The 143,471-nt window shown below is 43.7% G+C and overlaps 8 protein-coding genes across 8 annotated transcripts in view; 1 reads left to right on the top strand and 7 right to left on the bottom strand.

Moving 5' to 3' along the window:
* Positions 1–23,806, bottom strand: part of LOC306980372 (serrate RNA effector molecule homolog) — a 26,044-nt gene extending 2,238 nt beyond the window's left edge. The window contains exons 1-18 of the mRNA XM_079579726.1: positions 23,681–23,806; positions 21,677–21,797; positions 19,534–19,644; positions 19,345–19,470; positions 18,743–18,803; positions 14,506–14,803; positions 12,065–12,345; positions 10,726–10,812; positions 10,507–10,648; positions 8,476–8,597; positions 8,335–8,396; positions 7,223–7,301; positions 6,990–7,154; positions 5,344–5,505; positions 4,511–4,664; positions 2,701–2,813; positions 1,196–1,276; positions 969–1,113 (exon numbers count right to left, since the gene is read on the bottom strand). Of these exons, the coding sequence (XP_079435852.1) occupies positions 969–1,113; positions 1,196–1,276; positions 2,701–2,813; positions 4,511–4,664; positions 5,344–5,505; positions 6,990–7,154; positions 7,223–7,301; positions 8,335–8,396; positions 8,476–8,597; positions 10,507–10,648; positions 10,726–10,812; positions 12,065–12,345; positions 14,506–14,803; positions 18,743–18,803; positions 19,345–19,470; positions 19,534–19,644; positions 21,677–21,795 (2,308 nt within the window). The 5' untranslated portion in view covers positions 21,796–21,797; positions 23,681–23,806. The remainder of the gene's footprint in view (positions 1–968; positions 1,114–1,195; positions 1,277–2,700; positions 2,814–4,510; positions 4,665–5,343; positions 5,506–6,989; positions 7,155–7,222; positions 7,302–8,334; positions 8,397–8,475; positions 8,598–10,506; positions 10,649–10,725; positions 10,813–12,064; positions 12,346–14,505; positions 14,804–18,742; positions 18,804–19,344; positions 19,471–19,533; positions 19,645–21,676; positions 21,798–23,680) is intronic.
* On the top strand, positions 23,732–34,366 carry LOC306981066 (high affinity immunoglobulin gamma Fc receptor I-like; the record flags this gene model as incomplete). Its single annotated transcript, XM_079580614.1, has 10 exons — positions 23,732–23,800; positions 25,494–25,596; positions 25,691–25,729; positions 27,204–27,312; positions 29,347–29,498; positions 29,563–29,793; positions 30,012–30,290; positions 31,481–31,723; positions 31,800–31,922; positions 34,242–34,366. The coding sequence occupies 10 exons, from the start codon at positions 23,732–23,734 to the stop codon at positions 34,340–34,342; spliced, it is 1,449 nt and encodes a 482-aa protein (XP_079436740.1). The 3' UTR covers positions 34,343–34,366.
* A 394-nt stretch (positions 34,367–34,760) lies between these two features.
* On the bottom strand, positions 34,761–44,259 carry LOC306981065 (sodium/hydrogen exchanger 9B2-like; the record flags this gene model as incomplete). Its single annotated transcript, XM_079580613.1, has 11 exons — positions 34,761–34,855; positions 37,035–37,209; positions 38,564–38,700; positions 40,477–40,735; positions 41,482–41,588; positions 41,724–41,817; positions 42,372–42,453; positions 42,525–42,652; positions 42,735–42,877; positions 43,871–44,041; positions 44,175–44,259. 11 exons carry the CDS (start codon positions 44,257–44,259, stop codon positions 34,761–34,763), a joined length of 1,476 nt encoding a protein of 491 aa, XP_079436739.1.
* A 5,942-nt stretch (positions 44,260–50,201) lies between these two features.
* On the bottom strand, positions 50,202–73,421 carry LOC306981064 (E3 ubiquitin-protein ligase TRIM21-like; the record flags this gene model as incomplete). Its single annotated transcript, XM_079580612.1, has 3 exons — positions 50,202–50,375; positions 71,787–72,674; positions 72,777–73,421. The coding sequence occupies 3 exons, from the start codon at positions 73,419–73,421 to the stop codon at positions 50,202–50,204; spliced, it is 1,707 nt and encodes a 568-aa protein (XP_079436738.1).
* Positions 73,422–88,988: 15,567 nt separating this feature from the next.
* On the bottom strand, positions 88,989–94,147 carry LOC306981063 (E3 ubiquitin-protein ligase TRIM21-like; the record flags this gene model as incomplete). The annotated part of the gene is made up of 3 exons (XM_079580611.1): positions 88,989–89,897; positions 90,000–90,637; positions 93,802–94,147. 3 exons carry the CDS (start codon positions 94,145–94,147, stop codon positions 88,989–88,991), a joined length of 1,893 nt encoding a protein of 630 aa, XP_079436737.1.
* Positions 94,148–98,620: 4,473 nt separating this feature from the next.
* Positions 98,621–110,796, bottom strand: LOC306981062 (uncharacterized protein; the record flags this gene model as incomplete). Its single annotated transcript, XM_079580610.1, has 4 exons — positions 110,769–110,796; positions 106,702–107,336; positions 105,849–106,599; positions 98,621–100,287 (listed from the first exon to the last, which is right to left on the bottom strand). Exons 2-4 carry the CDS (start codon positions 107,332–107,334, stop codon positions 98,621–98,623), a joined length of 3,051 nt encoding a protein of 1,016 aa, XP_079436736.1. The 5' UTR covers positions 107,335–107,336; positions 110,769–110,796.
* Positions 110,797–129,581: 18,785 nt separating this feature from the next.
* LOC306980659 (E3 ubiquitin-protein ligase TRIM21-like) lies at positions 129,582–131,231 on the bottom strand (the record flags this gene model as incomplete). The annotated part of the gene is made up of 1 exon (XM_079580087.1): positions 129,582–131,231. The coding sequence occupies one exon, from the start codon at positions 131,229–131,231 to the stop codon at positions 129,582–129,584; it is 1,650 nt and encodes a 549-aa protein (XP_079436213.1).
* Positions 131,232–140,429: 9,198 nt separating this feature from the next.
* LOC306980658 (E3 ubiquitin-protein ligase TRIM21-like) lies at positions 140,430–142,091 on the bottom strand (the record flags this gene model as incomplete). The annotated part of the gene is made up of 2 exons (XM_079580086.1): positions 140,430–141,353; positions 141,456–142,091. 2 exons carry the CDS (start codon positions 142,089–142,091, stop codon positions 140,430–140,432), a joined length of 1,560 nt encoding a protein of 519 aa, XP_079436212.1.
* Between the last annotated feature and the right edge of the window lie 1,380 nt (positions 142,092–143,471).

The raw sequence follows: 143,471 nt of genomic DNA, 5'->3' as shown, positions 1-143,471 counted from the left end.
AAAAGTAATCACAAAAAAATGTTGAAGAGTGGGAAATAAAATTCAAGAAAAAAAACTTGGGAAGAAATGGAGGGAATATTGTGGAAAAAAATTAGAAAAAAAAATGGGGAAACAAATGGAATTGGGAAAAATAGTGGAAAAAAGTTTGGGTTCTGGCTGCATTTGTAACGTACAATATTGGCAAGAAATTGGAGAACATTTTTTTGGAGAAAATGGGGAATAAAAACACAAAATGGAGAAGAAATGGGCAAAAAAATGGGGGGAAAATGGAAAACAAATGATGCAAATGGGAAAACATGGAATTGGGAAAGATTTAGCAAAAATGGGGGGAAAAATTAGAAAAAAGGTGGAAGAAAAGTGAAAAAAAAAATTGCTAAAAAGTGGAGAAGAATGGGGGAAAAAAATTCAAGAAAAAAAATTGGGAAGAAATGGAGGGAAAATGGGGAAATGGGGAAACAATGGAATTGGGAAAAATAGTGGAAAAGATTTGGGTTCTGGCGGCATTTCTCATAATATTGGCAAAAAATATGATTTTTTTTTTGGAGAAAATGGGGAAAAAAAACACAAAATGGAGAAGAAATGGGCAAAAAAGAAATTAAATAGGGAAGAAATGGGGGAGGAAAACTGGGGGGGGAAATTCAGGAAAACAGCAAAACAAATTTGGGGGAAAATTGGAAGAAATGGGGGGAAATTGTTAAGAAAAAAAAAACACGGAGAAAATAGAAAACAAATGGCGGAAATGGGAACTAATGGAATTGGGAAAGATTTGGCAAAAATGGGGAAAAAGAAAGAAGAAATTGGCCCAAAAAAATGGTATTGGGAAAAATTGGGGGAGTAGAGAGGGAAATAAAAAACAAGAAAAAAACATTGGAAAGAAATGGGGGGAATATTGATGAAGACTGGGTATTTCTGACGTGCCCCCCTCTTGTATCTGTGAGTCTAAAAGCTGCTTCACAAACGGCTCTGACCTGGAGGCGGGACGGGCTTGTTCTCGGGGAGGGCGGGCCTCTTGGGGTCCAGCAGGAAGTTGTTGAAGAACTCCACTTCCTGTCTGACGGCGGAGACTTTGTCCCCGTGTTTGTTGAGGATGTGTTTCCGCACGAACTCCGGCGCCTGAAACGCGACACACACGGGTTCAGTTTTATCCGCCAGCGTGAGGACTTTTGACTTTCGAGGGGCAGAAAAACCAACAGACCTTGAACTTCTTCCCGCTGAGGGGACAGAGCCACTTGTCTTTGCTGAGCTCCTGAGTGTTCGCCACCAGGAACTTCTCCACCTGAAACACAAACGCTTTAGGGACGTTTTCTCCACATGAGGCTCCTCGTTTTACACTTTTCTGTGGAAATGAACCCCGTCAGCCTGAGGCGCTCGGCTCAGCTGCACACGAGCCTCTGGAGCCTGATCTTCTCTACGAGAAACTTTGGTCTAAGCTACGATTGTCTCTTAGTTTGAACCATTGCAGACGAGCAGCTCACGTTTTTACAGACCTAAAAATCTTATAAGACAAAACAAATCGCAGTGTTAGAGCTGAGCACCATTAAACGACACCAGTTTGGTATCGAAGAGAAGGTTCAAAAGCAGGAACCCAAAAAGAAATATAAAATCTCTATATTCAAGTTTTGACGCTGTTGGTCATCAATGTTTAAAAGAAAAAAAAAGTGGGAAAAATTGGGGGAAAAGGTGAGAAAAAAAAGCCTTTTTCAAAAGCAAAAGAGATTAAACTGAATAAATAACATGTTTTCTGGTTCTATAACACAAAAGCGATGGGATTTATGGCTCTTTGAAAGGAGCCGTTCATTCGGGAGCCGTTCACTTTAAAGAGACGTTCAAAAGGATTATGCTTTTTTTTTTTTTTTAAGAAAGTAAATCCCTCCGAAATTGACTTGATTTGTGAATTTGAACACAAAAGTCACTATTTCACACAATATAACATTGATATTTCCCTCTATGGAGTTTGTCATCACAAAAAACAATCACACAACCAGATTAAGCTTCTATTTCTCTCATTCACGTAACGTATTATACTTTATATATATATATATTAAAAAAAAAGAGCCGTTCATATCATTCACTGTAAAGACTTGTTCAAAAGAGCCGGATCGTTCGCGACCGACACATCACTAAACAGCGTGCCAAAAAAAAAAAGGAATGACTAAAAGTGATAAAAAAAATGAACAAAAAGTGACAAAAAGTTACTGTCAGTTTAGTAGGTCTTAGCTTTCAAATGAGGCGTCACCTAAAGGCTGTGAGCTCCAGTCGAGAAGCTTTGAGATTTGGATCTGAAAATGCTCTCGTTGAAGATGAGGATAAGAGGTTAAAGGTCCTGTAATGGACTTGATAATAATTTCATTATTTTGAAGTACTTCCTGTTTGATGATGTCATATCCTGTGTGCTGAATAAGGAAGTGTTTAAATCTGATTGCGGGAAGGGAACACGGCACCTTATGGTTATGGTTTTTAGCTCCCAGTTGGAATATTTGGAGTCATTTCATGGAGTATTTCTACTATTTGTGTGGATGTTGATATTGTAAATTGTTTTGCTTTCAGCTCTTACGGTGCTCACTGTGAACTAAACGGAAATAAAGAAGGACAAAGATCCACTTGTAGCTTTATCACTGGGATGCTACAGGTCCTGTTTTCCTGGTGAAGCGCCCCCTGCTGGTCGCACTCAGTGACAGCGTGTCTGTCTGTGGGAAATACCTCGTGTTCCGGGTCTTTCTTCCCGAGTCGAGTTGCCTCCTCTTCACTGACCGACTCCAACAGCGGCAGCAGAGGAGCCACGCGCTGCTCGCACATCTTCAGGTGCTCCGAGACTGCAGAACAAACCCGAGTCACACAGACAGGGTCATTTACAGGCTAGGGTCATTTATTTGTACTTGTGGGTAAATTCGTCTTGCAATTCTGAGAACTAGTCGACACATTAAAACACATTATACAAAGATAAAACATCACATATTTAAATATAAAGCTTGTAAGTCTCCAGATACAAACAGGAAGTGCCTTTGGTACAGATACAAGTTTAAGCCACTTGACAGTAACAAAGATAAAAAGCCGTGTCAGGGGTGATTTGATCCCGACTTGTTCATAAAGGAAAGGGCAGCGGGAACAAGCTAGAGCTGCAACTAACGATTATTTTGGTAATCGATTAATCTACCAATTATTTTTACGATTAATCAATTAATCGCTTGGCTGTGAATGGTGTATGAAAATTGTATTTTTTCATTTATTTTTAATCACATGAAGCTAAAGTGGCTTCTTTTGAGGACATGTTGATGGAGTAAACTTAAACTGTTGTAAAGTGTTTTTGAAGGCTCTTAGTGCCAGTTCTGCTTTATTAATTGGATGAGACACAGACAGATATTTATGAAATTTTCAATGTACAAAACTCTACAGGCCCTAACTTGAAAAACAAAGTAGGTTTCCATCAAAAATAAAACATGTGCATGTAATTTTTGCTCTTTTTAAGTCTGTGTTTACTAGAAAACGATTAATCGATTACTAAAATAGTTGACAACTATTTCAATAATCGATTAGTTGTCGATTAATCGATTAGTTGTTTCAGCCCTAGAACAAAGCTTTTCTTAAAACGGTTCGTGAGGCTCATTGGAATCAAAAACCGACGCCCAGACGGAAGCACCGACACTCCGACAAAGGATGCTCAGTGTCTTTACGATGCTTCGTCCTCTCTGACTGGCTGAAGATAAACTTCAACCTAAATGAGAGCAAAACTGAAATTGTTTTGTTCGGCAGTACTGAACCAACCTTTGATCTCGGTGTTCCCTTCAGCTCCCATGGAAGAAATCTTGGAGTCATGATTGACAAACAAATCAGCTCTGTGGTTAAAACAAGCTTCTTTCAGCTCCGATTGATGCTAAAGTAAAACCATATCTGCCTTCTAACCAACTGGAGAAATTAGTCCACATGTTTATTTCTACACGTCTGGACTATTGCAGTTCTTTGTACCACGGTCTTGATGCTGCTTCCATTCGTCGTTTGCAGCTCGTACAGAACGCAGCTGCATCAGTCGCTATGACCACATCACTCCTGTTCTACAGTCTCTTCATTGGCTCCCGGTGCCTTCAGGATACAATTTAAAATCCTGCTGTTTGTTTTTAAATCACTGAATGGCCTGGCTCCAGAGTATCTGTCTGAAATGTTGACTTTGTATTCTCCTGTGAGAGCCCTGCGGTCATGTGACCAACAGCTTTTAACCTTTTAACCCCTCTAACCCCACTCTAGGAAAAAAAAAACGCTGTGACAGAGCGTTTGCAGTCGCTGGACCCAAACTTTGGAACGAGCTCCCTTTGAGCATCGATCAGCCTCATCCACTGAGAGTTTTAAGTCACTCTTAAAAACACGCCTCTATACACTGGCTTTTAACACGAGCTGAGTTGATCATTCCTCAACAACTGGGCCACGCTGACTTTTGTGAAGTCGACTTCCAATAACTGAGTCCTCTGTGTGTTTTAAGATGACAGAAGAAGACAGAGACGTGGGTGATCCTCCTCACCTTCAGCCTGGGTGATCTTAGCCACAGGCAGGGGGCCCCGCACGTGCATCAGGCCGCAGCGATGGGGCATCTCGTCCTCCGCCGGGTACTCACAGAAGTTATAATAATCCACCGAGTGAACGAGCCGCAGGTACAGCAGCAGCCGGTCCAACACCTGAGGGAACCGGGCAAACGGTGAGAAATGGGGAACAATTAAAGGAAGAATGGGAAAAATAGGGGAAAATTCAGGGAAAAATGTGTAATAAAATAAAAGGAAGAACTGGGAAAAATAGGGAAAAATTAGGGAAAAATTTGTAATAAAATAAAAGGAAGAATTGGGAAAAATTAGGGAAACATTTGTAATAAAAAAAAGGAAGAATTGGGAAAAATTAGGGAAAAATTTGTAATAAAATAAAAGGAAGAATTGGGAAAAATTAGGGAAAAATTTGTAATAAAATAAAAGGAAGAATTGGGAAAAATTAGGGAAAAATTTGTAATAAAAAAAAGAATTGGGAAAAATTAGGGAAAAATTTGTAATAAAATAAAAGGAAGAATTAGGAAAAATAGGGAAAAATTAGGGAAAATTTAAGGAAAATTTGTAAGAAAATAAAAGAAAGAATTGGGAAAAAAAGGGAACAATTGGGAAAAAAATGTCTATATTTGTAACATATAAAAAAAATATATACAGAAAAAATGTTTTAAAAATATCTGGAAAAACATGTTTAAAAAAATGAATAAAATGGGGATAAACTGGGAACAAAACAGAAAAAAAGCAAAGTCAAAACGATCACAGTGTCAGCGACGTCAGAACAAACTGAAGGATTTTGGGAGAGTCACCGACACCGGGCCCTGACCTGCAGCAGCGTGTCGTCCGTCTCCAGGGCGACCTCAGAGGAGGCGGGGTCTTTGCCCTCGTTGGCGTCGTGGGCGGAGACTCCCGTTAGCTCCTCCTCCTCCGCGCTCACCTCCTCGATCAGGAAGTCCGTGATGTTCCTCAGCACCGGGTTCGACTCCATCTGGAAACAAACGCAGGAGGATTTAAGGCCATGGACAGACAGAGCCGGGCTTAAACGTGCGGGTTTATTTTATTTAAACATGGGAAGGAACCAAGGGCGGGGGATGTAAGGGGGGAAAATGGTAACGCAGAAAAATATGTTACAATTTTTTTCAAAAAGAAAAAATGGGAAGGAAACAGGAGAAAACAAAAATCTAAAGTAGAATTGGGGAAAAAGTAGAGAAAGAAAAAAAAAGGTAATGATACAAGAATAATAATGACAAAAACATTAGTAGAGGCCCCAAATATCTGATCTACAATCCTGTGTGTGAAGCTCTAGACTGTAAAATGTGTCGGCTGTCCTGTGACAGCAGGGGGCGCTTTTTTACCGCATAGTACTACCCATGGTTAGTAGAGTAGAAGACAAAAATCAGCAGATTCCAAAACTAAACACCTTAAAGGTCCTATATCATGCAAAATCGACTTTTTGGAGCTTTTAGCCATGTTGTTTTGCTATTTCCTTATCAAAAACCCCCCCAGAGTGGTTTGTGGCTTCATTCACGCAGCTCTCTAGCCTGGCTAACACTGGGGACACCAATTCATTTTCTCGTGGGAGAGGTGTGGTTTACGATCGTCCATACTCGTTTATTGGGCGATACGGAAATTTTTAAAAAAAAAAGTCTCATGCGTCTGCACGTAGCCACAGCCAATCGTATCATCGTATGAGATGACGTATGACGTACCCGCTGTAAACTTTTGAGATAAATTATTTAGAACAAGGTCTAAAGCTTGATCAAAAAATACCATCGTGTCTGCTGCTGTCATGTTGGATCCGTAAATAAACTTTTTTTTTTTTATCCGTAAATAAACTGCAAGCTTCCGTATATCGAATAGCGCGTCATCATCTTGCCGTCCCTCCTCGCTCTGTGATTGGTTCCCAAATCCATGCGAAAATTTTGGCCATGGTCCCCAGTCTCTGAGGCTCCGCCCTCTCCTGGTGAACGACTGAGTGTTCAGTTGTGTCGTCACAGCGGAACGGAAGTGCTCGACGTCTGTAATGTAATGTCTTACAGCCTGATTTTAATTTGTATATTATTTCTGTCATAAGAGAGAAACAAAGAGAAAAAGAAAAAAAAGGATGAGCCCGAGGTGCTTCCAGGTTCAGCTGTGGCCAAAACAAACACCCCTGAGCGTCTGAACAGATCAGTCATGTTTGCGCTGCAGCTGAAGATGGAGCTCGTTATAACTGGACACACCTGTTCTTTATTCTTACCTAACGATAATGTCACGGAGAAAAAGAAGCGCGTAACAAAAGTTTGCAACAAAAAATATAAGAAATAGGATCTGAAGTGAATGAAGTTATTACAGATTTTCACTGCGATGTTTCTCAACCTGAGGCCTGAGTTGTTGGAGGCTCATTTTATAAATCAGACAGAATGGGAAGCCTCTATTACAATCGGTTCCAGAGTCAGTGTCAGGAGTTAATCTCGTAGCTGTGTGGTTTACCTGCGAGCTCCACAGCGCCCCCTTCTGGTCCAGCGCGTGGATGAGCTTGGCCGACAGCCGGATGTCGTTCCTGATGACGGGTTTGTGGTGCGTGAGGCCGTTGACGCTGCGCACGCGCCTGCACAGGTCTCTGTTCACCACCGGGGCCAGCTCCACGTCCTTCAGCTGAACAAACACACAGAGAGGGGTCAGGCCTGCAGGGGGCGCCGGCACAGCGGCCGCTCAGCTCATACCCGGATGTTCTGCAGGTTCCAGCAGGTCTCTTTGATGTTCACGCTGCGGTCGAACGTCACCCAACAGCGGCGCAAAAACCTGCCACAACAAACGCCGTCACTTTGGGTTGAGTTAGTGACATGTTAGAGCGGTTCAGGAAAGAGGCGGAGTCTGGTCTCACTGCAGCGTTTCATTCAAAAAGTCTCTCCATGACGATGTAAAACAGAGCACGTAGATGTTAACCTCTTAACTCCCGCCTCATTGTAAAGCTAAGATCTACAAAACTCATCTAAATGGATCTTTTTCCTCACGTCATCAGATTTTTTGGGGGTTTTCAACTCACTATTGTAACTTTTTTGTCATTTAAAAAAAAAAATGTCACGTTTTTCGTCACCTTTTTGTCATTTTTTGTCATTTTTTGTCTTTTTTTCTGTCTTTTTTTCTGTCACATTTTTGTCATTTTTTCATCATTTTTTGTCATTTTTTTTGTTATTTTTGTCAATTTTTTGGTCACATTTGACATTTTTTTCACATTTTTTTGGTCATTTTTTCGTCACAATTTTTGTCATTTTTTCCGTCACTTTTTTGTCACATTTTTCGTCACTTTTTCACATTTTTTTGTCATTTTATCGTCACATTTTTTTGTCATTTTTTGTCACATTTTTGTCATTTTTTCATCACTTTTTTGTCATTTTTTTCATCACTTTTTTGTCATTTTTTTCATCAAATTTTGTCATTTTTTCGTCACTTTTTTGTCATTTTTTTCATCACTTTTTCATCATTTTTTTCATTACATTTTTGTCATTTTTTCGTCACTTTTTTGCCACATCATCATTGTTTTCGTCACATTTTTTGTCATTTTTTGTCTTTTTTTTCATCACATTTTTCATCATTTTTTCCCATCACTTTTTTGTCAAAGTTTTCTCACTTTTTTGCCTCATCATCATTGTTTTCGTCTCAGTTCTGTCTCTATTCTCACCTTTTTTCCTGAAGCTTTTGGACTGGGGTAAAGCCAAATGTGCTCAGTTCAGGTGGGAGTTAAGGGGTTAAAGAGTCGTGTCCAAAGTCATCCCTACCTTTCCTAACACACTTCTAAAGTCACATCAATCATGCACTGGGCGGCGACACTGACCTCCTCTCGGGCTGAGGGTCGGACAGCGCCACCCTCAGGAAGCCTGGGTACTTGCGGCAGAGCTGTGGACACAGAGAGAACAGTCAGTCCGTACGTCACGCCGGGTCAGACGTGTGCGAGTCCAGACGTGTGCGAGGTTACGTTGGTGAGCTCCTCCTTGGAGACCTCCGGCGGGATGCTCCGGATGAACAGCGACGTGGTCAGGTGGAGGGGGCGGGGCTTCGCAGGTCCCTCCTCCTTTTTCCCGCGCTCCTTTCGCCGCTCTGAAAACACAGTCATGTCGTGAGCACATAGGTTCTGACATCAAAACCTGGATGAAACGCAACTTTCTAAAACTAAACAGTGACAAAAGAGACCTCATCATCATTGGCCCAAAAAACATCACCAAATCTGCTCAAGACTTCTGCCTCCATTCCGACAGCACCATCCGTCCCCACTCACCCGCAACCTCGGTGTTCTCCTCGACCCCACTCTTTCCTTCGAACCCCACATCAAGCTAATAACCTGGACTGCTTTCTTCCATCTCAAAAACATATCACGACTCCGCCCATCCCTCACTTTCTCTGCCGCTGAAACTCTGATTCATGCCTTCATCACATCTAGAATCGACTACTGCAACAGCGCCCTCTACGGCTCACCATCCAAAACCCTCAATAAACTCCAGTACATCCAAAACTCCGCTGCCCGCCTCCTCACGCACACTCGCTCCCGTGAACACATCACCCCTGTCCTTCAGAACCTCCACTGGCTCCCCGTCCCTCAACGCATCCAGTTCAAGATCCTCCTCATCACTTTCAAATAGGGGTGTAACGGTTCACGGGGATGTATTGAACCGTTTCGGTTCGGCCTGTTCGGTTCGGTCCACTTGCGTACCGTTTCGGTGTATTATTTTCATTAAATAATGTAAATTTATTATTAGCGGCATATTAAGCGCCGCGGAACAAAGTTCCTACGTGAGTTTCCGCACGGACGCTATTGACTGACGCATATTGAAGCTGCACGAGAGAAACGGCATCATGGCCACAGCGAAAGAGAAGCCAGAGCTTGAAGACCCTCCACATCACTACAGTCTCCTGTTTGGGAACACTTTGTCTTTCCGGTTAAAACTCATGACGGGGACAGACGTTGTTGCCGACATTGTTCCACGGAGATCGGGTTTGCAGCAGCAACACATCAAACATGTTAACGCACTTAAAACGGCATCATCCGAGTGTGAAAACCACGTCTACTAAAGAAAAGCAGCCTTGTGCAAACACCGCTAACGTCGGCATCAAACAAACCCCGTCCAGTCGTTCGGATCAGGCAAAAGCATCACACATGGTGTAGGTGTTTTCATTGCTACGGATTTGCACCATATTCAGTTGTTGAAGGCGCTGGCTTTAAGTATTTGATTAAAAGTCTTGAGCGTCGCTACAATATCCCATCACGTCCGCACTTCAGCCAAAAAGTTATACCAGCACTTTATGAAAAAGCTCAAACTGATGTTGACAAGCTATGAGTGGCTCACTGTATCACTTACAGTATTTACATTTCTATTTTAAATGCTACAAAATGTGTATTTCATTACAAGAGTGCAATTCATTTAAAATATCACCCAAATGGGTCGCTTTTATTTATTTTATGCAAGAATTCTATTGTGTATTGGCAGCTATTCAAAAGAAAAATTTTGTTCTTATTTATTTGTACCGAAAATTAAACGAACCGAGCCCTCAAACTGTGAACCGAACCAAATACAATTTTAGCGTATCGTTACACCCCTACTTTCAAAGCCCTCCATAACTTGGCCCCTCCAGACCTCACCGACCTCCTCCACCATCACACTCCATCTCGCTCCCTCCGCTCCTCCAACGCCAACCTGCTGTCCCTCCCCTGTAAGACCAAGCGCCGAACCTGGGGAGACCGAGCCTTCTCCATCGCCACCCCAACTCACTGCTCACTGCCCCCACCGCTCCGTGCCTGTTCTGACCCCCCACCTTCAAGAAAGAACTCAAACCACACCTTTTTAAAAAGGCTTTTAATGTCCATTAACTGCCCTCTATTTTAATCTGCTCATTTTATGTGTGTTTTTATTCTTGTTTTCTGTAAAGCGTCTTTGAGTGTCTTGAAAAGCGCTATACAAATAAAATGTATTATTATTATTATTATTAATGCTTTTTAAAGTGTGACCCTCACCGCTCTCAGGCTCCTCCTCCTCGTCGTCCTCGCGCTCTGATTGGTCCTTGTCCGACTGCTCTTTGTCCGATTGGTCAGAGTCAGACTCGGAGGCGCTCCCTTCGCCGGAGTCGGCCGAGACGCTGCGTTTCCGCTTCCTGCTCTGGAGAAAGAAACGCCATGAGTCGTGATGGAGTTCGTGATGAAGTTTCCTCCAGGTTCAGGAGGTTTGAGACTCACTCGTTTCTTCTGCTCCGTTTCCTCCTTCTTCTCCTCCTCCGTCTCCATCGTCTCGTCTCCGTTCTGTTTGGCCTCTTCCTGCTCCTCCTTCACAAACACAACACACTTCAGGATTTACACAACTGATTAATTAACCCCTTAACTCCCACCTGAACCGAGCACATTTTCTCCAGTTTGGCTTTACCCCAATCCAAAAGCTTCTGGAAAAAAGCTGTGAAAATAGCAACAAAACTGAGACGAAAACAATGATGGAAATGTGACAAAAAAGTGAGAAAACATTGAGAAAAAAGTGACAAAAAATTGATGAAAAAGTGGCAAAAATGTGTTAAAAATTTGACAAAAAAAATAGAAAAATGTGACAAAAATGTGACAAAAATGTGACAAAAATGTGACAAAAAAATGACAAAAATCTGACAAAAAATTGACAAAAATCTGACAAAATCTGACAAAAAAATGACAAAAATGTGATAAAAAAATGACAAAAATGTGACAAAAAAATGACAAAAAATGTGATAAAAAAAATGACAAAAATGTGATAAAAAATGACAAAAATGTGATAAAAAAATGACAAAAATCTGACAAAAATGTGACAAAAAAATGACAAAAATGTGACAAAAAAATGACAAAAATGTGATAAAAATGTGACAAAAAAATGACAAAAAAATGACAAAAATGTGACAAAAAAATGACAAAAATGTGACAAAAAATGACAAAAATGTGACAAAAATGTGACAAAATGTGACCAAAAAATGACTAAAATGTGACAAAAAATATGACCAAAAAAATGACAAAAATGTGACAAAAAATGACAAAAAATGACAAAAATGTGACAAAAAATGACAAAAAAATGACAAAAATGTGACAAAAAATGACAAAAAAATGACAAAAATGTGACAAAAAATGTGACAAAAAATGACAAAAATGTGACAAAAAATGACAAAAAATGACAAAAATGTGACAAAAAATGACAAAAAATGTGACAAAAAATGACAAAAATGTGACAAAAAATGACAAAAATGTGACAAAAATGTGACAAAATGTGACCAAAAAAATGACAAAAAAAAAAGGCAAAAATGTGACAAAAAACGACAAAAAATGTGACAAAAATGTGACAAAAAATGACAAAAAAATGACTAAAATGTGACAAAAAAATGACTAAAATGTGACAAAAAAATGACAAAAATGTAACAAAAAAGCTACAAAAATGAGTTGAATACCCAACAAAAAATGATGGAAATAAATCTGATGACGGAAAAAGATCCTCTCGGTTCAGGCGGGAGTTAAGAGGTTAATTAAACCCTTGACATTAAACATCTCTCTCGTATCTGCAGCTCGTCACCTTCTTCTCCTCGTCCTGCGTCTCCGCGTCGGCGTCCGTTTCCGTCGGCGTCTCGTCCTTGTCTTTGTCTTTATCTCCTCCTCCTCCCGTCGCCGTCGCCGTCGTCGCTGCTGCTGCCGGATCCGGCTCTTTGCCGTCACTTCCTGGTTCTGCTTTGGCCCCGCCCTCTGCCGCTGTTGCTCCCGACGATGCGCCGGCCACGCCCCCTGCGTCTCCCGCGGCGACCGGAGCCTCGAGCGTCTGCAGGTCGAGGTCTGTGCCGCCCTCCATCTTTATCACGGCTGCGAAACACGGGAACAACAAGGTCACATGGTTTTCAGCTCCAGTAACGCCTCATTTGAAAGCTAAGACCTACAAACTGATCGGGTCAGGGACCAGAGGTGAGAGAATGTGACCATTAACCGTTTTAAACAAAGGGGGGAAATAGACAAGTGTCTGACCGTGGCTAATGGTTAGTGCAGGGGTAGGCAACATCAGGCCCAGGGGCCAAATCCGGCCCTCCAGCACAGAACCTCTGGCCCCAAGACGATTATGAGAAATATTCTTATACAAATAAGAGATCAAATACCTGTTAAAAGGGGGGAATTCTGCAAAATGGACGTTTTCAAGCTTTCCATCATGTTATTATGTCACTCCCTCATTAAAAACATGGCTGAAGTGTTGCCTTGGCACATTCACGTATTTCTGAGTAATCTGTAAAGACTCTGATGGCGGCCATTTTAGGGATAGGTTTGCCTGAGTCCTCCTAGGAACGCCCCCACCTCCTGGAGACGCCTCCGAGCTTTCGTCACCAGCCGAGTAACCAACCACTGCTCCTCAGCAGAACCCCCTCCCCACTGATGCCACAGACAGCGTGTGGAGGGGGCGTGTCTAAAGGCTCAGAGGTTCTTAAAGAGACAGAGGCCTATTTCAAGACATTCACTACAGCCATTTTGAGAGAGACATTTTATACAAGGCAGTTATTCTGATTTACTGCATTTACAGACCAACAGAAGGTTTAAAGTAAGTCTCAAAATGCGAGAAATGGTGTCAGTGGTCAATGGTGTTTTAAAAATGACCTGTCAGAACATCTTTGGTCATATATTAAGGCGAGACACTGCAGGTGAATAGGATTTTTTTTTTTTTTTACAGATATCAATTTGAAACTGTTGCTGTCGATCACTGACATAAATGTGAGAAAAAAATACATGGCAAGTTTTCTGTCATTTTATCTTTTCATATAAGAACAAGGTGTTTTATGCCTAAAAATGCCCCAAATTTCCCGTCTTTTCGGCGACGAAATCTGAATAATGGACAGAGCTACATTCAAATTTATGGTTTCATTTTATTGATGAATCAGTTACCAAGACTTTTTCAGAGCGGATTGTGGATTTCGTGTTTAGTTTTAAAATAAGCTGTTTTTTAGTGGAAAAAATTGTAAAAATTTAATTCTCGCCTCATTTTTTGACATTCAAAACTCAATAAATGGGGCTTAAGGGATTAAATAATAAAAAATCCCTCTGAAAAAATCTTCCAAACATTGTTCAGTCCAAGGCTGGAAAATGTGAAGTCTTTAGGTCCGACTGACGTGGACATAGTGTCGCCACAATGACAGAAACATGTGTTTGGAGAAAAAGGCCCTTGAAATTGTGTTCTCCCATATAAGTCTATGGGGGAACATTGAATCAGCGCAATATTTAAACATGTTATTGTGAAGATTAGGCATATTTTCTGTTTCCGGGTGAAAGCTTGTATGTTCAGAGACCAATTTAGCCCAAAACCTGAAAACTGAAAGAAAATGAGTTTTGCCCGTAGTGTCTCCCCTTAAACAGTGATTCTTAACTGGGGGGTCGGGACCCAAAAGTGGGTCACAGAACCATTTTCAGTGGGTCGCGAATCTATAGGGAACTTTTATTCAATATCTTCCATCTGAAACTGCTCAGAAACACTAACTGTGTCTGTTATAATGAATGTTAGTGGGTTATTTTTATCATAATTTCAGTCTTAAAGGGAAATCTGCTGCTTGTTCAGCAAACGCTTGTGTGGAAAATACAATATTTTGTACGATTTAGGACAAATGACAGTTTGATTTGGGTCCTGGGCTCGTCATCAGAGGGTAATGGTGGATCCCAAAGGCCTGACACTGAGGTCACCATGTTCCACTTCTGTCACTACTGCAGTGGAACGTTTGACCGTACATAGTTTCGAACTGTAACTGTAAGGAAGTGTGAGGGCCCCCGAGCAGCTTCAGCTCAGGGCCCCTGGACAGCCAGCACCGGCTCTGGTTTCTTTAATGTGTTATTGTGGCTTTTCCGGCACTTTTTTGTTGCTCTTTTGCCACGTTTTGTTGCGTTTTCATCCTCATTGTTGTCACTATTTTGACACTCTTAGATTTGGGTAAAGCCACACAGGAGAGAACGTGCTCGGCTCAGGTGGAGGTTAAAAACGCAGAGTTCTCTCACCTGCGTCCATGAGCTTGAGGATCTTGGCGTTGTGCTCCATGTCCAGCTTGACGTCGTCCAGCCAGTGGTTGTCGAACAGGAAGAGGAAGACGTCGAGGCGCGTCTTGAGCGCGGCCTGAGACCCCGCCCTCCTCGCCGCGATGTCATCGGGGTGGTACTTGGAGCGGAACCACTCGTGCTGTTTGTGCGACAGGAAGAAGTCCTGCAGCTGCTGCCGCCTGAAGTCCAGCTTGTACTGATTGTAGCGTTTGACGGCCTCCGTCTCGTCCACGCTGTCCTCCAGGTTCAGCAGGAAGTCCTGGAGACGAGAGGAACGTTCTTAACGCCATAAACAATACAAAGACCTTTCCGTCACAGAGGAACGTTCTTAAAGCCACAAACAATACAAAGACCTTTCCATCACAGAGGAACGTTCTTAAAGCCACAAACAATACAAAGACCTTTCCATCACAGAGGAACGTTCTTAAAGCCATAAACAATACAAAGACCTTTCCATCACAGAGGAACGTTCTTAAAGCCACAAACAATACAAAGACCTTTCCATCACAGAGGAACGTTCTTAAAGCCACAAACAATACAAAGACCTTTCCATCACAGAGGAACGTTCTTAAAGCCACAAACAATACAAAGACCTTTCATCACAGAGGAACGTTCTTAAAGCCACAAACAATACAAAGACCTTTCCATCACAGAGGAACGTTCTTAAAGCTTTCCATCACAGAGGAACGCTCTTAAAGACACAAACAATACAAAGACCTTTCCATCACAGAGGAACGTTCTTAAAGCTTTCCATCACAGAGGAACGTTCTTAAAGCCACAAACAATACAAAGACCTTTCCGTCACAGAGGAACGTTCTTAAAGCCACAAACAATACAAAGACCTTTCCATCACAGAGGAACGTTCTTAAAGCCACAAACAATACAAAGACCTTTCCATCACAGAGGAACGTTCTTAAAGCCACAAACAATACAAAGACCTTTCCATCAAAGAGGAACGTTCTTAAAGCCACAAACAATACAAAGACCTTTCCATCACAGAGGAACGTTCTTAAAGCTTTCCATCACAGAGGAACGTTCTTAAAGCTTTCCATCACAGAGGAACGTTAACGCCACAAACAATACAAAGACCTTTCCGTCACAGAGGAACGTTCTTAAAGCCACAAACAATACAAAGACCTTTCCGTCACAGAGGAACGTTCTTAAAGCCACAAACAATACAAAGACCTTTCCGTCACAGAGGAACGTTCTTAAAGCTTTCCATCACAGAGGAACGTTCTTAAAGCTTTCCGTCACAGAGGAACGTTCTTAAAGCCACAAACAATACAAAGACCTTTCCGTCACAGAGGAACGTTCTTAAAGCCACAAACAATACAAAGACCTTTCCATCACAGAGGAACGTTCTTAAAGCTTTCCATCACAGAGGAACGTTCTTAAAGCTTTCCGTCACAGAGGAACGTTCTTAAAGCCACAAACAATACAAAGACCTTTCCGTCACAGAGGAACGTTCTTAAAGCCACAAACAATACAAATACCTTTCCGTCACAGAGGAACGTTCTTAAAGCCACAAACAATACAAAGACCTTTCCGTCACAGAGGAACGTTCTTAAAGGCACAAACAATACAAAGACCTTTCCGTCACAGAGGAACGTTCTCAAAGCCACAAACAATACAAAGACCTTTCCATCACAGAAGAACGTTCTTAAAGCCACAAACAATACAAAGACCTTTCCATCACAGAAGAACGTTCTTAAAACCACAAACAATACAAAGACCTTTCCATCACAGAGGAACGTTCTTAAAGCCACAAACAATACAAAGACCTTTCCATCACAGAGGAACGTTCTTAAAGCCACAAACAATACAAAGACCTTTCCATCACAGAGGAACGCTCTTAAAGCCATAAACAATACAAAGACCTTTCATCACAGAGGAACGTTCTTAAACTACAAACAATACAAAGACCTTTCATCACAGAGGAACGTTCTTAAAGCCACAAACAATACAAAGACCTTTCCATCACAGAGGAACGTTCTTAAAGCCACAAACAATACAAAGACCTTTCCATCACAGAGGAACGTTCTTAAAGCCACAAACAATACAAAGACCTTTCCGTCACAGAGGAACGCTCTTAAAGCCACAAACAATACAAAGACCTTTCCATCACAGAGGAACGTTCTTAAAGCCACAAACAATACAAAGACCTTTCCGTCACAGAGGAACGTTCTTAAAGCCACAAACAATACAAAGACCTTTCCATCACAGAGGAACGTTCTTAAAGCCACAAACAATACAAAGACCTTTCCGTCACAGAGGAACGTTCTTAAAGCCACAAACAATACAAAAACCTTTCCGTCACAGAGGAACGTTCTTAAAGCCACAAACACTACAAAGACCTTTCCGTCACAGAGGAACGTTCTTAAAGCCACAAACAATACAAAGACCTTTCCGTCACAGAGGAACGTTCTTAAAGCCACAAACACTACAAAGACCTTTCCGTCACAGAGGAACGTTCTTAAAGCCACAAACAATACAAAAACCTTTCCATCACAGAGGAACGTTCTTAAAGCCACAAACAATACAAAAACCTTTCCATCACAGAGGAACGTGAGGAACTGTGGGTATTTACTGTGGCCAACTCTTCAGAAAACAAAGACATTTTACAGAAACTTTGAGTTAAATCTACAGTAAGGTGTCTTCTGGTATCGAAAAAATTAAAGTATCAGAAGCGAGTACTTTTGATGCTGTTGGTCCATCGACAGCATTAAAGGTCTTATATCATGCAAAATCGACATTTTGGAGCTTTAACCATGTTAACCTCTGTCAGAGACAGAGCTAGCCCGGCCTCTGTCAGAGACCCGGCCTCTGTCGGAGACCCGGCCTCTGTCAGAGACCAGGCCTCTGTCAGAGACCAGGCCTCTGTCGGAGACCCGGCCTCTGTCGGAGACCCGGCCTCTGTCGGAGACCCGGCCTCTGTCAGAGACCAGGCCTCTGTCAGAGACCAGGCCTCTGTCGGAGACCCGGCCTCTGTCAGAGACCAGGCCTCTGTCAGAGACCAGGCCTCTGTCGGAGACCCGGCCTCTGTCAGAGACCAGGCCTCTGTCAGAGACAGAGCTAGCCCGGCCTCTGTCGGAGACCCGGCCCCTGTCGGAGACCCGGCCCCTGTCGGAGACCAGGCCTCTGTCGGAGACCCGGCCTCTGTCAGAGACCAGGCCTCTGTCAGAGACCAGGCCTCTGTCGGAGACCAGGCCTCTGTCAGAGACCAGGCCTCTGTCAGAGACAGAGCTAGCCCGGCCTCTGTCGGAGACCCGGCCCCTGTCGGAGACCCGGCCCCTGTCGGAGACCCGGCCCCTGTCGGAGACCAGGCCTCTGTCAGAGACCAGGCCTCTGTCAGAGACCAGGCCTCTGTCGGAGACCCGGCCTCTGTCGGAGACCCGGCCTCTGTCGGAGACCCGGCCTCTGTCAGAGACCAGGCCTCTGTCAGAGACCAGGCCTCTGTCGGAGACCCGGCCTCTGTCAGAGACCAGGCCTCTGTCAGAGACCAGGCCTCTGTCGGAGACCCGGCCTCTGTCAGAGACCAGGCCTCTGTCAGAGACAGAGCTAGCCCGGCCTCTGTCGGAGACCCGGCCCCTGTCGGAGACCCGGCCCCTGTCGGAGACCAGGCCTCTGTCGGAGACCCGGCCTCTGTCAGAGACCAGGCCTCTGTCAGAGACCAGGCCTCTGTCGGAGACCAGGCCTCTGTCAGAGACCAGGCCTCTGTCAGAGACAGAGCTAGCCCGGCCTCTGTCGGAGACCCGGCCCCTGTCGGAGACCCGGCCCCTGTCGGAGACCAGGCCTCTGTCGGAGACCAGGCCTCTGTCGGAGACCAGGCCTCTGTCGGAGACCAGGCCTCTGTCAGAGACCAGGCCTCTGTCAGAGACAGAGCTAGCCCGGCCTCTGTCGGAGACCCGGCCCCTGTCGGAGACCCGGCCCCTGTCGGAGACCAGGCCTCTGTCGGAGACCCGGCCTCTGTCGGAGACCTGGCCTCTAATGGAATACAGGCCAGTATTAGAGAATCTACGGTATGTTTTTCCCATAATCGCCCAGCACTAAGTTTCAGCTCAAATAAATTTGCTATTTTCTCCCCATTTAAAGGCAAGAACTCGTCTCATAAGCACTGACGAAAACACAATTAAGAAGCAAATAGCAAGAAATGATTTTTCTGCTCCGATACCAGTTAAATGTGTTCAGTGGTTTATACCTTGAAGGTCCTCATGGTGGGGGGCCCTGGAGGAGGCAGGTCCGGATCCATCAAACCCAACCTACAACAACAACAACAGTCACTCTGTTTACATTACAAAACAAAGTCTGAATATGAAGTAATAAATGAAGATTAACCTCTTAACTCCCGCCTGAACCGAGAGCATTTTCTCCAGTTCAGCTTTACCCAAATCCTGTAGGCCAGTGTAACACCTCATTTGAAAGACCTACAAAACTAAGTTGATCTTTTTCCTCACATCAGATTTTCTTCAGCACTTTTTTTGTTGGGCAGTCGTCGCATTTTTGTCAATTTTTCATGACTTTTTCGTCAAATTTTGCTCACTTTTTTGTCAATTTTTCGTCAAATTTCTCTCACTTTTTTGTACATTTTTTGTCACTTTTTTCTCACTTTTTTCACATTTCCATCCTTGTTTTTGTCTCAGTTTTGTTGCTATTTTCACAGCTTTTTTCCAGAAGCTTTTGGATTGGGGTAAAGCTGGAGAAAATGTGCTCGGTTCAGGTGGGAGTTAAGGGGTTAAACTGAAGTCTAAATCTCGAGATATTTCAGTCACTAATAAAGCGTAGTAAACATGAGCCTCGTACCGGCCCTGGAGGGGGTGTCCGTGCGGCGGCGGCAGGTGCGGCAGCTCGGGGGGCCAGTGGGGGCCGGGGAACGGGGCCCCTCCGTACGGCATGTCGAACCGGTACGGCTCCCCCCGGTGGTCGTCCCTGAGAACAGTGAGGCGTTAGAGGAGGTTCTCTTTGGGCGTGTGTCCCTGTGGCTTCACTCACCAGTCCCTCCTCATGCGCTTGTGCTGGGGGCTCATGTGCCGGGGGGGGGAGAAGCGCTCCCTCCTCCCTCTGTCGTAGTCTCGCCGTCGCTCGCGGCCGCGATCCCAGTCCCTGAACGCAGCACAGGGAGAACAGTTCATACAGTCTGTGAAATAGAGCTCCACAGTCCCGCCCCTCGTGGTCCTGTTGCTCCGGAAGCAAAAAATCCCGTCTACACGACGGTCGATTTTCCAAAAATTTAAATATTAAGAGTTTAGTTTGCTATGTAGCAATTCGTGACCATAACATGTTTCATTTGAATCCAAAAAGAAGACGACATGTTGAAGAAAAGGCAAAGGTACAAGGCTGTGACATCATTCACTTCCTGACTATAGAAACTCCGTATCCCAAGAACCATTGCGACATCGCGCCCGCTGGTCAAGGCAACCAGGTTTTCAGCAAACACGGCCAGTTTCTGTTACTTTGCACACAAAAGTTCTATATTATTTCACTATTAAACAATCTGAATCTAAAAATGGGAATAAAAATGATGGTGGTTCGTTGGGAACATTTTTTTGACGTTTTTCTTACTCTGAGTGTTAGATATGGATAAAACGTCAACTATTATGTTTTAATACATTGTTTATAATATGTCGTCTACATTACAATAAATAAACACGTGTGGGGAACGTAAAGCTCCACCAATCAAAAGCCTCGTAGTAGATCATGGGACTCCCGAGCATCCTGGGTAATGTAGTTCTAGGACGAAGGCTCGCAGTTAAACTAGATGGATCAGACGTGCTTTTTTCACCTGCGTCTGACTTTGCGCTCGCTTTAGAACCACAGAGCTGGATTCAGCCCAAGAGTTAAAGACTTTATTCCAAATCAATACGGTCTCAAAGCGAGGGGGTGTTTTACTTCCGGACCGGAGAGGAGGCGGGACTGTGGAGCTCTATAGGGATGGGCGATAACAAACATTTCATTTTTCGATACAATGATGAAGCTGCACTTTTGCAAACCTTCAGACATCGCAGTCTCTCAAAAAGATAATTGAATAGACGAGAAAAATGCAGACAAAACAAATGTTCCAATGTCTTTACATTTATTACAGATGTTTCCACATTTCTTGCCATTGGACATAAGCCCAATGTTGCGAATTTGCAGATCTTCCAAATAGCAATTTCAATGTTATCTTGTATCTAGTAGCTCTTCTATAAAACAAGTACATCGAGCAACGTGGATTTTGAAAGCAAATCTATATATATTAGTTAAAATGTACTTTTGTACTGTAAAATAATGACCAGTCTCTTTTAAAGTGAGTACCTGATTCATATCAGGGGCCGTAGAACTGGATACCATTAAACGATACAAGTCTGCTATGGAAAAAATAGAAATGCAAAGCAGGAACCGTGAAAAACTTTTATTTAGACCCAAGTTATGATGCTGTTGGTTCAGGGACAGCACTAAAGAAAGTGACGTGGTTGTTTCAGCTCAAAATAATTGTTTTTTCTTTACATTTCAAATGTTCTTCCCCCTTATTTTTGCAATTTCTCCCACCTTTACTGACAAATGTTTCCCCATTTTTCCCACATTTCCTGTCATTGGAGATGAACCCGATAGTGTAAATGTGCAGATCTTCCACACATTGTTTTTTTTCTGGTTCTAGACGACACATACTTGGTATTGGGAAAAGTATCGTTAAAGTACTGGTATCAAAATGAATGAACTCGGGGACCCTGAGTGTGAACGAGCAAGTAAAAATAGTGCTCAAGACAGAGACTTAAAAATGCATATAACAAAGTATTTATCTACACTCTTGCCTCTTACTGTAATTGATTAATTTTATGTTGATGTTTTTATTGATTGTATTTGTTTTCTTATATTTTATGCTGCTTTAACTGTGAAGCACTTTGAATTGCCTTGTGTATGAATGTGTGCTCTACAAATAAACTTGCCTTGCCTGAGGGATTTCCGGATCAATAAGGGGCCGTGACGTCGTTGGGAATGACTGTTGTCGACGATATACTGTCCACTGTTTTTGATGACATTTAAGGCCATTATTTTGGCACAATTCAATCAATGGCTCTTAAACGCGTAAACCCTGACATAGTGGTAATAACAGCGGTAACAGTGGTAATAACAGCAGCGGCCTCAGCCTGGTTACCTGTCGGGCCAGTCGTCTCGCCTCCTCTCCTCTCGCTCCCTCGACCGCTCCATGTCGCTCCTCTCTCTCCTGAATTTGTCGCGGCGCCTGCGATCCAGCTCATCGTCGCTGTCGCCCATCTCTGAGGAACAGAAGCACATTTATCCAAACGCAGACTGAGAGCTGAGTCTCTGTTAAACACGACAGGAGGAAGAAACGACAACAATTCAACGACCGGCTGGAATATCTAAACTAAAAGCTCCGAAGAGATTTGTTTCATCGTCAAATCATGACTAAACCAAACTTAACCCCTTAACTCCCGCCTGAACCGAGCACATTTTCTCCAGTTTGGCTTTACCCCAATCCAGAAGCTTCTGGAAAAAAGGTGTGAAAATAGCAACAAAACTGAGACGAAAACAATGATGGAAATGTGACAAAAAAGTGAGAAAACTTAGACACAAAATTGACGAAAAAATGATGAAAAAGTGGCAAAAATGTCAGAAAAAAATGGACAAAAAATGTTACCAAAAATGTGAGGAAAAATTCACAAAAAATTGGTGAAAAAATGATGAAAAAGTGGCAAAAATGGACAAAAAAAATTATAAAAAATTGACAAAAAATGACAAAAATGTGACGAAAAATTTACAAAAAATTGACGAAAAATGATGAAAAAGTGGCAAAAATTTACAAAAAATGACCCAAAAATGACAAAAATATGACAAAAAATGTTACAAAAAATGACAAAAATGTGAGGAAAAATTCACAAAAAATTTGTGAAAAAATGATGAAAAAGTGGCAAAAATGGACAAAAAAATGGACAAAAAATGACAAAAAATGTGACAAAAACTTTACAAAAAATTTACGAAAAATGATGAAATAGTGGCAAAAATGTCACAAAACATGTGACAAAAAGTGACAAAAAATTTACTATTTCACAAAAAAGTTACAAAAATTAGTTGAAAACCCCCCCAAAAAAATCTGATGACGTGAGTAAAAAGATCCATTTAGATGAGTTTTGTAGATCTTAGCTTTCAAATGAGGCGTTACACTGGCCTACAGGATTTGGGTAAAGCTGAACTGGAGAAAATGCTCTCGGTTCAGGCGGGAGTTAAGAGGTTAAAACATAACGACGTCTCTGAATGAACGAACTACAGAACATTCATTTACAATTCAATAGTTTTTAGTCCGCAGAAGAATATACATTATAATTTTCTTGTATAATGTGAAACACTAACATGTAAATAATAACATTTATAGTGTTAATTTCGCCTTTAAATCTGGAGGTTCTGTCGCTCCCGATGGGAAAATGAGCCACTTTCTTAAGGTTAGTTTTTTCCAGACGATTTTTGAAGATGCAGAAGTCTGTGTATTATACTGTTTTACACAATAACACTTGTATAAATGTATAAACCTCCGTCAGAAGAACCACCTCTGGGATTCGGGGAGATGTTGTGGATGTTAGAGACACAGAGACTGCGTCATAACCATAATGCACCTCACTGTTGTGTAACTATCTACAAACTACTGCTTCTAAATCAGAAATGATGCTAAAATGAACCGATAAAGAGTCAAAATGTCATGATTAAAAGTGAAATATGTTTGTAGTTCTGGTGTAACTTGAGCTTTGATTCTGCTCAAATCCCAAATATTCACTTTAGAAGAAAAACGTCAGTAGAAACACGGTTAACTTTATGAATGAACAGCTACAAAACAAAACAATGTTAGCATTTAGCATCGCGGCTTTTGCGCTAACTGCGGCACAAAAACATGATTCTTTTTGTTATTATTCTACCAGATGTTGAGCATAAGTGTGTGGGCTTCAGTAAAACAGCGCAGGACAAGCGGCTGATGAATAAAAGAGAAAATGTGGGGAGTTTGTAGAAGAAAAAGCGGCGCATTAGCACAACAGCTAACGGTGCTAACGCGGCTTACGCGCGTTTAGCTCGTTTTCATTACGTTTGTAAAGTTAGTTTGTGGTGTGGGTTCATGGAGAGAGACTGTGTGGAGGAAATGTGTGAGTCTTACCTGTTAAATAGAGGCTGTGTGGGGGAAAACGCAGGGAAATGCGGGGGGGAGATGCTGGAGATGCTAAAGCGGCAGCAGAGGACGCGCCGTGGAGCCAGCGTGAGGAGACGGACACTTCCGGTGCGGCGTGACCGGACAGCGACCCCCAGCGGCGGACAGCGGAGCGCGCGCGGAATCAGAGGCGCGTTTCAAAGTTTTTACCGTCATTTTCCAATGTTTAAACTTTCAAATTGATGCAGAACTGTAACTGAATGAATGAATTTAACATGATTTTGTGGGAGTTCGTGTTTTCTAACAGGCTTATCATACACTAAGGAAAATCTTACCCTCTTGGATATTTGTTTTGTCCGATAACCCCTTAACTCCCGCCTGAACCGAGCACATTTTCTCCAGTTTGGCTTTACCCCAATCCAAAAGCTTCTGGAAAAAAGGTGTGAAAATAGCAACAAAACTGAGACAAAAACAATGATGGAAATGTGACAAAAAAGTGAGAAAAAAATTGACAAAAATTTGACAAAAATTTGACAAAAAAGACAAAAAATTGACAAAAAAATGACCAAAAAAAGACAAAAAAGGCAAAAAAAAATGACCAAAAAATGTGACAAATAATGACAAAAAAAATATTTAAAAAATGACAAAAAAGTGAGTTGAAAAAAATTAGTTGAATACCTCCCCCCCCAAAAAAGGGATGGAAAAAAAATCTGATGACGGGAGGAAAAAGATCCATTTGGATGAGCTTTGTAGATCTTAGCTTGAGGTGTTACACTGGCCTACAGGATTTGGGTAAAGCTGAACTGGAGAAAATGTTCTCGGTTCAGGTGGGAGTTAAGAGGTTAACCCCTTAACTCCCACCTGAACCGATCACATATTCTCCAGTTTGGCTTTACCGCAGTCCAAAAGCTTCTGGGAAAAAGCTGTGAAAATAGCAACAAAACGGAGACGAAAACAATGATGGAAATGTGACAAAAAAGTGAGAAAACACTTTATCAAAAAATGGATGAAAAAATGGATGAAAAAATTGGATTGGACAAATTGGACAAAAAATGGATGAAAAAATTACAAAAATGTGACAAAAAAATGACAATATTTTGATAAAAAATGACGAAAAAATGACAAAAAAAAGTGACGAAAAATTGATGAAAAAGTGGAAAAAATGTCACAAAATGTCACAAGAAATTGACAAAAAATTGACGAAAAAATGACCAAAATGTGACAAAAATATGACAAAAAAATTGATAAAAAATTGACGAAAAAATGAAAATATGTGACAAAAATGTGACAAAAAATGACAAAAAAGTTACAAAAATGAGTTGAATACCCAACAAAAAAATGATGGGAAAAAAATCTGATGACGTGAGGAAAAAGATCCTCTCGGTTCAGGCGGGAGTTAAGAGGTTAATGAGTTTATAACAATCGCAGTCTTCATGTCATTATACGGCATATTTATACATAAATATAATGGCAATCAATGTGAAAGTATTCTTAAAATATTTCAAGTATTCAGAATACAGTACACTGACTAGACAAAGTAACGGAAAATGTTGCAAAACACATTTCAAGGCTAAGTATTCAGTAACATTTTGAAAGTATCTCCCCAACACTGCACTTTTGTCACGATGTTAAAGTGACAAAAAGCAGCAAAAATGTGACAAAAAAGTGAAAACATCACGGCAGCGACACAAGGAAAATATCTTAGATGAGTTTTGTCGGCCTTGGCTTTCAGTTTTGTAGCTTTCAGTACAACAATAAGCTCCAGTTGGAGGTTTTCAGATTTGGGTGAATTAGGTGAAACCTGATAAATGCCCTTTTGCAGCTCGTCTGCCTCGATCTGGAGCGTCTTCTGTGGTTAGAACAGGATTTCCTCAGTCGGACTCAGAGCTGCAGAATGAAGCGTCCGCTGCTGCTGCTGCTGCTCCGTGAGTAAACGCTCATTAAAATATAAATATCTGTAAATATTCTGCATTTATGGCTGAAGTTTGTGGAGACTTTGTGAACTGTGTGTGATTTCAGTGGCAGCGGCTGCGATTCGTGAACTGGTCAACGCTCGAGGTTTGTCCCACACTTTGTTCACACTTTGTTCACACTTTGTTCACACTTTGTTCACACTTTGTTCACACTTTGCTTCAAACACTCGGCTTGGTCTTGATTTAGTCCTGGATTTAACTGGTTTAGAATCGGTTTGTGATGAAGGAAGTGGCGCAGGAAGTCGTGACAAAACATCAGGCCACAACAGACTTTTGCAGAGATTGGTTTGATTTAGATCGATTTGAAACGTTTGCTGCAGATTATCGACAGAAATATGAGGGTAAAAAGGCTTTACATTACTTGGTTATTACGATACTTCGTTTTCAATACCGATACCTGAACGATCCCGATACCTGAAACCAGAAAACAGAACAATGATGTTTGGAAAATCGGGTTCATCTTCAGTTTCAAGAAATGTGTGAAAAATGTGGATTAATCTGGACAGGGCTGGACTGGGACTGAAAAACAGCCCTGGACTCTGACCAGCCTGGCCCAAATTAGCGTAATTGTGACACTTCCACAAATACATATTTTAACCTCTAACCCCCCGCCTTAACCGAGTGCATTTTCCCCAGGTCGACTTTTTTTTCTTTTCTTTTTTTTTGATCGGCATCATCAGCAAAAAGAGCGGGAAAGGTGGTCGTAGAAACAGAAGCAAAATCATTAATATAAATAATAAATAATAATGGTCCCAAAATTGAACCTTGTGGTGCACCATACTCCACGGAATTCCTTTTAGATTCATGTTTTTTTAATACTGGGCTTTACCCAAATCTAAAAGCTTCTCGACTGGAGAGCAAAGGAAAGCTAAGACCTACAAAAGTGATGGAAACTTTTTGTCACGTCATTATTGTCATATTTTTGTTGTTTTTTTTCATTATTTTTTCTATCATTTGTTTGTGTTTTTCTCACGTTTTTGTAGTTTTTTTTGTCCGTGTTTTTCTCATGTTTTCGTTGCCTTTTCATCACATTTTTTGTCACTTTTTGTTGCTTTTCCAGCACATTTTTGTTTTGTTTTCATCCTCTTTTTCTCACTATTTTTATGCTTTTCTCTTTAGCTTTTAGATTTGGGTAAAGCTCAGTTGAGGCGGGACTGGTGGCCCTTGTATGTAATAATGACTACAGGAAATCAGGCTTGTAAAAGTTAGGACCTTCATGTTTCGTCGGTTCTTCAGAGGGAGCTCGTTTGAAAGACAAAAATCAGCAGGTTCCAAAACTAACTAACTGTCTCTTATGGTTCAGAGAATAATCAGCACAAGTCTGAAACATAAAACATGTCAAATAGGATCTGAGGTGAATAAACTTGTGACCGATTTTCACTGTGATTCGGCTCCTGAGGCTCATTTTAAAGCTCTGACGGAGCTCTTTCCAAAAAAACGAAAAGTCTCTATTTAATTTTAGTCCTTTGACAAAAAAACAACTATATCGAGGACAGATGTAGTCAGCTTCACATTTATAATACTCTTTATAATCAGATGGCGGTCCTCTGTTGTTACAGTGAAGCTGAGCCCGGACTCGACCCAGTTCTGGGAGTACCAGGACCAGGTCTCCGTGAGCTGTGAGGACCTCGGGACAGACGACTGGACCGTGTGGAGATTCACCAAGAAGTAAAGTTCTGCTCCTCCCGGCGCCGACTCCTTATTCTGCTTCTGGAACTTTTGTTGAGAGTGAACTTTAATCAATGTTTTTAAGTTTAAGAGGGGGGTTGTTTTGGCCAGTGGGGACCTGTCCTAATGTCTTTGGGGGGTTTGTTTGGCCCAGTGGGGACCTGTCCTAATGTCTTTGGGGGGTTTGTTTGGCCCAGTGGGGACCTGTCCTAATGTCTTTGTTTGTTTTGGCCCAGTGGGGACCTGTCCTAATGTCTTTGTTTGTTTGACCCAGTGGGGACCTGTCCTAATGTCTTTGTTTGTTTTGCCCAGTGGGGACCTGTCCTAATGTCTTTGTTTGTTTTGGCCCAGTGGGGACCTGTCCTAATGTCTTTGTTTGTTTTGGCCCAGTGGGGACCTGTCCTAATGTCTTTGTTTGTTTTGCCCAGTGGGGACCTGTCCTAATGTCTTTGTTTGTTTTGCCCAGTGGGGACCTGTCCTAATGTCTTTGTTTGTTTTGGCCCAGTGGGGACCTGTCCTAATGTCTTTGGGGGGTTTGTTTGGCCCAGTGGGGACCTGTCCTAATGTCTTTGTTTGTTTTGACCCAGTGGGGACCTGTCCTAATGTCTTTGTTTGTTTTGGCCCAGTGGGGACCTGTCCTAATGTCTTTGGGGGGTTTGTTTGGCCCAGTGGGGACCTGTCCTAATGTCTTTGTTTGTTTTGGCCCAGTGGGGACCTGTCCTAATGTCTTTGTTTGTTTTGGCCCAGTGGGGACCTGTCCTAATGTCTTTGGGGGGTTTGTTTTGGCTCAGTGGGGACCTGTCCTCATGTCTTTGTCTTTGGGGGGTTTGTTTGGCCCAGTGGGGACCTGTCCTAATGTCTTTGTTTGTTTTGGCCCAGTGGGGACCTGTCCTAATGTCTTTGGGGGGTTTGTTTGGCCCAGTGGGGACCTGTCCTAATGTCTTTGTTTGTTTTGGCCCAGTGGGGACCTGTCCTAATGTCTTTGGGGGGTTTGTTTTGGCTCAGTGGGGACCTGTCCTCATGTCTTTGTCTTTGGGGGGTTTGTTTTGCCCAGTGGGGACCTGTCCTAATGTCTTTGTCTTTGGGGGGTTTGTTTTGTCCAGTGGGGACCTGTCCTCATGTCTTTGGGGGGTTTGTTTGGCCCAGTGGGGACCTGTCCTCATGTCTTTGGGGGGTTTGTTTGGCCCAGTGGGGACCTGTCCTAATGTCTTTGGGGGGTTTGTTTTGGCCCAGTGGGGACCTGTCCTAATGTCTTTGTCTTTGGGGGGTTTGTTTTGCCCAGTGGGGACCTGTCCTCATGTCTTTGTCTTTGGGGGGTTTGTTTTGCCCAGTGGGGACCTGTCCTCATGTCTTTGGGGGGTTTGTTTTGTCCAGTGGGGACCTGTCCTCATGTCTTTGGGGGGTTTGTTTTGTCCAGTGGGGACCTGTCCTAATGTCTTTGTCTTTGGGGGGTTTGTTTTGTCCAGTGGGGACCTGTCCTAATGTCTTTGGGGGGTTTGTTTTGGCCCAGTGGGGACCTGTCCTAATGTCTTTGGGGGGTTTGTTTTGGCCCAGTGGGGACCTGTCCTAATGTCTTTGGGGGGTTTGTTTTGACCCAGTGGGGACCTGTCCTAATGTCTTTGGGGGGTTTGTTTTGGCCCAGTGGGGACCTGTCCTAATGTCTTTGGGGGTTTGTTTTGGCCCAGTGGGGACCTGTCCTAATGTCTTTGTCTTTGGGGGGTTTGTTTTGGCCCAGTGGGGACCTGTCCTAATTTTTTTTTTTGGGGGGGGGTGTTTTGGCCAGTGGGGACCTGTCCTAATGTCTTTGTTTGTTTTGACCCAGTGGGGACCTGTCCTAATGTCTTTGGGGGTTTGTTTTGACCCAGTAGGGACCTGTCCTAATGTCTTTGGGGGTTTGTTTTGACCCAGTGGGGACCTGTCCTAATGTCTTTGTTTGTTTTGACCCAGTGGGGACCTGTCCTAATGTCTTTGGGGGGTTTGTTTTGTCCAGTGGGGACCTGTCCTAATGTCTTTGGGGGGTTTGTTTTGACCCAGTGGGGACCTGTCCTGGTGCGGCTCTGGATGGGGCGCTCAGACCCGGCCCTCAGTCTGTGAGCTGAAGACGCTGAAGCCTCACGACTCCGGACTTTACTGGTGCGAGTCCAAGTATCGAGACGTCAGCCCCGGAGTCAACGTCACCGTGACCGGTCAGTCCTTCCTCTGTCCCGTCTCAAAAGTCAGAAACTAAATCACGATGTGCTTTTCCCGCAGGAGGCCTGGTGATCCTGGAGAGCCCGGTCGGTCCGGCCTCTGGGCAGGACGTGGTTTTCTCCTGCAGATTTAAAGTCAAACCTCAGGACGTGAACTTCTACAGAGACGAGGTCCTGCTTCAGTCCGGGACAGACGCCCAGGCCACGGTGCGCTTCGGCCCCAGCCACCAGGGGGCGTACACCTGCAGCGGCGGCGGCAAGCGCTCCCCGCCGGTGCACATGTTCATCCCAGGTCAGTCCCTTTAGTCCCTTTAGTCCCTTTAGTCCCTTTAGTCCCTTTAGTCCAGGGATTTCTAATGGAGGAAACTTCCTGCTCATCCTGGTGTTTTTGTCTGGAAGCTAACGGCTAACGGCTAACACTAAATAAATATAAAAAACAACCCACCTTTACTATCCGCCATTTTGATTTGTGATGTACCACCGGAGAGCCCTTTGTGTGTGTCTCCTCAGACGAGTCTCCGGCTCCGCGACTCCTCCTCCGCCCGGACGCGCAGCAGCTGTTCGAGTACAGCTCCGTGACCTTCCTCTGTGAGCCGCCGCGCGAGGGCTGGAGCGTGCGGCGCCACCGAGGAGGCGGGGCCAAGGGCGGGGCGCCGTGCGGGTCCGACTGGGGCTTCCTCGGCTCTGCGGGGGCCTGTGTCATCAACACCACCAAGACCCAGCACAGCGCCCTCTACTGGTGCGGCAGCGACACGCGGCGCGGCGGCTCCGTCCAACTGCAGGTCAAAGGTGAGAGTCCTGAGGGGGAGGAGCCTGCTTACCTGTAACAGGGGGCGTGTCTAACCTGTTTCTCTCAGACAGGGGGCGTGTCTAACCTGTTTCTCTCAGACAGGGGCGTGTCTTACCTGTTTCTCTCAGACAGGGGGCGTGTCTTACCTGTTTCTCTCAGACAGGGGCGTGTCTCACCTGTTTCTCTCAGACAGGGGCGTGTCTCACCTGTTTCTCTCAGACAGGGGGCGTGTCTTACCTGTTTCTCTCAGACAGGGGCGTGTCTCACCTGTTTCTCTCAGACAGGGGCGTGTCTTACCTGTTTCTCTCAGACAGGGGCGTGTCTTACCTGTTTCTCTCAGACAGGGGCGTGTCTTACCTGTTTCTCTCAGACGGGGGCGTGTTTTACCTGTTTCTCTTAGACAGGGGGCGTGTCTTACCTGTTTCTCTCAGACAGGGGCGTGTCTCACCTGTTTCTCTCAGACAGGGGGCGTGTCTTACCTGTTTCTCTCAGACAGGGGCGTGTCTCACCTGTTTCTCTCAGACAGGGGCGTGTCTTACCTGTTTCTCTCAGACAGGGGCGTGTCTCACCTGTTTCTCTCAGACAGGGGCGTGTCTTACCTGTTTCTCTCAGACAGGGGCGTGTCTCACCTGTTTCTCTCAGACAGGGGCGTGTCTTACCTGTTTCTCTCAGACAGGGGGCGTGTCTTACCTGTTTCTCTCAGACAGGGGGCGTGTCTTACCTGTTTCTCTCAGACAGGGGGCGTGTCTTACCTGTTTCTCTCAGACAGGGGGCGTGTCTTACCTGTTTCTCTCAGACAGGGGGCGTGTCTAACCTGTTTCTCTCAGACAGGGGCGTGTCTTACCTGTTTCTCTCAGACAGGGGCGTGTCTTACCTGTTTCTCTCAGACAGGGGCGTGTCTTACCTGTTTCTCTCAGACAGGGGCGTGTCTTACCTGTTTCTCTCAGACAGGGGCGTGTCTTACCTGTTTCTCTCAGACAGGGGCGTGTCTTACCTGTTTCTCTCAGACAGGGGCGTGTCTCACCTGTTTCTCTCAGACAGGGGCGTGTCTCACCTGTTTCTCTCAGACAGGGGGCGTGTCTTACCTGTTTCTCTCAGACAGGGGGCGTGTCTTACCTGTTTCTCTCAGACAGGGGCGTGTCTTACCTGTTTCTCTCAGACAGGGGCGTGTCTTACCTGTTTCTCTCAGACAGGGGCGTGGTGCTGCAGGCCCCAGTTCATCCCGTGACTCCCAGACAGTCGGTCTCTCTCACCTGTCGACATCCCGCTGACCCCGCCCTCCCGGCTCGTTTCTATAGAGACGGGCTCTTCCTGTCGGATCAGCCTGAAGGTGTCCTCACCCTCCAGCAGGTGGCGCCGTCTGACGAAGGCCAGTACGAGTGTGAGATCAAAGGAGAGCGCTCGGACGCCGTGAGACTCAGCGTCCGCCCAGGTCAGTCCCAAATAACAATATTAACCAACGCTTGCACTTTTCACTTGAACGAATGTGTTTCCTCTCCCTCTCTCAGCGGCGCCCCCGCAGGCGGAGCAGGGCGCGGCGCGGCTCTCTCTCCTTCACCTGCGGTACCTGGTGATTTTCGCTCCGTACGTCGCCTCCACTGTGCTCTTCATCTCCATCTACTGGCAGACAGGTGGGACTGCGGCTCCACAGCATCTCGTTGTGCTCATTTTCCTCCTGAACATCTTAGTTTTAACTCTGTCAGAGTTAGAAAACGGAGATTTATCCAGGAAATATATGACGAGTTTGGAAACGTTTGGAAGAGGTTTTTTTTTTTATACTAACAATAGGCGGCGTTCACGATTTAGAATGTGATGATGTCATAATGTCAGATGGAGGGCAGGGCCAATACAACTCTATGGGAGAAATGCAGTTTTTGGAAGAAATCTTCAAAATGAAAATTGACAAATGTTTTTCCTCTTCAGTATCTGATCGTGATTGGATTCACAAACCTGTGATATTATTTTTATGTTTGAAAGTCTTTTCTATTGGACAACATCATGGTCATGTTTTCGCATATTGTCACCACTTTTTGACATTTTTCAGAGATAATAATTGTACATTAGTTCATATGAGCCGACAGAGGAGACAATGAACTTTGTGACAGTTTTTGTTTCATGTGGATTCCTCCAGTCACGACTGAGATATGAGCCAAAAAACAAAGACATAATAATATGCATGTTGTCAGTTACCACAGTTACCATAGTTGCCGTCAGTTGACCTCCACCTCAATGTTAAACTATAGGCCCCCAATTTTACGCTGGTGGCCAAACAATGTACTGCATCCATATTTACCATTAACCTCTTAACTCTCGCCTGAACCGAGAGGATCTTTTTCCTCACGCTATCAGATTTTTTTCCATCATTTTTTGTTGGGTATTCGACTCACTTTTGTAACTTTTTTGTCATTTTCTGTCACATTTTGTCACATTTTTGTCATTTTTTGTCACATTTTTGTCATTTTTTGGTCATTTTTTTGTCCATTTTTTGTCAATTTCTTGTGACATTTTTGCCACATTTCCATCATTGTTTTCGTCTCAGTTTTGTTGCTATTTTCACAGCTTTTTTCCAGAAGCTTTTGAATTGGGGTAAAGCCAAACTGGAGAAAATGTGCTCGGTTCATGTGGGAGTTAAGGGGTTAACTTTGCGAAATGAGTGAAACAGCGCCCCCAACTTTACGCTGGTGGCCAAAAAGTGTACTGCATCCATATTTGCCATCAAGACTGAATGAGGAGACTTGGTATTAACCAGCCTGGCTATGGACAGACAAAACGTCACAAAAGTAGGTCACTCTCTGACGGGCCAATGAAATTGTTCCGGCCCCACTTTGGGAACCCCTGCTTTAGATTCCGTGGCTGTACAGATCCGCAGCAGCATTTGAGTCTATCAAATAACATGCTACATTAAAACAAATGTTAACTATGGCAAAATCCTAGTTTTAGTCGAACACAATCAATCATTGTACCAATATAGTGCCAAACGCAAACAACACAGTTTCATAGTGACTTTACCTCATTCGTTAACTCAAAGAAAATGCCATATTTAATCATTTTCAAAGTGTCAGTTCAGCATCAATGCTTTTATAAGTCATTTTAACTTGTACCTTTGTTGGTGTCAACAAGCTTTGCATTAAAGAGTTGATGCTACAACGGTCTGTGATAAACACCAAGACACCACAACAGTGTTTCCTTAACTTTGCGAAAGGAGTGAAACAGCGCCCCCAATTTTACGCTGGTGGCCAAAAAGTGTACTGCATCCATATTTACAATTAACCTCTTAACTCCCTGAACCGAGAGGATCTTTTTCCTCACGTCATTTTTTGTCACATTTTTTCTTCTTTTTTTGTCAATTTTTTTGTCGATTTTTTGTCATTTTTTGTCACATTTTTGTCACATTTTTGTCTTTTTTTATTTATTTTTTTGTCCATTTTTTGTAATTTTTTTGGTCAATTTTTTGTAATTTTTTGGTCACATTTTTGTCTTTTTTTTTGTCAGATTTTGTCAATTTTTTGTCATTTTTCGTCAATTTTTTTAATCAAATTTTTGTCATTTTTTTGTTACATTTTGTCACATTTTTTTGTCCATTTTTTGTCAATTTCTTGTGACATTTTTGCCACTTTTTCATCATTGTTTTCGTCTCAGTTTTGTTCCTATTTTCACACCTTTTTCCAGAAGCTTTTGGACTGGGTTAAAGCCGAACTGGAGAAAATGTGCTCGGTTCATGTGGGAGTTAAGGGGTTAACTTTGCGAAAGAAGCGAAACAGCGCCCCCAATTTTACGCTGGTGGCCAAACAGTGTACTGCATCCATATTTACCATTAAGAATGAGTGAGAGAGACTAGATTCCGTGGCTGTAAAGATCAGCAGGTTTGTTTTTGTGCATAAGTCTCTTTCCTCCTCACACGTGGGTCCCTGATGGAGGTTTCACAGTAACGTCTGAGTGTCTGTCCTCAGGGAGACGTCCGGCCGCTCAGAGGAGACGCCGGCCTCAGCTGGACATCGAGCCGGAGTACGAGGACGCCATCCCCGACGTCACCACCGAGTACCAGTTCTAACCTGCAGGGGGCGCTGCGGCGACAGGGCCAGGCTTTGTGTAACAGCAAGTCTGAGGGCCGCGTTTGTTTTTCAAAATATATTTTATTACATCTGTATCAAGCAAAACAACAACAACAACAACAACAACAACAACAACAACAACAACAACAACAACGCAGTCATGAAATACAATAATAAAGATGACGTGATGAATCAGGGGCTTTGTACAAATATGTCACAACAGTTTCATAACTTTATGGATTTAAATGTTTCTTTTAATCTTTCCTCTGTTTCTTGGACTTTAATAAATGTCTGTAATAAATAAAGACTTCATGAAAAAGCTGAATCCAGTCTTTAAAGTGAGGCACAAACACGAGCCTTGAATAAGTTATTAGAGTAAAACATGTACAATAAGAGACTAAAGCGGGTTAAACAGGTTCATAACTTGCTCTCGAGGGTCACACGGTCTTTCTCCCCGGGGGGGCTGTCGGGGGGGGCGGGGCCGTCCGGGGGGGCGGGGCCTCGCTCTGCGTCTGGAACAAAAACGAGGAACAGCTTTAACTCTGTCAGAGTAAAAACAGCCCAAACTCTCTTTAGTCTGAAGTTTATTTAGTCCCAGGGATTTAACACAGAAGTATTTACAGTTTAAACAGGAAGAAGATCCAACATGGCGGCTCTGCCTGGGTTTAGTCCTGGTTTAGTCCTGGTTTAGTCCTGGTTTAGTCCTGGTTTAGTCCTGGTTTAGTCCTGGTTGAGTCTCACCTGGGCTCTGCTGCAGATGGAGGAGTCTGGTCCTGGTTTAGTCCTGGTTTAGTCCTGGTTTAGTCCTGGTTTAGTCCTGGTTTAGTCCTGGTTTAGTCCTGGTTTAGCCCTGGTTTAGTCTTGGTTTAGCCCTGGTTTAGTCTTGGTTTAGTCCTGGTTTAGTCCTGGTTTAGTCCTGGTTTAGTCCTGGTTTAGCCCTGGTTTAGTCCTGGTTTAGTCCTGGTTTAGTCCTGCTTTAGTCCTGGTTTAGACCTGGTTTAGTCCTGGTTTAGTCCTGGTTTGGTCCTGGTTTAGTCTCACCTGGGCTCTGCAGATGGAGGAGTCTGGTCCTGGTTTAGTCCTGGTTTAGTCCTGGTTTAGTCCTGGTTTAGTCCTGGTTTAGTCCTGGTTTAGCCCTGGTTTAGTCCTGGTTTAGTCCTGGTTTAGTCCTGGTTTAGTCCTGGTTTAGTCCTGGTTTAGCCCTGGTTTAGTCCTGGTTTAGTCCTGGTTTAGTCCTGGTTTAGTCCTGGTTTAGTCCTGGTTTGGTCCTGGTTTAGTCTCACCTGGGCTCTGCAGATGGAGGAGTCTGGTCCTGGTTTAGTCCTGGTTTAGTCCTGGTTTAGTCCTGGTTTAGTCCTGGTTTAGTCCTGGTTTAGCCCTGGTTTAGTCCTGGTTTAGTCCTGGTTTAGTCCTGGTTTAGTCCTGGTTGAGTCTCACCTGGGCTCTGCAGATGGAGGAGTCTGGTCCTGGTTTAGTCCTGGTTTAGTCCTGGTTTAGTCCTGGTTTAGTCCTGGTTTAGTCCTGGTTTAGTCCTGGTTTGGTCCTGGTTTAGTCTCACCTGGGCTCTGCAGATGGAGGAGTCTGGTCCTGGTTTAGTCCTGGTTTGGTCCTGGTTTAGTCTTGGTTTAGTCCTGGTTTAGTCCTGGTTTAGTCCTGGTTTAGTCCTTGTTTAGTCCTGGTTTAATCCTGGTTTAGTCCTGGTTTAGTCCTGGTTTAGTCCTGGTTTAGTCCTGGTTTAGTCCTGGTTTAGTCCTGGTTTAGTCCTGGTTTAGTCTCACCTGGGCTCTGCAGATGGAGGAGTCTGGTCCTGGTTTAGTCCTGGTTTGGTCCTGGTTGAGTCTCACCTGGGCTCTGCAGATGGAGGAGTCTGGTCCTGGTTTAGTCCTGGTTTAGTCCTGGTTTAGTCCTGGTTTAGTCCTGGTTTAATCCTGGTTTAGTCCTGGTTTAGTCCTGGTTTAGTCCTGGTTTAGTCCTGGTTTAGTCCTGGTTGAGTCCTGGTTTAGCCCTGGTTTAGTCCTGGTTTAGTCCTGGTTTAGTCTCACCTGGGCTCTGCAGATGGAGGAGTCTGGTCCTGGTTTGGTCCTGGTTTAGTCCTGGTTTAGCCCTGGTTTAGTCCTGGTTGAGTCTCACCTGGGCTCTGCAGATGGAGGAGTCTGGTCCTGGTTTGGTCCTGGTTTAGTCCTGGTTTAGCCCTGGTTTAGTCCTGGTTTAGTCCTGGTTTGGTCCTGGTTTAGCCTCACCTGGGCTCTGCAGATGGAGGAGTCTGGTCCTGGTTTGGTCCTGGTTTAGTCCTGGTTTAGTCCTGGTTTAGTCCTGGTTTAGTCCTGGTTTGGTCCTGGTTTAGCCTCACCTGGGCTCTGCAGATGGAGGAGTCTGGTCCTGGTTTGGTCCTGGTTTAGTCCTGGTTTAGTCCTGGTTTAGTCCTGGTTTAGTCCTGGTTTAGTCCTGGTTGAGTCTCACCTGGGCTCTGCAGATGGAGGAGTCTGGTCCTGGTTTGGTCCTGGTTTAGTCCTGGTTTAGTCCTGGTTTAGCCCTGGTTTAGTCCTGGTTTAGTCCTGGTTTGGTCCTGGTTTAGCCTCACCTGGGCTCTGCAGATGGAGGAGTCTGGTCCTGGTTTGGTCCTGGTTTAGTCCTGGTTTAGTCCTGGTTTAGTCCTGGTTTAGTCCTGGTTGAGTCCTGGTTGAGCCTCACCTGGGCTCTGCAGATGGAGGAGTCTGGGTCCGGACAGTCCGATGCCTAAGGCTCCGATCGGCGCCGTGATGAGAATCGCCAGCACGGCGAGCGTGAGCACGTCCAGCCCGTACTTCTCCAGGACCTGGTCTCCAGCCTCACGAGCCATGTCCAAGGCCTTGGAGCCGATCGCAGCCTGGAAACGAGGAGCGGGTCAGGAGGTACGAGGAGCAGGTCAGGAGGTACGAGGAGCAAGAGGTACGAGGAGCAGGAGGTACGAGGAGCAGGAGGTACGAGGAGCAGGAGGTACGAGGAGCAGGTGAGGAGGTAATAACTAATATGTCAGGATTAAACACCTCTGAGCCGCATTAGTCGGTTCTAACGCCCGACACAGTGTTGTTCCTCCTGCATTATAACGTCTAACGCGGCTCCTCGTTGTTTAATCCGCTTATACCAGGGTCCCACAAACCTAACATTTATAATAAATGTGTTTTTCATTGACTAAAGTCACTAAATCTGCCAGACTACGGGACTATTTTCTGTGGGTTATTAGCCGGTCACTGAAGGCTGGTCTCAGAGCGAGTCATTCTCCGCAGCTATTACGAGGATCTCAGTCAGGCTCAACGACACAACATCAGCACAGAATCACAACACAACAGGACTAACCCGGAAACACTTTTCCCTGGAAGGAAACACCGATATGCGGCACTCGTGGGCACCAGTTATTTACCTTTTACAAGGTTTAACCTGAAGCTAAAGCTAGCTAGCTCAACCAGCTCAACTGTTTATGGAAACAGCTGCGGTGGAGTCGCTCACACCTGGGCCCCCCCAACTCAAACTTTTATGTTTGACTTTACTAATCCAGACAAATATGCTTCAATGCAGGATCATTTTATGTACGCCTGAAAATGATGAATAGCCTTAACCGTTTTCAATAGAAATGTAAAGCTCATATGTTATTAACAGTAGCTAACCTAGCTGCTCACTCTCCTCTACAAACATTTAGCAAACACTAAATCCATCTCATACGTTCCTGTCAGTCACTAATTACGCCTTTATCTGACTCAGCTGTGTCAGGCGTTGCTATGGCGACGCCACAGCGGAGTGACATCCCAGTGATTTAACTACCGGACTAAAATAATGCACCAGCCAATCAGGATCCGGTATTCACCCAGACCATGGTATAAGTAACTTTGTTTATCTGGGTTGTGCTACAGGGCCGGGTTTGGCTCCTGGGCCTGATGTTGCCAAACCCTGGTCTACAAGATCATATCGAAAAAGCTGCAAGTCCGAGTTTTTCTCCAATGTCTAAAAATGGAGAGTTTAAAAAAAGCCTTTTGTTGAGGAAAATTCTCTTTTCGAGCGACAACGAAAAGTAAATGTTGACGTTTGCATTTCTGAGCGTTTCATCATCGTTATCGAGAAAGTCCACAGGAGTCTGGAGATACAGTCTGGGTGAGGGACAGGTGAGGGACAGGTGAGGGTCGGGTGAGGGACAGATGTGCGACAGATGTGGGACAGATGTGGGACAGATGTGGATCAGATGTTACCTGGACCGTGGCCTTGGGGAGCCAGGCGACTGCGATGAAGAGCTTCTCCTTCAGGTTGAATCCTCCGTAATGAACAAGAACAAACGTGACGAGGACTCGAACCACCAGCCCGATAGAGAGGCACGCCACGCCCAGACCTGACCACAGGGGGCAGTGTTTAACCCAGACCTGACCACAGGGGGCAGTGTTTAACCCAGACCTGACCACAGGGGGCAGTGTTTAACCCAGACCTGACCACAGGGGGCAGTGTTTAACCCAGACCTGACCACAGGGGGCAGTGTTTAACCCAGACCTGACCACAGGGGGCAGTGTTTAACCCAGACCTGACCACAGGGGGCAGTGTTTAACCCAGACCTGACCACAGGGGGCAGTGTTTAACTCAGACCTGACCACAGGGGGCAGTGTTTAACTCAGACCTGACCACAGGGGGCAGTGTTTAACCCAGACCTGACCACAGGGGGCAGTGTTTAACTCAGACCTGACCACAGGGGGCAGTGTTTAACCCAGACCTGACCACAGGGGGCAGTGTTTAACTCAGACCTGACCACAGGGGGCAGTGTTTAACCCAGACCTGACCACAGGGGGCAGTGTTTAACTCAGACCTGACCACAGGGGGCAGTGTTTAACCCAGACCTGACCACAGGGGGCAGTGTTTAACCCAGACCTGACCACAGGGGGCAGTGTTTAACCCAGACCTGACCACAGGGGGCAGTGATTAAAGAGGGGGTGTTCTGCTTTTTTCAGTCCCATAGCACCAGTCTATATCACACTACAATGATGACAAACCTTCTGTTGGTCTGTAAATGCAGTAAATTAGAATAACTGCCTTGTATAAAATGTCTCTCTCAAAATGGCTGTAGTGAATGTCTTGAAATAGGCCTCTGTCTCTTTAACCCCTTAACTCCCACCTGAACCGAGCACATTTTCTCCAGTTTGGCTTTACCCCAATCCAAAAGCTTCTGGAAAAAAGGTGAGAAAATAGCAACAAAACTGAGACGAAAACAATGATGGAAATGTGACAAAAAGTGAGAAAACATTGATGAAAAAGTGGCAAAAATGTCACAAGAAATGGAAAAAAAAATGGTTGAAAAAATGACAAAAAAATGACAAAAAAATGACAAAAAATGACAAAAAAATGACAAAAAATGACAAAAAAATGACAAAAATGTGACAAAATTGGACAAAAAAAGGACAAAAAAAAATGACAAAAAAATGACAAAAAAATGACACAAAATGTGACAAAATTTGACCAAAAAATGACAAAAAATTACAAAAATGTGACAAAATTTGACAAAAAAATGACAAAAAAAATGACAAAAAAAATGACAAAAAAATTACAAAAATGTGACAAAATTTGACAAAAAAATGACAAAAAAATTACAAAAATGTGACAAAAAATGACCAAAAATTTTTACAAAATTTGACAAAAAATTGACAAGAAATAACAAAACAAATGACAAAAAAAAGTTACAAAAATGAGTTGAATAACCAACAAAAAAATTATGGAAAAAAATCTGATGACGTGAGGAAAAAGATCCTCTCGGTTCAGGCGGGAGTTAAGAGGTTAAGAACCTCTGAGCCTTTAGACACGCCCCCTCCACACGCTGTCTGTGGCATCAGTGGGGAGGGGGTTCTGCTGAGGAGCAGTGGTTGGTTACTCGGCTCGGAGGCGTCTCCAGGAGGTGGGGGCGTTCCTAGGAGGACTCAGGCAAACCTATCCCTAAAATGGCCGCCATCAGAGTTTTTACAGATTACTCAAAAATACGTGAATGTGCCAAGGCAACACTTCAGCCATGTTTTTAATGAGGGAATGACAGAATAACATGATGGAAAGCAGCAGTAGTAGTAGTTGTGGTAGTAGTAGTATTTGTAGTAGTAGTCGTTTTTGTAGTTGTAGTATCTGCAGTTCGTACCCACGGTGCTGGGGTTCAGGGCGCTGATGGTGATCTCGGCTCCGATCAAACCGAACAGGAGCGGCTGAAACACGTCCCAGGCCCGACCGACCACGGCCGCCACCGGAGCCTTACGGCGCGTCCAGCCCAGGGCGGCGCAGAACGACAGCACGAGCACGCAGAGCCCCCCGGCCCCCGCGAAGCCCACCACGTGAGACAGGAACACGGAGAACACGGAGAGGCCGAGGAGCAGCAGGGAGCGGGTCTCAGTCAGCTCCTCCTGCAGCACAAACATCAGGGATTAACCACTTAACTCCCGCCTGAACCGAGCTCATTTTCTCCAGTTTGGCTTTACCCCAGTCCAAAAGCTTCTGGGAAAATGGTGAGAAAATAGCAACAAAACTGAGACGAAAACAATGATGGAAATGTGACAAAATGTGCAAAATGTGACCACAAAAAACGGACAAAAAACGGACAAAAATGTGACGAAAAAATGACAAAAAATTGACAAAAAAATGAAAAAAAATGACAAAAATGTAAAAAAAATGAAAAAAAATGACAAAAAAATGACAAAAATGTAAAAAAAAAATGACAAAAAATGACAAAAAAATGACAAAAATGTAAAAAAAAATGACCAAAAAATGACCAAAAAATTGACAAAAAATGACAAAAATGTAAAAAAAAAAAAGACAAAAAATGACAAAAATGTAAAAAAAATGACAAAAAATTGACAAAAAAATTGACAAAAAAAGACAAAAATGTAAAAAAAATGTAAAAAAATGGACAAAAAAAAGACAAAAAATGACTAAAAAGTTACAAAAATGAGTGTAATAGCCAACAAAAAAATGATGGAAAAAAATCTGATGACGTGAGGAAAAAGATCCTCTCGGTTCAGGCGGGAGTTAAGAGGTTAAAGAGGAACACACGGAGAACACGGAGAACACGGAGAACACGGAGAACACGGAGAGGCCGAGGAGCCGCAGCTGTTTGGTCTGTTCTTTACTCTGAACTTAGTCCAGAAAGTACCTGGTCGTCGCTGGGGAACAGACAGAGGAACAGCCCGACCACGAGTCCGGCCACGACGCCCCCGACCACCTCCAGGAGCCCCTTCAGGACGTTCATCCACGTGGAGCCTGCACAGACACACACGCCGTTTAGGCCCCGCCCTGAAGCCCTGAAGCCCCGCCCTGAAGCCCTGAAGCCCCGCCCTGAAGCCCCGCCCTGAAGCCCCGCCCTGAAGCCCTGAAGCCCCGCCCTACAGCTCTCACCGGTGGAGAAGGCGATGCCCAGGCAGGTGGAGAAGCCTGTGATGGCCAGGATGTCGTCGAAGCTTCCGGCCGCCATCAGCAGCGTGGGAATCCCCTGAGGAGGAACCAGGAAGTCACTGATGTTCACACAGGTCCCTATTGGACATGTTTTTAATGGTAAGTCTCTCCCTTTTTTGAATGAAAGTCTGCATGTTTTTTACCTGACCATTATCTCCACTAACCCTGTCAAATCCATCGTATATCGTAGCTCAGTCATGTGACCTGAGTTCATCTGTGCTGAGGGAGGTCCCTGGACTTTGGGTGGATCGGTCCAGCTGTTACAGAGCTACTAACCGAGTCCCGTTACCATAGTTACCACAATAGGATCCTTTGCTGACTGCCATTGTACTGATTAACTGAGGCTGTGTCCGAATGTCCACACTCTCCCCTATATACTGACTATATAGTGACTGACTATATAGTGACTATATAGTGACTATATAGTCACTATATAGTGACTATATAGTGACTATATAGTGACTATATAGTGCGGCCTGTGTAGTGAATGAGGGGTTGTGACGAGGCTGGACATTCGGACATTCGGCCTCAGCCTGTCGTGCTAACAGCCGGCTCTGCCCTGTGAGACGCTGAGCTCTGTGACCTCCTGACCTTCTCCACGCCGTAGCCCTCGCGCTGCAGCAGTAACATGGAGGGAACCACCACGGCCGGAGACACGGCCGCCAGGACGAAGCTGCAGAAACACCAGAACGTCAGAGAGACCAGTGTGGAAGTCACTTAGACAGGCGTCTTCTCTGTTCTTACCCCAGGATGAAGCCCCAGACCCAGGGCAGCTTCAGGAGGAAGTGAGAGACGAGCGCCACCAGGCTGGCCTCAACCAGACACGGGCCCACGGCCAGACGCACACAGACGGCCTTCAGACGCACCAGGGCCTGGGGGACACAGGGGGGGGACAGGGGGGGAGGTGAGAGGGGGAGGAGGAGGAGGCATATCATCATGCAGAGGATCTCAGACCTGCGGGTTCAGTCCCAGCCCGGCCCTCGTCAGGATGATGGCGAGGGCGATGTTCCTGAGGGCCGAGGACCAGTGTGGGTCGATGTAAACGGCGTCAGTGACGTACGGGACGTTCCTCAGGAGCAGACCGGCCAGAAGCATCCCTGAAACACAGGAGAACATGTCCCTGAAACACAGGAGAACATGTCCCTGAAACACAGGAGAACATGTCCCTCATACTGAAACACAGGAGAACATGTCCCTCACACTGAAACACAGGAGAACATGTCCCTCACACTGAAACACAGGAGAACATGTCCCTCACACTGAAACACAGGAGAACATGTCCCTGAGACACAGGAGAACATGTCCCTGAAACACAGGAGAACATGTCCCTGAAACACAGGAGAACATGTCCCTCACACTGAGACACAGGAGAACATGTCCCTCATACTGAGACACAGGAGAACATGTCCCTGAAACACAGGAGAACATGTCCCTCATACTGAGACACAGGAGAACATGTCCCTGAAACACAGGAGAACATGTCCCTGAAACACAGGAGAACATGTCCAAAAACATCCCTGAAACACAGGAGAACATGTCCCTCATACTGAAACACAGGAGAACATGTCCCTGAAACACAGGAGAACATGTCCCTGAAACACAGGAGAACATGTCCCTGAAACACAGGAGAACATGTCCCTGAAACACAGGAGAACATGTCCCTGAAACACAGGAGAACATGTCCCTGAAACACAGGAGAACATGTCCCTCACACTGAAACACAGGAGAACATGTCCCTGAAACACAGGAGAACATGTCCCTGAAACACAGGAGAACATGTCCCTGAAACACAGGAGAACATGTCCCTGAAACACAGGAGAACATGTCCCTCACACTGAAACACAGGAGAACATGTCCCTGAAACACAGGAGAACATGTCCCTGAAACACAGGAGAACATGTCCCTGAAACACAGGAGAACATGTCCCTCACACTGAAACACAGGAGAACATGTCCCTCATACTGAGACACAGGAGAACATGTCCCTCATACTGAAACACAGGAGAACATGTCCCTGAAACACAGGAGAACATGTCCCTCATACTGAAACACAGGAGAACAGGTCAGTGAGCAGTGGGGGTAAAGACTCACCGAGCAGTGGGGGGAAGGGGGGCAGTGTGGGGAACTGGACGAGGCCCATGAGTTTCCCCCCGAGGACGGAGCAGATGAAGAGGACGACGAGGCCGAACAGGTTTCCCCCAGGAAGACACTCGGAGCCGGTGACGGACCAGACCAGGCCGAACAGCAGCGCCAGCAGACAGGCTGTAGACCGGGACAAGACCGGGTTAAGACCGGGTAAAGACCGGGTCAAGACCGGGACAAGACCGGGTCAGGACCAGGTCAAGACCAGGACTAAACCATTCCCCAGCTTCCTTCATTAAAGTCGCTGTCGTACCTTTGGTGACCACCAGGTTGAGCAGTCCTCTGGGGCGGGGACATCTCTGTTTGAGGCTCTCACAGACGGAACAGCACCCCCTCATGGCCACGTCCTGCACAGCACGCACAGAGACACAGAGTCAGGGGCGGACTAGCCATATGTCCATTCTGGAAGAGCACAGAAGGGCCACTGGCTCCAGGGCCCCCCGCTCTCTTTGCTGATGATACCAATAAAAATAAAGATAATAAAAAGCCGAACTGGGGAAAATGCACTTGTTAGTGTTAAGGCGGGTGGTAAGAGGTTAACGTCTTAACTCCCGCCTGAACGGAGAGGATCCTTTTCCTCACGTCACCAAATTTTTTTGTCACATTTTTGTAATTTTTTTGTCACATTTTTATCACATTTTTGTCACATTTTTATCATTTTTTGGTCACATTTTTGTCATTTTTTCGTCAATTTTTTATCACATATTTTTGTCACATTTTTGCAATTTTTTTCTCAAATTTTTGTCACATTTTTGTCATTTTTTGGTCACTTTTCATAAATTTTTTGTAATTTTTTTGTCAAATCTTTATCATCACATTTATGTCATTTTTTTGTCACATTTATGTCATTTTTTTGTCACATTTTTGTCATTTTTTTGTCACATTTTTGTCATTTTTTGGTCACTTTTCGTAATTTTTTTGTCAAATTTTTATCATCACATTAAAGTAATTTTTTGTCACATTTTTTTCAATTTCTTGTAACATTTTTTGTGACATTTTTGCCACTTTTTCATCAATTTTTCGTCACTTTTTTGTCACATTTCCATCATTGTTTTCGTCTCAGTTTTGTTGCTATTTTCACAGCTTTTTTCCAGAAGCTTTTGGACTGGGGTAAAGCCAAACTGGAGAAAATGTGCTCAGTTCAGGTGGGAGTTAAGAGGTTAAAATATGTATTTGTGGAAGTGTCACAATTACGTTAATTTGGGCCAGGCTGGTCAGAGTCCAGGGCTGTTTTTCAGTCCCAGTCCGGCCCCTGCACAGAGTTTGTGGATCAGAGCGTTGGTGGTGCGAGCGAGGGCGAAGGGGAAGTGATCGTTTGGAGGAGGGGGATTTTCCACAACATACGTGTGGCGTGTTGATGTATGTGTGTCGTGTTAATGTGTAAGTGTTGACACGTCGGGGCCCCGTGAACGCCCCATCTGTGGAGAGAGATTTACGGCTCTGGCTGATAACCTCTGACCCCTCTTCACTGCAGGGCGCGTCCGAACTGCAGCGTTTCCCTTTTCTAAGGGACTACAAAACCGTGAGAAAAACACGGACAAAAAACCTACAAAACCGTGAGAAAAACACGGACAAAAAACCTACAAAACCGTGAGAAAAACACGGACAAAAAAACTACAAAAACGTGAGAAAAACACGGACAAAAAAACTACAAAAACGTGAGAAAAACACGGACAAAAAACTACAAAAACGTGAGAAAAACACGGACAAAAAAACTACAAAAACATGAGAAAAACACGGACAAAAAAACTACAAAAACATGAGAAAAACACTGACCAAAAACTACAAAAACGTGAGAAAAACACGGACAAAAAAACTACAAAAACGTGAGAAAAACACGGATAAAAAAACTACAAAAACGTGAGAAAAACTGACAAAAAAACTACAAAAACGTGAGAAAAACACGGACAAAAAAACGACAAAAACGTGAGAAAAACACGGATAAAAAAACTACAAAAACGTGAGAAAAACACGGACAAAAAAACGACAAAAACGTGAGAAAAACACGGACAAAAAAACTACAAAAACGTGAGAGAAAAACACGGACAAAAAAACTACAAAAACGTGAGAAAAACACGGACAAAAAACTACAAAAACGTGAGAAAAACACGGATAAAAAAACTACAAAAACGTGAGAAAAACACGGATAAAAAAACTACAAAAACGTGAGAAAAACTGACAAAAAAACTACAAAAACGTGAGAAAAACACGGACAAAAAAACGACAAAAACGTGAGAAAAACACGGATAAAAAAACTACAAAAACGTGAGAAAAACTGACAAAAAAACTACAAAAACGTGAGAAAAACACGGACAAAAAAACGACAAAAACGTGAGAAAAACACGGACTTAAAAACTACAAAAACGTGAGAAAAACACAAACAAATGATAGAAAAAATAATGAAAAAAAAACAAAAATATGACAAAAATGAAAAAAAGTTAGCATCACTTTTATAGGTCTTATCTTTCCTTTGCTCTTCAGTCGAGAAGCTTTTGGATTTGGGTAAAGCCCAGTATAAAAAAACATGAATCTAAAAGAAATTCCGTGGAGTATGGTGCACCACAAGGTTCAATTTAGGGACCTTTATTATTTATTATTTATATAAATGATTTTGCTTCTGTTTCTACGACCGCCTTTCCCGCTCTTTTTGCTTTTCCCAAAGTGTGGCCACGGAGGAGCTCGTCTTCCCTGACCGGACTTTCACAGCTGTGGTGGACGTGTGGAGTCAGTGGATCGTTTGCCTCGCGGTCCTGTCGGTCGGAGACATCAAAGATTCACTTCTTTCACTCTTGATAACAGGGTGCGGACTTGGCTCTGCCCTGGTTATTCGAAAAGTCGGAAAGTTGACAACTTGCAATCGGACCCGCTGCTGTGGCACTTTGGAGCAGGGAGTGACCGAGTGATGGACTTATACGTAAGGGATAATGTATAGAACGCTGAAGCGGAGGGGTCTTGTTTCGCCCTGTCGGTGCTTATTTTCCCGATAATGACCAGCGTTCTATTCACCTTATTCCGGAGGCTCGCTTGGGCGCCGCCATGAATTGGTCCCGCCCCTTTTCTCCTATGTGTTAACATGGGGCTGGAGACGTCCACATAAAATCAGTCTCTACACGAAAACAAAGCCGTTTTCAGGCCGCACTGAGAAACGCTGCAGTGTCGACATGTCGGTGCAAATGAACATTGGCCATTTTACACAAATCAATCGACTAAACATCAGATTTGAGCGGAGAATATTTTCCCTCGTTCTCCGTTAAAATGAACGGGCTTCGCGCTCGACCGGAAGTGTCAGGAAAAAGAGGCGCCGAGACAACGCAAAAAGTGGCAAAAGTGGGCGGGGCGGAATAAGGTGGATACATGATCCGCTTATTACACGGCCATTTGCAACTGAACACACACAACATAAACTTCATACACTTTTATGAAGGTCGAAAGGTTTATTTAATGACTTCCACGACAAATAGTTCCCAAAAGTTTGCGCTTTGCTCGGCAACGTTTGGCTAGGCTAGAAGCAGCAAGGCTAGCAGCTAGCCTAGCTACTTAGCTGAAGGCGCAGTTGGAGGAATGGAGGTGAATCTCTGGGTAAGTTGAAAGTCAGACTCACGCTAACTTCACGAGCAATTCCCCGACTTCTCTCTCAGTGACGGGACAGATAGTGTCGCTGCTACGTACGTGCGGAGTGATATGAAAACATGAACTCAGACGTTCTTTATCAGAAAATAATGACCGGGAGAACGTTGGGAAATCCCATTCAAATCAACGGAGCTTCTACTTATGTTGTGAAGAGCCGTATAATAAAGGAAAGTAATGCACGATGATGGACTGTTCTGCACGACCTGCAGCTCACTGTGGAGACGGACAAAAGGAGGGCGACATCTTGGCAGGAACTGTGAAGGAACGACCTGCTCTGGAGAACGGAACTTATGCTGAGACCAAGAGAAAATAAAAAAGCTAATTTATTATAAATTGATGAACTAATACTGGAATAATTCTTTTCCTCCTGAGAGGAGATTGAAGCAGCTGGACCTCTTATCTCTCCTACACAGTCAGCTTTCCCCACTCAAGGTCAAGTCCCGGAGCTAAACCAGACACGGACTGACGCTTCTGTGACTATATTTACAAACATTCACTCACAACATTCATCTCAAGGACTATGCAAATAACTGCACACACATCCCCTCCCTGACCACGCCCCCAACCCCTCTGCGTCTGTGTCACCAACACCCCCGCCCTCCAGTGGACAGGCGGCCCCTCCCCTACAGCGCCGGCCCAGGTGTTTCCCATGTCCTGATGTTTTTATATATCAACTTAACCTGATTGTAATTTCGCTTATTTTCTTTTGTGAGGCGCATCGAGTTGCCTTGTGTACGAAATGCGCGGTATAAATAAAGTTGCCTTGCCTGATGATACCAGTAAAAAAATAATAATAATACAAAGTCGACCTGGGGAAAATGCACTCGTTAATGTTAAGGCGGGGGTAAGAGGTTAAAATATGTATTTGTGGAAGTGTCACAGTTACACTAGTTTGTGCCGGGCTGGTCAGAGTCCAGGGCTGTGTTTCAGTCCCAGTCCAGCCCTGAGCAAAGGTTCATGTCCAGCTTCATGTCCAGCTCTTAAACCTCCTGTAATCAACCCCTATAAAACTGTGACTTGTGTAATATTATATAGTACTTTTACTTTATTGTGAAGTAGCAGAACTCTCCTCGAGTGAATAAAGAATCACAATCTCTCTTTGTTTGCACAGAATCATTTCAACCGATGCCTTTGTCACATTTTAACGTCCAGATCCACATTTCAACAACGCTTTAAACAAAACAACAGGAGTTCATGAGTTCTCATCAATAAAGACTTAATAATTAACACATAATTCATGAATTCATCACAGTGATGAACTCATTAATGATCAAAGGTCAATAATCATGTCTGTGATGAAGAAAATCCAGGATGTTTGAATAAAGTATTGTATTTCAGTCAAATCAAACTCTTTAGTTCATCTCGAGTTAATCATGATCCTGATTAATTACACATGATTAATAATGAGTTAATTTCCTTAGAATTAACGGTTGATTCATGAATATTTGTTCATGAAACCTGATGATTTATTCAAGATAAATTATGCATTCATTAACACGCCCTCATCATAAAGCATGTGATAATGACTGAAGGATAATAAACTAATACTTTTACTACTACAACAACACTACAACTAACTACACTGCAAAAGTAATTAACTATATCAGTATAAACATCTCAATTTGAGCACAATAATCCAAATTTTAGCTGTTTTGACGAGTTAAGAAGTTGTTGGGCATTTGTCCGAGATTATTTCACTTGTTCTGAGATGTTTCTGACTCGTTTCGATACATTTCGTCCTTATTTCAGGTCATTTTCTTTGCCAATGGGGAAAGAAAATGTGTCTTGTCTCATTGGCAACTTTACTTTCTTATTTCAAGTGAGATTTACCCTAGAACTGGTCTGAAATGTCCTCAAACAAGCAAAGTGAACTCGGTCCGATCAGGAAAAGTGTCTAAATGAGTGAAAACCGCTCAAAACAAGAAACATTTCCTCAATTCAAGTCGTTTAAGCCAATGCTTGATATTTACTTTTTGCAGTGCAACACCAACAGAGGAATGAGGGTCAGTTTACAAAAGCAAAAAGGACAAAAAGGGAAACTTTCGAGCAGAGAAATGTGCAGAATTTCATCCTAAAGTGAAGCTAAAAGTGATTAAACCCTGAGAGTCTGCAGGAAAACAGTGTCATTCTTCTCTGTCACTTCCAAACATCCAAATGTAAACACTTTTCTTCTCTTTAGTCTCTTTAGTTTTCCTGAGCGTCTGCAGTAAAACTGGATAAATGTCCTTATTCTCTGTCACTGAGTCTGAATCCAAATATAAACACTTTTCTTCACTTTAGTCTTTTAGTCTTCAGTCTTTAGTCTTTAGTCTTTAGTCTCTTTAGTTTTTAGTCTTTAGTCTTTAGTCTTTAGTCTCTTTAGTCTTTAGTCTTTAGTCTCTTTAGTTTTTAGTCTTTAGTCTTTAGTCTTTAGTCTCTTTAGTCTTTAGTCTTTAGTCTCTTTAGTCTCTTTAGTCTCTTTGGTTTTTAGTCTTTAGTCTCTTTAGTCTTTAGTCTTTAGTCTTTAGTCTTTAGTCTCTTTAGTTTTTAGTCTTTAGTCTTTAGTCTTTAGTCTCTTTAGTCTTTAGTCTTTAGTCTCTTTAGTCTTTAGTCTTTAGTCTTTAGTCTTTAGTCTCTTTAGTCTTTAGTCTCTTTAGTCTCTTTAGTCTCTTTAGTCTTTAGTCTCTTTAGTCTCTTGAGTCTCTTTAGTCTTTAGTTTTACCTGAGCTGTGTCTGTGAGCTGCTCCCCGGGGTCCGCTCCTCGTTTAGTCCTCTCTCCGGGCTCAGTCTGGGACCCGGGCTGGACTCGGACCAGGCCCCGCCCCTCCGTGGCCCCGCCCTCCTCCTGCAGAGACATGGAAAAGGGCCTTGAAAAGGGCCTCGACCTCGGCCTTTGGAAAGGTTCCCACGCTTTTATGGCTTTATGAGTTTATGGAGCGTCAGGGCGAGGAGTGAGCGAGGTCAGGGTGAACTGACCGGAGGCTCGGGGCACTCTGGTCACTGCGGGCACTCTGGTCACTCCGGGCACTCCGGTCACTCCGGTCACTCCGGGCACTGTGGTCACTCCGGTCACCCTCGTCCACATAAAACAAGACGCCACTGAAGTCAACGCTTCCCCTTTTTTTTCAGTCTTTGCAAACCTTTTCCAGCGACGCCTGAATCACATGGTCGCCGCAGCAACAGGAATAAACCAAACCGTCCCTCAGAACAGGCTGAGCTCGTGACTCACGTCTCTGTCAGGGCTGGATCTGTCCACGGGAAACAAAAACTGCCCTAAAGTCCAGAGTCTTCTCTCTCAGAGCAGACATTTTTTCAGCACTTTTCCCCAAACTTTTATACAACTTTTTACTGTGTTTGTTGTGCTTTTCTCCACCCAGTTTAATCAACATTTTTCCTCTCTTTTTTTGTCATTTTTTGTCAATTTTTTTGTCATTTTTTTGTCAAATTTTTATCATATTTTTGTATTTTTTTGTAACATTTTATCACATTTTTGTCATTTTTTTGTCATTTTTTTATCATATTTTTTGTAACAGTTTTATCACATTTTTGTCATTTTTTAATGTCTTTTTTTGTCATTTTTTGTCAATTTTTTGTAATTTTTTAGTCAAATGTTTATCATATTTTTGTCATTTATTTGTCATTTTTTAATCACATTTTTGTCATTTTTTGGTCAAATTTGTGTAATTTTTTTGTAAATTTTTTATCAATTTTAAGTAATTTTTTCGTCATTTTTCATCCATTTTTCGTCACTTTTTTGTCACATTTCCATCATTGTTTTTGTCTCAGTTCTGTCTCTATTTTCACAGCTTTTTTCCAGAAGCTTTTGGACTGGGGTAAAGCCAAACTGGAGAAAATGTGCTCGGTTCAGGTGGGAGTTAAGGGGTTAATCAACATTTTTCTCCACATATATTTTTAAATTTTTCCTAAAATATTTCCGCATTGTGTTTTATTTGTATAATATATATAACAACTTTTACTGCATTCAAAAAATATTTTCCTATTTTTGTGCATTTTCCCCACGTTTATCCCTAATTTTTCATATTTTTTTTTCAGATTTTTTTCTACTTTTTCAGCTCAGGTCAGAGTGATCCGTCTCAGTCCTGGTTCCTCTTTGTGGAGATGTTTGCAGAGCCCAGGCCTCGTCCACTCCTCGTCCACTCGTCTCTGAACCAGTTAATGATTCAACTTTAGACCCTCGGACTCGGAGGAACCGCACGGAAAAACACAAACTCGCTCCTTTTCTGGATGTTACAGATGTTTGGAGGCCTGTGCACAGCAAACAGAAACTGACACAGAGTTCAGCGTCTTCCCTGTGGCACAAATCAACTCAAAACAACGACTTTAACCCCTTAACTCCCACCTGAACCGAGCACGTTTTCTCCAGTTTGGCTTTACCCCAAAAAAGCAACAAAACGGAGACGAAAACAATGATGGAAATGTGACAAAAAAGTGACGAAATATTGATGAAAAAGTGGCAAAAATGTCACAAAAATGTCACAAAAATGTCACAAGAAATTGACAAAAAATTGACAAACAAATTACACAAATGTGACAAAAATGTAACAAAAATGTGATAAAAATTTGACAAAAAAATTGACTAAAAAATAGAAAAAAAAATTTACAAAAAAATGACAAAAAATTTCATAAAAAATGTATGAAAAAATTACAAAAACATTGACAAAAAAGTGACGAAAAATTGATGAAAAAGTGGCAAAAATGTCACAAAAATGTCACAGGAAATTGACAAAAAATTGATGAACAAATGTGACAAAAATGTGATAAAAATTTTACCAAAAAAATTTAAAAAAATTGGACAAAAAATTTACAAAAATTTACAAAAATGTGACAAAAAAGTGACGAAAAATTGATGAAAAGTGACAAAAATGTCACAAGAAATTGACAAAAAATTGACAAACAAACTACAAAAATGTGACAAAAATGTGATAAAGATGTGACAAAAAAGTTACAAAAATGAGTTGAATGCCCAAAAATAAAATGATGGAAAAAAATCTGATGACGTGAGGAAAAAGATCCTCTCGGTTCAGGCGGGAGTTCAGAGGTTAATCCTTCTCAATGACATTTTAAAGACCAAATACTCAATTCTTAAAGGGACTCAACACAGTTTTAAAAAGTTAAAATGATGTATTTTCCTCCCCACATGTTCCTCCATGTCCTCACGTGTAGAATGAGCTCAGACCTGCCTCTAAAATCCTGCCCTGTCACTCAGAAAGTGTGTTCGGGTCTGAAGTGCCGTCATGCACGAGCTTAATACAGAAGCTGCAGTTACACGTATGGCCTGAGGTGGCAGCAGTGAGTATAAATGGTAAACTTGCATCCAGCCCCTTTAAAGCCACAAATGCAACAAACTTTTCTGAGTTGAGAGAACTGCAGCTGTTCCTTTAACCCTCTGACCCGCCTGAACCGGCACGTTTTCTCCAGGTCGGCTTTACCCAAATCAGCAAAACAGCAACAAGAATAAGCCGTAAATGAGGATGAAAAGGCAACAAAAATATGACCAAAAAAACAAAATAAAAAAGTGGAAAAACTGTGATAAAAGCGACAAAAACGCACAAAAAAATGTAAAAAAGAAAAACGTCAGACAAGCATAAAAAAACGCGACAAAAGAGTGACGACAACGCGAGGAAAAAAGTCTTAGCTTTCAAATGAGGCTTACACTGGCCTATAGGCTGCAACCTTTTGGATTTGGGTAAAGCGCACAGTTAAGGTGGGGGGTAAGAGGCTAAAGTTTTTTTTCCCTTTTTCACCCTACCTTTTTTCTATTTTTTTTGGCCATTTTCTGGTCATTTTTTGGTAAATTTTTTGTCATTTTCTTGTCATTTTTTTCTTCCTTTTTTCATCAAATTTTTGTAATTTTCTCGTCAAATTTGTATCACATTTTTATCACATTTTTGTAATTTTTTTGTCACATTTTGTCACATTTTTGTCATTTTTTGTCACATTTTTATCACATTTTTGTCAAATTTTTGTCATTTTTTTTGGTCACATTTTGTTCCATTTCCATCATTGTTTTCGTCTCAGTTTTGTTGCTATTTTCACACCTTTTTTCCAGAAGCTTTTGGATTGGGGTAAAGCTGGAGAAAATGTGCTTGGTTCAGGTGGGAGTTAAGGGGTTAAAAGCGTTGTGGTCTTTTCTGTGGTGTGTCTGCGCTGTGGTCGGCTGTGGTCGGCTGTGGTCGGCGGTCCCTCAGCGGTCGCCTCTCGCCTGATTAGCCGTTGTCGTGATTTGAAGCTGGATTTTCCCGGCCTGGTTACAGGAAACTCCCTTCACAAAGGCATTATTACAAAGGCATCATTAAGCTTCGCTCCAGGAAGCTCTAACTGGTGTTTTTCTCACTTTCCCCCAAAATTACAACGTTTGAGCTCAGAGCGTTCGGGCGGAAGAACTCAGGTGTAAACAAAACCGCAGAGGCGGAGCTTAGTCCCACAGGGGAGTGTCCCGTCAGGTCAGAGTCTAGTCCAGGTCACAGAGTCCGGTCCAGATGTCCAAATGGGATGGATTTGAAAGTCTAATCAATATTATCTAGTTTGAAGGATCCACTCTGTACCAAAGTTATTAAAATACTTGGACAGTAGTCTTTAAAACCCTGTAAAGCCCCGGCCCCCGTCTGCTCGGATTCGCCCCTGCTCAGGAGATTCACATAGTCTTTAGTCCTGCTTTAAACGGCCTCTGCTGTAGGACAGAGCTAACAGAGCTAACAGCGCTAACAGCGCTAACAGAACTAACAGAGCTAACAGAGCTAACAGCGCTATCAGAGCTGACAGAGCTAACAGAGCTAACAGAGCTAACAGCGCTAACAGAGCTAACAGAGCTGACAGAGCTAACAGAGCTAACAGAGCTGACAGAGCTAACAGAGCTAACAGAGCTAACAGAGCTAACAGAGCTAACAGAGCTAACAGAGCTGACAGAGCTAACAGAGCTGTCAGAGCTAACAGAGCTAACAGAGCTAACAGAGCTAACAGCGCTAACAGAGCTGACAGAGCTGACAGAGCTAACAGAGCTAACAGAGCTGACAGAGCTAACAGAGCTAACAGAGCTGACAGAGCTGACAGAGCTAACAGAGCTGACAGAGCTGACAGAGCTAACAGAGCTGACAGAGCTAACAGAGCTAACAAAGCTAACAGAGCTGACAGAGCTGACAAAGCTGACAGAGCTGACAGAGCTAACAGCGCTAACAGAGCTAACAAAGCTAACAGAGCTAACAGAGCTGACAGAGCTGACAGAGCTGACAGAGCTAACAGAGCTAACAGAGCTAACAGAGCTAACAGAACTAACAGAACTATCAGAGCTGACAGAGCTGACAGAGCTGACAGTGCTGACAGAGCTGACAGAGCTGACAGAGCTAACAGAGCTGACAGAACTAACAGAGCTAACAGAGCTAACAGAGCTAACAGAGCTAACAGAGCTAACAGAGCTGACAGAGCTAACAGAGCTAACAGAACTAACAGAGCTAACAGAGCTAACAGAGCTAACAGAGCTAACAGAGCTAACAGAGCTGACAGAGCTGACAGAGCTAACAGAGCTAACAGAGCTAACAGAGCTAATAGAGCTAACAGAGCTAACAGAACTATCAGAGCTAACAGAGCTAACAGAGCTGACAGAGCTAACAGAGCTAACAGAGCTAACAGAGCTGACAGAGCTAACAGAGCTAACAGAGCTAACAGAGCTAACAGAGCTAACAGAGCTGACAGAGCTAACAGAGCTGTCAGAGCTAACAGAGCTAACAGAGCTAACAGAGCTAACAGCGCTAACAGAGCTGACAGAGCTGACAGAGCTAACAGAGCTAACAGAGCTGACAGAGCTAACAGAGCTGACAGAGCTGACAGAGCTGACAGAGCTAACAGAGCTGACAGAACTAACAGAGCTAACAGAGCTAACAGAGCTAACAGAGCTAACAGAGCTGACAGAGCTAACAGAGCTAACAGAGCTAACAGAGCTGACAAAGCTAACAGAGCTGACAGAGCTGACAGAGCTGACAGAGCTGACAGAGCTGACAGAGCTAACAGAGCTGACAGAGCTGACAGAGCTAACAGAGCTGACAGAGCTAACAGAGCTAACAAAGCTGACAGAGCTGACAGAGCTGACAAAGCTGACAGAGCTGACAGAGCTAACAGCGCTAACAGAGCTAACAAAGCTAACAGAGCTAACAGAGCTGACAGAGCTGACAGAGCTGACAGAGCTAACAGAGCTAACAGAGCTGACAGAGCTGACAGAGCTAACAGCGCTAACAGAGCTAACAAAGCTAACAGAGCTAACAGAGCTGACAGAGCTGACAGAGCTGACAGAGCTAACAGAGCTAACAGAGCTGACAGAGCTAACAGAGCTGACAGAGCTAACAGAGCTGACAGAACTAACAGAGCTAACAGAGCTAACAGAGCTAACAGAGCTAACAGAGCTAACAGAGCTGACAGAGCTGACAGAGCTAACAGAGCTGACAGAGCTAACAGAGCTAACAAAGCTAACAGAGCTGACAGAGCTGACAAAGCTGACAGAGCTGACAGAGCTAACAGCGCTAACAGAGCTAACAAAGCTAACAGAGCTAACAGAGCTGACAGAGCTGACAGAGCTGACAGAGCTAACAGAGCTAACAGAGCTGACAGAGCTGACAGAGCTAACAGAGCTAACAAAGCTAACAGAGCTAACAGAGCTGACAGAGCTGACAGAGCTGACAGAGCTAACAGAGCTAACAGAGCTGACAGAGCTAACAGAGCTGACAGAGCTAACAGAGCTGACAGAACTAACAGAGCTAACAGAGCTAACAGAGCTAACAGAGCTAACAGAGCTAACAGAGCTGACAGAGCTAACAGAGCTAACAGAATTAAGAGCTAACAGAGCTAACAGAGCTAACAGAGCTAACAGAGCTAACAGAGCTAACAGAGCTAACAGAGCTGACAGAGCTGACAGAGCTAACAGAGTTAACAGAGCTAACAGAGCTAATAGAGCTAACAGAGCTAACAGAACTATCAGAGCTAACAGAGCTAACAGAGCTAACAGAACTATCAGAGCTAACAGAGCTAACAGAGCTGACAGAACTAACAGAGCTAACAGAGCTAACAGAGCTAACAGAGCTAACAGAACTATCAGAGCTAACAGAGCTAACAGAACTATCAGAACTAACAGAGCTAACAGCGCTAACAGAGCTAACAGAGCTAACAGAGCTAACAGAACTAACAGAGCTGACAGAGCTAACAGAGCTAACAGAGCTGACAGAGCTGACAGAGCTAACAGAGCTAACAGAGCTGACAGAGCTGACAGAGCTAACAGAGCTAACAGAGCTGACAGAGCTAACAGAGCTAACAGAGCTAACAGAGCTGACAGAGCTAACAGAGCTGACAGAGCTGACAGAGCTGACAGAGCTAACAGAGCTGACAGAACTAACAGAGCTAACAGAGCTAACAGAGCTAACAGAGCTAACAGAGCTAACAGAGCTGACAGAGCTAACAGAGCTAACAGAGCTAACAGAGCTAACAGAGCTGACAGAGCTAACAGAGCTAACAGAGCTAACAGAGCTAACAGAGCTGACAGAGCTGACAGAGCTAACAGAGCTAATAGAGCTAACAGAGCTAACAGAACTATCAGAGCTAACAGAGCTAACAGAGCTAACAGAACTATCAGAGCTAACAGAGCTAACAGAGCTGACAGAACTAACAGAGCTAACAGAGCTAACAGAGCTAACAGAACTATCAGAGCTAACAGAGCTAACAGAACTATCAGAACTAACAGAGCTAACAGCGCTAACAGAGCTAACAGAGCTAACAGAGCTAACAGAGCTAACAGAGCTAACAGAGCTATCAGAACTAACAGAACTATCAGAGCTAACAGAGCTAACAGAGCTAACAGAGCTAACAGAACTATCAGAGCTAACAGAGCTAACAGAACTATCAGAGCTAACAGCGCTAACAGAACTATCAGAGCTAACAGAGCTAACAGAGCTAACAGAGCTAACAGAGCTAACAGAACTATCAGAACTAACAGAGCTAACAGAGCTAACAGAGCTAACAGAGCTAACAGAGCTAACAGAACTATCAGAGCTAACAGAGCTAACAGAGCTAACAGAGCTAACAGAGCTAACAGAACTATCAGAGCTGACAGAGCTAACAGAGCTGACAGAGCTGACAGAGCTGACAGAGCTAACAGAGCTAACAGTGCTAACAGAGCTAACAGAGCTAACAGAGCTAACAGAGCTGACAGAGCTAACAGAGCTGACAGAGCTGACAGAGCTGACAGAGCTGACAGAGCTAACAGAGCTAACAGAGCTGACAGAGCTGACAGAGCTGACAGAGCTAACAGAGCTGACAGAGCTGACAGAGCTAACAGAGCTAACAGAGCTGACAGAGCTGACAGAGCTGACAGAGCTGACAGAGCTGACAGAGCTGACAGAGCTGACAGAGCTGACAGAGCTAACAGAGCTGACAGAGCTGACAGAGCTGACAGAGCTGACAGAGCTGACAGAGCTAACAGAGCTGTCAGAGCTAACAGAGCTAACAGAGCTAACAGAGCTAACAGAACTATCAGAGCTGACAGAGCTAACAGAGCTAACAGAGCTAACAGAGCTGACAGAGCTGACAGAGCTAACAGAGCTGACAGAGCTAACAGAGCTAACAGAGCTGACAGAGCTAACAGAGCTGACAGAGCTAACAGAGCTAACAGAACTATCAGAGCTGACAGAGCTAACAGAGCTAACAGAGCTAACAGAGCTAACAGAGCTGACAGAGCTAACAGAGCTGACAGAGCTGACAGAGCTGACAGAGCTGACAGAGCTAACAGAGCTAACAGAGCTAACAGAGCTAACAGAGCTAACAGAACTATCAGAGCTGACAGAGCTAACAGAGCTAACAGAGCTAACAGAGCTGACAGAGCTGACAGAGCTGACAGAGCTGACAGAGCTGACAGAGCTAACAGAGCTAACAGAGCTAACAGTGCTAACAGAGCTAACAGAGCTAACAGAGCTGACAGAGCTAACAGAGCTAACAGTGCTAACAGAGCTAACAGAGCTAACAGAGCTAACAGAGCTAACAGCGCTATCAGAGCTGACAGAGCTAACAGAGCTAACAGAGCTAACAGCGCTAACAGAGCTGACAGAGCTGACAGAGCTAACAGAGCTAACAGAGCTGACAGAGCTAACAGAGCTAACAGAGCTAACAGAGCTAACAGAGCTAACAGAGCTAACAGAGCTGACAGAGCTAACAGAGCTGTCAGAGCTAACAGAGCTAACAGAGCTAACAGAGCTAACAGCGCTAACAGAGCTGACAGAGCTGACAGAGCTAACAGAGCTAACAGAGCTGACAGAGCTAACAGAGCTAACAGAGCTGACAGAGCTGACAGAGCTAACAGAGCTGACAGAGCTGACAGAGCTAACAGAGCTGACAGAGCTAACAGAGCTAACAAAGCTAACAGAGCTGACAGAGCTGACAAAGCTGACAGAGCTGACAGAGCTAACAGCGCTAACAGAGCTAACAAAGCTAACAGAGCTAACAGAGCTGACAGAGCTGACAGAGCTGACAGAGCTAACAGAGCTAACAGAGCTAACAGAGCTAACAGAACTAACAGAACTATCAGAGCTGACAGAGCTGACAGAGCTGACAGTGCTGACAGAGCTGACAGAGCTGACAGAGCTAACAGAGCTGACAGAACTAACAGAGCTAACAGAGCTAACAGAGCTAACAGAGCTAACAGAGCTAACAGAGCTGACAGAGCTAACAGAGCTAACAGAACTAACAGAGCTAACAGAGCTAACAGAGCTAACAGAGCTAACAGAGCTAACAGAGCTGACAGAGCTGACAGAGCTAACAGAGCTAACAGAGCTAACAGAGCTAATAGAGCTAACAGAGCTAACAGAACTATCAGAGCTAACAGAGCTAACAGAGCTGACAGAGCTAACAGAGCTAACAGAGCTAACAGAGCTGACAGAGCTAACAGAGCTAACAGAGCTAACAGAGCTAACAGAGCTAACAGAGCTGACAGAGCTAACAGAGCTGTCAGAGCTAACAGAGCTAACAGAGCTAACAGAGCTAACAGCGCTAACAGAGCTGACAGAGCTGACAGAGCTAACAGAGCTAACAGAGCTGACAGAGCTAACAGAGCTGACAGAGCTGACAGAGCTGACAGAGCTAACAGAGCTGACAGAACTAACAGAGCTAACAGAGCTAACAGAGCTAACAGAGCTAACAGAGCTAACAGAGCTGACAGAGCTAACAGAGCTAACAGAGCTAACAGAGCTGACAAAGCTAACAGAGCTGACAGAGCTGACAGAGCTGACAGAGCTGACAGAGCTGACAGAGCTAACAGAGCTGACAGAGCTGACAGAGCTAACAGAGCTGACAGAGCTAACAGAGCTAACAAAGCTGACAGAGCTGACAGAGCTGACAAAGCTGACAGAGCTGACAGAGCTAACAGCGCTAACAGAGCTAACAAAGCTAACAGAGCTAACAGAGCTGACAGAGCTGACAGAGCTGACAGAGCTAACAGAGCTAACAGAGCTGACAGAGCTGACAGAGCTAACAGCGCTAACAGAGCTAACAAAGCTAACAGAGCTAACAGAGCTGACAGAGCTGACAGAGCTGACAGAGCTAACAGAGCTAACAGAGCTGACAGAGCTAACAGAGCTGACAGAGCTAACAGAGCTGACAGAACTAACAGAGCTAACAGAGCTAACAGAGCTAACAGAGCTAACAGAGCTAACAGAGCTGACAGAGCTGACAGAGCTAACAGAGCTGACAGAGCTAACAGAGCTAACAAAGCTAACAGAGCTGACAGAGCTGACAAAGCTGACAGAGCTGACAGAGCTAACAGCGCTAACAGAGCTAACAAAGCTAACAGAGCTAACAGAGCTGACAGAGCTGACAGAGCTGACAGAGCTAACAGAGCTAACAGAGCTGACAGAGCTGACAGAGCTAACAGAGCTAACAAAGCTAACAGAGCTAACAGAGCTGACAGAGCTGACAGAGCTGACAGAGCTAACAGAGCTAACAGAGCTGACAGAGCTAACAGAGCTGACAGAGCTAACAGAGCTGACAGAACTAACAGAGCTAACAGAGCTAACAGAGCTAACAGAGCTAACAGAGCTAACAGAGCTGACAGAGCTAACAGAGCTAACAGAATTAAGAGCTAACAGAGCTAACAGAGCTAACAGAGCTAACAGAGCTAACAGAGCTAACAGAGCTGACAGAGCTGACAGAGCTAACAGAGCTAACAGAGCTAACAGAGCTAATAGAGCTAACAGAGCTAACAGAACTATCAGAGCTAACAGAGCTAACAGAGCTAACAGAACTATCAGAGCTAACAGAGCTAACAGAGCTGACAGAACTAACAGAGCTAACAGAGCTAACAGAGCTAACAGAGCTAACAGAACTATCAGAGCTAACAGAGCTAACAGAACTATCAGAACTAACAGAGCTAACAGCGCTAACAGAGCTAACAGAGCTAACAGAGCTAACAGAACTAACAGAGCTGACAGAGCTAACAGAGCTAACAGAGCTGACAGAGCTGACAGAGCTAACAGAGCTAACAGAGCTGACAGAGCTGACAGAGCTAACAGAGCTAACAGAGCTGACAGAGCTAACAGAGCTAACAGAGCTAACAGAGCTGACAGAGCTAACAGAGCTGACAGAGCTGACAGAGCTGACAGAGCTAACAGAGCTGACAGAACTAACAGAGCTAACAGAGCTAACAGAGCTAACAGAGCTAACAGAGCTAACAGAGCTGACAGAGCTAACAGAGCTAACAGAGCTAACAGAGCTAACAGAGCTGACAGAGCTAACAGAGCTAACAGAGCTAACAGAGCTAACAGAGCTGACAGAGCTGACAGAGCTAACAGAGCTAATAGAGCTAACAGAGCTAACAGAACTATCAGAGCTAACAGAGCTAACAGAGCTAACAGAACTATCAGAGCTAACAGAGCTAACAGAGCTGACAGAACTAACAGAGCTAACAGAGCTAACAGAGCTAACAGAACTATCAGAGCTAACAGAGCTAACAGAACTATCAGAACTAACAGAGCTAACAGCGCTAACAGAGCTAACAGAGCTAACAGAGCTAACAGAGCTAACAGAGCTAACAGAGCTATCAGAACTAACAGAACTATCAGAGCTAACAGAGCTAACAGAGCTAACAGAGCTAACAGAACTATCAGAGCTAACAGAGCTAACAGAACTATCAGAGCTAACAGCGCTAACAGAACTATCAGAGCTAACAGAGCTAACAGAGCTAACAGAGCTAACAGAGCTAACAGAACTATCAGAACTAACAGAGCTAACAGAGCTAACAGAGCTAACAGAGCTAACAGAGCTAACAGAACTATCAGAGCTAACAGAGCTAACAGAGCTAACAGAGCTAACAGAGCTAACAGAACTATCAGAGCTGACAGAGCTAACAGAGCTGACAGAGCTGACAGAGCTGACAGAGCTAACAGAGCTAACAGTGCTAACAGAGCTAACAGAGCTAACAGAGCTAACAGAGCTGACAGAGCTAACAGAGCTGACAGAGCTGACAGAGCTGACAGAGCTGACAGAGCTAACAGAGCTAACAGAGCTGACAGAGCTGACAGAGCTGACAGAGCTAACAGAGCTAACAGAGCTGACAGAGCTGACAGAGCTAACAGCGCTAACAGAGCTAACAAAGCTAACAGAGCTAACAGAGCTGACAGAGCTGACAGAGCTGACAGAGCTAACAGAGCTAACAGAGCTGACAGAGCTAACAGAGCTGACAGAGCTAACAGAGCTGACAGAACTAACAGAGCTAACAGAGCTAACAGAGCTAACAGAGCTAACAGAGCTGACAGAGCTGACAGAGCTGACAGAGCTAACAGAGCTGACAGAGCTAACAGAGCTAACAAAGCTAACAGAGCTGACAGAGCTGACAAAGCTGACAGAGCTGACAGAGCTAACAGCGCTAACAGAGCTAACAAAGCTAACAGAGCTAACAGAGCTGACAGAGCTGACAGAGCTGACAGAGCTAACAGAGCTAACAGAGCTGACAGAGCTGACAGAGCTAACAGAGCTAACAAAGCTAACAGAGCTAACAGAGCTGACAGAGCTGACAGAGCTGACAGAGCTAACAGAGCTAACAGAGCTGACAGAGCTAACAGAGCTGACAGAGCTAACAGAGCTGACAGAACTAACAGAGCTAACAGAGCTAACAGAGCTAACAGAGCTAACAGAGCTAACAGAGCTGACAGAGCTAACAGAGCTAACAGAATTAAGAGCTAACAGAGCTAACAGAGCTAACAGAGCTAACAGAGCTAACAGAGCTAACAGAGCTAACAGAGCTGACAGAGCTGACAGAGCTAACAGAGCTAACAGAGCTAACAGAGCTAATAGAGCTAACAGAGCTAACAGAACTATCAGAGCTAACAGAGCTAACAGAGCTAACAGAACTATCAGAGCTAACAGAGCTAACAGAGCTGACAGAACTAACAGAGCTAACAGAGCTAACAGAGCTAACAGAGCTAACAGAACTATCAGAGCTAACAGAGCTAACAGAACTATCAGAACTAACAGAGCTAACAGCGCTAACAGAGCTAACAGAGCTAACAGAGCTAACAGAACTAACAGAGCTGACAGAGCTAACAGAGCTAACAGAGCTGACAGAGCTGACAGAGCTAACAGAGCTAACAGAGCTGACAGAGCTGACAGAGCTAACAGAGCTAACAGAGCTGACAGAGCTAACAGAGCTAACAGAGCTAACAGAGCTGACAGAGCTAACAGAGCTGACAGAGCTGACAGAGCTGACAGAGCTAACAGAGCTGACAGAACTAACAGAGCTAACAGAGCTAACAGAGCTAACAGAGCTAACAGAGCTAACAGAGCTGACAGAGCTAACAGAGCTAACAGAGCTAACAGAGCTAACAGAGCTGACAGAGCTAACAGAGCTAACAGAGCTAACAGAGCTAACAGAGCTGACAGAGCTGACAGAGCTAACAGAGCTAATAGAGCTAACAGAGCTAACAGAACTATCAGAGCTAACAGAGCTAACAGAGCTAACAGAACTATCAGAGCTAACAGAGCTAACAGAGCTGACAGAACTAACAGAGCTAACAGAGCTAACAGAGCTAACAGAACTATCAGAGCTAACAGAGCTAACAGAACTATCAGAACTAACAGAGCTAACAGCGCTAACAGAGCTAACAGAGCTAACAGAGCTAACAGAGCTAACAGAGCTAACAGAGCTATCAGAACTAACAGAACTATCAGAGCTAACAGAGCTAACAGAGCTAACAGAGCTAACAGAACTATCAGAGCTAACAGAGCTAACAGAACTATCAGAGCTAACAGCGCTAACAGAACTATCAGAGCTAACAGAGCTAACAGAGCTAACAGAGCTAACAGAGCTAACAGAACTATCAGAACTAACAGAGCTAACAGAGCTAACAGAGCTAACAGAGCTAACAGAGCTAACAGAACTATCAGAGCTAACAGAGCTAACAGAGCTAACAGAGCTAACAGAGCTAACAGAACTATCAGAGCTGACAGAGCTAACAGAGCTGACAGAGCTGACAGAGCTGACAGAGCTAACAGAGCTAACAGTGCTAACAGAGCTAACAGAGCTAACAGAGCTAACAGAGCTGACAGAGCTAACAGAGCTGACAGAGCTGACAGAGCTGACAGAGCTGACAGAGCTAACAGAGCTAACAGAGCTGACAGAGCTGACAGAGCTGACAGAGCTAACAGAGCTGACAGAGCTGACAGAGCTAACAGAGCTAACAGAGCTGACAGAGCTGACAGAGCTGACAGAGCTGACAGAGCTGACAGAGCTGACAGAGCTGACAGAGCTGACAGAGCTGACAGAGCTGACAGAGCTAACAGAGCTGTCAGAGCTAACAGAGCTAACAGAGCTAACAGAGCTAACAGAACTATCAGAGCTGACAGAGCTAACAGAGCTAACAGAGCTAACAGAGCTGACAGAGCTGACAGAGCTGACAGAGCTGACAGAGCTAACAGAGCTAACAGAGCTGACAGAGCTAACAGAGCTGACAGAGCTAACAGAGCTAACAGAACTATCAGAGCTGACAGAGCTAACAGAGCTAACAGAGCTAACAGAGCTAACAGAGCTGACAGAGCTAACAGAGCTGACAGAGCTGACAGAGCTGACAGAGCTGACAGAGCTAACAGAGCTAACAGAGCTAACAGAGCTAACAGAGCTAACAGAACTATCAGAGCTGACAGAGCTAACAGAGCTAACAGAGCTAACAGAGCTGACAGAGCTGACAGAGCTGACAGAGCTGACAGAGCTGACAGAGCTAACAGAGCTAACAGAGCTAACAGTGCTAACAGAGCTAACAGAGCTAACAGAGCTGACAGAGCTAACAGAGCTAACAGTGCTAACAGAGCTAACAGAGCTAACAGAGCTGACAGAGCTGACAGAGCTAACAGAGCTAACAGTGCTAACAGAGCTAACAGAGCTGACAGAGCTGACAGAGCTAACAGAGCTAACAGAGCTAACAGAGCTAACAGAGCTGACAGAGCTGACAGAGCTAACAGAGCTAACAGAGCTGACAGAGCTAACAGATCTAACAGAGCTAACAGTGCTAACAGAGCTAACAGAGCTGACAGAGCTGACAGAGCTGACAGAGCTGACAGAGCTGACAGAGCTGACAGAGCTAACAGAGCTGACAGATCTAACAGAGCTAACAGAGCTGACAGAGCTGACAGAGCTGACAGAGCTAACAGAGCTAACAGAGCTAACAGAGCTGACAGAGCTGACAGAGCTAACAGAGCTAACAGAGCTGACAGAGCTAACAGAGCTAACAGTGCTAACAGAGCTAACAGAGCTGACAGAGCTGACAGAGCTAACAGAGCTAACAGAGCTAACAGAGCTGACAGAGCTAACAGAGCTAACAGAGCTAACAGAGCTAACAGAGCTGACAGGGCTAACAGAGCTAACAGAGCTGACAGAGCTAACAGAGCTAACAGAGCTAACAGTGCTAACAGAGCTAACAGAGCTAACAGAGCTGACAGAGCTAACAGAGCTAAAAGAGCTAACAGAGCTGTCAGAGCTAACAGAGCTAACAGTGCTAACAGAGCTAACAGAGCTAACAGTGCTAACAGAGCTAACAGAGCTAACAGAGCTGACAGAGCTAACAGAGCTAACAGAGCTGACAGAACTAACAAAGCTAACAGAGCTAACAGAGCTAACAAAGCTAACAGAGCTAACAGAGCTAACAGAGCTAATAGAGCTAACAGCGCTAACAGGGCTAAAGCTGTACAAACGTTTGCTCGTGTGTTTATGTTTATTGTCCAACAGAAAACGGCTACAAAAGGAAAAGCTGAGCTTTGTGTTGAATTTTGTAGCTTTCCTGGGACCACATGGTTGTTGTGGATTTGGACAATTAATAATACTGTGGGAAACGTCCATAAAACAATAATAAAGTGCGTTACCTGTGGGAGTTTGTTTGGCCCGAGTCCGATCTGAGCGTATCGTCTGGTCCAATCTTCGTCCAGTTTGTCAAACATCTCTGAAACCCGAGAAAACAAACATTTATTTGAGGGGTTTCCACAAATAAATCAGCTTCACATGAATAGGTGAATTCATTTCAGTGGAAGTTTCAGGAAACATCCCCCCCCGACCCCCCCTCAGGGCTTTTTCACTTAGACATTTCACTTTGACCCAAGAGGCTGAACAAACTCTTACGATTAGAGACAGTTTTCTAAACCCTTAATCGTCCCACTTTCCCTGAATCACTCTGGTATTTGCTTCCTTCCCTTTACTCCACCACATACTATAAAGTAAAAAGTAAAAAGCCTCATAAAGCAGGCTCTGTGAGCAGCAGGTGGCGCTGTGCAGGTGCACCATCACTGCCGCAGACTCACCACAAGGACGAGGGTTTGTCCCCCTGGTGTTTCTGCACAAAGGGGAACTCGGGCCACGTTTATCACGGAAACAGGAAGAACAGACTCACCGAGACGAGCTCCTGATCCACAAAAACCAGACGAGTTCAGACCAGAGCCAGACCTTTCCATGGACGGCGTTCAGTCCCACAGACGAGTCCAGACCTTTCCACGGACGAGGTTCAGTCCCACAGACCGAGTCCAGACCTTTCCACGGACGAGGTTCAGTCCCACAGACGAGTCCAGACCTTTCCACGGACGAGGTTCAGTCCCACAGACGAGTCCAGACCTTTCCACGGACGAGGTTCAGTCCCACAGACCGAGTCCAGACCTTTCCACGGACGAGGTTCAGTCCCACAGACCGAGTCCAGACCTTTCCACGGACGAGGTTCAGTCCCACAGACCGAGTCCAGACCTTTCCACGGACGAGGTTCAGTCCCACAGACCGAGTCCAGACCTTTCCACGGACGGCGTTCAGTCCCACAGACGAGTCCAGACCTTTCCACGGACGAGGTTCAGTCCCACAGACCGAGTCCAGACCTTTCCACGGACGAGGTTCAGTCCCACAGACCGAGTCCAGACCTTTCCACGGACGAGGTTCAGTCCCACAGACGAGTCCAGACCTTTCCACGGACGAGGTTCAGTCCCACAGACCGAGTCCAGACCGGGGCCGCTTTTATGAGCGCAGTGACACACGAGTCTAATGACGGGTTTAGTCCAGGTCTTTGTCACGGACTTAACCCTGACATTATGCGGATTAGGGCTCACACTGGGAGGATCCAGACTCTCCCTCCGACACTGGCATCAAAGTGACGGCGCGTCCTTCACTCAGCTTTACCCAAATCTAAAGACTTTATATCTATATAAGGACGGAGCCTGGAGGGACGTGAGGAAGTCAGTATTAAAGTGTTTCCTTTACGAGTTCACACACGGATGGAAACAGGTCACTAAACGTTCATACATACAAAACTAAAAACATGTACAATAGGCCAGATAGTGTGAGTGAGTGGTGGTGCAGAGTGGCAGCCTCACATCTGCCAGTCTGCCCCAGGGCTATCATAGCTTGCATGGCGTGAGTGAATAATGGTAAAAGCGCTTCACAGTAAGTCTCATCCATTCAACATTACATTTTTGTCACATTTTTTTTAATTTTTTCGTCAATTTTTCGTCAATTTTGAAACAATTTTTTGTCACATTTTTGACATTTTTTTAATCAATTTTTTGTTATTTTTTTGTCACATTTTCTCACATTTTTGTCATTTTTTTGTCACATTTTTGTCACATTTTTGTCACTTTGTCACATTTTTGTCACATTTTTGTCACATTTTTGTCACATTTTTGTCATTTTTTCGTCAATTTTTTGTCACTTTTTTGTCACTTTTTTGTCACATTTTCGTAATTTTTTCGTCAATTTTTCGTCAATTTTTAAACAATTTTTTGTCACATTTTTGACATTTTTTTAATAATTTTTTTGTTATTTTTTTGTCACATTTTCTCACATTTTTGTCATTTTTTTGTCACATTTTTGTCACATTTTTGTCACATTTTTGTCACATTTTTGTCACATTTTTGTCACATTTTTGTAATTTTTTCGTAAATTTTTCGTCAATTTGTAATCAATTTTTTGTCACATTATCTCACATTTTTGTCAATTTTTTGTCACATTTTGTCACATTTTTGTCACATTTTTGTCACATTTTTGTCACATTTTTTCGTCAATTTTTCATCAATTTTTTGGTCACATTTTTGACATTTTTTAAATCATTTTTTTGTAATTTTTTTGTCACATTTTTGTCATTTTTTTGTCAATTTCTGGTGACATTTTTGTGACATTTTTGCCACTTTTTCATAAATTTTTCCTCACTTTTTTGTCAATGTTTTCTCACTTTTTTGTCACATTTCCATCATTGTTTTATTGCTATTTTCACACCTTTTTTCCAGAAGCTTTTGGATTGGGGTAAAGCCAAACTGGAGAAAATGTGCTCGGTTCAGGTGGGAGTTAAGGGGTTAACCTTAAGGATTAGGATTATTTGTATTTTTAGACAAACCAACTCATAGATCTATACAAACTCACAGCAGACCGTCCCTCCGGAGCAGACGATCTAGCACTAACCCTTTCCTCCTGGACCCCCCACCTCCTGGACCCCTGACCTCCTGACCCCTGACCTCCGGTTAGTGCTAGATCGTGTGCTCCGGAGGGACAGTCTGCTGTGAAAACGTGAGATATCATGACACAAATTAAGGTTAGGGCCAGGGAAATGGTTAACCTCTTAACTCCCGACTGAACCGAGAGGATCTTTTTCCTCACGTCATCAGATTTTTTTGTTGGGTGTTCAACTAATTTTTGTAACATTTTTGTATTTTTTTATCACATTTTTGTATTTTTTTTCGTCAATTTTTAATCATTTTATTGTCACATTATTGTCACATTATTGTCACATTTTTGTAATTTTTTCGTCAATTTTTAATCCATTTTTTGTCACATTTTTGTCACTTTTTTGTAATTTTTTCGTCAATTTTTAATCATTTTTTTGTCACTTTTTTGTCACATTTTTGTCACATTTTTGTCACTTTTTCGTCAATTTTTCGTCAATTTTTAATAATTTTTTCGTCAATTTTTCGTCAACTTTTTGTAATTTTTTTGTCACATTTTCTCACATTTTTGTCAATTTTTGTGACATTTTTGCCACTTTTTCATAAATTCCTCCTCCTGACCCCTGACCTCCTGACCCCTGACCTCCTTGACCCCTGACCTCCTGACCCCTGACCTCCTGGACCCCTCACCTCCTGGACCCCTGACCTCCTCCTTCCTCTTCCTCCTTCATCCGTTTCATTCTCCAGTGAACGTCCATCAGCCAGAACAACAAAGGCACGTGTGGCTTAGCGGTGAGTCTCGCCCGGATACCTCCTCGTGTGTCCCTTCCTCGTTTCCTGCAGCTCCTCTTGCAGCGCCTCCTCTGGGCTGCAGGGGGAGCTCTCGGCGCCTCTTCAGCGTCTCAGAAGAAGAAATCTGCAGATGACGTCCCAGGCTGTCACTCCTGATGAAAGTTCCTCACAAAGGACAGTGAAGCCCAAAGTACTGCAGTTGTGTGTAGTACTACAGGGGGATTACTGCGATGATGGTGATTACTGCAGTCGCGCAGTAATAACACGGTCATTTATCCCAGTGACACTGAACACACCGCGCTCAGACCTGCCATTACACGCGGCCCGTGACATCAGCAGACACTTCACCTCACGGGGTCACGGGGTCACGGGGTCACGGGGTCACGGGTTCGAGTCCCGGGTTCGAGTCCCGGGTCTGCACAGGCGTCTGCCACATGTGGATCATGTTTTATATATTAGCATTAAAACTGTTCTTTCCCAGTTTGAGCGACAGACGTGAGGATTGTTATTTTGTTTTTTTGTTGGGTATTATATATATGTATGTGTATATGTATAACTCATTTTTGTAACTTTTTTGTCATTTTTTTGTTATTTTTTCATCAAATTTTTATCCCTTTTTTGTCACATTTCCATCATTGTTTTCGTCTCAGTTTTGCTGCTAATTTTTATCACATTTTTGTCATTTTTTCATCAATTTTTTAAATCAAATTTTTGTCATCTGTGAACGCTCTCACGCTCCTGCTGTTGGTCCTGATGCCCTTCCTCGTCTGGATGTCCTCGTGAGCGCCGCCTCCTGGGAATAAAGTTCACGTCTGAAGTTTGTGACTTTAATTGTGGGTGTTTTCAAATCTGTATATTTTCATCTGAACTTTTCTCCAGAGTGAATCATGATAAATATAATGTGGTGGAGCCATGAGTCAAAAGTCTGTGCTCAGTATAAGTTATAAACATATAAACATGGGGGAACATGAGTCACTAAAGCAGCAGGAGGGGGATCAACAGCGCCACAGGGGGTTAGTGGAGAGACGGTGTAACTGCAGCAACAAAGTCATGAGGAAAACCGTGGATATCGAGCGTTTCACCTCTTAACTCCCACCTCAACATGTTTTCTCCCAATTCTCCAAATCTAAAAGCTTCAAAACAGAGGCAAGAAACGAGAAGAAAATGAGGAAGTAAACGCAACAAAAACAGATAAAAAGTGACAAAAAATGACAAAAATCCAACAAAAAAAATGACAAAAATCCAACAAAAAAAAGACAAAAATCCAACAAAAAAAAGACAAAAATCCAACAAAAAAATGACTAAAATCAAACAAAAAAAAGACAAAAATCCAGCAAAAAAATGACAAAAATCCAGCAAAAAAATGACAAAAATCCAGCAAAAAAACGACAAAAATCCAACAAAAAAAATGACAAAAATCCAGCAAAAAAATGACAAAAATCCAGCAAAAAAACGACAAAAATCCAGCAAAAAAACGACAAAAATCCAGCAAAAAAAAAATCCAACAAAAAAACGACAAAAATCCAACAAAAAAACGACAAAAATCCAACAAAAAAACGACAAAAATCCAGCAAAAAAACGACAAAAATCCAGCAAAAAAAGACAAAAATCCAACAAAAAAAAGACAAAAATCCAACAAAAAAAAAGACAAAAATCCAGCAAAAAAATGACAAAAATCCAGCAAAAAAACAACAAAAATCCAGCAAAAAAAAGACAAAAATCCAGAAAAAAAAGACAAAAATCCAGAAAAAAAAAAGACAAAAATCCAACAAAAAAGTGCCAAAAACACATGAGGGAAATAAAAAGTGTCGACAGAGGCAAAGAGGAGAGAATGGATCTGGTTTTGGCGGGTGGTAAGAGGTTAATGCAGGTTTATAAATGAAAGGTCAGTCCATGGGGGCCCTTGACTGTTGGGGGGGCACAAGCAGCTGCCTGCCCTGCCTGATGGTGAAGCTCCGCCTCTGCTCGACCAGACTCCTCCATCAGGAGCTTTTAAAGACTCAGACCTGATGAACTGTGAGTTTTTATACCACATGGGTGGTTGTAAATAGTGGATAATATTCTCTGTTTGTTTGTTTTTAGATCTTTGATAAATGTGTTGGTTCATGAGCTCTGTCCTCTCCACAAAATCACAACAAATAAAACACATTTTCCAAGAGTTTATTGATCTTTTTTGTCCCAAACACAATCATTGACATTTTGACAGAATATTCCATTAATAAGGAGTTTATTTAAAGAAATCCCAAATGCACTAAAACATGTAGAGTAGGATCTTTAGGGTGAGTTCTGTGACACGTGAAGCAAAAGCAGAGAATGTAAAGTGAAGACTTTGTACAGAGCCCTTTATTCTAACGTCTCATATGAACTCAGGAAACACCGGCTCTTTCCTTATTCACACTTTTTACACACAAGAAGATCCTTATTGTCTGTCCTGCAGCAGAGACACAAACCAACACACAAACAAAGCCTGAGTCACTGTTGGAGCTGCTGTTCAGATACAAGTGTTTCATTTAAGACCTTCACAAACTGGTGACTCTGTGTCCACAGCTGAGATGATCAGAGGAGCAGCGTTTGTTCCTCCAGAATTGGGTTCAGGACTGAAATAAGGAAAGAGTTTCTCCCTGAAGCAGCAGCCAGTGAAGGAGTAGAGGAGATCTGCAGAATCTACGTCATGAAAGGAGACCAGACCTGCTCCATAGTCCACAAACACCCCGACCTTCTGAGGAGGCCTCAGTGGAGACAGGAGGACAGAAGGGCCGGCACAAGCTTTGTACTGATCTTTGTCTCTCAACCGAATGGTCCAGAATCCGTTCTTTGGGCTCAGACTGACCGATCCCTTCCTGTTGACGGACTCTTGGGCGACTCCTAAAGACCACTTAGTTTTCCCTTTGACCTGAACCTCAAAGTAGAACCTGCCTGAAGAGAAACTCTGTTTTCCTAAAACCATAACACATGTATCAAACCTCTGAGGAGAGTCTGGGAGCTTCTTCTTCACATCAGTGTCATGAACCTGTTTGAGATCTTCAGACAGAACCAGATAAGGATGGGCAGAGTCTGGGTCCAGAGTGACGTCCACAGCAAACGTCTGAACTCTCCTCAGCTCTTCTTTAAAGACTTTGTTGATCTTCTGTGAGAGACTTGTCTCCAGCTCAGACAGAGCTCGGGCCGCACTGCCCTCACACGTCTGCGGCTCAAAGCTCACGCTGCTCCAGTCCTTCAGGCCAGCAGGGGGCAGTGCAGGGCAGCGCTGTAGAAAGTGGAGGGGGTCTGTAGAGAGTGAGAGCTGCTGGGCCTCAGTGCTGCTCTTCTCCAGCTCACACATCTCCTGCTGCAGCTGTTGGATCAAGGCCTGAGCGCGCTCCTTATGTTTAGAAAGACTTTGTTCCAGGACTTTGGTGTGATGGTCCAAACATCTCTGCACAGACTCCATGATGTCACTGAAGACCTTCACCATCTGCTGTGTCTCTCTCTGAGCCTCTCTCTCACGGAGCTCCAGGGCAGCTGTGATCTCCTGGACCTTCAGCCTCCTCTGCTCCACCAGACGCTGGTTCTCAGCCACAGTCTGCTGCAGAGAGACCTTCTCCTGCTCAGACGCCTCCTTCAGAGAAACCAGCGTGTGGTTCTTGTGCTCCAGAGCAGAACATACCACACAGATGGCCTTCTGATCAGTGCTGCAGTAGAGCTTCAGCGGCTGGTCGTGTGTGGGACAGATCCTGTCCTCCAGGTCGTCCACAGGCTCCATCAGCTGGTGTCTCTTCAGTCTGGGCGCGCTCAGATGAGGCTGGAGGTGGCTCTCACAGAACGAGGACAGACAGACCAGGCAGGACTTCACTGCCTTCAGTTTGGGCTCAGAGCAGACGTCACACTGGACTTCACTGAACGTGGGCATGTTGCCCATAGAGTTGCTCCTCTTCTCCAGTTTCTCCAGCTTGAGCTCTGAGACCATCTCAGAGAGTAAGGTGTTGACGCAGAGCTCAGGTCTGATGGAGAAGCTCCTGTTACACAGTGGACATTTACAGACGGCTTTAGTGTCCCAGGCCTGAGAGATGCAGGGTTTGCAGAAGTTGTGTCCACATGGAGTGGAGACGGGCTCAGAGAACACCTCCAGACAGATGGAGCACAGGAACTGCTCCTCAGAGCGGCTCGGGCTCCGAGAGGCCATTTCTGAAACACATTTGGGACAAAATATAAAAACGATGTGAATATTGCAATTAGGGATGTCCCGATCACGTGGTTAAAGACTCGATCGGAATCGGACAACACTTCCTGATCAGGACTCGGATATTTATGTGTGTCCATTCTCGTTACTTTTGATCAGATTTCGAGCTACCGCGAACCACTTTCTGTCAGTCACTCCACCTGCTGGGTCAAACCACTCGCACCATCGCTCAGTCCGTGTCCCCCCTTCATCTGAGAAATCCACAAATCCATACAAGTGCCAGCACAGGAGAACAACAACAACATGTCCCATAACCCGTGCAGAGTTTGCTGTAGGCTAAGCGAGGAGAGAGGAGGGAGAACGGACGGGAAGACAGGGCGGGGAGAGAGCGGTAAGAAGTAGCAAACAGCTGTTTTTATCGCTATTACCGCTACATGTGATTAAACCAGGCCTACTCAGACCCAACTGAGCAGCATTCTGCATTTCTGCAGAGATGTTCAAAGGTCCGTGATGGCCCGCTGCGCTCATACGTGCGCAAACGCTGAAAGACGAGGGGAAACTTCATCTCTACAACCTGATAACCACCGCCTCCTCTCTTAACCACTGCCTCCTCTCTTAACCACTGCCTCCTCTCTTAACCACTGCCTCCTCTCTTAACCACTGCCTCCTCTCTTAACCACTGCCTCCTCTCTTAACCACTGCCTCCTCTCTTAACCACTGCCTCCTCTCTTAACCACTGCCTCCTCTCTTAACCACTGCCTCCTCTCTTAACCACTGCCTCCTCTCTTAACCACTGCCTCCTCTCTTAACCACTGCCTCCTCTCATAACCACTGCCTCCTCTCTTAACCACTGCCTCCTCTCATAACCACTGCCTCCTCTCATAACCACTGCCTCCTCTCTTAACCACTGCCTCCTCTCATAACCACTGCCTCCTCTCATAACCACTGCCTCCTCTCTTAACCACTGCCTCCTCTCATAACCACTGCCTCCTCTCTTAACCACTGCCTCCTCTCTTAACCACTGCCTCCTCTCTTAACCACTGCCTCCTCTCTTAACCACTGCCTCCTCTCTTAACCACTGCCTCCTCTCATAACCACTGCCTCCTCTCTTAACCACTGCCTCCTCTCTTAACCACTGCCTCCTCTCTTAACCACTGCCTCCTCTCTTAACCACTGCCTCCTCTCTTAACCACTGCCTCCTCTCTTAACCACTGCCTCCTCTCTTAACCACTGCCTCCTCTCTTAACCACGGCCTCCTCTCTTAACCACTGCCTCCTCTCTTAACCACTGCCTCCTCTCTTAACCACTGCCTCCTCTCTTAACCACTGCCTCCTCTCATAACCACTGCCTCCTCTCATAACCACTGCCTCCTCTCTTAACCACTGCCTCCTCTCTTAACCACTGCCTCCTCTCTTAACCACTGCCTCCTCTCATAACCACTGCCTCCTCTCTTAACCACTGCCTCCTCTCTTAACCACTGCCTCCTCTCATAACCACTGCCTCCTCTCATAACCACTGCCTCCTCTCTTAACCACTGCCTCCTCTCTTAACCACTGCCTCCTCTCTTCGCTTTTCCCCGCGCTACGTTCAGGAGGTGAATTGAAGCACTTGTTGTCACTCCTGGTTGTCTTACGCCTTTAGTAAAACACACGCACTCTGTACACGCCCACAGTAGGTGACCTGCGCTATAGCCACGCATGCACAGCTCGGTGGACGGTGCACGTGCACGGCTCGGTGGACGGCGCGCGTGCACAGCTCGGTGGACGGCGCGCGTGCACAGCTCGGTGGACGGCGCGCGTGCACAGCTCGGTGGACGGTGCGCGTGCACAGCTCGGTGGACGGTGCGCGTGCACAGCTCGGTGGACGGCGCACGTGCACAGCTCGGTGGACGGTGCGCGTGCACTGCTCGGTGGACGGTGCGCGTGCACAGCTCGGTGGACGGTGCACGTGCACAGCTCGGTGGACGGTGCACGTGCACAGCTCGGTGGACGGTGCACGTGCACAGCTCGGTGGACGGTGCACTGCGCGACCTCGACCCTGTCCCGGTTTTCAGGCTGGGAAATGTGGTCACCCTATATCTACTTATTAAAGAGACTGTAATCAGGTTAACATGGCACATTTAGCTTTTGGCCAAATATATTCTGTTATTTAACTGTTAGGCCACATTACTGCTGTGTTTTTTTCTGTGCCGCCAGACAGTTTTTTACATTGCAGTGCATAAAAAATGTATTGCCCAAGTTTTGTTTTCATTGCCAATCAACAAACACATTTAATAAAGAATGGGATTTTAGATCAGCCTCTCTGTGTAAAACTATATTACACTGTAAAGAGTTACTCTCTATATCCAAAACCATGATGAAAACAAGTTGCATAATATAGTTTTTTGTCTTAATTTTTAAAATAATGTATTAGGTATCGGATCGGGACTCGGTATCGGGCAATTCTCAAAATCAAATGACTCGGACTCGGATCGGGGGCAAAAAAACCTGATCGGGACATCCCTAATTGCAATGTTTCCAGTGTTCAATAATGTTGTGTGTGTAATCATCTCCTTTAACATGGTCCTAAAGCTGCTCCTCAGTCTGTCCTTCCTTTCACTGCACAGTTTCTCACAGTCTTCAGTTCAACTCCTGTCTCCTTCAGCCCAGTGGTGTAGTCTACGTGATACGCAGGTATACAGCGTATAACCACTAAGAAAGCCCCAAAATTTCCGTATACCCACTACGAATGGCCCCGTGATACGTAACAGTGTAAATAAACCGAGCGCTCGCTAAAATTTTCCTCCTGTTTTTTCAAAAGCGGACAGTAGCCAGCCACCATTGTCGTAGTTGTGTGTACAGTAGCCTACACTGTGTGTGTGTGTGTGCCGTCCTGGCCTTCCAGAGTTCCCACAGATTAGTGTGTTTTGATTGGGTCATTCTTGAAAGTGGGAGGAGGAGGGAGAAACAAGAAAGCAAGCGACAAGCGGCATACAGAAGACGCGAACGCGAAGCATGCCTCATGGCAACTAAAAGCGTTGATTTTTGGCACAGAAAATGAAACGAAAACAGGCCACACTCTTTGATTGTTTTCAAAAGCGCCCTTCGGCCTCGGAGGCTCTCGATGAAGGTTCTAGGAAAGAAGATGAGCCTGACGGCGATAGCGTTTCTGGTAAGTAGTCTTCCAATGCACCGCTAGCTGGTTTTGCATCTAGCTGTCAATCAAGCTAACTCGTAAATTGCGTGTAATGTTGATATAGCCAATATAGCCGTGTGCGTGGATGTGGATATAATACAATTAGAAATGCTTTTGCTACAGTTTCTATATTATTTCTTTTTTTATAGACGTGAATTCCTGGCCAGCCCTGTGGACCGAAAGTCAGGCTAGGGAATTTAAAAACAGGCATCCCTGGTTAGAATGGAAGGACAGGAAGTTAGGTTAATACCAGTCAACATGCAAAACTGCCGAACAATGAATCCTGTCAGATGTGTTAATAAAAGTGTAGCATATTTTTGTGAGAATTAATATAGCTGTTAAGAGCAATTTTAAGAATAGCTTCTTAAAATTTGGTATTTAAGTTGTAGCGTTAAAGGTGCAGATAGTGCAGTGTTACTTTGACAAAAATAACGTTAGCGCATTTTAACCATGTTTTAATGTACTTTCAGGTTGTGGAGTGTGCAGGGCCGTCAAAACAACTGGTGTCTTGACAGAAAAACGAGTGGCCATATCAGAGGAGTGGGTTTCATTCAAGATCCAGTCATTGAATGAAAACAGGGAAACCTCCTTGGCCATCCTCAGGAACAAGATCAGGCGACATGAGACATCCAAGGCTCATCAAATTGCTCTGGATCTCAGAGAAAAGAGTGGGAGGGACATGATTGGCAACCTGATGAGAACTGCATCAGAAACTGTGCTTGCTGAAACCGATTATGTATTTAGAACAGCATATTGTGTTGCAAAAATGAATAGACCATTTGCTGATCACGATGACTTGATTGAACTTCAGGAAAGAAATGGAGTCAACATGGGCACAAATCTTCACTCAAGGTACAGTTGCACAAAAATTGTGGAACATGTGGCAAAAGAAATGCAGACAAAAATTGTCCAAAGTATCATTGCCTCCTCGGACAAATTGGCCGTTCTCATTGATGAGGCAACTTCAGTAAGCCACAAATCTGCAATGATTGTGAATATAAAAGCTTGTGTGAATGGATTTACTCCTGAGTTCATGTTTTTGGAGCTAGTGGAACTGGAGAGTCAAGGAGCTGAGAGCATTGAGAATGCTTTATTGACCTGTTTAAACAATGCAGGGTTCAAGGATGAATGGCTTCAAAAGAACTGGATTGCATTTGTTTCTGATGGAGCCAGTGTAATGCTTGGCAAGATCTCTGGTGTAGCGACTCGCCTGACTAAAAGATACCCAAAGCTTTTTACATGGCATTGCATGAATCATCGTTTAGAGCTAGCTGTATCTGATGCTGTTGATGAGGTTGTGTCAGTTAATCATTTTAAGTCATTCATGGAGAAGATTCACAACTTATACAGTCAGTCAACAAAAAATGCACGGGAGCTTTTGGAAGCAGCTCAGGAAGTTGGATCACAACTGCAGAAAATAGGCAGAGTTTTAAATACCAGATGGGTGGCAAGTAGTTTTCGTGCAGTAAAGGCTGTCTGGAGATCATATGAGGCCCTCAACAAACATTTTGAAAGTGCTGCAGGAGACCAAACAAGAAATCCTAAAGAGAGGCAGACCTACAGAGGTCTTGGAATACGCTTGCGAAGTAAAGAGTTTATCAGTGACCTTGCATTAATGTATGATGCTCTATCTGAACTTGCCAATTTATCTGAACAACTCCAGGCTCATTCAGTTACACTTATGAGGGCAGAACACCTCATAAAGCGGACCATCAGAGTATTGACTTCATTCAAAGACTCCCCAGGAGAGAAATCAGTGGAAGCAATGAGGGCACAAGCTTCAGACCACTTTGGATCGGTTCCTATTGAGACAAATGGCAAGCTCAGACCAATTAATGCCAAACAGTTTCTTCAAAGTTTGATAAATAATTTGGAGAAGCGTCTTTCATTCCAAGATGAAATGCTTCAGGATCTCGACATTCTGGACACTAAAAACTGGCCCCCAACCCCTCCTGTACGCTATGGAGAGTCACAAGTGAAACGCCTTTGCAAGCGATTCAACATTTGTGAAGATCAAGCTATAAATGGTATGCGAGATTATCTTGAGAACTCTAACAGGGAGCCTGAAGATCTGAAACCACTCATGAGATGTATGGAGACCATCCCTTGTAGTACAGCTGAATGTGAAAGGGGGTTTAGTGTTATGAACAATGTGTGCACAGACAAAAGATCTTCACTTTTGTTATCCAATGTTAGCAACCTGATGTTCATAAGCATCAATGGGCCTCCTGTCAGCCTTTTTAAACCAAGGAAGTATGTTACAACCTGGTTGAGAGAGCATCACTCTGCCACACAAGCAAGAAGGCCTAAGACACACAAAAAAATCGAGTACAAACACATTTGGAACATTCTGTAAGCATCCACTGATTTGCCTCAAAGGTTTTATAACATACTGTGTTACACCCTGTGCTGTGTTCTGTTTTTTTTTTGCACACTTTAATACGGTTTCAATTACACCATGTTGTCTTTATAATATACAGTCTTTAAAACAGAGTGTCTAATTTTATGAATTATTATCTGCCACATTTGGCAGAGTTAAAGCACTTTCTTGGCATTGGCATTAAATGGTTTGTTTGCTTTGAATTGTAATAAATGCAACGTTTTAAATGCCTATGTGCTTTTATGTTGTGGTTATATGGGGGGGGGGGGGGTGTAGGTACGCGTGCATGTGAAGGGTCCAGTGCATGAGAAAAACACAGTATACCCACTAGAAAAATGAAGACTACACCACTGCTTCAGCCTAAAGAACCTCTAACACTGGAACATTTCAAACTCAGGGCTAAGTATTTCAGGGAAGACATTTTGATGAAAGGGTCACCGTGATCACAGACGACAGAAACATTTGTATTGGTGAACATTTAAAAACATTTTCTCTTTTCTTTGGCCTGACATTTTTATTCCCCTAAATAACTGGAGCTTTGCCCTGTGGTGGACACAGGCTTCTTTTGGCACAAACCTATTGTAGGAGCAGCGGAGGAGCTCGTTCATCAAAGTGTTACAGTTGAGGAAGGCAAAGACAGGAAACACAAAGTCACTAACAGCCCATTCACCTGTTCACTGCTGTAGCTCACCTGTCCTTTTGGATCGGCTCAGACTTTAGAACAGCTCTGTGAGCAGCTGCTGTGTTTGATCCACACTTTTATTACATTGGCTTCAGTCAAGTTCAGAGAAACAAGTTTAAACGGATTCAACCTCAGAAATCAGCCCATGATCCAGAGTTTATACAAAGAAATGTACAAGAGTTCTTACCAGAGAGTCCTGAGGTGCAGACGGAGGAAACAGACTCTGAAATGTGACTTCCTGTTCTTTAGAGTCATGTGACTCAGAGCAAGAATCAGGACAGGCCAGTTCTAAACCAGGGAGTGTCAGGCAGGAATCAACCTGTAACAAACAACTCTGTAAAGTCAGTGGTGTAATAAGAATAAAAACTAGAGCTGTCAGAGAGTTAAACTGAGGAAGTGACATTTTCCTCCATTACATTGTTATAAATCTGGTTCAACACATTCTCCAGTTTGGTTTTACCCAAATCCAAAAGCTTCTGGAAAAAAGGTGAGAAAATAGCGACAGAACTGAGACGAAAACAATGAAGATGTGACAAAAATTTGACAAAAAATGACAAAAAAATTGACAAAAAAGGACAAGAAAATGACAGAAAGTGACAAAAAAATTACGAAAAAATGTCACAAAAAAATGACAAAAAAATAGAGAAAAAAAAATAGAGAAAAAAATGATGAACATGTGACAAAAAAGTGAGAAAAAACCACCTGGACGAGGCTTTTCTGTGTGGAGTTTGCATGTTCTCCCCGTGTCTGTCAGGTTCCCTCCGGGTTCTCCACTAAAGACACGTATTCTGACTCCCATAATCCAGCGACGCTGCTGTTTTCAGACGGAGACTCGGACCCGGAGCCGTCTTCAGACCAGGATGTGGAGCAGGACTCGAGCCCAGGGGCCGGCGCTCTGTGCCTGGAGAACGACTACATGACGTCCTGCGCCAAAGAGCTGGCTCTGCTGGCTCTGATGGACAAGACGGGCGACCACATGATCCAGGTGAACGGCTAGGCCACGCCCCCGAGATGTCATAGCGCTAAGCATCTTGGGATTGGCAGCAATAATAAGCTAATGGAGACTTTAACCTCTTAACTCCCGCCTGAACCGAGAGGATCTTTTTCCTCACGTCATCAGATTTTTTTTCCAGCTTTTTTTTGTTGGGTATTATATATATGTGTGTGTATATGTATAACTCATTTATGTAACTTTTTTGTCATTTTTTATCATTTTTTGTCACATTTTTGTAATTTTTTCATCATTTTTTGTCATTTTTTTTGGTCATTTCCTGTAACATTTTTGTCATTTTTTCATCAATTTTCTATCAATTTTTTGTCAAATTTTTAATCATTTTTTTGTCATTTTTGTCACTTTTTTGTCATTTTTTCATCAATCTTTCATCCATTTTTCGTCATTTTTTTAATCACATTTTTGTCACTTCTTCGTCAATTTTTTGTCAATTTCTTGTGACATTTTTCCACTTTTTCACAATTTTTTCATCATTTTTTGTCATTTTTTTGGTCATTTTTTGTCACATTTTTTGTCACATTTTTGTCATTTTTTTATCAATTTTCTATCAATTTTTTGTCAAATTTTTTAACAATTTTTTGTCATTTTTTCCATCCATTTTTTAATCAATTTGTCATCATTTTTTTTTCATTTTTCGTCAATTTTTCGTCACTTTTTTGTCAATGTCTCACTTCTTCATCATTGTTTTCGTCTCAGTTTTGTTGCTATTTTCTCACTTTTTTCCAGAAGCTTTTGGATTGGGGTAAAGCCAAACTGGAGAAAACGTGCTTGGTTCAGGTGGGAGTTAAGGGGTTCAAAGGTAAAATAAAGATGACGGACTCTGTGACATCGGTGACATTTATTGAACACGTTTATTTACATCGGCCTCGAAGCGTCACATACAAAGTGCAGTAGAAAAATACTTTTTAAAAACCACAGGACTTCACAGAAAACAACAGGACAGAGGAATGACCGCGCGGCGCCGGGACTGGGCTCAAAACAACCACAACGCACACGGCTAACGCTAACACGCTGCAGCACACGGGAGAGGCTAAAGCTAACACGCTGCAGCACACGGGAGAGGCTAATGCTAAGCTAACTCCAGTTTGTTTTTGGTCTTTTCTACGTTTTTACAAAAAAAAAAAAATCATCACTTTCAATAAATAAACTTAAGATTTAGTGAATTTAAAAGAACAAAAGTCACACAAAGTAAAAATGAAGCTAAACTAAACAAAAGCGTAAGTGCCGCCCGGAGCCTGGGCTGAGTTTAAAGCGACACAAAGGCGGTGACGTCCAGTAGAACCTGCGTTAGGTTTTAGCCTCCAGGTTATGATTAAAGACGACATTTGGAAGAAAAGTAAAGGTTTTAGAGGCTGCACCAGCTTAAGTCTCCTGGGACAGGGGGCGATACTGAGTCTGATTATCCTCCACAAAATAACTGCCATTAACGACATTATCACGACAGTTCAATGAGTTTACTGTGTTTGCCTTGCAAGGATATATTTGATGAAATATCTGAGGTTAGCGCCCCCTGTGGGTGAAGCAGAGGCTCTCGTCAGGTCGACTATAACAACTGATAGTAACTGATAGTACCTGTTAGTAACTGATAGTAACTGTTAGTAACTGTTAGTAACTGATAGTAACTGTTAGTAACTGTTAGTACCTGTTAGTAACTGATAGTAACTGATAGTAACTGATAGTATCTGATAGTAACTGTTAGTAACTGATAGTAACTGATAGTAACTGTTATTAACTGATAGTAACTGATAGTAACTGATAGTAACTGATAGTAACTGATAGTAACTGATAGTAACTGATAGTAACTGTTATTAACTGATAGTAACTGATAGTAACAGTTAGTAACTGATAGTTACTGTTAGTAACTGATAGTAACTGTTAGTAACTGATAGTAACTGATAGTATCTGATAGTAACTGTTAGTAACTGTTTATAACTGATAGTAACTGATAGTATCTGATAGTAACTGTTAGTAACTGATAGTAACAGTTAGTAACTGATAGTAACTGTTAGTAACTGATAGTAACTGATAGTAACTGATAGTAACTGTTAGTAACTGTTATTAACTGTTATTAACTGATAGTAACTGTTAGTAACTGTTAGTAACTGTTAGTAACTGATAGTAACTGATAGTAACTGATAGTAACTGTTAGTAACTGTTATTAACTATTATTAACTGATAGTAACTGTTAGTAACTGTTAGTAACTGTTAGTAGCTGATAGTAGCTGATAGTAACTGTTAGTAACTGATAGTTACTGATAGTATCTGATAGTATCTGATAGTAACTGATAGTAACTGATAGTAACTGATAGTAACTGATAGTATCTGATAGTAACTGTTATTAACTGATCGTAACTGATAGTAACTGATAGTAACTGATAGTAACTGTTAGTAACTGTTAGTAACTGTTTATAACTGATAGTAACTGATAGTATCTGATAGTAACTGATAGTATCTGATAGTAACTGTTAGTAACTGATAGTAACTGTTAGTAACTGTTAGTAACTGATAGTAACTGTTAGTAACTGATAGTAACTGTTAGTAACTGTTAGTAAGTGTTATTAACTGATAGTAACTGATAGTAACTGTTAGTAACTGTTTATAACTGATAGTAACTGATAGTTACTGATAGTAACTGATAGTATCTGATAGTAACTGATAGTAACTGTTAGTAACTGATAGTAACTGTTAGTAACTGATAGTATCTGATAGTAACTGTTAGTAACTGATAGTTACTGATAGTAACTGATAGTAACTGTTAGTAACTGATAGTATCTGATAGTAACTGTTAGTAACTGATAGTTACTGATAGTAACTGATAGTAACTGATAGTAACTGTTAGTAACTGTTTATAACTGATAGTAACTGATAGTATCTGATAGTACCTGTTAGTAACTGTTTATAACTGATAGTAACTGATAGTAACTGTTTATAACTGATAGTAACTGATAGTAACTGTTAGTAACTGATAGTAACTGTTAGTAACTGTTTATAACTGATAGTAACTGATAGTATCTGATAGTAACTGTTAGTAACTGTTTATAACTGATAGTAACTGATAGTAACTGTTAGTAACTGTTAGTAACTGATAGTAACTGATAGTAACTGTTAGTAACTGTCTATAACTGATAGTAACTGATAGTAACTGATAGTAACTTTTAGTATCTGATAGTAACTGTTAGTAACTGTGTATAACTGATAGTAACTGATAGTAACTGACAGTAACTGATAGTAACTGTTAATAACTGATAGTAACTGTTAATAACTGTTAGTAACTGATAGTAACTGATAGTAACTGTTAGTAACTGATAGTAACTGATAGTAACTGATAGTAACTGATAGTAACTGTTAGTAACTGATAGTAACTGTTAGTAACTGGTAGTAACTGATAGTAACTGATAGTAACTGATAGTAACTGATAGTAACTGATAGTAACTGATAGTAACTGATGAAGGATCCAAGTTCTGAAAACACTTGAAGCTGAGCAGATACAGCTGTGCTTAAACATTTGCTCAGCCTGGCAGAATTTCTTTGACTATTTTCCAAAGAATATGAAAGAAAACACAAAAAAGTTTCTTACATTCATAGTTACTGGTTTTGTGAAGCCATTTATGGTGAAACAACTGAGTTTATTCTTTGTAAAGCAGAACTTGTTTTCCCTTAATTGTCGGTGTTTTCAAATCTGTATATTTTCATCTGAACTTTTCTCCAGAGTGAATCATGATAAATATAATGTGGTGGAGCCATGAGTCAAAAGTCTGTGCTCAGTATAAGTTATAAACATATAAACATGTGGGAACATGAGTCACTAAAGCAGCAGGAGGGGGATCAACAGCGCCACAGGTGGTTGGTGGAGAGACGGTGTAACTGCAGCACCAAAGTCATGAGGAAAACCGTGTATGAAGTGTTTAACCTCTTAACTCCCACCTCAACATGTTTTCTCCCAATTCTACAAATCTAAAAGCTTCTTCAGAACAGAGGCAAGAAACAAGAAGAAAATTAGGATGTAAACGCAACAAAAAAAGATAAAAAGCGATCAAAAAAAGCGACAAAAATTACAAAAACTCAACAAAAAAGTGACAAAAATCCTGCAAAAAAAACCTAAAATCCTGCAAAAAAAAGACAAAAATCCATCCATCCATCCATTTTCTTCCGCTTTATCCGGGGCCGGGTCGCGGGGGCAGCGTCTCAGCAGAGATGCCCAAACTTCCCGGTCCACACACACCTCCTCCAGCTGTTCTGGGGGGACCCCGAGGTGACACCAGGCCAGCTCGGAGACATAGTCCCACCACCGTGTCCTGGGTCTTCCACGAGGCCTTGTCCCACTAGGACATGCCTGGAACACCTCCTGCGGGAGGCGACCAGGAGGTATCCGGAACAGATGCCCGAGCCACCTCAGCTGGCTCCTTTCGACGTGAAGGAGCAGCGACTCTACTCCGAGCTCCTCCCGGGTAACTGAGCTCCTCACCCGATCTCGGAGGGTGCGCCCAGCCACCCTGCGAAGGAAACTCATTTCAGCCGCTTGTATTCGCGATCTTGTCCTTTCGGTCATTACCCAAATCTCATGACCATAGGTGAGGGCGGGAACGTAGATCGATCGGTAAATCGAGAGCTTTGCCCCGACTCAGCTCCCTCTTCACCACGACAGACCGATACAGCGACCGCATCACTGCTGACGCCGCTCCGATCCGTCTGTCCATCTCACGCTCCATCCGTCCCTCACTGAGAACAAGACCCCGAGATACTTGAACTCCTCCACTTGAGGTAAGGACTCCCCACCGACCTGTAGAGGGGAAGCCACCTTTTTCCGGTGGAGAACCATGGCCTCAGATTTGGAGGTGCTGATCCTCATCCCGGCCGCTACACACTCGGCTGCAAACCGCCCCAGAGCAGCTGAAGGTCCTGATTTGTTGAAGCCAACAGAACAACATCATCTGCAAACAGCAGAGATGAGACCCTGAGGCTCCCAAACCGGACACCCTCCGGCCCCTGGCTGCGCCTAGAAATTCTGTCCATAAAAGTAATGAACAGAACTGGTGACAAAGGGCAGCCCTGGCGGAGACCAACACGCACCGGGAACAGGTCTGACTTACTGCCGGCAATGCGAACCAAGCTCCTGCTGCTCATACAGGGAACGGACAGCCCTAAGCAGAGGGCCCCGGACCCCATACTCCCGGAGCACCCCCCACAGGGCACCACGAGGGACGCGGTCGAACGCTTTCTCCAAATCCACAAAACACATGTGGACTGGTTGGGCGAACTCCCACGAACCCTCAAGCACCCGACGGAGGGTATAGAGCTGGTCCAGTGTGCCACGACCAGGACGAAAACCGCATTGTTCCTCCTGGATCCGAGGTTCAACTATCGGCCGGATCCTCCTCTCCAGCACCCTGGAGTAGACCTTACCGGGGAGGCTAAGGAGGGTGATCCCTCTGTAATTGGAACACACCCTCCGATCCCCCTTCTTAAAGAGAGGGACCACCACCCCGGTCTGCCAATCCAGGGGCACTGTCCCCGACCGCCACGCGATGTTGCAGAGACGTGTCAGCCAAGACAGTCCTACAACATCCAGAGACTTAAGGTACTCAGGGCGAATCTCATCCACCCTCGGAGCCACCGAGGAGCTTTCTCACCACCTCGGTGACTTCAGCCCCGGTGATGGGCGAGCCCACCCCCGAGTCCCCAGCCTCTGCTTCCTCATTGGAAGACGTGACGACGGGATTGAGGAGGTCCTCGAAGTACTCCTTCCACCGCCCGACGACATCCCCAGTTAGGTCAGCAGCCCCCCACCCGCACTGTAAACAGTGTTGGTGAAGCACTGCTTCCCCCTTCTGAGGCGACGGACGGTTTGCCAGAATCTCTTCGAGGCCGACCGATAGTCTTCCTCCATGGCTTCTCCGAACTCCTCCCAGACCCGAGTTTTAGCCTCCGCGACCGCACGAGCTGCAGTACGCTTGGCCTGCCGGTACCTCTCAGCTGCCTCAGGTGTCCCACAAGCCAACAAGGCCAGGTAGGACTCCTTCTTCAGCTTGACGGCATCCCTTACTTCCGGGCGCCACCACCGGGTTCGGGGATTGCCGCCGCGACAGGCACCAGAGACCTAACGGCCACAACTACGAGCAGCCGCATCAACAATGGAGGAGGAGAACATGGTCCACTCGGACTCCATGTCCCCCGCCTCCCCCGGAATCTGGGTGAAGCTCTTCCGGAGGTGGGAGTTGAAGACCCCACTGACAGAGGGATCCGCCAGTCGTTCCCAGCAGACCCTCACAACACGTTTGGGCCTGCCAGGTCTGACCGGCTTCCTCCCCAGCCAGCGGATCCAGCTCACCACCAGGTGGTGATCGGTTGACAGCTCCGCCCCTCTCTTCACCCGAGTGTCCGAGACACGCGGCCGGAGGTCAGATGACACAACTACAAAGTCGATCATCGACCTCCTGCCTAGGGTGTCCTGGTGCCACGTGCACTTATGGACACCCTTGTGCTCGAACATGGTGTTCGTTATGGACAAACCGTGACTAGCACAGAAGTCCAATAACAGAACACCACTCGGGTTCAGATCGGGGAGGCCGTTCCTCCCAATCACTCCCTCCCAGGTCTCACTGTCGTTACCCACGTGGGCATTGAAGTCCCCCAGTAGAACAATGGAGTCCCCAGTCGGAGCACCATCAAGTACCCCTCCCAGGGACTCCAAGAAGGCCGGGTACTCTGCACCGATGTTGGGCCCGTAGGCCGAAACAACGGTGAGAGACCTGTTCCCAACCCGAAGGCGTAGGGACGCGACCCTCTCGTCCACCGGGGTGAACTCCAACATGTAACGGCTGAGCTGGGGGGATATGAGCAAACCCACCCCAGCCCGCCGCCTCTCCCCGCAGGCAACTCCAGAAACATGGAGAGTCCAGCCTCTCTCCAGGAGTTGGGATCCGGAACCCAAGCTGTACGTGGAGGTGAGCCCGACTATATCTAGCCGGTATGTCTCAACCTCCCGCACAAGCTCAGGCTCCTTCCCCCCAGCGAGGTGACGTTCCAAGTCCCGAACGCCAGAAGCTGTGCATGTGGACCAGGTCGTCGAGGCACCTGCCTCTGACTGCCACCCAGTCCTCTCCGCACCCGACCCCTACGGATCCCTCTGCGGGTGGTGAGTCCACCGGAGGGCGGGCCCACGTCGTCCCTTCGGGCTGTGCCCGGCCGGGCCCCGTGGGCAGAGACCCGGCCACCAGACGCTCGCGTTCGGGCCCCAAGTCTCGGCTGCGCCATGCCGGGCAACGTCACGGTCCTTGATTGTTGTACGTCCATATGGGTTTTGTGAGCTGCTCTGCGTCTGACCCGTTACCTCGGACCTGTTTGCCATGGGAGACCCTACCAGGGGAATAAAGCCCCGGACAACATAGCTCCTCGGATCATTCAGGTACTCAAACAACCCCACCACGTTAAGGTGGCAGCTCATGGGGTTTGTCAAAAATCCAGCAGAAAAAATGTCAAAAATCCAGCAAAAAAGACAAAAATCCAGCAAAAAAAAGACAAAAATCCAGCAAAAAAAAGACAAAAATCCAACAAAAAAAGAGAAAAAAATCCGGCAAAAAAGTAATAAAAAAGTGACAAAAACACATGAGGGAAATAAAAAGTGTCGACAGAGGCAAAGAGGAGAGAATGGATTTGGTTTTGGCGGGGGGTAAGAGGTTAATGCAAGTTTATAAATGAAAGGTCAGTCCATGGGGGCCCTTGACTGTTGGGGGGGCACAAGCAGCTGCCTGCCCTGCCTGATGGTGAAGCTCCGCCTCTGCTCGACCAGACTCCTCCATCAGGAGCTTTTAAAGACTCAGACCTGATGAACTCTGAGTTTTTATATCACATGGGTGGTCGTAAATAGTGGATAATATTCTCTGTTTGTTTGTTTTTAGATCTTTGATAAATGTGTTGGTTCATGAGCTCTGTCCTCTCCACAAAATCACAACAAAAAAAACACATTTTCCAAGAGTTTATTGATCTTTTTTGTCCCAAACACAATCATTGACATTTTGACAGAATATTCCATTAATAAGGAGTTTATTTAAAGAAATCCCAAATGCACTAAAACATGTAGAGTAGGATCTTTAGGGTGAGTTCTGTGACACGTGAAGCAAAAGCAGAGAATGTAAAGTGAAGACTTTGTACAGAGCCCTTTATTCTAACGTCTCATATGAACTCAGGAAACACCGGCTCTTTCCTTATTCACACTTTTTACACACAAGAAGATCCTTATTGTCTGTCCTGCAGCAGAGACACAAACCAACACACAAACAAAGCCTGAGTCACTGTTGGAGCTGCTGTTCAGATACAAGTGTTTCATTTAAGACCTTCACAAACTGGAGACTCTGTGTCCACAGCTGAGATGATCAGAGGAGCAGCGTTTGTTCCTCCAAAATTGTTACAGGGTCCAAAATAAGGAAAGAGTTTCTCCCTGAAGCAGCAGCCAGTGAAGGAGTAGAGGAGATCTGCAGAATCTACGTCATAAAAGGAGACCAGACCTGCTCCATAGTCCACAAACACCCCGACCTTCTGAGGAGGCCTCAGTGGAGACAGGAGGACAGGAGGACCAGCATTGGCGCTGTATTTATCTTTGTCTCTCAACCAAATGGTCCAGAATCCGTCCTTTGGGCTCAGATTGATTGTTCCCTTCCTGTTGACGGACTCTTGGGCGACGCCTAAATCCCACTCAGTTTTCCCTTTGACCTGAACCTCAAAGTAGAACCTGCCTGAAGAGAAACTCTGTTTTCCTAAAACAATAGCACATTTATCAAACCTCTGAGGAGAGTTTGGGAGCTTCTTCCTCACATCAGTGTCATGAACCTGTTTGAGATCTTCAGACAGAACCAGCCATGGAGCAGCAGAGTCTGGGTCCAGAGTGACGTCCACAGCAAACGTCTGAACTCTCCTCAGCTCTTCTTTAAAGACTTTGTTGATCTTCTGTGAGAGACTTGTCTCCAGCTCAGACAGAGCTCGGGCCGCACTGCCCTCACACGTCTGCGGCTCAAAGCTCACGCTGCTCCAGTCCTTCAGGCCAGCAGGGGGCAGTGCAGGGCAGCGCTGTAGAAAGTGGAGGGGGTCTGTAGAGAGTGAGAGCTGCTGGGCCTCAGTGCTGCTCTTCTCCAGCTCACACATCTCCTGCTGCAGCTGTTGGATCAAGGCCTGAGCGCGCTCCTTATGTTTAGAAAGACTTTGTTCCAGGACTTTGGTGTGATGGTCCAAACATCTCTGCACAGACTCCATGATGTCACTGAAGACCTTCACCATCTGCTGTGTCTCTCTCTGAGCCTCTCTCTCACTGAGCTCCAGGGCAGCTGTGATCTCCTGGACCTTCAGCCTCCTCTGCTCCACCAGACGCTGGTTCTCAGCCACAGTCTGCTGCAGAGAGACCTTCTCCTGCTCAAACGCCTCCTCCAGAGATAATACCTCATGGTTCTTGTGCTCCCGAATTACACACATGGAACAAACGCCGCTCTGATCAGTGCTGCAGAACAGCTCTAGGGGGCGCTGGTGTGTGGGACAGATCCTGTCCTCCAGGTCGTCCACAGGCTCCATCAGCTGGTGTCTCTTCAGTCTGGGCGCGCTCAGATGAGGCTGGAGGTGGCTCTCACAGAACGAGGACAGACAGACCAGGCAGGACTTCACTGCCTTCAGTTTGGGCTCAGAGCAGACGTCACACTGGACTTCACTGAAGAAGAGCATGTACTCCATAGAGCTGCTCCTCTTCTCCAGTTTGAGCTGTGAGACCATCTCAGAGAGTAAGGTGTTGGTCTTGAGCTGTGGTCTGGTGGAGAAGACCTCTTTACACAGGGGGCAGAAGCAGCTCTCAATGGAGTCCCAGGCCTGAGAGATGCAGCGTTTGCAGAAGTTGTGTCCACATGGAGTGGAGACGGGCTCAGAGAACACCTCCAGACAGATGGAGCACAGGAACTGCTCCTCAGAGCGGCTCGGGCTCCGAGAGGCCATTTCTGAAACACATTTGGGACATAAATATCAAAACGATGTGAATATTGCAATGTTTCCAGTGTTCAATCATGTTGTGTGTGTAATCATCTCCTTTAACATGGTCCTAAAGCTGCTCCTCAGTCTGTCCTTCCTTTCACTGCACAGTTTCTCACAGTCTTCAGTTCAACTCCTGTCTCCTTCAGCCTAAAGAACCTCTAACACTGGAACATTTCAAACTCAGGGCTAAGTATTTCAGGGACGACATTTTGATGAAAGGGTCACCGTGATCACAGACGACAGAAACATTTGTATTGGTGAACATTTAAAAACATTTTCTCTTTTCTTTGGCCTGACATTTTTATTCCCCTAAATAACTGGAGCTTTGCCCTGTGGTGGACACAGGCTTCTTTTGGCTCAAACCTATTGTAGGAGCAGCGGAGGAGCTCGTTCATAAAAGTGTTCCAGTTGAGGAAGGCAAAGACAGGAAACACAAAGTCACTAACAGCCCATTCACCTGTTCACTGCTGTACCTCACCTGTCCTTTTGGATCGGCTCAGACTTTAGAACAGCTCTGTGAGCAGCTGCTGTGTTTGATCCACACTTTTATTACATTGGCTTCAGTCAAGTTCAGAGAAACAAGTTTAAACGGATTCAACCTCAGAAATCAGCCCATGATCCAGAGTTTATACAAAGAAATGAAGAGTTTTTACCAGAGAGTCCTGAGGTGCAGACGGAGGAAACAGACTGAGGCTCTTCCTCGTCTTTAGAGTCATGTGACTCAGAGCAAAGGTCCAGTTCTAAACCAGGGAGGGCCAACGCGAGCAGGAATCAACCTGCAACAAACAACTGTATAAAGTCATGAGTGATAAGACTTGATCCTGATAAAGAGTCAGAGTTTGACATTTGAAGAATAAACTCTCAGTGAGCGGTTCTTGTCACCGACTGGTCAGAAAATCAAACAATAGAATGAATGTGAGGCCTGTGAGGAAGTGTCTCTGTTTGATTCTCTGTAACAGATTAAAGCTGATCCTGTGGACGGGGCAGGTCGGGGAGAGTGGGGGAAGTTACTCACTCGCTTTTTCTTCTTCAGTGTCATTTAAGTTTTATTTGTCCCTCTAGATGAGCCGAGAATGAAGCCAGTGTTTGTGCTGATGTGAAATATACGTATTGTTTAAATGTTGTTCAGTTTCTTCTATTTCAACAACAATGAAACACTTCTTAACTGTGTCATTAAGTTAAATGTCAGACAAAGGCAGATTTTAAATATTAGTCTAAACATTGACATCTCTTGTAATTTGTTACAAGTCATAAAAGATCTGTCTCTGACCTACATTGTAGAATATTGTAGCAGATTTAACCATAAAGTTCATGAGAGTCATAAAGTTTTGTATCTTAGTTTAGTTTAACCTGAACGGATCCCATTTCATCCAGTTTGGCTTTACCGTAATCAGAAAGCTTCTTGGGGAAAAAAACACCAAAACAGCCACAAAAAATGAGAAGAAAACAAGGATGTAAACGCAACAAAACAGTGACAAAAACTCAACAAAAAAGTGACAAAAATGTGACAAAAATTCAACAAAAATGTGACAAAAATTCAACAAAAATGTGACAAAATTCAACAAAAAAATGACAAAAATTTAACAAAAATGTGACAAAAATTCAACCCACAAGTGACTAAAAAAATAAATAAATAAATTGAACAAATAAAAAAAAAATCATACAAAAGGTGATGTTGTGGCGTATGACTCCAAACGTATCCAAAACGCCACGGCAGGCTAAGGCAAGGGGGTTGGAACACTGATGACGCGCAGTCAGAACAATTGCACAGCTTACGAGGGTTTATTTGTGTCGAAGCAGTAAAACAGGCACTTACTTATGACGATGTTGAATTGAAATGCCAAACCTCAATAAGACAGTGCAACTCTTTCTTTTGATGTGAAAATACAATACGGTCAACAGAAAGTTTCTCCCCAAGCTCACCCCACCGCCATGATGCAGGCCCAGCACAAACACACAGCCCAGGTGAGCGCGCGCACTAAGTAAACCACTCCCACGGTGCCACCAATCACACTGTGACACTAAGCGCGTGCACATATCCACCCACGCGCCATTCATTCATAGGGGAAACCACCAAAACCTCTGTATGGCTCCTACATTCCGGCCCCTAATTATTGTATGGTAATAATTATCCACCACCATTAACAGGAGTAGGAGACAGAACCATAACCAAGGGCAAAAAGTGAAACATAACTGAGTCCTTTAGAGTCTATGTGTAGAAGTCATAGTCCATAGTTCATTCATGTAATCCATATCGAAAAAGTTCAGAGTTATAATCCACACGATCTTCACTGCTCATCCGCTTCCTGCAGAAGGCAGACTTTGGTAATCGGACGGTCCAAAGTGCTCGATTTCGTTTTAATCCTCACTGTTCGCACTAGTCCATTTTTGTCCGAAACGGTGTCCAAAACTCTTGCTGTAATCCATGAATTGCGCGGTGTCATTTCATCCACGAGCATGACGACATCTCCAGGCACGAAGTTCCTTTGAGCACGATTCCATTTTTGGCTCTTGCAATCCTGGAAGATATTCCTTCAACCAACGCTTCCAAAACAGGTTAGACATGTACTGCACTTGCTTCCAGCGACGACGAGCATGAACATCAGCCTTCTTGAATAATCCAGATAGCTGTAATGGTTGCGATTTCATGTAGGTCCCCTGGTATGTGGTCCCACCATCAAAGACCACACGCAGTTTTTTCTTTGTAGGGTGATACACACCGTGGTGGGGTATATACCACACTCTTCCATCACATTGAGTCAACTGCTCAGGTGGAACTCTCTCTGCGTAGCCTTTCTCCAGCATCTCTGCCATGAACTTGACGTAATCAGAGCGAAAGGTCGGATCTTTAGACAAGCGCCTTTTGAGACTGAACGCTCGTTGAACTGCAACTGTCTTATTGTTTGGCAATTTGAGGTATCTTTGTTTTACTGGCAATCCAATGCTATAGTGTCCATTGATCAGCTTTACTGAATGCGAGACTGACTCCATGAAGCGTTCATCTACTTTTGATAATCCATATTGTTCATCTTGTTGAGTTTCCGGGAAATCAACTTTCAGCTGCTTCTCCCACAGCTCATCCAATGTTGCCACTGAGATACGATTAACTGTGACGTCAGGCGGCTCACACTGGTTGTCCACTTGGCAATCTCCTCTGGTCCTCGCTCCGTCCAACCCAGGATGGTCTTGATGGCATAAGGGCCCCCGTCCACTGCACGTACCACCTCCCAGGGCTCCAGCGCCTGAGGTACGTTAGTGCCAATAAGGAGATCCACATCTGCTTCAACCTCTGGTATTTTTATGTGCCTCAGATGCGGCCAACGTTGAAGGTCCTTTCTTTGTGGAATATTTCCTCGGTGGACAGGCATGCTCCTTTGCGTGAAGATCTCCGGCAAGTCGCAAAAGTTGTTTGATTCCAGACCAGCCACTTCCAAATCTGTCAACATGTAGCTGTCCACAACTTTCTCTTGCCCCATCGTTCTGAGGAGGATCCCGAGCTTCCTTCCTGTGAGGTTGAGTCGATTCATCAGACGTTCGGTGCAAAATGAGGCCGTGCTCCCTGGATCCAAGAACGCATAAGTGATCAGAGTCTCTTGTCCCCTTTTGGACTTCACCTTCACGGGCAGTATTGACAGCGTACAGTCTTGCTTGCCGGCCCCAGTTAATCCACTGGACTGAACAGACACCACAGCACCTTCTCTGGCACTTTCTGAACCACCATTAGCCTGAGTAGAACTTATTTGCCTTGTTTTGGAGTGGATATGCAACAACGTAGGATGCTTCAGGTTGCATACTCTGCACGTGAGACGCCTTTTGCAATCTCTGCTTCTGTGCCCAATGCACAAACAACCGAAACACATTTTGTTTTCCTTCAAAAAAGACATTTTTTCATCTTGAGTCCTTTTATCCAACAGAAGGCAAACATCCAAAGAATGTCCAGCTCCACAGAACAGGTACGACCTTTCAGGTAAGTTCTCTTCTCTTTTGTTTACAGGCTCCATTTTCTTCCCAGCAGGTGCTACATTGGTGGAAAAACTACTGCCTCGAGGTTTTGTACTTGTCCGGAAAGATCCAGGTTTTGACTCTTTTCTTCCAGTTCCAGGTGAGTATTGTATATCTCCAAAGATAGGGTCACTTGCAATCTTAACTTGCCTCTCGATAAACTCCACAATGTCGTAGAATGTTGCTCTGCGATTAAACCTTTCTTGCAGATCGCAGGCCACACATCTCCACCGATCACGCAGCTTGTAAGGAAGCTTTTTTACGATTGTTTGCATGTTGGTGGGCACGTTCAGGTCACCCACAGAGTCTCCCATACAGTTGCAGCACTCACGCAGCAGTAGACTGTAGGCCTGCAAAGCCTTAAGGTCTTCTCCCTTTATCAAAGGCCACAACAGTACCTTGTCCATATAGGCGGAGGCTACTTTGAATGGATCTCCAAAATGCTCTTGTAGCAGAGCCTTCGCCTTGATGTACCCATGAGCAGGTGGCAGGTGTTGACAGCTTCGGACTAAATCCTGAGACTGGCCTCTAGTATACTGCTCGAGGTAGTACAAACAGTCTTTGTGGCTGGGAGTTCGGTCTTCAATGATGTGTTCAAAGGCTCTTATGAAGGCTCGATACCGAAGAGGATCACCGTCAAATACTTGCAGGTCTCGTTTGGGTAACAGTTAAAGCGACTGTTGTTCTACTAGTAGAGCTGTAATGTCATTCTGCTTCTCCAGCACTGTAATCAAACGCTGATCGGAAGTGTGCTTGGTTGTAGATGAGATTTGGTCAAGCTGGATTGGAGGAACGGATTGATGGAGTGCAACTGATGTTAATGCTGGCAGGCCGGCCCCAGTCAGAGTAGAACGGACCTCAGTTTGGTAACTTGCTTTGGGCTTCACTGATACATTGCCCGCTGGAATCATGTTCTTCGTGACCTCTGTTTGCGATGGCTGTGTGCTGTATGCAGGCACAAATGTAGGAGCATCCACGTTTAAGTGTGTATTTTTACTCTTTTGTAAATAAGAGTTCATCCCATCAGATTTAGCTGACACACGAGAACCTTCAGAAGCCTTTAGCACATTCACTTTAGCCAAAGAAGCCGCGAGTTCCATGTCCAAGTCCATCGCCTCCATGTTTCTCCGTAGCTGGTCTTGCTGTTCCTCCATTTTCCTCCTTAATTGCTCCTGTTGCTCTTGCATAGCATGTTTTTCTTTCAACAGTTTTTGACGTGCCATAAGAGCAGCGGTTTCTGCTTCTGCTCTTATTCGGGCTGAAGAGGTACTTGAAACAGACTTGCTCACGACAGTACTGCGCTTGCTTGTTTTTCCATTAGATGCATTAGAAATACTGTCGATTGGTCCGATATCCACTGCAGTACTTTTCAGATTCATAACAGTTTTCAAAATGCTTGTTGTATCGTCATTGGAAACAGGATCTGCATGTGGGAGGCATTCTTGGTCGACAGCGCCCTCTGGTGGAATCTGTTGTGCATCAGTGACTGTAGGCAGTTCCAAGAGCCATTTATTTGCCTCTTCCACACAAGTAGATTTATGCTCTTCAACGTGGTCAAACCATGCGTTCTGTTTTTCTTGTTCATCAGACGGCACCATAGGAATGACCACATCATGCAGTTGGCTTGCTTCATTAAACAGACTGGACATATTTTCAATACATGAGCGGACTTGTTCAGCATTCTCAGCACTTTTCATCAGCTCTGTTATTTCTTTCATTGCTATTTTTATCTGTTTTACTTTTGCTTTTCTTTCATTTTGAAGCTTTTCCAGTTTCTGTTCAAAAGCTTTAAACGTAAGCGTTCTTTGTCTCTTCTGAATAGTTTCATTTTCATTTGACTCGTCTTGATCTGACATATTTCTTTCACAAAAAATCCAGAAATCACAAAAATCTGCAGTACACACAGAACACGGCGCTTTATTTCCTTCTCCTTCTTTTTCTTCTTATTTATTTTTGCTTTATCAAGGTACAATGAGTTATTCTTCACCCCAACCATTCACGAGGCTTAAGCTCCACCCTCGCTTACTGTGCGTAGCGGTGGATGCTAAAGTCCCAATAACAAACAGCCCTTCACCTTTTGTAAAGGCACCGCAGCGTTCAAAGGGGGAATAGCACATTGACAAACAATCCAAAATGTTTACGAAAACATAGCGCGGCTTGTAGCCGAAGCGACTGTGGGACAGCGTGTGCAGCGTAGCAGCAGATTTGTGAATGAATGGGCACTGCATAGAATCCATGCGCGTTCACGTCTATCGTTCACAACTTTGATAGCGATCGTAAACATCCAGAGTTGTCCGACACTACGTTGATACTGCGCTTCAACAATTGAGTTTTCTGTTGACAAAATGTTGTGGCGTATGACTCCAAACGTATCCAAAACGCCACGGTAGGCTAAGGCAAGGGGGTTGGAACACTGATGACGCGCAGTCAGAACAATTGCACAGCTTACGAGGGTTTATTTGTGTCGAAGCAGTAAAACAGGCACTTACTTATGACGATGTTGAATTGAAATGCCAAACCTCAATAAGACAACTCTTTCTTTTGATGTGAAAATACAATACGATGCGATGCGATGCGGTCAACAGAAAGTTTCTCCCCAAGCTCACCCCACCGCCATGATGCAGGCCCAGCACAAACACACAGCCCAGGTGAGCGCGCGCACTTAGTAAACCACTCCCACGGTGCCACCAATCACCGTGGTGCAGAAGCACGTGACACTGAGCGCGTGCACATATCCACCCACGCGCCATTCATTCATAGGGGAAACCACCAAAACCTCTGTATGGCTCCTACAGGTGACACACAGCAACGACACGAGGAAAAAGGTCAGTTTTGTGGGTCTTAGCTTTCAAATGAGGTGCTACACAGGCCTATAGCCAAAGAGGACAGCATTCGGTTTAGGCGGTAAGAGGTTAACCTTAACCCGGTCGACTTTACCCAAATCTAAAAGCCTATTGAAAAAAGTGACAAAAAAGAGACAGAAAAGAGACGTGAATGACGATGAAAACAGCAAAAAAAGCATCAGACGAGCAACAAAACAGCAACAAAACAGCAACAAAACAGAAACAAAAAGCGATAAAAAAACGTATCGAAGACGGAAATATAACATAAACAAACATATGTAAATTGTGTATTGCGTTTCCAACCGAAGAATACGTTGATATAAAAAGTGAAAAAATACAGATATTTTTAGCCTCTTAACCCCCACTTGAACCGAGCACATTTTCACCAGTTTGGCTTTACCCAAATCTAAAAGCTTCTTGAAAACACGTCAAAATAGTGACAAAAGCGAAACGCAAAAAAATAAAATAAATCGTGAGCAACAGTGACTAAACAGGGAGGAAAAAGCCACAAAAGTGAGAATCGCATTAAAAAGAAATTCTAAAAAGCGTCAAAAAAATAACCCAAAAAATCGAGTAAATGTAGAAAAAAGAAAGAAAAAGTGACAAAAAAACGTATAAATAAAATAGCATTTAGCCATTGAGCCACACAGTTTGATGTTTGGGCCTAATCCACAGAATAAAGTGTTTCCTTATTTTACTGGACGAACTTTCTATTGATTTAAGAGAGAAATAAAACAGACGCCACATTTTCCAAGAGTTTATTGATCTTTTTTGTCCCAAACACAATCATTGACATTTTGACAGAATATTCCATTAATAAGGAGTTTATTTAAAGAAATCCCAAATGCACTAAAACATGTAGAGTAGGATCTTTAGGGTGAGTTCTGTGACACGTGAAGCAAAAGCAGAGAATGTAAAGTGAAGACTTTGTACAGAGCCCTTTATTCTAACGTCTCATATGAACTCAGGAAACACCGGCTCTTTCCTTATTCACACTTTTTACACACAAGAAGATCCTTATTGTCTGTCCTGCAGCAGAGACACAAACCAACACACAAACAAAGCCTGAGTCACTGTTGGAGCTGCTGTTCAGATACAAGTGTTTCATTTAAGACCTTCACAAACTGGAGACTCTGTGTCCACAGCTGAGATGATCAGAGGAGCAGCGTTTGTTCCTCCTTCATTGAGACCAGGACTGAAAAAAGGAAAGAGTTTCTCCCTGAAGCAGCAGCCAGTGAAGGAGTAGAGGAGATCTGCAGAATCTACGTCATAAAAGGAGACCAGACCTGCTCCATAGTCCACAAACACCCCGACCTTCTGAGGAGGCCTCAGTGGAGACAGGAGGACATCATGGTCTGTACAAGCTTCATATTCTCCATTTGTCAACCAAATGGTCCAGAATCCGTCCTTTGGGCTCAGATAGATCCTTCCCTTCCTGTTGACGGACTCTTGGGCGACGCCTAAATCCCACTCAGTTTTCCCTTTGACCTGAACCTCAAAGTAGAACCTGCCTGAAGAGAAACTCTGTTTTCCTAAAACATTAACACCATAATCAAACCTCTGAGGAGAGTCTGGGAGCTTCTTCTTCACATCAGTGTCATGAACCTGTTTGAGATCTTCAGACAGATCCAGATCAGGATGAGCAGAGTCTGGGTCCAGAGTGACGTCCACAGCAAACGTCTGAACTTTCCTCAGCTCTTTCTTGTTCGACTCTGAAGCCACTTGTCTAAAGACTTTGTTGATCTTCTGTGAGAGACTTGTCTCCAGCTCAGACAGAGCTCGGGCCGCACTGCCCTCACACGTCTGCGGCTCAAAGCTCACGCTGCTCCAGTCCTTCAGGCCAGCAGGGGGCAGTGCAGGGCAGCGCTGTAGAAAGTGGAGGGGGTCTGTAGAGAGTGAGAGCTGCTGGGCCTCAGTGCTGCTCTTCTCCAGCTCACACATCTCCTGCTGCAGCTGTTGGATCAAGGCCTGAGCGCGCTCCTTATGTTTAGAAAGACTTTGTTCCAGGACTTTGGTGTGACGGTCCAAACATCTCTGCACAGACTCCATGATGTCACTGAAGACCTTCACCATCTGCTGTGTCTCTCTCTGAGCCTCTCTCTCACTGAGCTCCAGGGCAGCTGTGATCTCCTGGACCTTCAGCCTCCTCTGCTCCACCAGACGCTGGTTCTCAGCCACAGTCTGCTGCAGAGAGACCTTCTCCTGCTCAAACGCCTCCTTCAGAGAAACCAGCGTGTGGTTCTTGTGCTCCAGAGCAGAACATACCACACAGATGGCCTTCTGATCAGTGCTGCAGTAGAGCTTCAGCGGCTGGTCGTGTGTGGGACACATCCTGTCCTCCAGGTCGTCCACAGGCTCCATCAGCTGGTGTCTCTTCAGTCTGGGCGCGCTCAGATGAGGCTGGAGGTGGCTCTCACAGAACGAGGACAGACAGACCAGGCAGGACTTCACTGCCTTCAGTTTGGGCTCAGAGCAGGCGTCACACTGGACTTCTCCAGGTTTGGACACTTGCTTTGACCGAAGTTCTTCTTCTAGTTTCCACTGAAAGACCATCTCAGAGAGTAAGGTGTTGGTCTTGAGCTGTGGTCTGGTGGAGAAGACCTCTTTACACAGGGGGCAGAAGCAGCTCTCAGTGGAGTCCCAGGTGTGAGAGATGCAGCGTTTGCAGAAGTTGTGTCCACATGGAGTGGAGACGGGCTCAGAGAACACCTCCAGACAGATGGAGCACAGGAACTGCTCCTCAGAGCGGCTCGGGCTCCGAGAGGCCATTTCTGAAACACATTTGGGACATAAATATCAAAACGATGTGAATATTGCAATGTTTCCAGTGTTCAATCATGTTGTGTGTGTAATCATCTCCTTTAACATGGTCCTAAAGCTGCTCCTCAGTCTGTCCTTCCTTTCACTGCACAGTTTCTCACAGTCTTCAGTTCAACTCCCGTCTCCTTCAGCCTAAAGAACCTCTAACACTGGAACATTTCAAACTCAGGGCTAAGTATTTCAGGGAAGACATTTTGATGAAAGGGTCACCGTGATCACAGACGACAGAAACATTTGTATTGGTGAACATTTAAAAACATTTTCTGTTTTCTTTGGCCTGACATTTTTATTCCCCTAAATAACTGGAGCTTTGCCCTGTGGTGGACACAGGCTTCTTTTGGCACAAACCTATTGTAGGAGCAGCGGAGGAGCTCGTTCATAAAAGTGTTCCAGTTGAGGAAGGCAAAGACAGGAAACACAAAGTCACTAACAGCCCATTCACCTGTTCACTGCTGTACCTCACCTGTCCTTTTGGATCGGCTCAGACTTTAGAACAGCTCTGTGAGCAGCTGCTGTGTTTGATCCACACTTTTATTACATTGGCTTCAGTCAAGTTCAGAGAAACAAGTTTAAACGGATTCAACCTCAGAAATCAGCCCATGATCCAGAGTTTATACAAAGAAATGTACAAGAGTTCTTACCAGAGAGTCCTGAGGTGCAGACGGAGGAAACAGACTCTGAAATGTGACTTCCTGTTCTTTAGAGTCATGTGACTCAGAGCAAGAATCAGGACAGGCCAGTTCTAAACCAGGGAGTGTCAGGCAGGAATCAACCTGTAACAAACAACTCTGTAAAGTCAGTGGTGTAATAAGTCTAAAAACTAGAGCTGTCAGAGAGTTAAACTGAGGAAGTGACATTTTCCTCCATTACATTGTTATAAATCTGGTTCAACACATTCAGATTCACCTTAGTCTCAATAAACTCCTGTTAAAGCCCTGCTCCATGTTTACACTGATGTTATAGTTATTACAAAGGGAAATAATAAACCTGTTTATATTTAGTCCATCTCACTCTTTCGCTCCTTCAGGGACAGAAAAGAAGAAACTCTCAGTGAGCGGTTCTTCTTTAACTTATTAACCGTGTCATGTCAGTGAAATGTCAGACAAAGAAGGGGCAGATTTGTAAATATTAGTTAAGAAAACATGTCTATGGGTAATTATTAATATCACAGTCCTAAAGGGTGTTTCTGTGATTCATTTGAAGATTTAAACAATATATATTTGAAAACCACTGCCCAGGGTTCCCAAAGCGGGGCCTGGGACGTGTCCAGATGAAACAAACAGAAAAATGCCACTGATGTTATTGTTATAATGAAAAAGATCCATTTCTATCGTAGGCCTTAGCTTTCAAATGAGGCTTATTATTGGGTAAAGCTGAGCTGGAGAAAAGGCGCTCGGTTCAGGCGGGGGTTAAGAGGTTAAAGAGAAAAGCACCAGCTCCTTTAGTCATGGAATCACCATTTTCACACAGTTTTACAGGCTTTCTGCTGGACTACAGGCACATTTAACTCACACTAATAAAGCTGAGTCCAAATCCAATCCATTTGGATGTTTTCCCTGAGCAGATTGTCCAGAAGAAGTGGAAAAAACGGAGAAGCTAACGTTAGCGTTAGCATGTTAGCATTAGCATGTTAGCATTCTCCGTTATTGACGTGCTTATGGGCTGTTGAAGCACTTTGCTCCTCTCCACGTCTCTTTATTTGGGAGTAAACATATCCACAGCCTTTGTTGTAGTGGTGCTGGAGTAAAGGGGAAACAGTTAGAGTGAATTACAAGACTAAAACCGGGCTAAATGTGACGTAACTGTAGTGAACGTAAATCTCCATTGCCGCGGTCGTCCCGCCCTCGTCTCCCTCTGTGGCCCGTGATTGGCTGAGACGGTCCGGGCCTGCTGTCACTCACGGTGCTTCGTGTCTCCGCCGCTGATCTTTCACCACATTTTTCATCTTTCTGTCGCTTTTTGGGAATTAAAAGTTCAACCCCGGCGGTGAAGATGGTGAAAGACAGATCCGGTAAGAGTGAAATGACTTATATCCACTTTAGAAGAAAGAAAATCCACCAAACGCTCCACATTGTGCTAGTTTAAGTGGTTTGACAGATGCTAAAGTCAACGTTATTTTAACCGCTTCTTCTGTAAAATAACTATTTCATTTATTTCCCCACAGTTAAACAAACTAAACAATCTGCCACAGCTTCATTACTGAGAATAGTGACAAAGAAACCGTTGTTTTTCCCCTTGAACTTCGTGGCAAAGAAAGGATTAGCATTAGCCTGTGCTAATGTAGCTCTCGGTTTATGGAGATTATCACCAACATGTCTCTGTTTCTCTGTCATATCACAGACTCTTGTTCTAACACGGATGGTTTTGTTGTGGCTTTGGTCTCGTGTTTACAGCTGGTGTCATGTTGAGACTGTCCCCAACCTGTCATGAAGAGGCTTTACCCAAATGTACCAAAAGGGCTGTTTTAGCTCTTATTTAAAGATGTTTAACCTCTTAACCCCCGCCTGAACCGAGCACATTTTCTCTAGTTTGGCTTTACCCCAATCCAAAAGCTTCTGGGGAAAAGGTGAGAAAATAGAGACAGAACTGAGACGAAAACAATGATGAAGATGTGACAAAAAACTGACAAAAATTTGACAAAAAATTGACAAAAAGGACAAGAAAATCACAGAAAGTGACAAAAAAATTACGAAAAAATTTACAAAAAATTGACGAAAAAATTATGAAAAATGTGACAAAAATTAGTTGAAAATCCCCCCAAAAAATGATGGAAAAAAAATCTGCTGACGTGAGGAAAAATATCCATTTTGATGAGTTTTGTAGGTCTTAGCTTTCAAATGAGGCGTTACACTGGCCTACAGGATTTGGGTAAAGCTGAACTGGAGAAAATGCTCTCGGTTCAGGCGGGAGTTAAGAGGTTAAAGATGTTTAACCTCTTAACTCCCGCCTGAACCGAGCATCCTGTCTCCAGTTCAGCTTTACCCAAATCTGAAAACTTATTTGAAAAAAGAGCAACAGAAACGTGTCAGAAAATGGCCTAAAAGTGATGACACTGGTCTTTTAGATTTGGGTAAAGCTGAAGCGAGGGTTAATCCTTATTTAAATGTATTTAGCACAACTCAGTGTGTCATATAACGTCATGTATCAGCTTAGAGATGATTGTATGATCCGCACACACAGGGCTCTGCGAGGTCCCGGGTTCGATTCCCACCTGGACCAGGCTTTTCTGTGTGGAGTTTGCATGTTCTCCCCGTGTCTGTCAGGTTCCCTCCGGGTTCTCCACTAAAGACACGTATTCTGACTCCCATAATCCAGCGACGCTGCTGTTTTCAGACGGAGACTCGGACCCGGAGCCGTCTTCAGACCAGGATGTGGAGCAGGACTCGAGCCCAGGGGCCGGCGCTCTGTGCCTGGAGAACGACTACATGACGTCCTGCGCCAAAGAGCTGGCTCTGCTGGCTCTGATGGACAAGACGGGCGACCACATGATCCAGGTGAACGGCCAGAGGAAGTACGGAGGGCCCCTGTAAACTCCATCTAGTCCCTTTAAGGTTACTTCAGTGTTTCGATTTAAAGGCTCAGGCGTCAGAGAAAACGGCTGTAGGAAAGTTTATCCAGGAAACTGAAACCAGGATTCTGTGTTTACATGAAACAAAACCAGGAAACCTCAAACCCCCATTATAACTTTGTGCATGTAAACACACTCCAGGTTGTCTCCCCCCTCGGCTAGGCCACGCCCCCGTGATGTCAGAGCGCTAAGCATCTTGGGATCTGCAGCAATAATAAGCTAATGGAGACTTTAACCTCTTAACTCCCGCCTGACCCGAGAGGATCTTTTTCCTCGTCTGGATGGCCTCGTGAGCGCCGCCTCCTGGGAATAAAGTTCACGTCTGAAGTTTGTGACTTTTCTCCAGAGTGAATCATGATAAATATAATGTGGTGGAGCCATGAGTCAAAAGTCTGTGCTCAGTATAAGTTATAAACATATAAACATGGGGGAACATGAGGCACTAAAGCAGCAGGAGGGGGATCAACAGCGCCACAGGGGGTTAGTGGAGAGACGGTGTAACTGCAGCACCAAAGTCATGAGGAAAACCGTGTATGAAGTGTTTAACCTCTTAACTCCCACCTCAACATGTTTTCTCCCAATTCAAGCTTCAAAACAGAGGCAAGAAACGAGAAGAAGATGAGGAAGTAAACGCAACAAAAACAGATAAAAAGTGAACAAAAAAAGTGACAAAAAAGACAAAAATCCAGCAAAAAAACGACAAAAATCCAGCAAAAAAACGACAAAAATCCAGCAAAAAAATGACAAAAATCCTGCAGAAAAGCGACAAAAATCCACCAAAAAAATGACTAAAATCCACCAAAAAAATGACTAAAATCCAGCAAAAAAAAGACAAAAATCCAACAAAAAATGACAAAAATCCAACAAAAAAGTGACAAAAATCCAGCAAAAAACGACAAAAATCCAGCAAAAAAAAGACAAAAATCCAGCAAAAAAAGACAAAAATCCAGCAAAAAAAGACAAAAATCCAGGAAAAAAATTACAAAAATCCAACAAAAAAAGACAAAAATCCAGCAAAAAAGTGACAAAAAAGTGACATAAACACGTGAGGGAAATAAAAAGTGTCGACAGAGGCAAAGAGGAGAGAATGGATCTGGTTTTGGCGGGTGGTAAGAGGTTAATGCCAGTTTATAAATGAAAGGTCAGTCCATGGGGGCCCTTGACTGTTGGGGGGGCACAAGCAGCTGCCTGCCCTGCCTGATGGTGAAGCTCCGCCTCTGCTCGACCAGACTCCTCCATCAGGAGCTTTTAAAGACTCAGACCTGATGAACTGTGAGTTTTTATATCACATGGGTGGTTGTAAATAGTGGATAATATTCTATGTTTGTTTGTTTTTAGATCTTTGATAAATGTGTTGGTTCATGAGCTCTGTCCTCTCCACAAAATCACAACAAATAAAACACATTTTCCAAGAGTTTATTGATCTTTTTTGTCCCAAACACAATCATTGACATTTTGACAGAATATTCCATTAATAAGGAGTTTATTTAAAGAAATCCCAAATGCACTAAAACATGTAGAGTAGGATCTTTAGGGTGAGTTCTGTGACACGTGAAGCAAAAGCAGAGAATGTAAAGTGAAGACTTTGTACAGAGCCCTTTATTCTAACGTCTCATATGAACTCAGGAAACACCGGCTCTTTCCTTATTCACACTTTTTACACACAAGAAGATCCTTATTGTCTGTCCTGCAGCAGAGACACAAACCAACACACAAACAAAGCCTGAGTCACTGTTGGAGCTGCTGTTCAGATACAAGTGTTTCATTTAAGACCTTCACAAACTGGTGACTCTGTGTCCACAGCTGAGATGATCAGAGGAGCAGAGTTTGTTCCTCCTTTATTGAGACAAGGACTGAAATAAGGAAAGAGTTTCTCCCTGAAGCAGCAGCCAGTGAAGGAGTAGAGGAGATCTGCAGAATCTACGTCATGAAAGGAGACCAGACCTGCTCCATAGTCCACAAACACCCCGACCTTCTGAGGAGGCCTCAGTGGAGACAGGGGGACAGGAGGACCAGCAAGAGCTTTGTACTGATCTTTGTCTCTCAACCCAATGGTCCAGAATCCGTCCTTTGGGCTCAGAACGATCGGTCCCTTCCTGTTGACGGACTCTTGGGCGACGCCTAAAGTCCAGTCAGTTTTCCCTTTGACCTGAACCTCAAAGTAGAACCTGCCTGAAGAGAAACTCTGTTTTCCTAAAACCATAACACATGTATCAAACCTCTGAGGAGAGTGTGGGAGCTTCTTCTCCACATCAGTGTCATGAACCTGTTTGAGATCTTCAGACAGATCCAGATTAGGATGAGCAGAGTCTGGGTCCAGAGTGACGTCCACAGCAAACGTCTGAACTCTCCTCAGCTCTTTCTTGTTCGACTCTGAAGCCACTTGTCTAAAGACTTTGTTGATCTTCTGTGAGAGACTCGTCTCCAGCTCAGACAGAGCTCGGGCCGCACTGCCCTCACACGTCTGCGGCTCAAAGCTCACGCTGCTCCAGTCCTTCAGGCCAGCAGGGGGCAGTGCAGGGCAGCGCTGTAGAAAGTGGAGGGGGTCTGTAGAGAGTGAGAGCTGCTGGGCCTCAGTGCTGCTCTTCTCCAGCTCACACATCTCCTGCTGCAGCTGTTGGATCAAGGCCTGAGCGCGCTCCTTATGTTTAGAAAGACTTTGTTCCAGGACTTTGGTGTGATGGTCCAAACATCTCTGCACAGACTCCATGATGTCACTGAAGACCTTCACCATCTGCTGTGTCTCTCTCTGAGCCTCTCTCTCACGGAGCTCCAGGGCAGCTGTGATCTCCTGGACCTTCAGCCTCCTCTGCTCCACCAGACGCTGGTTCTCAGCCACAGTCTGCTGCAGAGAGACCTTCTCCTGCTCAAACGCCTCCTTCAGAGATAATACCTCATGGTTGTTGTGCTCCAGAGCAGAACATACCACACAGATGGCCTCCTGATCAGTGCTGCAGTAGAGCTTCAGCGGCTGGTCGTGTGTGGGACAGATCCTGTCCTCCAGGTCGTCCACAGGCTCCATCAGCTGGTGTCTCTTCAGTCTGGGCGCGCTCAGATGAGGCTGGAGGTGGCTCTCACAGAACGAGGACAGACAGACCAGGCAGGACTTCACTGCCTTCAGTTTGGGCTCAGAGCAGGCGTCACACTGGACTTCTCCAGGTTTGGACACTTGCTTTGACCGAAGTTCTTCTTCTAGTTTCCACTGAAAGACCATCTCAGAGATGAAGGTGTTCTTCTTGAGCTGTGGTCTGGTGGAGAAGACCTCTTTACACAGGGGGCAGAAGCAGCTCTCAGTGGAGTCCCAGGTGTGAGAGATGCAGCGTTTGCAGAAGTTGTGTCCACATGGAGTGGAGACGGGCTCAGAGAACACCTCCAGACAGATGGAGCACAGGAACTGCTCCTCAGAGCGGCTCAGGCTCCGAGAGGCCATTTCTGAAACACATTTGGGACATAAATATCAAAACGATGTGAATATTGCACATGGCTTAAAGTGAAAAAAAATCCTGAGCCTGAACATTCTGTGGCTCAACCAGGATTTTTATCGATACTCCTTATCAATCCGGTACTTTAATGGTACTCTTATGGTACTTTAAAAAAAAAAAAGAAAAAGAAAACGTTAAAAAAAGGCACACTGCGTTCCAAATTATTATGCAAATGACATTTTTCTAAGATTTTCTAAATTGTCAACTCAAATGAGAGTCAGCATAATTTTCAAGTCTTTACCTGGTAGAGGATCATTTAAATGTGGTGGGAAAAAATTCCTAGTGAAAACAGTATTTTTTTCAAAAATAAATATAGTAAAAACCTCAAAATCCACTGTTCCAAATTATTATGCAACTCATCGTTTCAATACATTTTAAAGCTTGTAATTAACTGAAAATGGTCATTTGTTGTATTTGCAGCATTAGGAGGTCACATTTACTGAAATCAAAAGCTATTTCAATCAAAAAAATATTAACAGGTCAAGTTATATTTTACCAAAGGAGCCCTTGTGTGAAGCAGCTTCAAAATTCTTAAATCCATTAAACTTGTGAGTTTTTGGAGAGTTTCTGCTTGGATTTCTTTGCAGGATGTTAGAATAGCCTCCCAGAGCTGCTGTTTGGATGAAAACTGCCTCCCACCCTCATAGAAGTGTTTTTGTTGAGGCTCCAAATGTTCTCAATAGGGTTGAGGTCAGGGGAGGAGGGGGTCCACATCATGAGTTTCTCTCCTTTTATGCCCATAGCAGCCAGTGATGCAGAGGGATTCTTTACAGCAGGACATGGTGCGTTGTCATGATGAAGAGGATTTTGTTCGGGAAAGCGCGGCTCTTCTTTTTGTAGCATAGAAGACAGTGGTCAGTCAGAAACTCCACAGATTTTTCAAAGGTCATTTTCACACCTTCAGGGATCCTAAAAGGGCCTAAAGGGGCCGACCAGCTCTCTCACCATGATTCTGGCCCAAAACATGACTCCACCCCCTCCTTACTGACGCCTTGTTGGGACATTGTGGCCATTCACCAACTATCCACTACTCCATCCATCTGACCATCCAGGGTCACACGGCCTCATCAGTGAACAAGACTGTTTGAAAATGAGTCTTCATGTATTTCTGAGCCACTGCAGCCGTTTCTGTTCATCAGCTTCAATTAACCGTTAAGGGGAGGCCCGGATAGAAGGTTTATGCACAACTGCAGCCTCTGGAGGGTCCTACACCTTCATGTTCGGGAGACTCCAGAGGCACCAGCAGCTTCAAATACCTGTCTGCTGCTTTGTAGCATCTGTTCTCTTAATCTGATGTGTTTGTCTGGCAGAAACCGTCCATATTGTGCCTTTATCTGCACAAACCCGAGTGTGTCTGAATCATCCACAAATCTCTTATCAGTACAATGATTACACTTAATCTTTCATGAAATATCGAAGGTTTTCATACTACAAGACATTCAACTATTTCACGCTTTTCATCAGCAGAGAGATCCTTTTTCTTTCCCATATTGCTTGAAAATGATGATCTGCATAATAAAGTGGAACATCCTTTTTCAGTAGTTTTTCCCTTAGCTGGGCTTAACCTGAAAACTAATCATCCCAGGTCTCTGAGATTAATGTCAGTGATTCATAGAGCCCCGAGACACGACACCATTAATGAGTTTCATTATTATTGCTTTTTTTTTTACCTTTTTGACGCAAAAATCCAATTTGCATAATAATTTGGAACGCAGTGTATATAGGCAATGTAGCCTAGGCCAACATTTTTCATTAAACTTTTTTTTTACACATTTACTCTGCATTTGGTCCTAATGTATTTCCAATCTGTGCAAACATTTAATATATGGGAGGTAAAATACAAGTATAGACCCAAATGTAGTGTAATATTTTTCAAAATAATCTAGAAAGTAAAGGATTAAGTGTCATTCATACTTCACAAGTTCTTTGAGCTGCAGAAGAAAATGAAGTAACTTTTGCTTGTCAAAGAACAAGAAGTTCTTACATCTTGTGAAGTATGAATGAGCCTTAAGTGTCACACATGTTTGTTTATCAGGCTGTTGGTTAAATTTGCTGTAGCTATTGGGACTGAGCCTAAAGGAAAACTGCTGTAAAATAATGACCTGGAGTCACTTACAGCTTGTGTCCAGTGGGTCAACACTGGCTGCACTGACACGTGTGCGCGTTCACGCCACTGTGTGCGTCGTTTGCGGAACAAATAGACTCCACTTACTTTTTAGTCTGTGGACTCCACTCGAATCGGGTATTTGTGACAGTGCGAGGCTCTGTTCAATATGAAGGAGTTACGTTTCGGTTTTAACAGCGGGTCAGCGGCAGCAGCTCGGGGGGTTTACGCAGCGTGTCGTTCTCGTGCACACCTGTCTCACCGCTCGCACGGCTGCAGAAGGAGGCGGAGCGGGGCAGGTCCGACACCGCGCTCTCGTGTGGGGCTTTTAGTGCTTATTTTAGCGCGGGTGATGCGACCCCGTTAGCCCGACTGTTCTCACAGAAACAGTAAATAAACTCACTGTGGATCAGTCGTAGAACCTGCTGCTCTTCGCCTCTTTATCCGATTCTCACTCGTCTGGTCATAGCGTCCATTTGGCAAAACTTAATCCATAACAAAAGTAGCTCCAGCCTCCGCGTGGCAGTTGTTTTGGTTTCAGAGGAATCACGTAACAGCGAGGCTGCGTGTGAGATGCATTCATGGACCGTAAGAAGTGCGGGAAACGGGAGGTTTTCACAAATGCGCGGAAAAACGGGACAAATAATTTGCAGTCTGATACATTTTGATTAAGCAAGAGGCCTCAAGCCGGAAATCCGCTCCTCAGTCTGTCCTTCCTTTCACTGCACAGTTTCTCACAGTCTTCAGTTCAACTCCTGTCTCCTTCAGCCTAAAGAACCTCTAACACTGGAACATTTCAAACTCAGGGCTAAGTATTTCAGGGAAGACATTTTGATGAAAGGGTCACCGTGATCACAGACGACAGAAACATTTGTATTGGTGAACATTTTAAAACATTTTCTCTTTTCTTTGGCCTGACATTTTTATTCCCCTAAATAACTGGAGCTTTGCCCTGTGGTGGACACAGGCTTCTTTTGGCACAAACCTATTGTAGGAGCAGCGGAGGAGCTCGTTCATAAAAGTGTTCCAGTTGAGGAAGGCAAAGACAGGAAACACAAAGTCACTAACAGCCCATTCACCTGTTCACTGCTGTACCTCACCTGTCCTTTTGGATCGGCTCAGACTTTAGAACAGCTCTGTGAGCAGCTGCTGTGTTTGATCCACACTTTTATTACATTGGCTTCAGTCAAGTTCAGAGAAACAAGTTTAAACGGATTCAACCTCAGAAATCAGCCCATGATCCAGAGTTTATACAAAGAAATGTACAAGAGTTCTTACCAGAGAGTCCTGAGGCGCAGACGGAGGAAACAGACTCTGAAATGTGACTTCCTGTTCTTTAGAGTCATGTGACTCAGAGCAAGAATCAGGACAGGCCAGTTCTAAACCAGGGAGTGTCAGGCAGGAATCAACCTGTAACAAACAACTCTGTAAAGTCAGTGGTGTAATAAGAATAAAAACTAGAGCTGTCAGAGAGTTAAACTGAGGAAGTGACATTTTCCTCCATTACATTGTTATAAATCTGGTTCAACACATTCAGATTCACCTTAGTCTCAATAAACTCCTGTTAAAGCCCTGCTCCATGTTTACACTGATGTTATAGTTATTACAAAGGGAAATAATAAACCTGTTTATATTTAGTCCATCTCACTCTTTCGCTCCTTCAGGGACAGAAAAGAAGAAACTCTCAGTGAGCGGTTCTTCTTTAACTTATTAACCGTGTCATGTCAGTGAAATGTCAGACAAAGAAGGGGCAGATTTGTAAATATGAGTTAAGAAAACACGTCTATGGGTAATATGATTCATTTAAGATTAAAACATTCTATATGACATGATCCTGATATTAGAGCCTCTCACGATCATTTTTGTGGGATCGTTTTATCCAAAGCACTTCTTTCTTTCCATGACTTTAAGATATGAGAGTTCTCCAAAAACACGGACTCTCAGTTCTTTCCTGATAGAAACAAACTGCCAGAGGTGGAACTAAGTCACTGATGCAAGTCTCGAGTCAAGTCCAAGTCCTGAAGGTCCAAGTCCCAAACAAGTCCAAGACGTGAAGGTCCTGGGGTCAAGTCGAGTCAGAGCTTAAGTCACAAACATCAGGGTTCAGCCTAATTCTTCTTTTCAAAATGTGTTTAATCTACTTGAAAATATGAAGTGTTTTCTCAAGATTTAGCGATTTTTAAAATTTAGGCTAAAATCAAACTTTCTAAAATCTAATGGATTTGGATTTAAAGTCTAATAAATATTCAAATTGCTACAAAATGTCAAATATATATATTTTAAATGCTTCGGTCTATGTATAAAATTACTGGGACGGCATTTTAAGGAAGGGGCCATCATACTTTGATTATCCAAAGCTTTGCCCCAAAAAGCCAGATTAGTTTATATTAATAAATTAATTCCTCCCCCCGTCCTCCACCGGCTGTCATGGTTCTGTCTATATGTGTTCTGTCTCCTGTTTTGGTCTGGTTCTGTGTCAAGTCTTTTGTTTTGTCATGTCTGTTCTGTCCTTGTGGTTTTGCTTTGCTTCCCTTGTGTTGATCACCTGTCCCGCCCTAATGTGTTTCACCTGTTCCCTGTTCCTTCTGTATTTAGACCCCTGTGTTTTCCCATGTCCTTGTCGGTTCATTTGTGTTCTCATGGTGCGTTGTGTGTGTGTCCTGTTCCGTGTTCCTGCTAAGTGAGTTTTGCATTTTTTGTCTGTTCTTGGCCTTTGCCATTAAATTTCCTTTGAACCTGTTTTTGGCTGTTTTTGCTTTTGGGTCGAATCCCCACTCGTGACAGGCTCCCTGTTCAACACAAGCTCCGCCTCCTCACCTACAAGTCCCTCCATAACCTGGCCCCGCCCACCATCACCCGCACTAACCACCAGACCTTGGGGGCCCGAGCCTTCGCCATCACCCCCCCCCCCCTGGAACTCACCCCCACAGCCCGTCAGAAACACAGACTCACCAACAAACTTTAAATCAGCATCAAAACCACCTGTTCAACTTTTCCTTAAAACTGTCTTTACTTTGTTTTCTGCTGTCGAGAGTCTGTGAGTGTCCCAAACATCACTGTATAAATCTGACACATTATTATTATTATTATTATTATTATTATTATTATTATTATTATTATTATTATTATTATTATTATAGAGAGTTTATACAAAGAAATGTAAAGAGTTCTTACCAGAGAGTCCTGAGGTGCAGACGGAGGAAACAGACTCTGAAATGTGACTTCCTGTTCTTTAGAGTCATGTGACTCAGAGCAAGAATCAGGACAGGCCAGTTCTAAACCAGGGAGTGTCAGGCAGGAATCAACCTGTAACAAACAACTCTGTAAAGTCAGTGGTGTAATAAGTATAAAAACTAGAGCTGTCAGAGAGTTAAACTGAGGAAGTGACATTTTCCTCCATTACATTGTTATAAATCTGGTTCAACACATTCAGATTCACCTTAGTCTCAATAAACTCCTGTTAAAGCCCTGCTCCATGTTTACACTGATGTTATAGTTATTACAAAGGGAAATAATAAACCTGTTTATATTTAGTCCATCTCACTCTTTCGCTCCTTCAGGGACAGAAAAGAAGAAACTCTCAGTGAGCGGTTCTTCTTTAACTTATTAACCGTGTCATGTCAGTGAAATGTCAGACAAAGAAGGGGCAGATTTGTAAATATTAGTAAAGAAAACATGTCTATGGGTAATTATTAATATCACAGTCCTAAAGGGTGTTTCTGTGATTCATCTGAAGATTAAAACAATATATATTTGAAAACCACTGCCCAGGGTTCCCAAAGCGGGGCCTGGGACGTGTCAAGAAGAAACAAACAGAAAAATGCCACTGATGTTATTGTTATAATGAAAAAGATCAGTTTCTATCGTAGGCCTTAGCTTTCAAATGAGGCTTATTATTGGGTAAAGCTGAGCTGGAGAAAAGGCGCTCGGTTCAGGCGGGGGTTAAGAGGTTAAAGAGAAAAGCACCGGCTCCTTTAGTCATGGAATCACCATTTTCACCCTGTTTTACAGGCTTTCTGCTGGACTACAGGCACATTTAACTCACACTAATAAAGCTGAGTCCAAATCCAATCCATTTGGATGTTTTCCCTGAGCAGATTGTCCAGAAGAAGTGGAAAAAACGGAGAAGCTAACGTTAGCATTAGCATGTTAGCATTAGCATGTTAGCACTCTCCGTTATTGACGTGCTTATGGGCTGTTGAAGCACTTTGCTCCTCTCCACGTCTCTTTATTTGGGAGTAAACATATCCACAGCCTTTGTTGTAGTGGTGCTGGAGTAAAGGGGAAACAGTTAGAGTGAATTACAAGACTAAAACCGGGCTAAATGTGACGTAACTGTAGTGAACGTAAATCTCCATTGCCGCGGTCGTCCCGCCCTCGTCTCCCTCTGTGGCCCGTGATTGGCTGAGACGGTCCGGGCCTGCTGTCACTCACGGTGCTTCGTGTCTCCGCCGCTGATCTTTCACCACATTTTTCATCTTTCTGTCGCTTTTTGGGAATTAAAAGTTCAACCCCGGCGGTGAAGATGGTGAAAGACAGATCCGGTAAGAGTGAAATGACTTATATCCACTTTAGAAGAAAGAAAATCCACCAAACGCTCCACATTGTGCTAGTTTAAGTGGTTTGACAGATGCTAAAGTCAACGTTATTTTAACCGCTTCTTCTGTAAAATAACTATTTCATTTATTTCCCCACAGTTAAACAAACTAAACAATCTGCCACAGCTTCATTACTGAGAATAGTGACAAAGAAACCGTTGTTTTTCCCCTTGAACTTCGTGGCAAAGAAAGGATTAGCATTAGCCTGTGCTAATGTAGCTCTCGGTTTATGGAGATTATCACCAATATGTCTCTGTTTCTCTGTCATATCACAGACTCTTGTTCTAACACGGATGGTTTTGTTGTGGCTTTGGTCTCGTGTTTACAGCTGGTGTCATGTTGAGACTGTCCCCAACCTGTCATGAAGAGGCTTTACCCAAATCTACCAAAAGGGCTGTTTTAGCTCTTATTTAAAGATGTTTAACCTCTTAACCCCCGCCTGAACCGAGCACGTTTTCTCTAGTTTGGCTTTACCCAAATCCAAAAGCTTCTGGGAAAAAGGTGAGAAAATAGAGACAGAACTGAGACGAAAACAATGATGAAGATGTGACAAAAAAGTGAGAAAACTTTGACAAAAAAATTGACCAAAAAAACAAAAAAATTACCAAAAAAAATAGACCAAAAAATGATGAACATGTGACAAAAAAGTGAGAAAACTTGGAGAAAAAACTGACAAAAATTTGACAAAAAAATTGACAAAAAAGGACAAAAAAATGACAGAAAGTGACAAAAAAATTACGAAAAAAATTACAAAAAATTTACGAAAAAATGATGAAAAAGTGGCAAAAATGTCACAAAAAATGACAAAAAAAACCAAAAAATGACCCAAAAAAATAGACAAAAATTTGACACAAAAATGATAAAAAAAGACATAAAAATAGACCAAAAGAAATGATGAACATGTGACAAAAAGTTACAAAAATTAGTTGAAATTCCCCCAAAAAATGATGGAAAAAAATCTGCTGACGTGAGGAAAAAGATCCGTTTAGATGAGTTTTGTAGGTCTTAGCTTTCAAATGAGGCGTTACTCTGGCCTACAGGATTTGGGTAAAGCTGAACTGGAGAAAATGCTCTCGGTTCAGGTTAAAGATGTTTAACCTCTTAACTCCCGCCTGAACCGAGCATCCTGTCTCCAGTTCAGCTTTACCCAAATCTGAAAACTTATTTGAAAAAAGAGCAACAAAAACGTGTCAGAAAATGGACAAAAAGTGATGACACTGGTCTTTTAGATTTGGGTAAAGCTGAAGCGAGGGTTAATCCTTATTTAAATGTATTTAGCACAACTCAGTGTGTCATATAACGTCATGTATCAGCTTAGAGATGATTGTATGATCCGCACACACAGGGCTCTGCGAGGTCCCGGGTTCGATTCCCACCTGGACCAGGCTTTCATGTGTGGAGTTTGCATGTTCTCCCCGTGTCTGTCAGGTTCCCTCCGGGTTCTCCACTAAAGACACGTATTCTGACTCCCATAATCCAGCGACGCTGCTGTTTTCAGACGGAGACTCGGACCCGGAGCCGTCTTCAGACCAGGATGTGGAGCAGGACTCGAGCCCAGGGGCCGGCGCTCTGTGCCTGGAGAACGACTACATGACGTCCTGCGCCAAAGAGCTGGCTCTGCTGGCTCTGATGGACAAGACGGGCGACCACATGATCCAGGTGAACGGCCAGAGGAAGATGATCTTTCTGATAGCTCCAAACTGGGGTGAGTTAGAAGCGACCAAGCTGTTCCACGTTTTCCTTATTTAAATCCAGTTACGTGAGCCTTTACACGATCCAAGTCTAGTCACACAAAATGAAACATGTCGATTTTCTCAGTGGATGAAAAGAGGAACTATATTGTGAGGCGTAATGCAGAGAAAGGCCCTTACACACGTGTGAGCTGCTCCGAAGTAAGATAAAAGTCGGGTCAGACTGTTTTTAATGCAGGCTAGCTGATACCATAGAAATGCACTAGCCTTGCACTAGCCTAGCGCCACGAAACTCTACAAATATAAGAACTGCATGAATTACAAAAACACTCTGGATAACGAGGAAATTAGGCCCTGTGTCAAACATCCTGAAATATCCCTTTAAACTCCGTCTAGTCCCTTTAAGGTCACTTCAGTGTTTCGATTTAAAGGCTCAGGCGTCAGAGAAAACGGCTGTAGGAAAGTTTATCCAGGAAACTGAAACCAGGATTCTGTGTTTACATGAAGCAAAACCAGGAAACCTCAAACCCCCATTATAACTTTGTGCCTGTAAACACACTCCAGGTTGTCTCCCCCTCGGCTAGGCCACGCCCCCGTGATGTCATAGCGCTAAGCATCTTGGGATTGGCAGCAATAATAAGCTAATGGAGACTTTAACCTCTTAACTCCCGCCTGAACCGAGAGGATCTTTTTCCTCACGTCATCAGATTTTTTTCCCATCTTTTTTTTGTTGGGTATTATATATATATGTGTGTGTGTATAACTCATGTTTGTAACTTTTTTGTCATTTTTTTGTTATTTTTTCATCATTTTTTCGTCATTTTTATCACATTTTTGTAATTTTTTCATCAATTTTCTATCAATTTTTTGTCAAATTTTTTATCAATTTTTTGTCATTTTTTGTCACATTTGTTGTCAATTTTTCATTATTTTTTTTGTCATTTTTTCATCACTTTTTCATCATTTTTTGTCAGATTTTTGTCTTTTTTTTTTAATCACATTTTTGTCATTTCTTCGTCAATTTTTTTGTCAATTTCTTGTGATATTTTTTCATCATTTTTTCATCATTTTTTCATCATTTTTTGTCACATTTTTGTCATTTTTTCATCAATTTTCTATCATTTTTTTGTCAATTTTTTTAATCAATTTTTCATCATTTTTTTTTCATTTTTTGTCAATTTTTCGTCACTTTTTTGTCAATGTTTTCTCACTTCTTCATCATTGTTTTCGTCTCAGTTTTGTCTCTATTTTCTCACCTTTTTTCCAGAAGCTTTTGGATTGGGCTAAAGCCAAACTGGAGAAAACGTGCTCGGTTCAGGCGGGAGTTAAGGGGTTCAAAGGTAAAATAAAGATGACGGACTCTGTGACATCGGTGACATTTATTGAACACGTTTATTTACATCGGCCTCGAAGCGTCACATACAAAGTGCAGTAGAAAAATACTTTTTAAAAACCACACGACTTCACAGAAAACAACAGGACAGAGGAATGACCGCGCGGCGCCGGGACTGGGCTCAAAACAACCACAACGCACACGGCTAAAGCTAACACGCTGCAGCACACGGGAGCGGCTAATGCTAAGCTAACTCCTGTTCGTTTTTGGTCTTTTCTACGTTTTTACAAAAAAAAAGAAAATCAACACTTTCAATAAATAAAGTTAAGATTTAGTGAATTTAAAAGAACAAAAGTCACACAAAGTAAAAATGAAGCTAAATGAAACAAAAGCGTAAGTGCCGCCCGGAGCCTGGGCTGAGTTTAAAGCGACACAAAGGCGGTGACGTCCAGTAGAACCTGCGTTAGGTTTTAGCCTCCAGGTTATGATTAAAGACGACATTTGGAAGAAAAGTAAAGGTTTTAGAGGCTGCACCAGCTTAAGTCTCCTGGGACAGGGGGCGATACTGAGTCTGATTATCCTCCACAAAATAACTGCCATTAACGACATTATCACGACAGTTCAATGAGTTTACTGTGTTTGCCTTGCAAGGATATATTTGATGAAATATCTGAGGTTAGCGCCCCCTGTGGGTGAAGCAGAGGCTCTCGTCAGGTCGACTATAACAACTGATAGTAACTGATAGTAACTGTTAGTAACTGATAGTAACTGTTAGTAACTGTTAGTAACTGATAGTAACTGTTAGTAACTGTTAGTACCTGTTAGTAACTGATAGTAACTGATAGTAACTGATAGTATCTGATAGTAACTGTTAGTAACTGATAGTAACTGATAGTAACTGTTATTAACTGATAGTAACTGATAGTAACTGATAGTAACTGATAGTAACTGATAGTAACTGTTATTAACTGATAGTAACTGATAGTAACAGTTAGTAACTGATAGTAACTGTTAGTAACTGATAGTAACTGTTAGTAACTGATAGTAACTGATAGTAACTGTTAGTAACTGATAGTAACTGATAGTAACTGATAGTATCTGATAGTAACTGTTAGTAACTGATAGTAACTGATAGTAACTGTTATTAACTGATAGTAACTGATAGTAACTGATAGTAACTGATAGTAACTGATAGTAACTGATAGTAACTGTTATTAACTGATAGTAACTGATAGTAACTGTTAGTAACTGATAGTAACTGTTATTAACTGATAGTAACTGATAGTAACTGATAGTAACAGTTAGTAACTGATAGTAACTGTTAGTAACTGATAGTAACTGATAGTAACTGTTAGTAACTGTTATTAACTGTTATTAACTGATAGTAACTGTTAGTAACTGTTAGTAACTGTTAGTAGCTGATAGTAGCTGATAGTAACTGTTAGTAACTGATAGTTACTGATAGTATCTGATAGTATCTGATAGTAACTGATAGTAACTGATAGTAACTGATAGTAACTGATAGTAACTGTTATTAACTGATCGTAACTGATAGTTACTGATAGTAACTGATAGTAACTGATAGTAACTGTTAGTAACTGTTTATAACTGATAGTATCTGATAGTAACTGATAGTATCTGATAGTAACTGATAGTAACTGTTAGTAACTGTTAGTAACTGATATTAACTGTTAGTAACTGTTAGTAACTGATAGTAACTGTTAGTAACTGATAGTAACTGTTAGTAACTGTTAGTAAGTGTTATTAACTGATAGTAACTGATAGTAACTGTTAGTAACTGTTTATAACTGATAGTAACTGATAGTTACTGATAGTAACTGATAGTATCTGATAGTAACTGATAGTAACTGTTAGTAACTGATAGTAACTGTTAGTAACTGATAGTATCTGATAGTAACTGTTAGTAACTGATAGTAACTGATAGTATCTGATAGTAACTGTTAGTAACTGATAGTTACTGATAGTAACTGATAGTAACTGATAGTTACTGATAGTAACTGATAGTAACTGTTAGTAACTGATAGTATCTGATAGTAACTGTTAGTAACTGATAGTTACTGATAGTAACTGATAGTAACTGATAGTAACTGTTTATAACTGATAGTAACTGATAGTATCTGATAGTAACTGTTAGTAACTGTTTATAACTGATAGTAACTGATAGTAACTGTTTATAACTGATAGTAACTGATAGTAACTGTTAGTAACTGATAGTAACTGATAGTAACTGATAGTAACTGATAGTAACTGTTATTAACTGATAGTAACTGATAGTAACTGTTAGTAACTGATAGTAACTGTTATTAACTGATAGTAACTGATAGTAACTGATAGTAACAGTTAGTAACTGATAGTAACTGATAGTAACTGATAGTAACTGTTAGTAACTGTTATTAACTGTTATTAACTGATAGTAACTGTTAGTAACTGTTAGTAACTTTTAGTAGCTGATAGTAGCTGATAGTAACTGTTAGTAACTGATAGTTACTGATAGTATCTGATAGTATCTGATAGTAACTGATAGTAACTGATAGTAACTGATAGTAACTGATAGTAACTGTTATTAACTGATCGTAACTGATAGTTACTGATAGTAACTGATAGTAACTGATAGTAACTGTTAGTAACTGTTTATAACTGATAGTATCTGATAGTAACTGATAGTATCTGATAGTAACTGATAGTAACTGTTAGTAACTGTTAGTAACTGATATTAACTGTTAGTAACTGTTAGTAACTGATAGTAACTGTTAGTAACTGATAGTAACTGTTAGTAACTGTTAGTAAGTGTTATTAACTGATAGTAACTGATAGTAACTGTTAGTAACTGTTTATAACTGATAGTAACTGATAGTTACTGATAGTAACTGATAGTATCTGATAGTAACTGATAGTAACTGTTAGTAACTGATAGTAACTGTTAGTAACTGATAGTATCTGATAGCAACTGTTAGTAACTGATAGTAACTGATAGTATCTGATAGTAACTGTTAGTAACTGATAGTAACTGATAGTAACTGATAGTTACTGATAGTAACTGATAGTAACTGTTAGTAACTGATAGTATCTGATAGTAACTGTTAGTAACTGATAGTTACTGATAGTAACTGATAGTAACTGTTTATAACTGTTTATAACTGATAGTAACTGATAGTATCTGATAGTAACTGTTAGTAACTGTTTATAACTGATAGTAACTGATAGTAACTGTGTATAACTGATAGTAACTGATAGTAACTGTTAGTAACTGATAGTAACTGTTAGTAACTGTTTATAACTGATAGTAACTGATAGTATCTGATAGTAACTGTTAGTAACTGTTTATAACTGATAGTAACTGATAGTCACTGTTAGTAACTGTTAGTAACTGATAGTAACTGATAGTAACTGTTAGTAACTGTCTATAACTGATAGTAACTGATAGTAACTGATAGTAACTGATAGTATCTGATAGTAACTGTCAGTAACTGTGTATAACTGATAGTAACTGATAGTAACTGACAGTAACTGATAGTAACTGTTAATAACTGATAGTAACTGTTAATAACTGTTAGTAACTGATAGTAACTGATAGTAACTGTTAGTAACTGATAGTAACTGATAGTAACTGATAGTAACTGTTAGTAACTGATAGTAACTGTTATTAACTGATCGCAACTGATAGTTACTGATAGTAACTGATAGTTACTGATAGTAACTGATAGTAACTGATAGTAACTGTTATTAACTGATCGTAACTGATAGTTACTGATAGTAACTGATAGTAACTGATAGTAACTGTTAGTAACTGTTTATAACTGATAGTAACTGATAGTATCTGATAGTAACTGTTAGTAACTGTTTATAACTGATAGTAACTGATAGTTACTGATAGTAACTGATAGTATCTGATAGTAACTGATAGTAACTGTTAGTAACTGATAGTAACTGTTAGTAACTGATAGTATCTGATAGTAACTGTTAGTAACTGATAGTTACTGATAGTAACTGATAGTAACTGTTAGTAACTGATAGTATCTGATAGTAACTGTTAGTAACTGATAGTTACTGATAGTAACTGATAGTAACTGTTAGTAACTGTTTATAACTGATAGTAACTGATAGTATCTGATAGTAACTGTTAGTAACTGTTTATAACTGATAGTAACTGATAGTAACTGTTAGTAACTGATAGTAACTGTTAGTAACTGATAGTAACTGTTATTAACTGATCGTAACTGATAGTTACTGATAGTAACTGATAGTAACTGATAGTAACTGTTAGTAACTGTTTATAACTGATAGTATCTGATAGTAACTGATAGTATCTGATAGTAACTGATAGTAACTGTTAGTAACTGTTAGTAACTGATATTAACTGTTAGTAACTGTTAGTAACTGATAGTAACTGTTAGTAACTGTTAGTAAGTGTTATTAACTGATAGTAACTGATAGTAACTGTTAGTAACTGTTTATAACTGATAGTAACTGATAGTTACTGATAGTAACTGATAGTATCTGATAGTAACTGATAGTAACTGTTAGTAACTGATAGTAACTGTTAGTAACTGATAGTATCTGATAGCAACTGTTAGTAACTGATAGTAACTGATAGTATCTGATAGTAACTGTTAGTAACTGGTAGTTACTGATAGTAACTGATAGTAACTGATAGTTACTGATAGTAACTGATAGTAACTGTTAGTAACTGATATTATCTGTTAGTAACTGTTAGTAACTGATAGTTACTGATAGTAACTGATAGTAACTGATAGTAACTGTTTATAACTGATAGTAACTGATAGTATCTGATAGTAACTGTTAGTAACTGTTTATAACTGATAGTAACTGATAGTAACTGTTTATAACTGATAGTAACTGATAGTAACTGTTAGTAACTGATAGTAACTGTTAGTAACTGTTTATAACTGATAGTAACTGATAGTATCTGATAGTAACTGTTAGTAACTGTTTATAACTGATAGTAACTGATAGTCACTGTTAGTAACTGTTAGTAACTGATAGTAACTGATAGTAACTGTTAGTAACTGATAGTATCTGATAGTAACTGTTAGTAACTGTGTATAACTGATAGTAACTGATAGTAACTGACAGTAACTGATAGTAACTGTTAATAACTGTTAGTAACTGTTAATAACTGTTAGTAACTGATAGTAACTGATAGTAACTGTTAGTAACTGATAGTAACTGATAGTAACTGATAGTAACTGTTAGTAACTGATAGTAACTGTTATTAACTGATCGTAACTGATAGTTACTGATAGTAACTGATAGTTACTGATAGTAACTGATAGTAACTGATAGTAACTGTTATTAACTGATCGTAACTGATAGTTACTGATAGTAACTGATAGTAACTGATAGTAACTGTTAGTAACTGTTTATAACTGATAGTAACTGATAGTATCTGATAGTAACTGTTAGTAACTGTTTATAACTGATAGTAACTGATAGTTACTGATAGTAACTGATAGTATCTGATAGTAACTGATAGTAACTGTTAGTAACTGATAGTAACTGTTAGTAACTGATAGTATCTGATAGTAACTGTTAGTAACTGATAGTTACTGATAGTAACTGATAGTAACTGTTAGTAACTGATAGTATCTGATAGTAACTGTTAGTAACTGATAGTTACTGATAGTAACTGATAGTAACTGTTAGTAACTGTTTATAACTGATAGTAACTGATAGTATCTGATAGTAACTGTTAGTAACTGTTTATAACTGATAGTAACTGATAGTAACTGTTAGTAACTGATAGTAACTGTTAGTAACTGTTTATAACTGATAGTAACTGATAGTATCTGATAGTAACTGTTAGTAACTGTTTATAACTGATAGTAACTGATAGTAACTGTTAGTAACTGTTAGTAACTGATAGTAACTGATAGTAACTGTTAGTAACTGTTTATAACTGATAGTAACTGATAGTAACTGATATTATCTGATAGTAACTGTTAGTAACTGTGTATAACTGATAGTAACTGATAGTAACTGACAGTAACTGATAGTAACTGTTAATAACTGATAGTAACTGATAGTAACTGATAGTATCTGATAGTAACTGATAGTAACTGTTTATAACTGATAGTAACTGATAGTAACTGTTAGTAACTGATAGTAACTGTTAGTAACTGTTTATAACTGATAGTAACTGATAGTATCTGATAGTAACTGTTAGTAACTGTTTATAACTGATAGTAACTGATAGTATCTGATAGTAACTGTTAGTAACTGTGTATAACTGATAGTAACTGATAGTAACTGTTAGTAACTGTTTATAACTGATAGTAACTGATAGTATCTGATAGTAACTGTTAGTAACTGTTTATAACTGATAGTAACTGATAGTATCTGATAGTAACTGTTAGTAACTGTGTATAACTGATAGTAACTGATAGTAACTGATAGTAACTGATAGTAACTGATAGTAACTGATAGTAACTGATAGTAACTGACAGTAACTGATAGTAACTGTTAATAACTGATAGTAACTGTTAATAACTGTTAGTAACTGATAGTAACTGATAGTAACTGTTAGTAACTGATAGTAACTGATAGTAACTGTTAGTAACTGATAGTAACTGATAGTAACTGATAGTAACTGATAGTAACTGATAGTATCTGATAGTAACTGTTAGTAACTGTTTATAACTGATAGTAACTGATAGTAACTGATAGTAACTGATAGTATCTGATAGTAACTGCTAGTAACTTTGTATAACTGATAGTAACTGATAGTAACTGTTAGTAACTGTTAGTAACTGATAGTAACTGTTAGTAACTGATAGTAACTGACAGTAACTGATAGTAACTGTTAATAACTGATAGTAACTGTTAATGTTTGTTTGTATGTTTGTTTTGTTTGTTTGTATACTTTATTGTCCCCGTAGGGAAATTTGTCCTCTGCATTTAACCCATCCTTCGATGCCACTGGGGCAACCCGTAAGGAGCAGTGGTCGACGGCAGAGCCGCGCCCGGGGACCCATCTCCATGATGTGGAGCCAGGCTGATGGTCAGAATCACCTGGCTGGAGGATTCACCTATTGCACATGTTTTTAGTGGTAGGGGAAACCGGAGTACCCGGAGGAAAACCTACGCAGACACGGGGAGAACATGCAAACTCCACACAGAAAGGCCCCGTCCTGGTGGGAATCGAACCCGGGACCTTCTAGCTGTGAAGCGGAGGCGCTAACCGCTGCGCTACCGTGCCGCCTAATAACTGTTAGTAACTGATAGTAACTGATAGTAACTGATAGTAACTGTTAGTAACTGATAGTAACTGTTAGTAACTGTTTATAACTGATAGTAACTGATAGTAACTGTTAGTAACTGTTAGTAACTGATAGTAACTGTTAGTAACTGTTTATAACTGATAGTAAATGATAGTAACTGATAGTAACTGATAGTATCTGATAGTAACTGTTAGTAACTTTTTATAACTGATAGTAACTGATAGTAACTGTTAGTAACTGTTAGTAACTGATAGTAACTGTTAGTAACTGTTTATAACTGATAGTAACTGATAGTAACTGATAGTATCTGATAGTAACTGTTAGTAACTGTGTATGAAGGATGAAGGATCCAAGTTCTGAAAACACTTGAAGCTGAGCAGATACAGCTGTGCTTAAACATTTGCTCAGCCTGGCAGAATTTCTTTGACTATTTTCCAAATAATATGAAAGAAAACACAAAAAAGTTTCTTACATTCATAGTTACTGGTTTTGTGAAGCCATTTATGGTGAAACAACTGAGTTTATTCTTTGTAAAGCAGAACTTGTTTTCCCTTAATTGTCGGTGTTTTCAAATCTGTATATTTTCATCTGAACTTTTCTCCAGAGTGAATCATGATAAATATAATGTGGTGGAGCCATGAGTCAAAAGTCTGTGCTCAGTATAAGTTATAAACATATAAACATGGGGGAACATGAGGCACTAAAGCAGCAGGAGGGGGATCAACAGCGCCACAGGTGGTTAGTGGAGAGACGGTGTAACTGCAGCACCAAAGTCATGAGGAAAACCGTGTATGAAGTGTTTAACCTCTTAACTCCCACCTCAACATGTTTTCTCCCAATTCTACAAATCTAAAAGCTTCTTCAGAACAGAGGCAAGAAACAAGAAGAAAATTAGGATGTAAACGCAACAAAAAAAGATAAAAAGCGATCAAAAAAAGCGACAAAAATGACAAAAACTCAACAAAAAAGTGACAAAAATCCTGCAAAAAAAACCTAAAATCCAGCAAAAAAAAGACAAAAATCCATCCATCCATCCATTTTCTTCCGTTTTATCCGGGGCCGGGTCGCGGGGGCAGCGTCTCAGCAGAGATGCCCAAACTTCCCGGTCCACACACACCTCCTCCAGCTGTTCTGACCCCGAGGCGACACCAGGCCAGCTCGGAGACATAGTCCCACCACCGTGTCCTGGGTCTTCCACGAGGCCTTGTCCCACTAGGACATGCCTGGAACACCTCCTGCGGGAGGCGACCAGGAGGTATCCGGAACAGATGCCCGAGCCACCTCAGCTGGCTCCTTTCGACGTGAAGGAGCAGCGACTCTACTCCGAGCTCCTCCCGGGTAACTGAGCTCCTCACCCGATCTCGGAGGGTGCGCCCAGCCACCCTGCGAAGGAAACTCATTTCAGCCGCTTGTATTCGCGATCTTGTCCTTTCGGTCATTACCCAAATCTCATGACCATAGGTGAGGGCGGGAACGTAGATCGATCGGTAAATCGAGAGCTCTGCCCCGACTCAGCTCCCTCTTCACCACGACAGACCGATACAGCGACCGCATCACTGCTGACGCCGCACCGATCCGTCTGTCCATCTCACGCTCCATCCGTCCCCCACTGAGAACAAGACCCCGAGATACTTGAACTCCTCCACTTGAGGTAAGGACTCCCCACCGACCTGTAGAGGGGAAGCCACCTTTTTCCGGTGGAGAACCATGGCCTCAGATTTGGAGGTGCTGATCCTCATCCCGGCCGCTACACACTCGGCTGCAAACCGCCCCAGAGCAGCTGAAGGTCCTGGTTTGTTGAAGCCAACAGAACAACATCATCTGCAAACAGCAGAGATGAGACTCTGAGGCTCCCAAACCGGACACCCTCCGGCCCCTGGCTGCGCCTAGAAATTCGGTCCATAAAGGTAATGAACAGAACTGGTGACAAAGGGCAGCCCTGGCGGAGACCAACACGCACCGGGAACAGGTCTGACTTACTGCCGGCAATGCGAACCAAGCTCCTGCTGCTCATACAGGGAACGGACAGCCCTTAGCAGAGGGCCCCGGACCCCATACTCCCGGAGCACCCCCCACAGGGCACCACGAGGGACGCGGTCGAACGCTTTCTCCAAATCCACAAAACACATGTGGACTGGTTGGGCGAACTCCCACGAACCCTCAAGCACCCGACGGAGGGTATAGAGCTGGTCCAGTGTGCCACGACCAGGACGAAAACCGCATTGTTCCTCCTGGATCCGAGGTTCAACTATCGGCCGGATCCTCCTCTCCAGCACCCTGGAGTAGACCTTACCGGGGAGGCTAAGGAGGGTGATTCCTCTGTAATTGGAACACACCCTCCGATCCCCCTTCTTAAAGAGAGGGACCACCACCCCGGTCTGCCAATCCAGGGGCACTGTCCCCGACCGCCACGCGATGTTGCAGAGACGTGTCAGCCAAGACAGTCCTACAACATCCAGAGACTTAAGGTACTCAGGGCGAATCTCATCCACCCCCGGAGCCACCGAGGAGCTTTCTCACCACCTCGGTGACTTCAGCCCCGGTGATGGGCGAGCCCACCTCCGAGTCCCCAGCCTCTGCTTCCTCATTGGAAGACGTGAAGACGGGATTGAGGAGGTCCTCGAAGTACTCCTTCCACCGCCCGACGACATCCCCAGTTAGGTCAGCAGCCCCCCACCCGCACTGTAAACAGTGTTGGTGAAGCACTGCTTCCCCCTTCTGAGGCGACGGACGGTTTGCCAGAATCTCTTCGAGGCCGACCGATAGTCTTCCTCCATGGCTTCTCCGAACTCCTCCCAGACCCGAGTTTTAGCCTCCGCGACCGCACGAGCTGCAGCACGCTTGGCCTGCCGGTACCTCTCAGCTGCCTCCGGAGTCCCACAAGCCAACAAGGCCAGGTAGGACTCCTTCTTCAGCTTGACGGCATCCCTTACTTCCGGGCGCCACCACTGGGTTCGGGGATTGCCGCCGCGACAGGCACCAGAGACCTAACGGCCACAACTACGAGCAGCCGCATCAACAATGGAGGAGGAGAACATGGTCCACTCTGACTCCATGTCCCCAGCCTCCCTCGGAATCTGGGTGAAGCTCTTCCGGAGGTGGGAGTTGAAGACCCCACTGACAGAGGGATCCGCCAGACGTTCCCAGCAGACCCTCACAACACGTTTGGGCCTGCCAGGTCTGACCGCCTTCCTCCCCAGCCAGCGGATCCAGCTCACCACCAGGTGGTGATCGGTTGACAGCTCAGCCCCTCTCTTCACCCGAGTGTCCGAGACACGCGGCCGGAGATCAGATGACACGACTACAAAGTCGATCATCGACCTCCTGCCTAGGGTGTCCTGGTGCCACGTGCACTTATGGACACCCTTGTGCTCGAACATGGTGTTCGTTATGGACAAACCGTGACTAGCACAGAAGTCCAATAACAGAACACCACTCGGGTTCAGATCGGGGAGGCCGTTCCTCCCAATCACTCCCTCCCAGGTCTCACTGTCGTTACCCACGTGGGCGTTGAAGTCCCCCAGTAGAACAATGGAGTCCCCAGTCGGAGCACCATCAAGTACCCCTCCCAGGGACTCCAAGAAGGCCGGGTACTCTGCACCGATGTTGGGCCCGTAGGCCGAGACAACGGTGAGAGACCTGTTCCCGACCCAAAGGCGTAGGGACGCGACCCTCTCGTCCACCGGGGTGAACTCCAACATGTAACGGCTGAGCTGGGGGGATATGAGCAAACCCACCCCAGCCCGCCGCCTCTCCCCGCGGGCAACTCCAGAAACATGGAGAGTCCAGCCTCTCTCCAGGAGTTGGGATCCGGAACCCAAGCTGTGCGTGGAGGTGACCCGATTATATCTAGCCGGTATGTCTCAACCTCCCGCACAAGCTCAGGCTCCTTCCCCCCCAGCGAGGTGACGTTCCATGTCCCGAACGCCAAAAGCTGTGCATGTGGACCAGGTCGTCGAGGCACCGCCTCGACTGCCACCCAGTCCTCTCCGCACCCGACCCCTACGGATCCCTCTGCGGGTGGTGAGTCCACCGGAGGGCGGGCCCACGTCGTCCCTTCGGGCTCTGCCCGGCCGGGCCCCGTGGGCAGAGACCCGGCCACCAGACGCTCGCGTTCGGGCCCCAAGTCCCGGCTGCGCCATGCCGGGCAACGTCACGGTCCTTGATTGTTGTACGTCCATATGGGATTTGTGAGCTGCTCTGCGTCTGACCCGTTACCTCGGACCTGTTTGCCATAGGAGACCCTACCAGGGGAATAAAGCCCAGGACAACATAGCTCCTCGGATCATTCAGGTACTCAAACAACCCCACCACGTTAAGGTGGCAGCTCATGGGGTTTGTCAAAAATCCAGCAGAAAAAATGTCAAAAATCCAGCAAAAAAGACAAAAATCCAGCAAAAAAAAGACAAAAATCCAGCAAAAAAAAGACAAAAATCCAACAAAAAAAGAGAAAAAAATCCGGCAAAAAAGTAATAAAAAAGTGACAAAAACACATGAGGGAAATAAAAAGTGTCGACAGAGGCAAAGAGGAGAGAATGGATTTGGTTTTGGCGGGGGGTAAGAGGTTAATGCAAGTTTATAAATGAAAGGTCAGTCCATGGGGGCCCTTGACTGTTGGGGGGGCACAAGCAGCTGCCTGCCCTGCCTGATGGTGAAGCTCCGCCTCTGCTCGACCAGACTCCTCCATCAGGAGCTTTTAAAGACTCAGACCTGATGAACTGTGAGTTTTTATATCACATGGGTGGTCGTAAATACTGGATAATATTCTCTGTTTGTTTGTTTTTAGATCTTTGATAAATGTGTTGGTTCATGAGCTCTGTCCTCTCCACAAAATCACAACAAATAAAACACATTTTCCAAGAGTTTATTGATCTTTTTTGTCCCAAACACAATCATTGACATTTTGACAGAATATTCCATTAATAAGGAGTTTATTTAAAGAAATCCCAAATGCACTAAAACATGTAGAGTAGGATCTTTAGGGTGAGTTCTGTGACACGTGAAGCAAAAGCAGAGAATGTAAAGTGAAGACTTTGTACAGAGCCCTTTATTCTAACGTCTCATATGAACTCAGGAAACACCGGCTCTTTCCTTATTCACACTTTTTACACACAAGAAGATCCTTATTGTCTGTCCTGCAGCAGAGACACAAACCAACACACAAACAAAGCCTGAGTCACTGTTGGAGCTGCTGTTCAGATACAAGTGTTTCATTTAAGACCTTCACAAACTGGAGACTCTGTGTCCACAGCTGAGATGATCAGAGGAGCAGAGTTTGTTCCTCCATCATTTAGACAGGGACAGAAATAAGGAAAGAGTTTCTCCTTGAAGCAGCTGCCAGTGAAGGAGTAGAGGAGATCTGCAGAATCTACGTCATAAAAGGAGACCAGACCTGCTCCATAGTCCACAAACACCCCGACCTTCTGAGGAGGCCTCAGTGGAGACAGGAGGACAGGAAGGTCTGCAAAAGCTTTGTATTTAACTTTGTCTCTCAACGCAATGGTCCAGAATCCGTTCTTTGGGCCCAGAGTGACCGATCCCTTCCTGTCGACGGACTCTCGGGCGACGCCTAAAGTCCACTCAGTTTTCCCTTTGACCTGAACCTCAAAGTAGAACCTGCCTGAAGAGAAACTCTGTTTTCCTAAAACAATAACACATGGATCAAACCTCTGAGGAGAGTCTGGGAGCTTCTTCTTCACATCAGTGTCATGAACCTGTTTGAGATCTTCAGACAGAACCAGCTCAGGATGAGCAGAGTCTGGGTCCAGAGTGACGTCCACAGCAAACGTCTGAACTCTCCTCAGCTCTAAGGTTGAAGGCAGTTGTTTGATCTTCTGTGAGAGACTTGTCTCCAGCTCAGACAGAGCTCGGGCCGCACTGCCCTCACACGTCTGCGGCTCAAAGCTCACGCTGCTCCAGTCCTTCAGGCCAGCAGGGGGCAGTGCAGGGCAGCGCTGTAGAAAGTGGAGGGGGTCTGTAGAGAGTGAGAGCTGCTGGGCCTCAGTGCTGCTCTTCTCCAGCTCACACATCTCCTGCTGCAGCTGTTGGATCAAGGCCTGAGCGCGCTCCTTATGTTTAGAAAGACTTTGTTCCAGGACTTTGGTGTGATGGTCCGAACATCTCTGCACAGACTCCATGATGTCACTGAAGACCTTCACCATCTGCTGTGTCTCTCTCTGAGCCTCTCTCTCACGGAGCTCCAGGGCAGCTGTGATCTCCTGGACCTTCAGCCTCCTCTGCTCCACCAGACGCTGGTTCTCAGCCACAGTCTGCTGCAGAGAGACCTTCTCCTGCTCAAACACCTCCTTCAGAGATAATACCTCATGGTTCTTGTGCTCCAGAGCAGAACATACCACACAGATGGCCTTCTGATCAGTGCTGCAGTAGAGCTCGAGCGGCTGGTCGTGTGTGGGACAGATCCTGTCCTCCAGGTCGTCCACAGGCTCCATCAGCTGGTGTCTCTTCAGTCTGGGCGCGCTCAGATGAGGCTGGAGGTGGCTCTCACAGAACGAGGACAGACAGACCAGGCAGGACTTCACTGCCTTCAGTTTGGGCTCAGAGCAGGCGTCACACTGGACTTCACTGAAGGAGGGCATGTCCTCCATAGAGCTGCTCCTCTTCTCCAGTTTGAGCTGTGAGACCATCTCAGAGAGTGAGGTGTTCTTCTTGAGCTGTGGTCTGGTGGAGAAGACCTCTTTACACAGGGGGCAGAAGCAGCTCTCAGTGGAGTCCCAGGTGTGAGAGATGCAGCGTTTGCAGAAGTTGTGTCCACATGGAGTGGAGACGGGCTCAGAGAACACCTCCAGACAGATGGAGCACATGAACTGCTCCTCAGAGCGGCTCGGGCTCCGAGAGGCCATTTCTGAAACACATTTGGGACATAAATATCAAAACGATGTGAATATTGCAATGTTTCCAGTGTTCAATCATGTTGTGTGTGTAATCATCTCCTTTAACATGGTCCTAAAGCTGCTCCTCAGTCTGTCCTTCCTTTCACTGCACAGTTTCTCACAGTCTTCAGTTCAACTCCTGTCTCCTTCAGCCTAAAGAACCTCTAACACTGGAACATTTCAAACTCAGGGCTAAGTATTTCAGGGAAGACATTTTGATGAAAGGGTCACCGTGATCACAGACGACAGAAACATTTGTATTGGTGAACATTTAAAAACATTTTCTCTTTTCTTTGGCCTGACATTTTTATTCCCCTAAATAACTGGAGCTTTGCCCTGTGGTGGACACAGGCTTCTTTTGGCACAAACCTATTGTAGGAGCAGCGGAGGAGCTCGTTCATAAAAGTGTTACAGTTGAGGAAGGTGGTTCTTTGACCACATAGCAGTGGTTTAGTGGTTTGACTGTGCAGTTCATTTATTTTCTATTATAACTTTATTATATATACCTTAACTAAGTGACAAAACTGGTCGGCCAAAAAAGTGCTTCATAAACAAAGACATGTCCAATACAATGGGTACTGAGGTCATGGTTTATTTGTTTTTGTTTGTTTGTTTGTTTGTTTGTTTGCTTCAAGTCAATGTTTGATTTGAATTTGCATCTGATTTGGCTTCAGTTACAGAAACTGAATAACCTTTAATCCTGTGGTGACAGATATTTAGATTAAGGTGGAATATTCTACTTTCATTGGGCCAAATGAAATGGCTAGTTTTATGTAGAGCATGTGCTTTTTAAACCACATTAAACAGGACGACTGCACCAGGACATGGGATATTTATGCTGAGAATAACATGTGTGACTTTTAAAATGTTATTTTACATAAAATGATGATACTATGATGTCTCTGTGGCCACAGGCCTGAACACAAAACTCAAGGGCTTCAGTCTGATTTAGTCTCACATATTTGAAGCCTGTACCTTTAAGTGTGTTGTGAGTAAATTGTTGTTGTATAAAGTTGCGCTGGAATAGACTAAAGGCTCGAGCTCCACCTTTTACTAGAACCAGATTGACTCGTCTCCAAAGCTGCACATTTATAATGCGTCAACCCAAATGCGCGCGGCTAATTAGCATCATTAAATCGGTGAAAACAGCGTGTGCGACCTGTGGCTTTTGTCACTGTATTGGCCTGAGGCTCAATTATAATAAATATGAGGAAAGAGAAACTTTAGAGGTTAAAACGAGGAGAGAAGGAGCTCCGTCTCCGTCTCTGACTCTGCACCATCCTCTTAGCGCAGGCAGAGGCAGGACTCGCCTCACCTCATGTTTAACTGTCATTTATGACAGAAAGTTTCCTCTAAGCTCCGCTAGAACAGGCTAGTGTTAAAGAAAAGCACATTAGAGCGAGGCCAGACTAAGATCTGTCATAGCTCTGTGTCATTACATTACAGAGTCCACCTCATCAAGTCACTGCTGAGGTGAAGCTGGTGCTGAACACCGGTGTGTGGGCTGAACCATTTGGCACATAAAGGGGTGTCAGGGCCCTGAGATATTATCAATCATTATTGTTTGTGCAAAATTCTGTGTAGTACCCATTGTATTTGACCCGGTTATTCAGTTCTTATAGTATCAATAATGAAGAAACTTAGAAAGTACAACACAGAACGTTTTATGCAGCATTTTTGAGGGCCCCTACCCTGCTCTGGGCCCTGGCCTAGGTACTTAGTACCCTTTACCTCCCCAGTCAGACGCCTATGACCTCACCTGTCCTTTTGGATCGGCTCAGACTTTAGAACAGCTCTGTGAGCAGCTGCTGTGTTTGATCCACACTTTTATTACATTGGCTTCAGTCAAGTTCAGAGAAACAAGTTTAAACGGATTCAACCTCAGAAATCAGCCCATGATCCAGAGTTTATACAAAGAAATGTACAAGAGTTCTTACCAGAGAGTCCTGAGGCGCAGACGGAGGAAACAGACTCTGAAATGTGACTTCCTGTTCTTTAGAGTCATGTGACTCAGAGCAAGAATCAGGACAGGCCAGTTCTAAACCAGGGAGTGTCAGGCAGGAATCAACCTGTAACAAACAACTCTGTAAAGTCAGTGGTGTAATAAGAATAAAAACTAGAGCTGTCAGAGAGTTAAACTGAGGAAGTGACATTTTCCTCCATTACATTGTTATAAATCTGGTTCAACACATTCAGATTCACCTTAGTCTCAATAAACTCCTGTTAAAGCCCTGCTCCATGTTTACACTGATGTTATAGTTATTACAAAGGGAAATAATAAACCTGTTTATATTTAGTCCATCTCACTCTTTCGCTCCTTCAGGGACAGAAAAGAAGAAACTCTCAGTGAGCGGTTCTTCTTTAACTTATTAACCGTGTCATGTCAGTGAAATGTCAGACAAAGAAGGGGCAGATTTGTAAATATTAGTTAAGAAAACATGTCTATGGTTAATATGATTCATTTAAGATTAAAACATTCTATATGACATGATCCTGATGTTAGAGCCTCTCACGATCATTTTTGTGGGATCGTTTTATCCAAAGCACTTCTTTCTTTCCATGACTTTAAGATATGAGAGTTCTCCAAAAACACGGACTCTCAGTTCTTTCCTGATAGAAACAAACTGCCAGAGGTGGAACTAAGTCACTGATGCAAGTCTCGAGTCAAGTCCAAGTCCTGAAGGTCCAAGTCCCAAACAAGTCCAAGTCCTGAAGGTCCAAGTCCCAAACAAGTCCAAGTCCTGAAGGTCCAAGTCCCAAACAAGTCCAAGTCCTGAAGGTCCAAGTCCCAAACAAGTCCAAGTCCTGAAGGTCCAAGTCCCAAACAAGTCCAAGTCCCAAACAAGTCCAAGTCCTGAAGGTCCAAGTCCCAAACAAGTCCAAGTCCTGAAGGTCCAAGTCCCAAACAAGTCCAAGTCCTGAAGGTCCAAGTCCCAAACAAGTCCAAGACGTGAAGGTCCTGGGGTCAAGTCGAGTCAGAGCTTAAGTCACAAACATCAGGGTTCAGCCTAATTCTTCTTTTCAAAATGTGTTTAATCTACTTGAAAATATGAAGTGTTTTCTCAAGATTTAGCGATTTTTAAAATTTAGGCTAAAATCAAACTTTCTAAAATCTAATGGATTTGGATTTAAAGTCTAATAAATATTCAAATTGCTACAAAATGTCAAATATATATATTTTAAATGCTTCGGTCTATGTATAAAATTACTGGGACGGCATTTTAAGGAAGGGGCCATCATACTTTGATTATCCAAAGCTTTGCCCCAAAAAGCCAGATTAGTTTATATTAATAAATTAATTCCTCCCCCCGTCCTCCACCGGCTGTCATGGTTCTGTCTATATGTGTTCTGTCCCCTGTTTTGGTCTGGTTCTGTGTCTAGTCTTTTATTTTGTCATGTCTGTTCTGTCCTTGTGGTTTTGCTTTGCTTCCCTTGTGTTGATCACCTGTCCCGCCCTAATGTGTTTCACCTGTTCCCTGTTCCTTCTGTATTTAGACCCCTGTGTTTTCCCATGTCCTTGTCGGTTCATTTGTGTTCTCATGGTGCGTTGTGTGTGTGTCCTGTTCCGTGTTCCTGCTAAGTGAGTTTTGCATTTTTTGTCTGTTCTTGGCCTTTGCCATTAAATTTCCTTTGAACCTGTTTTTGGCTGTTTTTGCTTTTGGGTCGAATCCCCACTCGTGACAGGCTCCCTGTTCAACACAAGCTCCGCCTCCTCACCTACAAGTCCCTCCATAACCTGGCCCCGCCCACCATCACCCGCACTAACCACCAGACCTTGGGGGCCCGAGCCTTCGCCATCACCCCCCCCCCCCTGGAACTCACCCCCACAGCCCGTCAGAAACACAGACTCACCAACAAACTTTAAATCAGCATCAAAACCACCTGTTCAACTTTTCCTTAAAACTGTCTTTACTTTGTTTTCTGCTGTCGAGTCTGTGAGTGTCCCAAACATCACTGTATAAATCTGACTTATTATTATTATTATTATTATTATTATTATTATTATAGAGAGTTTATACAAAGAAATGTACAAGAGTTCTTACCAGAGAGTCCTGAGGCGCAGACGGAGGAAACAGACTCTGAAATGTGACTTCCTGTTCTTTAGAGTCATGTGACTCAGAGCAAGAATCAGGACAGGCCAGTTCTAAACCAGGGAGTGTCAGGCAGGAATCAACCTGTAACAAACAACTCTGTAAAGTCAGTGGTGTAATAAGTATAAAAACTAGAGCTGTCAGAGAGTTAAACTGAGGAAGTGACATTTTCCTCCATTACATTGTTATAAATCTGGTTCAACACATTCAGATTCACCTTAGTCTCAATAAACTCCTGTTAAAGCCCTGCTCCATGTTTACACTGATGTTATAGTTATTACAAAGGGAAATAATAAACCTGTTTATATTTAGTCCATCTCACTCTTTCGCTCCTTCAGGGACAGAAAAGAAGAAACTCTCAGTGAGCGGTTCTTCTTTAACTTATTAACCGTGTCATGTCAGTGAAATGTCAGACAAAGAAGGGGCAGATTTGTAAATATTAGTAAAGAAAACATGTCTATGGGTAATTATTAATATCACAGTCCTAAAGGGTGTTTCTGTGATTCATCTGAAGATTAAAACAATATATATTTGAAAACCACAGGGTTCCCAAAGCGGGGCCTGGGACGTGTCAAGATGAAACAAACAGAAAAATGCCACTGATGTTATTGTTATATTATGATGAAAAAGATCAGCTTCTTTCGTAGGCCTTAGCTTTCAAATGAGTCTTATTATTGGGTAAAGCTGAGCTGGAGAAAAGGCGCTCGGTTCAGGCGGGGGTTAAGAGGTTAAAGAGAAAAGCACCAGCTCCTTTAGTCATGGAATCACCATTTTCACACTGTTTTACAGGCTTTCTGCTGGACTACAGGCACATTTAACTCACACTAATAAAGCTGAGTCCAAACCCAATCCATTTGGATGTTTTCCCTGAGCAGATTGTCCAGAAGAAGTGGAAAAAACGGAGAAGCTAACGTTAGCGTTAGCATGTTAGCATTAGCATGTTAGCATTCTCCGTTATTGACGTGCTTATGGGCTGTTGAAGCACTTTGCTCCTCTCCACGTCTCTTTATTTGGGAGTAAACATATCCACAGCCTTTGTTGTAGTGGTGCTGGAGTAAAGGGGAAACAGAGTGAATTACAAGACTAAAACCGGGCTAAATGTGACGTAACTGTAGTGAACGTAAATCTCCATTGCCGCGGTCGTCCCGCCCTCGTCTCCCTCTGTGGCCCGTGATTGGCTGAGACGGTCCGGGCCTGCTGTCACTCACGGTGCTTCGTGTCTCCGCCGCTGATCTTTCACCACATTTTTCATCTTTCTGTCGCTTTTTGGGAATTAAAAGTTCAACCCCGGCGGTGAAGATGGTGAAAGACAGATCCGGTAAGAGTTACATGACTTATATCCACTTTAGAAGAAAGAAAATCCACCAAACGCTCCACATTGTGCAAGTTTAAGTGGTTTGACAGATGCTAATGTCAACGTTATTTTAACCGCTTCTTCTGTAAAATAACTATTTCATTTATTTCCCCACAGTTAAACAAACTAAACAATCTGCCACAGCTTCATTACTGAGAATAGTGACAAAGAAACCGTTGTTTTTCCCCTTGAACTTCGTGGCAAAGAAAGGATTAGCATTAGCCTGTGCTAATGTAGCTCTCGGTTTATGGAGATTATCACCAACATGTCTCTGTTTCTCTGTCATATCACAGACTCTTGTTCTAACACGGATGGTTTTGTTGTGGCTTTGGTCTCGTGTTTACAGCTGGTGTCATGTTGAGACTGTCCCCAACCTGTCATGAAGAGGCTTTACCCAAATGTACAGAAAGGGCTGTTTTAGCTCTTATTTAAAGATGTTTAACCTCTTAACTCCCGCCTGAACCGAGCACATTTTCTCTAGTTTGGCTTTACCCCAATCCAAATGCTTCTGGAAAAAAGGTGAGAAAATAGCGACAGAACTGAGACGAAAACAATGATGAAGATGTGACAAAAAAGTGAGAAAACTTAGACAAAAAATTTACAAAAATTTTGACTAAAAATTGACTAAAAAGGACAAGAAAATGACAGAAAGTGATAAAAAAAATTTACAAAAAATTTACAAAAAATTTACGAAAAAATTATGAAAAAACAAAAAATGACCAAAAAAACCGACAAAAAAAAATGACAAAAAATGATCAACATGTGACAAAAAGTTACAAAAAATTAGTTGAAATTCCCCCCAAAAATGATGGAAAAAAAATCTGCTGACGTGAGGAAAAAGATCCATTTAGATGAGTTTTGTAGGTCTTAGCTTTCAAATGAGGCGTTACACTGGCCTACAGGATTTGGGTAAAGCTGAACTGGAGAAAATGCTCTCGGTTCAGGCGGGAGTTAAGAGGTTAAAGATGTTTAACCTCTTAACTCCCGCCTGAACCGAGCATCCTGTCTCCAGTTCAGCTTTACCCAAATCTGAAAACTTATTGGAAAAAAGAGCAACAAAAACGTGTCAGAAAATGGACAAAAAGTGATGACACTGGTCTTTTAGATTTGGGTAAAGCTGAAGCGAGGGTTAATCCTTATTTAAATGTATTTAGCACAACTCAGTGTGTCATATAACGTCATGTATCAGCTTAGAGATGATTGTATGATCCGCACACACAGGGCTCTGCGAGGTCCCGGGTTCGATTCCCACCTGGACCAGGCTTTTCTGTGTGGAGTTTGCATGTTCTCCCCGTGTCTGTCAGGTTCCCTCCGGGTTCTCCACTAAAGACACGTATTCTGACTCCCATAATCCAGCGACGCTGCTGTTTTCAGACGGAGACTCGGACCCGGAGCCGTCTTCAGACCAGGATGTGGAGCAGGACTCGAGCCCAGGGGCCGGCGCTCTGTGCCTGGAGAACGACTACATGACGTCCTGCGCCAAAGAGCTGGCTCTGCTGGCTCTGATGGACAAGACGGGCGACCACATGATCCAGGTGAACGGCCAGAGGAAGATGATCTTTCTGATAGCTCCAAACTGGGGTGAGTTAGAAGCGACCAAGCTGTTCCACGTTTTCCTTATTTAAATCCAGTTACGTGAGCCTTTACACGATCCAAGTCTAGTCACACAAAATGAAACATGTCGATTTTCTCAGTGGATGAAAAGAGGAACTATATTGTGAGGCGTAATGCAGAGAAAGGCCCTTACACACGTGTGAGCTGCTCCGAAGTAAGATAAAAGTCGGGTCACACTGTTTTTAATGCAGGCTAGCTGATACCATAGAAATGCACTAGCCTTGCACTAGCCTAGCGCCACGAAACTCTTCAAATATAAGAACTGCATGAATTACAAAAACACTCTGGATAACGAGGAAATGAGGCCCTATGTCAAATATCCTGAAATATCCCTTTAAGCTCCATCTAGTCCCTTTAAGGTCACTTCAGTGTTTCGATTTAAAGGCTCAGGCGTCAGAGAAAACGGCTGTAGGAAAGTTTATCCAGGAAACTGAAACCAGGATTCTGTGTTTACATGAAGCAAAACCAGGAAACCTCAAACCCCCATTATAACTTTGTGCATGTAAACACACTCCAGGTTGTCTCCCCCCTCGGCTAGGCCACGCCCCCGTGATGTCATAGCGCTAAGCATCTTGGGATTGGCAGCAATAATAAGCTAATGGAGACTTTAACCTCTTAACTCCCGCCTGAACCGAGAGGATCTTTTTCCTCGTCTGGATGGCCTCGTGAGCGCCGCCTCCTGGGAATAAAGTTCACGTCTGAAGTTTGTGACTTTAATTGTGGGTGTTTTCAAATCTGCATATTTTCATCTGAACTTTTCTCCAGAGTGAATCATGATAAATATAATGTGGTGGAGCCATGAGTCAAAAGTCTGTGCTCAGTATAAGTTATAAACATATAAACATGGGGGAACATGAGTCACTAAAGCAGCAGGAGGGGGATCAACAGCGCCACAGGGGGTTAGTGGAGAGACGGTGTAACTGCAGCACCAAAGTCATGAGGAAAACCGTGTAACCTCTTAACTCCCACCTCAACAAATTTCCCCCCAATTCTCCAAATCTAAAAGCTTCAAAACAGAGGCAAGAAACGAGAAGAAGATGAGGACGTAAACGCAACAAAAAAAGATAAAAAGTGACAAAAAAAAGACAAAAATCCAGCAAAAAAAAGACAAAAATCCAGCAAAAAAAGATAAAAATCCAACAAAAAAAAGATAAAAATCCGACAAAAAAAGATAAAAATCCAGCAAAAAAAAAGACAAAAATCCAACAAAAAAAAGATAAAAATCCAACAAAAAAAAGACAAAAATCCAACAAAAAAAAGACAAAAATCCAGCAAAAAAAAAGACAAAAATCCAACAAAAAAAATAACAAAAATCCAGGAAAAAAAGACAAAAATCCAGCAAAAAAGTGACAAAAATCCAGCAAAAAAGTGATAAAAAAGTGACAAAAACACATGAGGGAAATAAAAAGTGTCGACAGAGGCAAAGAGGAGAGAATGGATCTGGTTTTGGCGGGTGGTAAGAGGTTAATGACAGTTTATAAATGAAAGGTCAGTCCATGGTGGCCCTTGACTGTTGGGGGGGCACAAGCAGCTGCCTGCCCTGCCTGATGGTGAAGCTCCGCCTCTGCTCGACCAGACTCCTCCATCAGGAGCTTTTAAAGACTCAGACCTGATGAACTGTGAGTTTTTATATCACATGGGTGGTTGTAAATAGTGGATAATATTCTCTGTTTGTTTGTTTTTAGATCTTTGATAAATGTGTTGGTTCATGAGCTCTGTCCTCTCCACAAAATCACAACAAATAAAACACATTTTCCAAGAGTTTATTGATCTTTTTTGTCCCAAACACAATCATTGACATTTTGACAGAATATTCCATTAATAAGGAGTTTATTTAAAGAAATCCCAAATGCACTAAAACATGTAGAGTAGGATCTTTAGGGTGAGTTCTGTGACACGTGAAGCAAAAGCAGAGAATGTAAAGTGAAGACTTTGTACAGAGCCCTTTATTCTAACGTCTCATATGAACTCAGGAAACACCGGCTCTTTCCTTATTCACACTTTTTACACACAAGAAGATCCTTATTGTCTGTCCTGCAGCAGAGACACAAACCAACACACAAACAAAGCCTGAGTCACTGTTGGAGCTGCTGTTCAGATACAAGTGTTTCATTTAAGACCTTCACAAACTGGAGACTCTGTGTCCACAGCTGAGATGATCAGAGGAGCAGCGTTTGTTCCTCCACAATTGAGACCAGGACAGAAATAAGGAAAGAGTTTCTCCCTGAAGCAGCAGCCAGTGAAGGAGTAGAGGAGATCTGCAGAATCTACGTCATAAAAGGAGACCAGACCTGCTCCATAGTCCACAAACACCCCGACCTTCTGAGGAGGCCTCAGTGGAGACAGGGGGACAGAAGGACCAGCAAGAGCCTTGTACTGATCTTTGTCTCTCAATATAATGGTCCAGAATCCGTTCTTTGGGCTCAGATTGATCTTTTCCTTCCTGTTGACGGACTCTTGGGCGACTCCTAAATCCCAGTAAGTTTTCCCTTTGACCTGAACCTCAAAGTAGAACCTGCCTGAAGAGAAACTCTGTTTTCCTAAAACAATAACACATGGATCAAACCTCTGAGGAGAGTCTGGGAGCTTCTTCCTCACATCAGTGTCATGAACCTGTTTGAGATCTTCAGACAGAACCAGATCAGGATGAGCAGAGTCTGGGTCCAGAGTGACGTCCACAGCAAACGTCTGAACTCTCCTCAGTTGGTCCTTTTTGGGCAGTTGTATAAAAACTTTGTGGATCTTCTGTGAGAGCCTTGTCTCCAGCTCAGACAGAGCTCGGGCCGCACTGCCCTCACACGTCTGCGGCTCAAAGCTCACGCTGCTCCAGTCCTTCAGGCCAGCAGGGGGCAGTGCAGGGCAGCGCTGTAGAAAGTGGAGGGGGTCTGTAGAGAGTGAGAGCTGCTGGGCCTCAGTGCTGCTCTTCTCCAGCTCACACATCTCCTGCTGCAGCTGTTGGATCAAGGCCTGAGCGCGCTCCTTATGTTTAGAAAGACTTTGTTCCAGGACTTTGGTGTGATGGTCCAAACATCTCTGCACAGACTCCATGATGTCACTGAAGACCTTCACCATCTGCTGTGTCTCTCTCTGAGCCTCTCTCTCACGGAGCTCCAGGGCAGCTGTGATCTCCTGGACCTTCAGCCTCCTCTGCTCCACCAGACGCTGGTTCTCAGCCACAGTCTGCTGCAGAGAGACCTTCTCCTGCTCAAACGCCTCCTTCAGAGAAACCAGCGTGTGGTTCTTGTGCTCCAGAGCAGAACATACCACACAGATGGCCTTCTGATCAGTGCTGCAGTAGAGCTCGAGCGGCCGGTCGTGTGTGGGACAGATCCTGTCCTCCAGGTCGTCCACAGGCTCCATCAGCTGGTGTTTCTTCAGTCTGGGCGCGCTCAGATGAGGCTGGAGGTGGCTCTCACAGAACGAGGACAGACAGACCAGGCAGGACTTCACTGCCTTCAGTTTGGGCTCAGAGCAGGCGTCACACTGGACTTCACTGAAGTCGGGCATGTGCTCCATAGAGCTGCTCCTCTTCTCCAGTGTGAGCTGTGAGACCATCTCAGAGAGTAAGGTGTTGGTCTTGAGCTGTGGTCTGGTGGAGAAGACCTCTTTACACAGGGGGCAGAAGCAGCTCTCAATGGAGTCCCAGGCCTGAGAGATGCAGCGTTTGCAGAAGTTGTGTCCACATGGAGTGGAGACGGGCTCAGAGAACACCTCCAGACAGATGGAGCACAGGAACTGCTCCTCAGAGCGGCTCGGGCTCCGAGAGGCCATTTCTGAAACACATTTGGGACATAAATATCAAAACGATGTGAATATTGCAATGTTTCCAGTGTTCAATCATGTTGTGTGTGTAATCATCTCCTTTAACATGGTCCTAAAGCTGCTCCTCAGTCTGTCCTTCCTTTCACTGCACAGTTTCTCACAGTCTTCTTTCTTTCTTTTTTTTATTTGAGCAGCTGAGTATTCAGCAGATGACATGACAAAACAAACAAACTAACAGGTAAGATGCCCAAAAGGAGTAGGCAGAAGCAAGGTGCTTGTACACACCTACCCCCTTCCAAATTGACATAGTTAAAGGTCCTATATCCTGCAAACGTTTTGGAGCTTTTAGCCATGTTGTTTTGCTATTTCCTCATCAAAAACACCCCCAGAGTGGTTTGTGGCTTCATTCACGCAGCTCTCAGTAATCCTCCTGAATCCTGCTCTCTGAGGCTCCGCCTTCCTGCTCTCTGAGGCTCCGCCTTCCTGCTCTCTGAGGCTCCGCCCTCCTGCTCTCTGAGGCTCCGCCCTCTGCTGGTGAACGACTGACCTGCTCAGTTGTGTCGTAACAGCGGAACGGAAGTGCTCGACGTCTGTGATGTAATGTCTTTTTCATTATTTCTGTCGTAAGAGAGATGAAAGAGAAATAAAAAAGGATGTGCCCGAGGAGCTTCCAGGTTCAGCTGTGGCCAAAACAAACACATCCCTGAGCGTCTGAACAGATCAGTCATGTTTGCGCTGCAGCTGAAGATGGAGCTCGTTATAACTTATTCTGGTTGTTTTTCTGTGACTGTCACTGATGGATGTTTGTGAACCTTCACCAGAACCAAAGTGGATTAACTTTTATAACCAACGCGAGTCCCATAATGTAAACAGCGATGGACCAGAGGGTGAGTCAGTCCAAGCACGTGTTAGCTTGTGTGTTAGCATATTAGCATGTGTGTTAGCATATTAGCATGTGTGTTAGCATATTAGCTTGTGTGTTAGCATATTAGCTTGTGTGTTAGCATATTAGCATGTGTGTTAGCCATTTATGAAGCTGTGTTGCAGATGTCAACTCCGTATAACTGCATCGTGAAGTATCTTCACTTATTGTTGTTTATTTATATTACGGTAAAGTATGTGCGGAGAGAGGGGGCGGAGTTAACTGAGAGAGGGGGCGGAGTTAACTGAATCGAAGCGTTGTGTCTTCCAGGTTCGAAAAAATACCTCCAGAAAAAACGTATATTTATCACAAAAATGAGTGCTCCATAGTGGTAGAGGTACAATATATCATATACATGCCTATACTTAACTTTTGAATGGCTAAAATAGCAGGATACAGATCCTTTAAAGGTAAACCTTTACAGTTAGTTACCATAGTAACGTTTCGAAAGCATGTCAACTAAACGT

This window comes from Gobius niger (assembly GCF_951799975.1).
Source record: "Gobius niger genome assembly, chromosome: 21".
Classification (NCBI taxonomy): Eukaryota; Metazoa; Chordata; class Actinopteri; order Gobiiformes; family Gobiidae; genus Gobius; species Gobius niger.
This window is presented reverse-complemented; position numbering and strand designations above follow the sequence as displayed.